This window comes from Aphidius gifuensis, linkage group LG3, assembly GCF_014905175.1.
Source record: "Aphidius gifuensis isolate YNYX2018 linkage group LG3, ASM1490517v1, whole genome shotgun sequence".
Taxonomy (NCBI): domain Eukaryota; kingdom Metazoa; phylum Arthropoda; class Insecta; order Hymenoptera; family Braconidae; genus Aphidius; species Aphidius gifuensis.
Genome location: NC_057790.1, coordinates 8,357,684 through 8,477,212, shown reverse-complemented (window position 1 = coordinate 8,477,212; position 119,529 = coordinate 8,357,684). Strand labels below are relative to the sequence as shown.

The window sequence follows — 119,529 nt, the reverse complement described above, 5'->3', positions numbered from 1 at the left end:
AAAAAAAAAGATGTTCACAGGACAAAGTTTAAACTATTTCAAGTATCAAAGATCAAAGTGAACATCTTCTTGAAAATTACCATATTCAAATTCAAGAAAATTTTTTTAAATTAAAAAAAAAAACAAAGAAAATTCATCTTTTCATATTTATAAATGTGCTTAGCAATTCTTTACTAAACTCTTTAAAGAAACACATATTTCATAAACAAAAATTAATGGGATAATTTCGTTTTATGAAATTATATTATAGAAAATATTTTATGTTGATGAAATAGAACATGAAACTTTTGTAATAAAAAATATGATTGATACATAAATATTTGTAACGATAATTGTTTTGTCGAAAATGAGCAGGAAAAAAAGTTAAAAAAAAAAAAATAATCTATGAAAAAAAAAAATAAATAAAAGGGAATGGATGAAAATTTTCTAGTGGTTTGCCGTTTTATTCTATCAAGCGTTTCATCGATATAATTTCATAAAGAGAATTTTATTACTTATCGTCGTGCATGCCTTAATTACATTTAAAACCCAGGAAACTAAATTGGGTATACATTATTTTACCCGGAAAAAAAACACAATAATTTCACTGAATCGTCATTGAAACGGGCGGTAATTTCAATGTTATATGTACCTAGAAAAAATAAAAATAATTTAACACATCGCCTGATAATAATTATTTTCTTTATCTGTTTTGTCTACTATGTTTTTTTTAGTTGTATCACTTTATAGTTATTACATTTTTTTACATGTAAAAAATAGACATTGTTGTCATAGTCACAGCAAGACCAATAAAAACTTGAACACAATTAATTTTTTGTGATAAATTTCCAGATGATTCTGACATTGATTTTGGTAACTCTTCATCAATTAATTCAGAGCTTTCGTTTTCAACTTGTTCAAACATAACATCTGGCTGAAAAACGAATTATTATTATTTATTTTTTTTTTAAATGAAAAATTAAATCAAACGTTTTAATATATTTTTTTATAAAAAGAAAAAAATTAATAAATTTACTGGGAAAGATGTAGCTAAATTTTCATCGTCGTTAAGAATTTTTTCCTCTTCGCTTTGATTTCTCTAAACAAAAAAAAACTTTAATAATTATAATATGTATATGATTAAAAAAAAAAAAAAGTTTAGGCTTATTATAAATAATTGAAAATAAAATAAAAATTACTTCTTCATCATCGTCAGATCTAGCAACACGTTTTTTTGGAATATCAAAATTTGAAAGTAATTTTGTATCATTTTTACAATGTTCAGAATATGTTTTTTCAAGGCTCAACTTAATGACTGATGAAAGTTCATCAATTATCTTTGTATCATTGAGTATTGAAGTAGATTCTGGACCTCTTAAAAATATTGGAATTGAATTTCCATGATGTGAACACATTCCCGATATCACAACAAGTGTTTCTCTCAGTGAAACCTATTTTTTTTTTTTAAATAAAAAATGAAATTTTAAAAGTTATATTATATATGAAAAATAAATAACTATATTTTAATTATAAAAACTAACATCTCGCTGAATAATTTCGGTGATATTAAATAATTCAGTGAATGGTAGAGCAGCAACGAGAATAAATCCATTTTCATTTGAAAATATTTGAAGATCTTTGAGTGTTTTTTCAAATAACTTAGAAGCACTTGGTGGATCATTCAAGATACTCCTCCGAGATCGGGATTTTTTTTTTGGAATCAAATCATTATTTAGAGAATCAAATAAATTTTTAAACCATGATGTTCTGATTCGCGAAAATATATTCATCATATCCCAAGCTTTGGTCGATTGAAAAGAAAAAAAAAAAAAAATACATAAGTAATTAATTATGAACGAGAAAAATTGTATTGTTTTTTTTTTTATTTTACTCACCTTCACGTCTTAATAATGCAGGGAAGGGTAAAATTAAGCCTGATTGATTATTAACATTTTTATAATGTGATAACTTTTTTTTTTCATCATTTACATTTTCACTGCCAATATCCAGTTTACCAAATGAATCAAAATTATCAAAAAAATCAATAATTTTAAAATTACCAGCAAATATTGTCGCTGAAAAATAAACAATAGGAAAAAAAATATTCCATAAAAATTTAGTTTTATTTACTTTTATCATACTTACCAGTATTCATTTTTTTTTCTGTTCGTGCCCAATTTAACAAGGCGCTTACATTTGATCTTATATTTTCTTCGCAATTACATTTTTTTACAGAATTATTCAGTCCTCCATGAATTCTACAACCCTAAAAATTACAAAACAAAAAACAAACATTAAAAGATTCTTAAAAAATATGTATTATGAATAGTAATGAAATTATAATAACCTGAACAGATCCGTGAATAAAAAATGGATATTTATCCTTGAAAATTTTCCAAAAATTTTCAGGCTCATCATCTTCAATCATCAAATGAATAACATTTTTCATTTTTCTTTCCAATTTTGTTATATTTTCTATTAACGAAACAACAACTGGTTCTTTAAATTCTACTGAAAAATTATTACCAATCAATTGTTTACTAATCAGTTTACTAGAAAATTTATCATCAGTTTTTTTCATGCTTTCATCAATTTTTGCCGTTGTATTGACATGTGGAATTTCTTTGAAATATATTTTATTTGTCTCATTTTTATCATAATAAATTCCATAACACGAAGAAATTACTTCAAGGACAATAAACAACCACCAGGTCTTCATTTTAATTGCTTCCTAAATAATATTGTAAAAATAAATTTATACATATATTTTTTTTTTTGTTTTGTTTTTTTTTTCCAAACATTAAAAAACACGTCATACACAAATTTACCCTGAAAATTTTTAATGTCCCAGACATATAATTGATGCTTAATAATTTAGAATAAGTAGACAGTTAAAAAGTCATTTTCATATATTACTATATATATATTTTTTTAAATCGATAATTTATAAGTTTGAAGTTGTACTAAAGTGTAATCATTAATTAAACAAGTTTGGCATTGAGCTACCCTTTTTTTTTTTAAATAAAAACACAATAATTAGAATTCAATCATGAAATTTGTATAAAAATTTAAAAAAAAAAAAAAAGAAACGTACGCTCAGAGGAAATGAAATATTATTTTAATAATTTTTTTTTCATTAACAAATAATAAAAAAAAAATAATTAATTTATTGATAAAAAGAAAATAAGTATATTGATTATGTTTTTAAACTAAAATAAATTTTTATTTTTTTTAATTAATGCAAATTCAAGGTAATGATAAAAAGCCACGCACAAGGTTTTACATTTATCATTTATATTAATGACATACGCTTAAATCAACAATAACCAAAAAAAAATAAAAAAAATAATTATAAAAATACCTTATTTCTTCCTTGATATAAATAAATAATACTTTCGTGTTTTAGAAGGCTGATTATTTTCAATATATAATTTAAATATATTTTTTTTTGTCTATTTGATATTAGTTTAAAATACTCAAACAAATTACGGCTATTTAATAATATAACTATCGTTTCTAGGACAACCAAACAAATGAATAAATTGAATTTTAAAAAAGAAAACAAAAATTTTATTTATCATTTTTATTTAGTGCAATAAAAAATTTCCGTCTAATGTAATTTCATGTTGATATACTTCATTTAATTGATAAAATATATTATATCGTTGGAGGACATGTGATTATTGAGTGACTTATAGTCGCATAATGTATTGTTGAGCTTTAAACAAATTTAATAATTAAAATACATTTCTAAATAACAAACTGACGTCAATATTTTGCAATTGACATATATATTTATGTGTTCATGAAATGTTCAAGTAATCTAGTCTATTTTTATATTCAAAATATAAAGTCAATAATTGTTTACTCAATTTAATGACTTTTCATGCTATAACAAAATAAAAATCTATTCAATGTTTACATTTTATTTAAATAATTAATCGTCAATAAATTACTACGTAATTGAATTAATTTTTTTTTTTTATACAACGGAAAATTGAGACAAAAAAAATTGCATTACAAAGGAAAGAAAAGAAAAAAAAACTTGACCATAACTTTTTTTAAAGTTGAAAAAAAATTGATGTAAATGAATTAATAATACAGTTATACCTTGAGTTTATACAAAATATTATAGATAAGAAAAAAAAAAAAACAACCAGGCTGATCCAGCTGAAAAACGTGTGGTCTTGGCATCAATACGACAAACAGCATTTCTTTTTATTAAATTTTTTTTTTTTTATAAATAATTAAACAAGATTATAGTCAGTAAAAAATAAACAAAAAGACATATAAGGCATACAGGAGGGTTTTGTACGCCCTCTTCAAGGCGCTACTACAAGAAAGTATTACGTCTGCGCGTATTTAAACAGTTTTATTCGTCCACGTTTGAATTCACCATGGTGAAGTTATAGAAGAGGGGAATTAAAATGGGGGATTATGATAGCACCTTGATAGCTCAGGTAAAAATATAGATGACAATTGAAAGAGGGGCTAGTCAGCAGATAGGCTGACTTAGCCGACAACAATAAAATATTGGAGTACAAGACTTCTGTTTGACTGATTTATCAAAGAAGCAGATGCCGAAAAAATCGCGCGGTGCGCGTGTTTACGTGCTTACATTATCAATAGTGATTAGTGATTTAAACCAGTGTTTTTTTAATTAAATAATATCTTTTATTTATATATTTATTGAAAATAAAAATCTTTGAAAATTCATTAAACAGATATACGCTGTTAAAATAAACATTTTTTTTTTTTTTTTTTTTTTTTTTGTGAACTTTTGTTGGATTAACAATAAGGCTTCAAGGTAAATTTTGGAAAAATTAAATATAACGATTTATTTTTTTTTTTTTTTTTTTGTAAAATTAACATTAAAAAAATTGGTGCTAATAATTTTTTTTTTCTTTCAATTTTCTTCAAACTAAAGATGATGAAAACAAAGAATCAAGGACTTGTGTCCGATCTTATGCCCAATATTCGGGTAATGCAAATGAGTGGACATTTCATGTTCAATTATTATAGTGAGGGAAAAAAATTTCTGCACAAAATTTGGTGTTGTGTAAGTAATGAAGAAAAGAATGTTTATTAATTTGATTTTTTTTTTTTTGTTTTTGAAAGGCAAAAAATATATTTGTAATTTTAAATTTTATGTCAAACAGATAAATTTATTTTTGGTCGTACTACAATTTGCCTTCTGTGGAATTAATTTGATAATGGAAAGTGATGATGTCGATGATTTGACTGCAAATACAATTACAATACTCTTTTTCCTTCATTCAATTGTTAAAATAATTTATTTTGCTGCACGAAGTAAATTATTTTATCGTACATTGGCTATATGGAATAATCCAAACAGTCATCCATTATTTGCTGAAAGTAATGCAAGATATCATTCAATTGCACTTACTAAAAATCGAAGATTATTATTTTTCATTGGTGCAGTAACTGTACTGTCAACACTTTGTTGGACTGGTATTACATTTGTTGGTGAATCAGTAAAAAGACGAATTGATCCAGATACAAATGAGACAATGATTATTCCGGTAATTTTTCATAAATCTATACATATAATATACTTTTCATTTCCAAATATTTACACTAAATAATAAATTTGAAATTTTAAATGAAATGTTTTTAAAATATTTTTTTTATTAATTTAACTATTCAATATTCATATATTTGTTTTTTATTCAACTATATTATCAAGATTCCAAGGCTGATGGTAAGATCATTTTATCCATTTGATGCAAGTCATGGTTTTCTTCATATTGCCATGCTTGCATTCCAATTTTACTGGCTCTTTATTTGCATGGTTGACGCAAATTCATTGGATGTATTGTTCTGTTCATGGCTATTATTTGCTTGTGAGCAACTTCAACATCTAAAAGCTATCATGAAACCACTCATGGAGCTCAGTGCAACACTTGACACAGTTGTACCAAATAGCAGTGAACTATTTAAAGTTAGTTGAATTTTATAAAAGAAAAAAAAAAAAAAAATAGTAAATGAATTCAAGGTCTTGTGAAGTTATTTAATATTTTTGAAATATTTTTACTAAGGCTGGAAGTGCTGATCATCTGCGAGATACAACTGGAACTGCTCCACCAGCAACACCAGCAAATGGTGATAATATGTTGGATTTAGATTTACGTGGTATTTACAGTAATCGTCAAGATTTCACAGCAACATTTCGACAAACAGCTGGAATGCAATATAATGGTGGTGTTGGTCCAAATGGTTTAACTAAAAAACAAGAAATGTTGGTCAGAAGTGCTATCAAATACTGGGTTGAACGTCACAAACACGTTGTCAGGTTAGTCATTATTAATTATATTTTCAATTAAAAAAATATATAATATTTTTCATGAATTACTTTTAACGTTTCAATATATCATGATTATTACCAGTCTATGTAATAAATTGGTTAAAAAAATTACCAAAAACTGGGTAGTGTACATAGAACAACCGGATTAGTGATTGATCGGATAAAAGTGGGCTAAATTAGAAACGATTAGAGAAAAAATTAAGTATATATGCAAAAAAAAGAAATGCGGAAAAAGTTAGAATAATATCGGAAATATCTCTTCTTCAATTTATTCCAACTTACTTTGCTTTACTCTTTTTTATTCTACTTTGTTTCGAATTTTCAGAATTCAAAAAAAAACTTGATAAGTTATAAAATACCAGAAAGATTATGTCCGTCTTATTGACGGTTTGAAAAAAGAAAAAAATAAACACAATAATATAATTTAAAAATAAATAATTCAAAAAACTCAAAAGATATCAATTGGAATTTTCATATAAAAATAAAATATTTGTGATCCTATACATGTATTTGAATGTATACATTTACAATAATAAAAATTTAAGATCTTATGACTTGTCAAGCAAAAAAAAAATAAAAAAATAAATATATTATAAAAAATAGTATACTATTAATTTAAATATACATAAAATATATATATAAACATTACTAAAATAATGCTAATGAACTTTTTTTTATTTTTTTAAATAAAACGAAAAACATTATCTTAAATCTACATTGTTATACTTGTCATCAAATTATCATGTTATATGGAAATGTATATACAATGAATAATTGATTAAGAGCGTTGAATGTTTTGACTTATTTATTTATCAAGGGCCAATCGAGTCGTCATGATAACACTATTAAAAACAAACTTTAGTCGTATGAAACCCATCAATTAGATCTATAAACGCAGGTCAATTTTTACAAACAATTTTATTTTTATCATTAACCAAAAAATACAAAAAAAAACATTTATTTTATTTTGTTTTTAGAATATTTTTATTTCTTGAGTAAGTTATTAACTTATTCCCCGAATTGCTTCATGCCTACATTAAATATAATAAGAAATTCATGAAACAGTTCAAATAAAATACAGTTAAAATTTTTTTTTTTAACTTTTTGTTCAACTGTACTATATACAATAATTGGTTCTCAAATTCGTAAAAAAATCCTGAAAAATGAAAAATATAATCAAAAATATCATAAAATACTAATAAATTATTGTTGGAAAAAAAAAATAAATATATATGCCAACTTTTTGGATTAAATATAATGTCTTGAAACATTATATTCAAGTTGAAAGACAATAACTAACGTTAGGTGGAAAAAGTATGAGCTATAACTCGTGTGTGCACTTTCTCACGGTATTGAAAAATTTATATCTTAAGAGTGCGATATTGACCGTTGCGAGGGACGTACCTTACGACCAGAGCAATCCACTAGGTTGTACATATATTATATTCAAACGTTTCGTATATTATATGACAGCATGTAAAGACACAAAAATAATAATAAAAAATAAAAAAATAACTCTTTTGGTACTTTTCTAGTATAATATATATTTTTCTTTGAGTTATGATGAGTTTTTTTTTATATTATTATTATTTTTGATCGATAAAAAAAAAGAAACTTTTTTAAATGAAATCAATGTATATATGAACATATGTTTTCTTGGCATAGCACAATACAATACTTTATGGAACTTTTAATATTTTTTCTATATTATATTCCGACAATGTGTATATAAAAAAAAAAAATAAAAGCAACGTGTTGTATCGATCTTTTTTTGCCAATTGCGCCGTACAATTTTTTTTCTTATACATATTTTTTTTTTTTCCTCGTTTCAATTTTTATATTGAAATATATAGAAAATTATTTTATCAATGATATGTAAATTTTTGTACGAATATCAAATGAAAAAATTGTACAACTTTTTCCTTAGTAGCCGCATGAAAAATATATAATTTAGATATGTGTAAAAAATTTATCAATGTTTAATGATTAACAAATTTGATTTAAAAAAATAAACAGGTTTAGCACTCAATACATTTTAAAAAAAGTTATCATAAATATTTAAATAAATGAATGAAAATTATAATGTTTAATGCCAGGCTAAATTTACTTATAACAAAATATAATTATTTTTATATTTTTACTTTTTTTTTTTAGACTTGTCACAGCAATTGGAGATGCTTATGGTGTTGCTCTTCTATTACACATGTTGGTAACAACAATTACACTAACTCTTCTCGCTTATCAAGCCACAAAGGTACAAAAAAAAAATAATAATTATCATTTTCAACCAGTTGAATAAAATAGAAATGAAGTGATTGAATTTATGTTTACTTAAATTTATAGGTAAACGGAATAAATGTTTATGCTGCAACGACAATTGGATATTTATTGTATGCATTAGGTCAAGTATTTTTATTCTGCATATTTGGAAACCGTCTTATTGAAGAAGTAAGCATTCATCAAAATGTCATTAAAAATCTGAAAAAATTGAAACAATAAAATAATTAAATTTGCAAGATATCATAAAAAAAATATTGAATCATGAAAATATTTTTCAAGTAAATATTTTACAAACTTGTAAATATTTATTTACAGAGTTCATCGGTTATGGAGGCAGCTTACTCGTGTCATTGGTATGATGGCTCAGAAGAAGCTAAAACATTCGTGCAAATTGTTTGTCAACAATGTCAAAAAGCAATGTCTATATCAGGAGCAAAGTTTTTTACAGTTTCTTTAGATCTGTTTGCATCGGTAAGTTAGAAAATTCAAATATATTTTCTTATATTTTCAATATGGTGAAAAGTTATTTAAAAAGTTAAATACATGCATGATTTAACATTATTTAAAAATTCAAATTAATACACAAAAAAGTATTAATTAATTTATAAAAAAATATTTTTTTTCTTAATTTTATAACTTGGTTTAATAATATCCATAATTTTTTTTTTTATAAAATTAACTAGGTACTTGGAGCTGTTGTAACTTATTTCATGGTGTTGGTACAACTTAAATAAATTGCTAAAAATAATTATAAAAAAAAATTTATTTTTATGAAAAAATATGGAAGTCAAGGAAACAACTGGAAAAGAAAAAAAAAAAAACAATATATCTATATTTTCTATATTTGACCCAACAACAACAACTCTTTTTATCTGTTATTAAAATTAAATTTCCCGAAAACTTGATTATATTTTATACATTAGACTGAAAGAGTATTAAATTATTGATTGGGGTGGAACAGGAGGGTCAAAATAGAAAAAAAAAAAAAATTAATCCTGTAAACACTCTATTTTCATTGTTTATTTATTTATTTATTTTAAATTATAATTTTCATTATTAGTTACAATTAATAACTTATTAATCATTTGTCATTATTATTTTTATATTCAAATATCAATTTTTTCTCCAATTTTATTATTTTATTTTTTCATTTATTATGTTGTGAAAAAGAAGAAAAAAAAAAAAAAGAAAAAAAAAATAATAATTAAAAATGAGTGAGTGTGTTTTTATTAAATTATTTAAACTTATGAATTTTTAAGTAACACTGAGTTTTTCCCGTAATATTGCACATAACGATTGAATGAAAAAATAAATAAATAAATAAATTTATGTATTGGGGAAAATAATACGCTAATGCTATATATATACTTTTATTGTAGCTTTAAGAAAAGGTTCATTGACAGAAAGCTGAAAAAATCATTGTTTGAGTGAAAAAATTGAAATATTCAAAATAATTTTTTTTTTTTTTTTCAATGTTAAATATAATAGCAATTTACAATTTTTAAATGCAATTTTCTGTTATAGATTATTTAAACTATAACTGTAAATATAAACATTAAATAAAATTAAAAAAAAGATAATAATTAAAAAAGAACAAGAATTAATAGTCCAGTAAATAGGTAAACCATAAAATAAACTTAAATAATAAATGGTAAAAGAGAAATGATGGAAACAAAAAACAGAAACTAGCAATTAAGAATTAACCTTTAATTAATTAAGTATTTTACTTTTATTTTTTGATTTCATCACACTGAGTATATTTATTAAAATGTATGTCTGTATATTTATTGCTGTAATACCAATATTCTTGTAAAAGAATTTTAAAAAAGGACAATTTTATAAGTAAATAAACAAAATATTTGTGGAAATATGTCAATTTTATTTTATGCATTTTATTTTTTTAACATTGTTTTTCCTTTTCCAAAAACATATCAAACCTTTTAAAAATATATATACATATATGTCCATAAATTTTAAAATAAAAAAATAATTATTTTTATTGTTAAAATTCATTGTTTATGCAACCTCTGAATATAGACAACTTAAATATTAGATACTTTATAAGGCATAAATTAATATATCGTTTTTTCAAATATAGAATTTCAACATATACACGCAATATAAATTGTGCCGATCGTTAAGAATGTTTATTAGAAATTATTAAAAACTTTGGAAACTTTTAATTATTTACCATTATAAGACATTATCACTCTATTAAACGCCCTACATTTTAAAACATCCCTATATCGATTTCAGACCATAAGAGCTTGCTTTATAGTTTTATCCTTATAAAAATTTCATAGTCATAGAAAAAAAAAAAAAATCTATTAATTAATTAACGATACAAAATAAGTCAAGCTAATAAAAAAGCAAAAAAAAAAACAAGTATACAACATTTAATGACAATTGTAGAGTTGAAAAAAATAAAGTTTAAAAAAGAAAAAAAGATAAAAAAATAATTTAACGATAAAAACCGCAAGTATTTTTTTTTATTAAATTGATGCAAATGAGTGCATACATGATCACATGTTTATTGAAAAATAATAATAAACAAGAAATAATAATGATAATAATAATAACACCGATAAAATATAGTGGAAAAAGAAGAGAAATTAAACGCAAGCGCAGAAGTGTTACACAACATCCAAGACTGGGTTGAGTTTCGATCGGCTCGGGTGGGACGCATACACCAGGCTATGACTATACCCCCAGAGAGCAAAAGGATAAAATATATATAAAAGATAACAAAAAAAATAATAAAAAAAAATATAAAATTTTTAACGAACAGAGTAAAACAGTACGCGAGGCCGTACTGGTCGCCCGCGTGTTTGGCGATGCGTTACACACTTGACATTAATATATTATTATTTATTATTTATATTGGTTTATCGTGACAAATAATTGACCACCAAAAACCATGGTGTGGTCACCCAGCGTAGACTGGATTTTTGAACTTTATACTGAGACAATCGTGAAGGAGTGAAAAAAAATAATAATTTAACAAAAATTGAAAAAAAAAAAAAATATGAAAGTTCATTTATAAAAGTAAAAATAAATTTGGATTAAAATAATAAAAATTTTTTTTTTTTTTTTTCAATAAATTATGAAATCATTTGATTTATTTAAGAATAATATTCTTGACAATACCTGAAGCAATATTTTGCGATTTAACAATCAAGAAGTTAATAATAATAATAGTAATAATAATAATGATAATAATAATTGTTAATGTTATGAACATATTTTTTAAATATATAAAATAATTAAAATTATAAAAATTGTGACAATTGAAGAATACAATAAGTGATTATTAATAAACTGTTGATCAATAAAAGTAAAAAAAAAAAAGTTGACTGTTAAATTGTTAATTATTGTTAAACATATACAACGAATAGAAAATATTAGAAAAATATTTAAAATATTTAAAAAAAAAAAAAAAGCAATTTAATTGTTTTGTCAATTATTTGGGATTAATAAAATCGACAAAATAGGTACAAAGGTTATAAGCGGCAGGAGGAGGCGAAGCCTCTTGCCGCACAGACAAGGACGTAAGTAAAATATTTATTAATAATTAATAATTATAAAAATGATTATTCGTATACAAATCGTTATTTTTTTACTCCAACAATTTTCTATTTTTAATATCAATTAAATTTTTCCTAACAAATTTGTAAATATATGAAAGAAAATTATTAACAATAAAAAAATGAATACATATATTAAAAGTCATTTTAAATGTTATTTATTTGTTTATGAATTTATTTATATTTTTATTTGATTATTTAATTAATTAAAATTTTTATTTATTTAAAATTATTCAAAATTTAGAATTAAAAAAAATATATATGCAGAAAATAAATGACAGCTAAAATGACACTAGAAACTTGATATGATACTCATGTTGATATAGTCATTGTTGTAACTACTACCAGATGGTTGTTGAATATCGAATTTCACTTATCAACAGTTTATAACTACATATAGAAAATTTATTAACACAAAAGCAATTATTGCATCGATATTTTAACTAATTGATCATTGACAGTAACTATTTAAACTTGAAAATGAAAAAAAAAAAAAAAACAAGTCAGCTATAATCCAAAAACGAACATGCAAATTTTCGAGCAAAATACGTCGATTCATATTTTTTCCTCAAGTATCCTTTTTGCCCCATTGGCCTTAAAAAAAAAAAAAAAAAACAACACACACACACACACACACACACACACACACACACACACACACACACACACACACACACACACACACAAATAAAATTTTAGATAAATAAAGAATAAATTAACCAAATAAAAATAGGAAAAATACATGCAAATTAATTAAATGATGAAAAAAAAATATTTTTCTAGGTGAAAAGTTCAACTGAATATTGAGTGATTTAAATTGAATGTGAAATTAGTTTTTAAGTAAACTAATAATTTTTTTTTCTATTTATTTATATACTTTGATGGTTTTTTTTTATATAGGAATACAAAAGAGATATCTTTAATTAACTAATTTAAAATAACAGTCAAGTCAAATATTGATTTTGTTTTTTTTTTTTTAATCGAGTCAAGTATTTGCGCAATAAAATAGAATAAACTATTCAACCTGCTTCTTATTTAAAATTTGAAAAATGTTTTCAACAAAAAATTTTAAATTTTCAAATAATACGTCTATTCTAAAGTAAAGTGGACAAATCTAGTGGTGGTTTGTTCGTATTAACTCAGTACTTTTGTGCTTTTATACACTCAAATAAAAGTGCCACTCAACTATAGTAGACATCAAAAGAAGAACCTTAACAAACGACTAAAAAATAAGCTTCTATTTTTAAATTAAAAATGAATTTTAAATATCAAATATCTGTCAAAATAATTAGTTTATTTTTTCATTTAAATTTTATGAAAATTAGTAATTTTTTTGTATGTATCGATTCATATTGAGAATACGTAACGAGACAACAAAAAACACAAGAAAATTATTATTATTTATCTGAAAATGTTGCTCTTATTGACGAGTAATTATAAAATTATCATTTTGTTTTTTATTACTTTCATCGTTTATAAGCGAATGAATATTTTTACTTTTTATTTAAATTATATTCTTCATTTTACATATAAAATTATGTAAATATGTAATAATATAAAAAAATCTATGTAAAATTATTTTTACATAAAAAATTTACCTCAGAAAAAAAAAAAAATGTTCAATGCTTGAAAAATTTTTCAATCATACTTGAAAAATATTGAGAAATAGAAAAAAAATGCAATATGCAATATGCCTATACATGGAAAATAGATATTTGAATGAAAATTTGAAGATAGGAAAAATACATCAGTTGAGGATTCTGAGAGAATCCTCGTCACGCAGGAACCAAGATGAATATATTATGGAGGGGATAAAAGTTGAAACGATATTTTATTGTGGTAAATCAGTCATTCCTCAAAACTAGCACGCACTCAAATAATGTTAACGTTATATTATAAAACACTTTTAATAATTATTAATTTATTTAAAAATCAAAATTATATAATCATAAAAATTAAAACTTTGTTATTAAATTTTGTCATAACTTTGTTAATTATATTAAATTATTATAAGATAGTCAGTTTTGATATTAAAAGTTTAATAAATTTTCCGCTTCACCACAAGTTTAACTCTGTTATATTATTATTAAATTAATTTTCATGGATACCAGTGAACGTCATAATTTATCTGAAATATCTTTGAAAAAAAAATTTTATTTAGGTAAAATTTTAGAAATAAAACCATACAATTTAATTTTTGTAATTTAATAATTCCATTTTTTTTTTCTACTTTTGTTGTTAAGTGATAAAATATTTAGTTTATCAGTTTTTATTACATCAATGTAATTTTATTTTTCGAAATTGATATAAAAAAAAACTTTTAATCTTTATCTTTTATTTTCAGATCTCGATTTAGATTATTTGGAGAGACGAGCAGGTGTTACGATAACCAATGACAATGGTGATAGTGGTACGAAAGAGGAAGAAAGTCCAGCAGATAGTCTTGATCGAGTAAAGGTTGTTTTTCTTGGTGCTCCGGCTGTTGGAAAGTCCAGTATTATCAGGGTGAGTCAATATTTATAATAAAAAAAAAAAATATACGATAAACAAATATTAAAAAATATTTTATTATTTTTATTCATGAAATAAATGAGCTTGATGAATATTTAATAATTTATTAAATATTCATCAAACTCACTTATCTATCGTTATGACGATAAAATTTTTTTCCAAATAATCATTATAAAACAATAGAAAAATTTTTTTGATTAAATAAAATAATGAATTATGAATGACATAAAACTATTGGTTATAAATAATAGACAGAAAATGATAAATTTTAAACTTTACATGGTATAATTCACATGATAGTTCTATATTATGAGTTTTTATATATTATAATTTTTTTTTTTTCCAACCGAAATACTCATTTCCGTAAAACGGGTTAACTTCCGTTTATTTCCGATATCGTTTCCGTTTATTGGAATTTCAGTTGAAAATTTTAATCGTTTTTCTTCTATTCAATCTAAGAACTATTTATCAAAACCAATAATTATTAAGTTTCAAATTTTTCCAAACAATAAAAATATCTTAAGCTTTAACATAATTTTACTCTATAATTTTATATATCCATTTATTTGTGCTTAATTTTAATTACCCATTAATAAACTGTGTATTTAATATTATTTATAAAAATTGTAATAATTATGATTATTTGTTTTTCTCCTTCATTCCAGCAATTTGTATGGAGTGAATTTTTTGATGAATATAAACCAACTGAAAGACGTGAAACATTTTATCCAAGTGTTGTACTTGCTGATCGTCTTTATGAATTAAAAATTACTGATTTACCAACAATCCCATATTTTCCAGTGAATACACATTTGGAATGGGCTGATTTTCGTTACTATGGTTTAAGAAGTGCGACAGCATATGTGCTAGTATTTGATCTCAGCAATCAAGACACATTTCAGGTAAATTATTTATTAATTATATAATAGTTGTTAAAAATATAAAAATTTCATATTATTTTTCCTATCAGAAGTTTATTTTACAATACCACTCAATTTATATAGTATCGATTAAAATTAAATAAAACGGAGAAAATTTTTCATGTTTTATCAGAAAAAAAATTATATTATTATTATCATTTTTATTACAATGTGATATTTAAACACAAAAAGTAAAAAAAAAAAAGTGACTAAATAAAACTTGAATAAAAAAAAATTGGTATAAATTCGATCAAAAATATATTCCACTTTTGTTGTCATGACATTGTATATTATTTAAAGTGAATTGAACAATGTATATTCGTTGAAATACTTTTTACTGGAAAATGACAAAAGGTTCACTCAAACCACTAGGAATAATGCCAACAATTAATTTATTTATGCATGAAAAAATTCTACAAAAAAATATAAAAATAAAAAAATACTTTTTAATATTCAATTCAATAACTTACATGATAATAATTATTTATGAATTTGAAACAACATATCAAAATTTTGTCAGAAGTATAAATTTATATATAAAAATGTAAATGATCTGAAACTACAAATATCCCCGTATAAACAAGTTTTGAAAAGAATAATCATGATAATAATAATATAAAAATTTAAATTTAGGACACAAAAATGGAAAAGTTTTGTTAAATAAAGTATTGTGCATGTATTTGTATTGCATATATGATTTTATAAAATCTGGTGTCATAGTATAAGCTTTCACGTTCATGTTAGACTTACCTTTAATCCAGGAAAAAAGTGGAAAAGTAGAAACTTTATACATGTATGAATGTGTATATATATTCATATATACATATAATTCACAATTTATTTTAATTTTAATTTTTCATCTATATAAAGCATAAAATTTTATTTTCTAAAATGTATATATATCATATTGTAGCATACTTTATATTTTGGATTTAAAGTATATGATTAAATATTTTACAAAAAAAAAAACATTGTTATATATGTATACAAGTGACAAAATATTACATTAATAAATCTATACGAAAGTTGTAAGAGTTGTCAATTGTCATCATGTCATTTCATTGACTGAACGGTTTTGTTTATTTTTTTCTCTTGATAACAAAGTTAGACCCAAATGTTTTTTTTATTCTATTTAACTCAGGAACAAAAATTATTAAATAACATGAACAATAAGCTTAATTTTTTGTTTATTCCTTGAGAAATAATACTCAATAATTTTACTTGACAAAAAATTTAAGAATTACTTGTTTCAGTAGTACAAGTCAAGCAGTGTCAGACTTAAATTGTATTTTTCAATTTTACGTTATGTCATTATTAATTTTCATTTAAATACCCTATATTTTTTCATTTGCAAACAACGTATAAATTGAATTATAAATTAATAATAATACTAATAATGAATTTTCATATTTGTTCAGTATATAAGGACACTGAGAGAACAAATATACGAGGCACGAGATATGCGAGGTGTTCCATTGTTGGTTGTTGGAAATAAACAGGATAAGCTTTCAACATTGGTTGCATCAAGTACAAGATATCGTGATATTGTTAATCTTGTGAGAAAACATTGGAGATGTGGATATGTTGAATGTAGTGCAAGATTCAATTGTCGTGTTGTACAGGTATATAAATTTTAAAGATATAAAATATTTTTAAAAAGTTTAAATTATTATATAAAAGTTTAAAAAAACTTTTTGACACACGGAGAGAAATCCGCAGCAAATATTACTGTAGTGGTATCGTAAAAATCATAGCTGACGTCATTAAAGCGACTAATTCCCACTTATTATAATGATTATTATTATATTTCATCTCAATTTTTTACTGTAGTCTACCGGAATTTTTGGAAGTCTCGAGTTAATGGTATACTTTATGCCAGAAATTACTGTAGTGTACAGCAGGTTTTCCCGCCAGATGACACGAATATTTATTGGAAATCAAGTGTGTTCCTAACCTCTTCTAAAAAAGTTTATTTTTTCACCGTATTTTTATTTAATTCATGAATTTAAATAAAAATACGGTGAAACACATGAAAATTATAAAATGGTTTATTTTTTTAAAATTAATAAACACGTTACATTTTTATTCTGATGTTTAAATATAATAAGGTTTTATTTAATTTTTTGTGACGTTTTTTTGTTTTGTTTTGATTAAAATTACTGTAGTGTAGTAGGAAATTCTAGTCGATCCTGGTGGCCTCCCCACGCAACTTCTCAATTTCCAGTAGACTACAGTAAAATTTGTTTGATACTCTACAGCATTAGGTGTGTTCGTTCACTATTCACACCGAGCGTATGCACGGAGCGTATGCAAGGAAGCGCTAGAGTTTTGCGGTCATTTGAAGAAACTTTAGTAACTAAAATTTACTAAAACATTCGTTATTTTCAGTCATTGTGTTTATTTAGTTAATTTAATAATTTTTTCTCAGACGCAAGAACAAATTACCAATTAATAATAATGAAAGAGAGCGAAAGAACTGGAAAAAACGAATAGCAATAAATAAATAGTAAATTTTAGTTACTACAGTTTCTTCAAATGACCGCAAAACGCTAGCGCTTCCTTGCATACGCTCCGTGCATACGCTCGGTGTGAAAAGTGAACGAACACACCTCTTATTTGCTGCGGATTTCTCTCCGTGCACTTAAGTACATAGAAAATATAAAGAAAAATACGCAAAAAATACAAGGTTATTTGCAGACAGTAATTCGAGTTTTTTTTTTTGGCAAAAATCAATTGTGGAGAAATATTTTTACTTTTACGATAAAATTTTCCGAGAATGACAGTGAATTTTCCCGGGATTATTCCGGGATTATGTATATGTATATATTATTTTCTAAACATGTGTTTACTCAGGAGCATGAAAAATTTGCAATATATACATTGTTTACATAGCTTTTCGAGAACCCACTGTACCGCATTTATACGCATGGTAAAGTTGCTCATTTTAACTTTAATTATCTCGTAAAATATATTAGTCAGATTATCTTCAAATTTTAACATTATATATAATTGTTAATAATTATTTTAAAAAGCTATGAAAAAGTTTGAAAGATTATTTTATCAAAACAAAGTTGCATTTTTTATGTTGATGTTGCTCGAATTCCTCGACATTCTAAAAATAATATATATTCTCTAAACACCCGAAATAAAATTTTCGAGATCCTGACAGGCTCTGGCAATGTCTGAACTGCTTCTATCAATCTCTGAGTTAATTTTGAGAGTTGAAACGTTTCTGAATGCGAGTCCAAGTTTTTATTCAAATAATGATCGTCTTTAATTGTCTTCAAAAAATGGTAAACACATAATATATTACACCTTGCTCTTCCAGAGATGGCAATCGCCTCTAAAACTCTGCTAGTCTGCTAACGAGTCATCTCAGAAAAAGTAGGGTCTCTGTTATAATCTTTGTTATCGGGTCATTTCAGATAGAATCACCGCTCTGCAGAGCGATCCCTTTCTTTTTTTTTCTTTTTGTTGTATTATAAACATAAATTTTTATATGAATACCGAGAATTCAAAAGAAATTCCTGACTCTCAAGAATATTACAAACTCGTTTTGAAAATTTTAAACTTTTAATTTAATTCAACTACAATAGCTTCGTAAACATAACAAAAGAGTTTCTTCGAATTGTATATTAATTATTAATAAATGCACCTTAAAAATATTTATTCATGAAAAAAATATTACAAGAAAAATAGTGATTTATTTTTCTAAAGATAAGCCTTACGGCTAAAATGCATTATCAGTATGAAAATAAATAACAATTATAAAATACGACTTGATACTTTTAATAAATAATTATATGAATTTTCAGGTATTTCGTGAATTAATGAAAAATATACAATCAGTAGAAGGAAGATCATTATCACCAACAGCTACACAATCACAACCACTTCGTTCTCATTCTCGTGATAACAACGATAAATGTGTACTTCTTTGACAACAAAAAACTCCATCAGAACCATCAAACTTATCAAGTCTCATTAAAATATTCAAAACGAAGGACGAAAAAACTCTTGATAATCTTCAATGCCAAAGCAATTCATAAATATTTTTTTTTATTTTACAATTTCATTTTTTAGTTTACTTGTTATTGATTTTTCTATATAAGTATATAGATGCCAATGGAATTTTACAGGCATATAAAAAAAATGTTAAAAAAAATATATAATTACAAGTTCAATTGTTGTATAAAATATTCAATTCGTAGAACGTACACGTGAAAATTGTTCAAAAATAATAATAATAACAATAGTTAAGTGAAACGATATTGAGCATAATTATTGAAAATAGAAAAAAGTTGTTAAAAAAAAAATTTAATCTGAAATTTTGGCTTGTATATTTGTCGCGATAAAAACTGCCTTTAAAAAATGAAAATTTTTTATATTTTATATTTGTTGCACTATTGAATAACTATTATTATTTATAAAAAAAAATAGGAATGTATACACTATTGTAAACAACTCCTAAAAATGACAAAAGTTTTTAATCATAACTGCTATATTATCCTGATGTTATAAAGTTGATTAATAAATTAATAAAAAAAATTAAAAACAAATAAACGCAAATAAAAGAATATCAATTGACGTAATAAAAAAACTCAATTTGGTATTTATTTTAAAGTTTTTTCAGCATTCCCAGTTAATTATATTTTCGCTAAAAACTTTTTAGATATAAGAAAAAATAAAATAAAATAAAATGTTTCAATATATAAAAACAAATTTTTTTAAAAGTTTCCAATACCACGAAAGTAATACAAAAGTGAGTTATAAAAATAATTATTTATATTTATTTTATTTTGAAAAATGAATAGAAAAAGTTGAGAAAAATTCAAGGAATACTAAGTAAAAGAATAAATTGAAATGAAGCACTCAAAGAAAAAATTCTATCATACTATATGATTGTGTTTGTAAAATTTGATCCCAATGTGGTACAACAATATCAAGAAAAATAAATGTCAACAAGATATATACAAAGATTTGTCAGGGCATAACTTGTGTATATATATATATTAATAAAGCACAAGAAAAAAATTCAAAAGATGGAATAATAATGTGTCGTGATGTAATTCCAAATTATCTATCAGCATAATCTGACATTTCTGCAGCTTCCCCAATTACATGCCCCATGGTATTTTAATATATCATATATACTTCTAATTTCATAACATTACGTTCTGCGCTAATATCTGTCATCAATGACTCATCATAAATACTATACATATGGCACTTTTGACAAAGGACGTATCTATCCAGCAAATAGCTTATACCAATAACTTTTTTTGTGATTATTTAAAAAGTACTTTTGTTCATTTTATAGCATTAAATTCGATTTTATCATCATCTACGTGTTGAGGCTTTTTTTTTCTACCTAGTTAATGATAATAATTTTTCTACTGGCTCTATATATCATTGCAGAATCCCGACGGACAGAATCAATCAACAGCAGAAAAAAAACCCTGGTGGAAATATTTCTTCACTCTTTCTCTCGAAAAAAAAGAGTGAAGAAATTCTTCGCACCTTCTCCGCTTCTATTTTCAACAAGATAAGCAAGAAGGCTAGAAATATTTCTAGTCTTCTTGAAGATAAGCGAGGGAAATGTCAATATTTTTTCTGCTATAAAAGAAGAAAAAAAGCTGCTGAGCTTCATGACAACTAAATAATACGATCTGAATTACATTATCTCAATTATATACATGTATGCAAAAAAAAATGTTTAATCACTTTTCCAGATTTCGGAAGTAAATAAGCCAATAAATGATTTGAATTTTCGCGGTAAAATGCTCCGCCATGACACACTGGAGAAAAAAAAATATACCTATAATTTTCTAAAATTAAATTAAATAATTTTGGATATGAAATAATATTTTTTATAATCATTATTATCGAAATAATCATATAAAAAAAAATGAAATCCAATGAAATCATTTTTACTTTTGTATATAATAATTAATAAGTGAATATAAATTTGATAAATTTTTTTTATAAACTTTAAAATCCCTAGGTTATAAAAAAACACTATGTAGACTGATTACGACAATCTGCCAAAGTGCCAACTACCACACATGACCGTCCACGACCACGATGTCACATCATCGTCATCATTACCATTGTCATTATCATTATAATCCTCGTGATACACCTCTACACCTGACGCCGGTGCGTGTCTAATCACTAAAAAACAATTAATGATTCATATTACAATAATTAACTTAAATGTAACTAAATATTGTGCGTGTGTATGTGTCTAAGGAGTAAGGACATAACCATTCAATTGAAATAATATTATGTTGGGTGTATTATCGAGTATTAAAACGAAAAAATGTCGACATTGTTGCGACCAGTTTTGTCAATAATACACATAATTTACACAATTTACATACTCATTAAAACACAATGGTTTTATTTAAATAATGAGATTATCAGATTAATAAATCCAAAAAGTTTAAAACTAAATGAATGCATATTAAATGAGTGTGATACAAGTGGACTTAAAAAATTACCAGGACATTTGATTGTTGTTATTGGAAGTGAGAATGTGTCATTTGTTGATATAATAAAAATTATTGGTTGGACTGTTGCACTTGGTATTCCCCACGTCAGTTTTTATGATCAAGATGGTAATTTAAATTTTAATCATTTTATTTCATTATAAACGTTTAATTATTCACAATTTATAATATTTTATTTTTATATCAGGTGTCATAAAAAAACAATCAAATGAATTTAAAAAAGAATATCAAAAATCAAAACCTGATTCATATCCTAAAATAACATGGGATTTTGATAAATTAAATAACAATAAAAATGAAACAAATAGTAAGTCAAAATTTTATATACAATTGATAATTAAATTTGATTTATTTAAATGAAATTATTTTAATTTTCAAGGTTATAAAAGCACAACAAAGATTCATTTTCTATGTTATAAAGATGGAAAAGGTAATATTGTTAATTTAACTAAAGATATTGCACAAGCAGTTACACTGGGTGTTTTAAAACATGAAGAAATTGATTCTAATTTAATTAATGAAAAATTAAGTTATAATTTTCCTGAACCCGATCTTGCAATTGTTTTTGGTAATACATTTTCAACATTTGGGCTTCTTCCTTGGCACATACGACTTACAGCATTTTTGTAAGTTATTATTAGATAAATAAATTTAAAGTTTAATTAATCATTATTTATTTTATTTTATTTCTTTTTTTTCAGTCATTTACCAACTCATCATAATATTCCACCAAAGTCATTTATAAATGTTTTGGCAAAATATGGTGGTTGTGAACAGAGATATGGAAAATAAACAAATTGCCTGTAATTATGCTCAAATTAATTCATAAATTAAAGACGAATAAAAGAAAAAAAAATAATTGATCGTCTTAATTATTATTGTAATGAAAGAAAAAAAATTGATACTGATCACTGGATTAGTTTTTATTATACAAAAAAAAAAAAAAAAGTTGGCTGAATTGAATATTAAATTTTTTTTAAAAATGTAAAATAACCATTAGTTAATTTAATTGAAAAATGGTATTAATTTATTAAGTAGCCAATGCACAGTTTATTTTTATTTCATTAAAAACGAAAGAGAAACTACTTAAAAAAAAAAAAATCTTCCAAGCCTATTTTTCACATTCCAAAAATGTAAAATTGGGAAATACTAATTATTTTGCAATATTAAATATATAACTATGTAAATTTGTATCTGAAATGAACTAGAATAATAAATAGAACAGGATTTCCTAGTCCCTATAAATATGTATTTTAAAAAAATAATAATTCGATTGTCGAAATAAAAAGAGATAAATAAAATTAAAAATCATTTTATTATTTAAGATCAAGATGAAGACTGAATATATTTCAAATAAGACTATATACATTTAATTATATTTACTTGTGAAATGTTTAAAAAATCATCATCCTTCAAATATCTCGTAACACATTCATTTAAAACTCTCGATGATATCATTTTTTCATCAAAACAAATAATAAAAAAAAAAAAAAAAAAAAACAATCATTCACACAGCTTTTTGTTAAATCTATATATTTTTTTTGTTTTGTTTCATTTTTACCTACGATAAGTTACTTATTTAATTTTTATTAATTTAGTATCAATACTAAAATTCTTTTATAAAGAACGTATATACCATAGAGTTGATTGTTCCACCTACGACTGGAATCCTGAAACAGAACAGTTCATTTCAAGATCCCCCAATGACAATATACAAAAAAAAATATGTACAAAAAAAAAAAAAAAAAAAAGTAGAAAATAAATTAAAAAGAACACATCTGATCCCATTGATTGTCAACATGCAGGAGTAAATTTCTATTACTCCCATCATTACAATTATAAATGTAATATAAAATTAAAAAAAATAATATCAAAACATAAAAATTCATACAACCTTTTGTCAAAAAGTCGAATCAATCCTTGTACCGACGCGACGACTTCTTACCATCACGATAGCCACGAGATCTAGATCTAGATCTTCTTCGTTCTCTTGATCTTGTTCTTGATCTTGAAGGACGTCTTTTTGAATAACCATAAGATCTTGAACGTCTACGTTCTCTATCTCTGCTGCGTGATCGAGAACGTTTACGTTCTCTACTTTGTCTTTTAGATCTTGATCGTGATCGTTTTCTTGATTTGGAACGAGAATTACTTTTTGATCTTGAGCGTCTTTTTTTTTCATTTATTAATTTTTTATTATTTTTTTTACTTGATGATCTTGAACGATAAACTTTATTTGATCTTTTATTTCTTGAACGACTTATTGATCTTTCTTTATTACGCTTACGATTTTTTTTATTACGATTATAACTTGAATCGGTATTATCACTTTCAGTTGATGATGTCGATGATGATGATGACGATGATGATGATGTTGATGATTGTGATGTTGTTGTTGTAGTTGTTGTAGTTGTTGTATCAATTGATCTTGATGGTGTATGAGTACGTATTAATTTATCACTATTCAATTGGCGACGTTGTGTTTGTACATCACTTGTCTCAGACGTATTTTCTCTTTCATTATTTATCGTATTTTCATCAACTACATTGAATATTTTAGGAGGGATTATATTATTGTTATCATTAAATTTATATTAATTTTCATGACGCATTACCTGATGATTTGATGATCGTATCATTACTTGTATGATTATCGTACTTGCTAGTTTGTTCTTCATTACCACGTAGTTCATTTTCTTCATCTTCAGCTAAACGGGCTTCAATTTCTTCCTCGGTTTTTTTAAAAGCTGCTTGACGTCTTCGCAATGTTTCCTGTTATAATAAATTTTATTTTTTAATTTTAATTAATGACATATTTGATATTTGCACATGATATCTTCATCCAACATGATACCCTAAACGTTTTACGCCTCTTAAGCTTTAATAGCTAATTAATAATAAAAAAAGATCCCAGTGCCCACAGAGTTGAAGCATCATAAAATTAAAGCTTTACAAAAATAATAAACACAAAATAACAAAGAATAAAGAAATTCATTTATAGTTTAAAATTATAAAAATAAAAGTATCAATTTAATTATCCAAAAAACTATTTATGATTAATTTTCAAAAATTATAAAATTCAATAAAACTCTTATCTTCTAGTTGAAAGAGTGTATTATTTTTTTAAACTTATAATAAAAAATTTGTAATGTTACAAGTAAAAATAATAGTCTTGTATTTTTTAGTTAACTTATGGGATAAGTTATGTTTAAAAAAGAAAAATTTAATTTTACCTTTAGCTCAAAATCACTATCATTATTATCAGTTGGTTGAATTTCCTGTTCCTCCTCTGAATCGCTGTTACTGTCACCATAAATTCCCAGACCTGCATATACAAAAAAAAAATCAAGTTAGTATTAAATTTAATATAAGTAATATTTTAAATATGAATTTTATAACTCGTCCTTTGAGTTATAAAACTATGCTGATTAATAAGCAAGGATAACGTATCATTTGTCCGGCTTTGCTTTCGTTCATTATCTACTTTCACTGCTGTGAAATTATATATTTTTCTTTTTTTTTGAAAAAAAAAATTACAGTTTTTTTTTCTTTTTTTTTTTTTAAATCTATATAATATAATAAATTAATAACTCACCGAGCTCCCGAGTGATCTGAGCAATAGGGGCCCTGTTGGTGAGAGATGCGACGGGGGTGTCTCCTGCAGGGGCTTTACAATAGACACGGTTTAGTGACGATTTTTGTTCAGTAACTCCCTTTGTTTTAACAATTTCTTTATTTATTAAATAAAATGTTTTTTCTTCATAATTTAAAATTCATCTTGAAAAATTTCATTCAAGTTTCTTCCTTTTTGTCAATTTTTTATCTTACAACAAATAACGTTTGAGAGCAATAATATTGTTCCATAAAAAAAATTAGAGCAATCATATGTACTCAAAATAAAAAATAAAGTTTTTAAAAAAAAAAAATAAAAAAAAAGATATTAATTTAAAATGAAAATTACATAATAAAGAGACTTGGAAAATTGCCACATTGTCGCCTGGTAATTTTTTTAATCTGAAAATGCCTTTGATGAAAGACAGCTTAAAAAAAAAATTAAAAAAATACAGTTTCTTTTAAGTATGCACATATGTTGTTGTCAAATATACAATGATGTCAGCACCACGTAGCAAGCTAGATTAAATAAATAATTAAATATTCAAAAACAAAAAAAAAAAAAAAAAAGAATCTATACAAGTTTTTTTTTTCTTTTTTTTAATATTATATCAATTCTTAAATATATATTTTTTTGGTCATTATCGAGGGTACCTTTGGTGCGTGCGCGGCTCCAGACTTCTCTGCATACATTTGATATTTCCTCATTAGTTACTTCCAATAATATTTCAGTCAATGAACGTCTTACTTTCAACATCTGTAATTTGCATTAAATAAAAAATTTAAATTACATCAAACAATTGAAATTATTTATCATAATTTATTTAAAAAAAAAAAAAATAACTGACCACATCCTGAAGTATTTCATCACGTGATCGTTTAACAGGACTATTAACAATTGGTTGTAAAAATGTTGGACTGTCATTATTAGTCAACCTAGATTCAGGTGATTCAGCATCTCTAAAACGTGATCTTCTTGGTCGAACAATAATTTCTGGACTAATACCAGTGTTATTTTTTTTATCATCGTTATCTCGATCATCTAAATCTTGTTCTAATTCTTTATCAGAATCAGAATCAAATTTACTTTTACTAGGGTTAAGTACAGCTCTTGCTTCTTCTTCAGCAATTTTTCTTGCTTCCAATTCTTGACTTCTCAATATTTCTTGTCTTTCTCTTTCAACAGCTTTGTGTTTTTGTCTTTCCATTTTTTCTAGACCCTCTCTAATCCAAGCTGGTAATTGTCTTCTTTTAGCAGCATCAATAACAACACTGCTATCAACATCTGGTGTTTTTTCTTTATCATCTCTTCTAATAATATCATTTCTCATATGTAATGGTCTATTATTATGTCTAATGCCTTTTAAAAATGGCGGTTGATGTCCAGATGTCATTTGATGTGATTGTTCACCACTCCAATAACCAGAATTAAAATCAACTTGTGTATTATAATTATATGGTATTGTTGTTGTTGTTGTTGTTGTTGTTGTTGTTGAACCAGGTGGTGGTATATTAAAACTAGAACGTCCAGATATATTTGGTGCTGGTGGTACGGTTGTTGACATTATTGATGGATTACCCATTGGTCTACCATCAGGACCAATTTGTACACCTGGTGGTGGTACACCACTCCATTCCCAACATGCGCCACCAGGTGCTGTTGAATTCCATTGGCCCCATTGACTCCATTGATTCCAATTATTTTCGTTGCCACTAATATTTGGTGCTGGTGGTGCTGGTGGTATATCATCATCTTTTGTATCCATATCCATTGGGGCTTCACCCCGTTCATCATTATCATAATTATTATTTGATGTATTATTTGATAAACATGGTGGTGGTGGTGCTGGTGGTACAACAACTTCTTTCATTTTTATCCATTGCTGTGCTAATGCTGCCCAATCAACTTATGATACAAAAATAAAATTAATTAATGAACATTGCAATCAAATATGTTTTTTTTTTTTATATTGTTAGTTTAGTTAGTTAGTTAGTTATTTATTATTATTATTTTTTTTTGACGTACCTTGATCATTACTCATGCCCTGATACGTTGATGGATTTAATGCCCACTGAGTTGGATACTCTTTATTGCCATCAAACATTTCTTTATTCATTTTCATTTGCTGGTGCAAATCTTCATGGAGATGTCTATCCATAATATTATTATTACAAACTTTTTTGTATTATAGAATATGCAAAATAATTATTTACCGGTTGATTGAAAAATGATATTGTGTAAATTGTCGGATTGAAAAGTTATGAAAACATTTTTTTTTTGTTACACTTGAAATTAATTATAACTAGTTTAATATCAAAATAAACTCATTATTACTAAATAAATAAATACTCATGATTGAAATAATGGCAAATTGGCAAATAATGGAGACGAATAAGGAGGATAGACTTTCATTTGGATAAAAAAAAAATGCACGACAAGTTGATCTATTAATATTTGCAAAAACATTGACCCTGGTCCCCGGGGCCCAAACGCTTCTTTGGGAAGTTTTTTTTTTTTCGTTAGGGTTTTCTCGTCCGCTACAGACTACAGAGTCTTCTTGAGTTCTTGCAAGTATGGAAATGTATAAAACTAAATGTATAAATGTCCCTGTTAGCAGGTAAACAAACGTAAATTAGCAAAACTTGGTAAAGTGTACTTGCAAGTTTTTCATATTTTATTACCAGAAAATTTCAGTTGTTTAAAATCTACTTGTTTTTGAATTTTGATAAATTAATGCAAATTAATGTATCCAATTCAATCCAATTGGCAATTGGTATCCAATGCACCCTATGTCCCATACTCCCATGTATGATTGGATTCACACGCATGCGCTGAATCACTGAATGATTGTGATTTGTGTGACTTGTTTTATACGTTTCTTACATGTATAATTGTAAAAATATAAAAACCAAAGTCACCATTTGGTCAGTTGACGTTTTAAACATAAACAAACATACGATAAAAACAGATAAAAAACATATTTTTAAAACTTATATTTGCTTGTTCGGCTTGTTCATATTTGTTATTGTTTATCATACAAGAAAAATTAATCTTTTTTTATCATTATGTTTAAATTTGGATTTTCTAATGAAGAAGGTAATTACTGTAACAACTTTTAGTCATGAAAATGAATGTTTTACATTAGCTTTTATTTCTCACAACAAGCTTTGAGGTTATATTTTTTATTTATAAATGTTTGTTTATCAATTTTTGAAATAATAGAAAATGGTAACAACTATGAGGAAAAAACTGAAAAACTAACTTGGTTTGCTGTGAGTGAAATTCCTGTTACGGAAAAAAATATTTCCAAAGAGTTTGATCCAGATGACAGCATCAACATCAACATATCTGATGTTAATTTAAGACTTTTAAATTTGGATAAAACTGTCTTGAAATTAGATAGTGATAAACATGATAATATTATTAAAGCTGAATCACAACATTCAGATTTAATTCCTGCAATTTATGAAGGTATTTTATCTATTTTTCAGCAATAATTATGAGTTGACTGATATTGAATTTATGTTAAATATTTCAGGTGGTTTAAAAATTTGGGAATGCAGCTATGATCTTGGTAAATATTTAATATCAAATAATATTGATTTTGAAAATAAAAAAGTACTTGACTTGGGTTGTGGAGCAGGAGTACTTGGAATTATTGCTTTATTAAAAGGAGCAATTGTTCATTTTCAAGATTACGTAATTTTTTTTTTTATTAAATAAATTTACCACTTAAATTTTTGTTTTTTCAACTCAAAAAATATCTATTTATATTTTTTTTAATTGTTAGAATACCGATGTCATTGAACTGATGACAATTCCAAACGTTCTTTTAAATCTCAATGATCGAAATTCAATAAACGATAGAACAAAATTTTATTCTGGTGATTGGGGAGAATTTACAAAATATTTCAACGACAAAAATAGTAATGAAAAATATGATATAATATTAACTAGTGAAACGATATATAATTCAGAAAACCATAAAAAATTATATCAAGTTTTTGAGAATCTTCTTAATGATGATGGTATCGTGTAAGTATTTTTAAAAATATTAATAATTCAACATTTTTACTTGTTGCTTTAATAAATTTTATTATTTAGATATCTTGCTGGTAAAACATTTTACTTTGGTGTTGGTGGAGGTATGCGACAATTTGAAAATATAATAAATGAAGAAAAAAAATTTGACATTAAAAATATTTGGAAAAGTCAAAATGGTGAGTGCTCATTTATAATAAATTTATTGAAAATAAAATTATAAAATTTTTGTTTTTTTAATTTCAGGTGTTCAACGTGAAATTATGAAACTAGTAAAACATCAATATTCTTAGTGAAAATAAATTTTTGATAATTACAAGGTTTTCAAGGTGACAATCTTTCAAAAACCCATCCATCATTTCCTTGATGCACCAAAATATTGTCAATTATTTCATCATCACATTGTTTTCTAAATCTTATTCTGTCGTGAAGGCGATCACTTTGACCTTGCCAAAATTCAATACTCTTTGGAATCACCAAAAAACCTCCCCTAAAATAGCAAAAAAAAAAAAAAAAAATCAATCAAAATTTAACTAGCAAACGGTTTGTTATTATTTTAAAATAATTTATCAACTCACCAACAAGCTGGTCGAGAAACTTTTCCATCAGAAAATACAGAAGTTAATTCTTGTTCTTTGACAATAAGACTATCACGACCAGGTATAACAGTACTTTGTTTACTAGCATGTGCTCCAATTTGACTTGCATAAGGTCTACTCTCAAAATAAATATCTGAATCTTCATCTGATGTTTTTTCTACTCTTCCCTCAATTCTTACCTATTTACAATAGTTACTCGATTAATTTTTAACATCACAAAAATTTTTGAAATTCATTATTTTACCGTTCTTCTTAGTGGTTCCCAATAAAATGTCAATGCTGCATTTGGATTTTCTGCCTGAAATTAATGATTTGTATTTTCCTTAAATCATACTTTTATTATTAGAGATTTATTTATTTTAAAATAACTTACCAATTCTTGTCCTTTACGACTATCATAATTTGTATAAAATTTAAAACCATCTGAACTAAATCCTTTTAAAAGAACCATTCTTGCAGATGGTAATCCATTTCTAAAAATATATAAAATTATTATTCAGTTGAAATAAAATGAAATATCAAATTTTTTGTATATGGAATTTACTTGGTAGCTGTTGCAAGACACATTGCATTTGGCTCTTGGATACCAGGTGTTTTACTAGCAATTTCAAACCATTCTTTGAATTGTCCATATGGCTCTTTGCTCACTAAATGATCCTCAATAAATGCCTCATTTTTATCTTTGTACTTTATCCTCATTGCTGTTATTTAAATTATTAATTACTTCATCGAGTGTCTATTGCAATTTAATTAAATATTAGAAATAATTATTTACCTCCTAAATCCATACTGCACTTGTTTGTTGTTGAATCTGACATTGTTTTTAATTGTTGATAAACATTAAATTTTATGAAAGTTGTTCTGAAAATCGATTGTAACATAAGTTTTGTCAAACTTGTGCATAACGTCATTGTCATCTGTTTTATCAGCTGACTTTATTTCACCAAATGTAGGGTCCCCAAGAAAATATATTAAGGCGATACGGTCATTGGATTTAAAAAAAGTAGATGTAGCAACATTCGACTGTTGTGTGCTGCTTAGTTTTTAATTAAAAAAGATTGTTTTAAAAAAAAAAATGTTTAAAAGAAAGAAAAAATCAACTGTATTTTTCAGAATTTCTAATTCAAGTTATTAAACACATTTTTTTTCCTTGTATAAAAACGAGAGCATACACCTTATAAACTAAACTTTTCCCATATTGCCAATATTGTAATAAAATATTGTCTGTTTTTCAGCCCAAAACAAGACGGAATATTGAATGCCATATACTTTTTTGGAGCTTTTGAATTATTGAGTATTAAAATAATTGCGGTTATTCTTTTTACAGCGATAATTAATGACGAGAGTAATAATATTTCTTTCGAAACTACTATCACTCGAAAATTCCTGATGACGGTATTGTGTAGTTTTTAATATAGGTGCATGCAGAATCCACGTTAAAAAATAATATCTCGTAAGCATATTAATTTCAACAGATATATGGAATAGGTATAGGATATATATAATATACATATATTATTCAGATATTTTTACCGAAAAAATAATAATAAACTTTCTTGAGTTTTTAATAAAAAATATATTTTTTTTTTTGAAAATTTATTTTTCGCGATTTCGAAAAATTAGAAAAGTAAATCAATGAAACTCTTAATTTTTTCTTACTTTGACATATATTTTTCAATTCTTTTCATAATCTATATAATTTTTTTCAATCTTTAACACTATAATATCTCCAACAAGACATAATTTTTCTACGTTGAAGTGCATCCTTGAACAAGCTGTAAAAATACAAAAATAAATAAAACATAAAACCCTTATTTACAATTCTTATGCTTACAGGTGACTACAATTATTATTTCGTATGAAGTATTATTGTTACAATTTCATATACTTATAGATAAATAAATTGAATTATTGATTTGATAAAAATGTTGCAATGTTTAAACTTGTATTGAATTTTTTTTGCGTGGTGTTTTGTGAAGTTCAAGGTAGTATATATTTATTTATTTGTTTATATATTTATTTATATTTTTTTTTTTTTTGATGCATATTACATGAGCCTATCGATGTACACCGGAATAAAACTACAGAAACATGGATTAACTTAATTTATACCTTTATAATTTATAAAAATTCCATGATATATATTCCATAAAGTTTTGGTAAACAAAATACCAAATCAAGATTTAATTTTTACACTCTCGTCTATGTTTTATTTTTTGTGTAGTGTTTTTATGTCAGTATAATTTCATGTTGTCAAAGCTTCTGGAAAAAAATGAATAAATCAAGTTCTTAATTTATTTGCATAATATAAATTTATTTATTGTTATAATCATTATCTGTATGATATATTTGAAACAATATTATCCCTACAACATTATATTGCATAAAAATATCTTGACTCACTCGTACAATAAAGCATGGTTTTTTTAATCATCATTTATCATCTATATCATAAACAAATTAAATCTGTTTCTTGTTTTCTTTACATGAAAATGACTTTAAATATATTTTTAATTAGGAAAGTGATTGGATATAAAAACTTAAATAATTTTGAATTATTATAATTAACAAAGAAAGTCACTAAAAATCAATTTTTAGCTAGGTGCTGTATTTTATTATACCTCATATGAAAATGATATTTTTTATGACTTAATGCCAGAAACTAATCCATATCTCAATCTAACAATAGTGTTAGACATGAAACAATTGTTGACAATTGCATAGACAATTTTCATTTCACAGAAAAAGGTATATATTGATCGTTTTTCCTGAGTTACCACTGTGACATTGAAACATTGTCAGTCAAGTGATGGCATTCAAGTAGACACTTGCTCACAGGAGTTAAATAACTTAAATAACAGGAGAAGACAAAATTTAGTTCCAAATTTTTCAAATATTTTTAATTTTTATAATTTTTTATTTTTAATTGTTTAAACAAGTAATTCGGTTAATAAAAATTTTTCTAAATTGATAAAAAAAAGACAATATAATTAGTATACAAAAAAGAAAACTAAATGATTAAGATGTCAAGTGAACCGTTTAAAATTGTAATCCATGGAACCGAGGTTGACAGAAATTCAAATACTTTGCATTTTCCAAAACGAAGTCGTCGAGTAGTAAATGACACTTCATGGGTTATTCAGCCAAGTGCATTGTTTGTTAATCAGACATCAACTAGAAATAGATTGCACAGAAACTATTCGGTTATTTTATTAAAAAAACTGACAATAATTATTAATTATCAAAATGTGATTTGAGTAATGAATAATTTTTTGTTCTTTTCATTTGGTTTTCACAGAACAATGCTCATAGTTTTCATTCAGCTATCGGACCTATTATTACAATTGGACAGTATTTTGGAATTTTTGCAATAGACGGTGTCAAGCATCCAATTCCAGAAATGATGACCTTCAAAATTAAATCGTTAAGGACAATTTATTCATGTGGAATTTCTTTGAATATTTTAATTTTACTATACTGCGTTGTGTTTCACATTATCAATCAAAAAAAAGGTAATCATCAACTAGTTGATATTGTGTGAATTTTTAATTTTTTTCCAAATAATTGCAGCAATATCATCATCATTAATTCCATTTGGTATTCATGTTGGATTTTCATTCTTGATACATGTTACGTTTATTCGCTCTTCACAAATGTGGATAGAACTTCAAAAAAAGTGGAAGAAAGTAGAAGAGACGCTGGACATGTTCGTAAAAAGTTAAAGAATTAAACTCTTGCTATGTTTAGCTTTTAAAAAAATCACTTGCAGGTTTTATCAACATTCTCAACAACTGCGTGTCAAATTCAAAATAATTTTTGTTGTCACTGGATGTTTTGAACTCGGAGATCATATCTTGGCTAGCACATTCAGAGCTATCGATTCAGATGGAACACTAATTGGTCTTTTCAAAATGAGAGGAAAACTTTTGATTGAAGCTTTTTTTGGAACACAAGTCATTTTGGCCGGTAAAAAAAAATTGAATCTAATAAATATAAAAAAGTATTTTATTTTATAGTAATTATTAAATACTTTTCTCATGAATTAATTAATTTTGTTTTTCTGTTAAGACAATTGGCTTAGCATCCTGGGAATTTATTCTTTTGGTTGTTTTTGCATTGTTTCTTTTATTAGAACGTTTACGAATATCTTCATAATTTTTGTATGTATTATATTGATGCAAATGATTCTTTTAACTTAACAATAAGGCAATTTCAATAAATATTAATGTAAATCTTATATTTGGTCTACCAAAAATAATAACAGGTGGCGATTGGACTTACTGAAAGATACCAAGCTGTGAATGAACATGTTTCTGAGTTGATTAAGTCAAATTGTCAACCAATCAATTGGTCTCGACTCAAAACACATTATGAAATGTTGAGTGATCTTGTCAGAGAAACAGATCGTGTTATTTCACCGCTCATTTTATTATGCATTAGTAGTAATATTTATTCCATCTGTATTTACCTTTTAGGTGGACTAGTGTAAGAATTTTATTATCTTATAAATTAAAACTTTTCACATTTTGACAATTAGAGTAAAATATTTTTTGTTTTTTAGTCCACAACATGATGGGATATTGAATGCAATATATTTTTTTGGAGCGTTTGGATTATTGGTTATTAAAACAATTGCAGTTATTCTATTTGCAGCCAGAATTAATGATGAGAGTGAAAAACCCATATTATTACTTTCAAAATGTTCAGTACAAGGTCCAACATTTGAAGTAAATTAATATTTTTAGCATTCATTATTTTTAAATTTTTTTAATATCACTTTATCCTCATATAATAATATATTTTTTTATTTTAAATTTTTAAAGGCTCAGTGGTTACAAGTACAATTATCGATTGACAAAGTTGCATTCACAGCAATGAATTTTTTTTCAATCACTCGAAAATTCCTGATAAAGGTATTGTGTAATTTCTACTAGACTCTTGCACAACCTATGTAGAATAATATTATCGAGTAGTATACATATTAATTTTAAGATATATGGAACAGGTATAGAATATATATAAAATACATGTTATTTATAAATGTTAACCCAGAAATCTTTTACAATTTTCTAAAATCCCAAAAATAGATTTTTAAAAAGAAAAAACAATATATTTTTTATCAAAAACTCAGAATGGTTTATTATAATTTTTTCATGTCAACATAAAATAATATATATATTTTACTTTTCCATATCTGTCGAAACTGATACATAAATAAGATATAATTTTTCTACGTAAAAGTGCATCCTTGAACAAGCTGTAAAAATACAAAAATAAATAAAACATAAAAGAATTGATATAATAATTCTTATGTTTACAGGTGACTACAACTATTATTTTATACGAAGTGTTATTGTTGCAGTTTAATAAATAAATAAATTAAATTATTGATTTGATAAAAATATTGCAATGTTTTAAACTTGTATTGAATTTTTTTTCGCGTGGTGTTTTATGAAGTTCATATAAGTGTATGTAAGTTTTGAGGAAATAAAAATGCCGAAATTAAGATTTAATTTCTACATGGAAACTTCCAACGATGTTTTACTTTTTATGTGTTGTATTTTATGTAAGTAATTTTTTAAGATTATGAAATAAAAAAAAAAAAAAATTAAATTTCCAATTTTATAGTTTATACAAATTTTGTATATAAATTTGTTCATTGTTATATGACATTGATATCTGTATAATATATATGTAACATTAATATTCCTACAATACATTGCATAAAAATATCTTGACTCTTGTACAAAAAAGCACATATGGTTTTTTTCATGATAATCTATACCGTCCATACATTATCATCTACCGAAAACAAATGAAATGTACTTTTTGCTTTTTTCAAAAAACAATAACTCATTAAGCTCAATCATCAAAACAGAATAATTAAAATTATACTTTGAATATAATTGTAATTAAAAAAGTAATTATACATGACAACTAAAATAGTTCTGAATTTCATTAAATTATTTAGATCAAGCATTATTATTTTATTTTATTTTCCAAGGAACAAAGCGAGTCACTGAAAATCAATTTTTCGCTAGGTCCTGTATTTCATCACTTTATATATGAAAATGATATGTTATTTATGACTTGAGGTCAAAACTCAACGCATATCTCAATCTAACAATAGTGTTAGACATGAAACCATTGTTGACAATTGTATCGACAATTTTCATTTCGCAGAAAAAGGTATATATTGATTTTTTTTTTTTTTTTGTCCTTAGTCACCACTGCGTTCAATCGACACATTGTCAGTCAAGTGATGGCATTCAAGTAGACACTTGCTCAGAGTAGATTCATTAAAAAGACAAAAATTAGTTTCGAAATTTTTAAATAATTTTTGATACTTATTATTGATTATTTAAACTGTTTGAACAAGTGTTATAGAAACTTAATCTGTTTGATAAACATTTCACTGAGTTAATTAAGAAAATAAAATATTGTATATATATACATTAAAGACAATTAAATGATTGAGATGTCAAGTGATCCGGTTGAAATTGTAATCCACGAAATTGAGAATGATGGAAATTCAAATACTTTGCATGTTCCACCACGAAGTCGTCGAGTAGTAGATGATACTTCATGGGTCATTCAGCCAAGTGCATTGTTTGTTAATCAGACATCAACCAGAAATAGATTGCACAGAAACTATTTGGTTCTTTTATTAAAATAACATAATAATTTAATTTGTGCAATGAATAATTTTTTGTTCTTTTCATTCGGTTTTCACAGAACAATGCTCATAGTTTTTATTCAGCTATCGGACCCATTATTACATTTGGACAGTATTTTGGAATTTTTCCAATAGACGGCGTCAAGAATCCAATTCCAGAAATGATGACCTTCAAAATGAAATCCTTGAGGACAATTTATTCATGTGGAATTTCTTTGAATATTTTGATTGTTTTATATTGCACTGTATTTCACATTATCAACCCAAATGGAGGTATACATCAATTAATTGATATTGGATTACTTTTTAATTTTTTTCTAAACTAATTGCAGGGATAAGGTTATCTATGTTACCATTCGGTATTTTTATTGGAACATCATTTTTGATAAATGTTGTATGTATCTGTCGTTCACAAATGTGGATTAATCTTCAGATAAAGTGGAAAAAAATGGAAAAGTCGTTAGACATGTTAGTACCTAAATCGGAATTAATAAATAATATTCTCATTTTATCTTAGCTCTGTTCACAATATTTAAAAAATCAACGCTTGCAGGTATTATTTACAATCGCCACAACTGCGCGTCAAATTCAAAATAATTTTCGGTGTCATTGAATTTTTTGATCTCGGAGAATATATCATGGCTGTCATATTCAGAGCTGACATTAGAAATGGAGTTATGGATTATTTCAAATTCAGAGGAAAACATTTAACTGAAGCATTTTTAGAGAGCAGTGATCTTTATTTCGGTAAAAAAAACTAAATCTAAGAAGTAAAACAACGTATATTTTATATGTTAAACATTGTTGTTAACTGTTATTTGTAACAATGAATTTTCTTTTTTTTTAAAGACAGTTATTGGCTTGGCATTTTGGGAATGTATGCCATGATCATTCCCATCATGGTTTCTTTCATTAAAAGCTTTACAAACGTTATTATTATTTGTGTAAGTAAATTTTAAACATAATTCAGATGTCTTACTTATCATGTAAAATATATATTTATAAATGTTACTATAATATAATGTCAGGTGGCAATTGGACTTACTGAAAGATACAAAGCTGTTAATGAACATGTTTCTGATTTGATTAACTCAAATTGTCAACCAATCAATTGGTCTCGACTCAAAATACATTATGAAATGTTGAGTGATCTTGTCAGAGAAACAGATCGTGTTATTTCACCGCTCATTTTATTATTCATCGGTAGTAATATTTATTTCATCTGTATTTTTCTTTTAGATGGACTAATGTGAGAATTTTATTATCTTATAAATTAAAACTTTTCACATACTGACAATTTTAATCGTATATTGGATATTTTTCAGCCCAATACAAGACGGAATATTTAATGCCATATACTTTTTTGGAGCGTTTGGATTATTGGTTATTAAAACAATTGCAGTTATTCTATTTGCAGCCAGAATTAATGACGAGAGTAAAAAACCAATATTATTACTTTCAAAATGTCCAGTACAAGGTCCAACATTTGAAGTAAATTAATATTTTCAACATTTATTATATTTATACATTTTTAATATTTCACTTGATCTTATAATAATCATATATTTTTCATTTTAAAGCCGCAGTGGTTACAAATCCAATTATCGGTTGACGACGTTGCACTTACAGCAATGAATTTTTTTCCAATCACTCGGAAATTTCTGATAACGGTATTGTATGATTTCTACTAGACTCACGCACAACCCACCTAAAATAATAATATCTAATTGTATACATATTAACAAATATATGGAATAGGTATATAGAATATATAAAATTCATGTTATTTATATATATGTTAACTCGGAAAATAATAATAATAATAATATATATATTCAAAAGGTTCTAAAAAGGTTAAAGGTTGGAAAAAATTATGTAAAAGTAAGGAAAGTTAAGAATTTCATTAATTATACTTCAACAATATTTTAGAATTCCAAAAAATGGATTTTTAAAAAGAAAAAAAATATATTTTTCATCGAAAACTTGAAATGGTTTACTATTATTTTTTGTGTCAACATAAAATCATATATATATATATTTTTTTTATTTTACTTTTTCCATATATAATATCTGTCAAAACTGATATACATCAACAAGATATAATTAATATTAATTAATATTAATTAATAACTGATATAATAAACAAGATATAACTGTATATAAACAAGATATAATTTTTCTACGTGGAAGTGCATCCTTGAACAAGCTGTAAAAATACAAAAATAAATAAAACATAAAAGAATCAAGTTAATAATTCTTATGTTCACAGGTGACTACAACTATTATTTCGTACGAGGTATTATTGTTCCAGTTTCATAAATAAATAAATTAAATTATTGATTTGATAAAAATGTTGCAACGTTTTAAACTTGTATTGAATTTTTTTTGCGTGTTGTTTTATGAAGTTCATATAAGTATATATAAGTATATGGAAGTTTTAAAATTGGGGAGAAAAAAAAATGCCGAATTGAGATTTAATTTCTACCTGAATGCTGAATGTTTTAAACTTCCATCGATGTTTTACTTTTTTGCTGTAATTTCAGAGTTTGTGAAATAAAAATAAAAAAATTAAATTTTCAATTTAATTGGATATAAATTTGTTTATTCTTTTAATCATTATGCGTGAGTAGTATACATGTATATATATATATATATTCGAAACAACGCAATATTCCTACAAAATTGGATCAAAATATCGCTCTTGTATACAAGAGAACATGTGTGGTTTTTATTATAAAAAATTTTATAATAATTTACTGTTCAAGCTAATTCTACTTTTTGTTTTCTTCAGTTTCACTCACAGCAATGAATTTTTTTATATTACTCGAAAGTTTCTGATAACAGTAAGATGTAATTTTAATGGCAGGCACATTAATACATGATTCTACGAGTAGTATAATAAATAAAAAATAAAATACTCATTAATAATTTTTATGTTCACAGGTCACTATACAAGTATTATTTCATACGAGATAATATTGTTGCAGTTTCATAAATAAATAAATTCAAAATTATTATTGACATGATAAAAATGTTGCAATATTTTAAATTTTTAAACTTGCTGTATTGAATTTATTTTTGCGTAGTATTATGTAAAGTTTATGTATAATAGTACATGGAAGTTTTAGAAAAAAAAATGCCGAATAACGAATTAAGATTAATGTTTTAAACTTCTGTCGATGTCTTACTTTTTGTGTGTTGTATTTCCTGTAAGTAATTTCAAGAATTTTATTGAAGCTCATCGAAGCTTCTGATATAAAAATAGAAAAATCAATTTTTCAATTTAATTTCATATGAATTATTTTATTGTTATAAATTATAATCATATTATATCTGTTATCATTATATGTATAATATATTTGAAATAATAATATTTTTATAACATTGTATAAAAATATCTTGTCTTTCGTACAATAAAGTATGGTTCTTTAAATAATAATTCACCATTTATATGAATTATCATACCATAAACAAATTGAACCTACGATACAAACATAGTAAAAATGACGATTTTATTTTTTATTTCCTCGTCTACTCTTATCGATAAAAAAAATTATATTGAATTTTCATATGATATTGGAGAAGTCATTTTGCCATAACGCATTTTTTTTTTTTTTGTTAGTTTGCATCACTGATCCGTGTTAATTTTCAATTTTTAAAAAAGAGAATGCCGTCGTTACTAAATTTTTTTTTTCATAACTTACGATACCAAAATGTGTTATTATTAATAACTTATTAATAAAAAAAATTTCAAAAAATATAATATTGTTATAGTATTCAATCAAATGATAGTCATTAATTATAACTGAAACTTTTGATTTATATATCTAATGATAAATATTTATCTTGCATAATTTTTAATAAATCTTCTAATAATTGAACAACATCAACAACTTTTATTGAATTATTTGAATAAATTCTGAGATTTTCTTCAATAATATCAATGATTTTTTTTATATCCGATGATAAATCTGTAAAATCATGAAATTTACGACCAAAATTTATGAGTTTATTTTCCCAAAAGATTTTTTTTATTTTTATATTTTCCATATCTATTGAGTTATTCAAATGACGAATACTATTTTCCCGTGGTATACACCAGTCATTTGTGCAAGCTTGACATTGACAATTAAATTGATACCATTTCATCAAGTATTTTTGTCTTTCAAATTTACATACTTTGTCGTACTGTACAGTGTATGTTTCAAATACTTGTTCATTTTTTTTAATAGGATAAAGCGCAGTCAAAGTCATCATATTACCAATAAATCTTCTGACAACCATACGAATACAGCTATGATTAAAAAATGTAAAAGTTGGTGCAATTGTCCATGTTTTTTCAATTTTTTCACTTGCATAAATTGAAAAACAATTTTGATCAGAAATTATTCTATTTATTTCAATCAAATTAATGAGAAAAATAAAATATTTATTTTCTTTAAAATTTGTGATTTCATTTTTGTTAAATTTTTTACCAAATATTTTCGTTTTCGTAGCTAGAAGATAAGCAACTATAATAGACCATGTTTTTGTTTCTAATTGTAAATTTTTATCAACTGTATTATGTGAGAGCCCGTATGCACTTCTATAACTTGTTGGATCAAGAATATTATTAGTAAAACCTTTTGTTTTGGAATCTATAAAAAAACCAAGAAAAGAAAAAAATTAAACATTGTCAACATATTATTTTTATTAAGTTTTTAAATAAAAAAAATTAATTTATATACCATTTGTTTGATCAATTTTTTTGAGATTGTTTTTCAAAATTTCAAGAGAATCAGAAGATTGTTTCAAAGCCATAATAGTAAGTCGTAAACTTAAAAACATTGACGTATCCATTTTTAAATGAAACATTTCTGAAAGTATATGACATTCAATGTCATGATGTTTTAAATTACCAGTATCTCGACAAATTGTTGAACAATAAATAACATCAACACAGTGGGTACATGGAATACTTGACCATGTTTGATTTTCACAGTTCCAACAAATTGTATATCGTATTTTCTCGATAACAGCCGATGCATAAGGTTTTTGAATTCCCAATATTTCTCCGGGTCTGATGTCTCTTGTTGCTATCATGTGTCTTCCAAATTTTTCATTATATTCCATTTTAAGTGCATCAGATAAACCAGGAATTATTGAATTTTCAGTATCTAATTTTGGCAAGAAACTATCAGAATTCCATTTTGTAAATATTGTTTTGTTAATTGAATCTGTCATTTCTAATTGTTCCTTCAACATTATTTCCATAAGTTTTTTATTTTCTTCACTCATTTCTATGGACCATTTTTTAGCCTCGGTAAAAGCCTCTTTGATTTCAGGATTGTCATTAGAATTTAACACCCGAAGACACATGGCCTTGCGATAATATAGTTTTGCTTTTAAAGAATCTGGATAATTATTTTCAAGTGCATGTTCAATGTCTAACAAACAATCTGATATTAACCTGGCTTTAAAAAATACAGCACTGCGATTTGCATATCCAATAGCAAGTTCTTCACTTGTTGATGGTGCGTGTGCAACACTTTTTGTGTATTCTTCAACTGCTTTGTCCAAATTTGATTCTTGCGTTGATGATGAAATAAAATAACTATTGCCTTTTAATCTAAATTTAATTGATTCTTTTGTCGATTTTTTAGTAATATTAAACGTGTCAAATCGGATAATTTTAAATTTTTCATGATTTGTTAAATTATTCAAAATAAATTTAATAGAATTTTCTTCATTGTAGTCTGATGACGATTGATATTCAACGACCGTTTTATATACAATATCATTAAATAATTCCGTCCAATTATCTAAAAATTAAAAAGTAAATGATTTTTTTTTGAGTTAATTATTTTTATAAAAAAATATCTTTACATTAATTTTAAGTTAATTTATAATATAACATACTTTCATTTTCACTATTCATATCTATATATGCGATTTAAACGGAATCAAATTAATATTTTTCTATTTAACACAATATAAATATGTATTAATAATTCGAAAAATTTATTTAATATTATATCTATTCAACGTTTTCATATTTTTATATTTGTATAATAAAAGTTATGAGTATATGTAAACAAAATTCACATCACAACTAAGTAATGAGAAAAAAAAATGATAACATTAAGTGAATGTGTCTTATCTTTTCGCGTAGGTGGGAGAGCTCAAGGTTTTAAAATACTTACATATACTTTAATTTTTTTTTTGTTTTTAATTACTATTGATTAATGTAATTATGAATTGAATAATGATTAATGAACATTGAAACATAAACATTGAATAATAAATACAATTTTTAGACTTTCTCACGATTTTCGTGGTCCTAAATAATTAATAAAATAATAATTAATAATTTTTAAATAAATAATTATAAATGCAAGTAGGCATTAAAAAAATTAATGACTTATTCATAAATATATCTTTTATAGTGAAAGTCGACATATATTTACAAATTCTCAACTAAGAATCCACTCAAGTCTCGTTACGACCGAGCTGATCAGTTGGAGAAGTCAGTCGTATCGGCATCATCATATCATGTGAATACCTGTCGTGAAATAAATGTTTATTTTGCCAAGGTGTCTATATTATTTATAGAATTTGACATTCCAAATAATGTGCCTTGACTCAGTGTTACTATAGTATAGACTGTCTTGCCTCAGTAGTTTTTATCACTCGATTTTATAATGTTCTTCCTTTTGTTCTTGCTTCACATATATCAGATTGACCACTCTGTTGAAATGAAACTGATTATTTTTTCCCTTTTTTTTACTTGATTTATTACTATATTTATCGGTCGATTTTTCCCATGTACAAAGTCTCATATATACGTTTGTCTGCTTGTCTGATTGATTCTCAACGTTATCTTTATTGTCATCTTCTGATGATGGCTTATATCTTGGATCGAATCATCTTTTAAGGGATTTCGTCGATTTTTTTTCAAGCGAAGAGTGAGACAACATTTTTCCTGTTTTTTGTCTTTTTCGCACTCATAGAAATATTGTGTTTCTCAAAGTCATCCGCAAGAGGTCTCTAGTGATTTTTCAATAATTCCTCATAAAAATTAATTTTTTCATACTTTAATTATTAATTGTAAAAAAACTAAGCTCCAAACCTCTTTTATTTTTTTTCCATACGTTTTGTTTTGTCTCATTTTATAACCCGATAGTTTTTTTTTCACGATGTCATATTGTCGATTAGAGATATTGGTATTTTAATGGACTTTTTTTTGACAAAAATCGCATTCTCCATAAGAGCCCATGTTAAAAGTTGTCAACTTTGAAAATTAATAAAAAAATAACGAGCTTCCAAACAATTACCAAAAAATTACATAAAATGTATTAGTATTTCAAGAATCTACTGTATAAATTTCAAAGCATTCTCATATTCGGAAAAAAATCGACGAAATCCCTTAAGCAACTATTTTTTAAGAGAAAAACTATTTCAATGTTCAAATAGAAATATTTCGAATAACATTTTTTAATTAAAGCCATATTTTTTCAGGAAAATCCATAAACAGAGAAAATCGGGCCGAAAAAAAAGTGATTTAATCGAAAAATTTTTCAAATAAAAAGTGTTAGTTTTGATCTAGAAAACGTTTTGGTGCAAAAAAAAAATGCAGTATCCATTTAAAAAAACTATGAACCGGAAACTTCGCCATTTTGGATTTTTCGAATTTTTTTTTTTTTTTTTTCTTCGTCCCCCTCCAAACCTTACAACTTTTACTTGAAACATTTTACAATTTAAGGAGGTTATGCACAAATTCATTGCGGGTGTTGCGGGGCGCTTCTGACGTCACAGACAAAACTGAAATCTGGCTACACTGTAAAAAAATAAAGTGAAAAGCGCCTGCGCCCCGTATACAGTATATGGGATTGCGGGTATGTGGGTGTGTTTGAACATGCCATACGTTGCCACATCTAATTTTTGTAAAGTTTATACTTAATTTCTCATTAATTGACCGATCGACATATGAAAATTTTTCGCGCAATTAATAGAACTTGGTTTCTAGTATATTGTTACGAATATGAAGTTAATCGCTCCCTCCTCCCTTATGATAGACAGAGACAGACAATAGAATTAGTTAAGAACAAATGACGACCTTAGTAACGGAAAAGAGATGAGAGAAAAGAGTTAAGTTGGCAGTTGCAATAGAATAGCAAATGAATAAAGACCTATTAATTTAAATAGAAAAGAGATATCTTTTATTTTAACCCTAAAACGTAACAATATATATGTGTGATTTTTTTCAAGACTTTTTCATCATTTTTTCTATCCGATAAAAATGGTTGAAATCTCCATAAGAGCCAATGTTAAATATTATTTTCAATAATTAATTACAAAAAATTTAACCGATCAACATAAGAAAATAATTATACCGTTGTATTCAGAATGAAAAGATCTACTTGTGTACAAAATTTCAGAACATTCTCATTATATTTAAAAAAAAAAGAATAATTTCTGCATAACCTCCTTAAGCTTTATTTTTCGAAAAAAATCAATTGATAAATTAAAATGGGACACTCTGTATATATTATTTATATGTATATTAGACCGTTTCAAAAAAAAAAAAAAAATTTTTTTTTCTCTCCCACCCCCTAAAATTTTAGTATTCAACAAGACAAACCATCTACTATTTTCAATTTTTTTTTTTTTTTTAATGTCGCTCATCGATTTGATTATTTTCCATTGAAAATACATGTAAGCAGAGTGTTCATTTTATACTTTTGTTCATAACTTTATCAATTTTCAAGCTAGAGACTTGGAAATACGGCCATTCGAAAGCTTAAAAAAAAAGCTTGAAAATACATATTCAAAAAAAAATTTCGATTAACTGTTTCTTGGCTAGAAAACTTTATAAACGTTTATTTTGAAAAAAATGATAATTTATTTATTCGAAGACCTCTGGCATTCATATAAAAATAAAAATTCGGCATGTAAGATATAGTGTCTAAAGCTTTTCAATGAAGCTTTCTAAATAATCATCAATTGAATTCGAATATATATATATATATATATATTGATTATTTTGAAAGTTATGATTTTTTGAAACACTAAAAAAAACAATGTTATTTGTGCAATTTTTTTATAAATAAAATAAATAAATAAATTTTGAATAGATCTAGTATACAATATATACCTAAAACTAAATTTCTATACCTAAAACAATTGTATTATTCCATTAGAATTGTTATTTGTTAACTAAGTCAAATTTTATAACGTCTAATAATGCTAAACTTTCAGTATATATATATAGAGGCTTTCTAGGAGTCCTCTTCATGGGTTCGCCTGATCTGGTCCTCATTGAAAGAAAGATGAAAGAAACAATAAGGTGAAAAAAAATTTTTTAAACATTTCGTTCGCCAACGACCATATCGGCCTGAATGCACCAGTTCTCGTCCAAATCTGTAAGTAGGTTTTTATAATCAACAATTTTCCTACACTTCATTCATAATTAATATAATAATATAACCGCAATCGAAGAATATTAAATAATATAATAAATGAAACCAAACATGTAAAAATCACAACATAAATTGATGCATAAGATGTATAATAACAGTAGATTTATACCTAACATGTAAGTTAAGTTGTCACTATACACAACATACAGATACATTGTTTTGTACTTTTATATATATAGTAATTAGATATGTAATAGTATTCATTTGTTAATTAAATAAAGATTTATTTAAAAAAAAAAAAAAGTTCTTGTCCGATCACTGAAGTTAAGCAGGGCTGAGCGTGGTTAGTACTTGGATGTACACCACGTGCCGTTGGCATTCTTTTTGTTTTTTTTTTTTATTTATTTGCTTTTGAACTAGTGTTTTTTGAAAATAAAGTTACACCATTTTTTTATAATTTTTAATGTAAATTTATTCCACAGTCTTATACGTTTAAATGAACTATACAATTAGCGCCAAATAAATAGACAACGATATCCATGAATATATAATAAAAATAATAAACATTCATTGTCTATTTGTCTAGTACCTTGTTTCGCTAAATGAATCTTGGATAACTATAATAGTTTTATTTCAGCATGGCTATAAATATGTATGGTTTGTTCTAAAAAAAAAATATTGGCTCATTCGTATTATCCACAAACTTACAATGACGTATTTAAAAATACAGCTCATATACTGCAATACCAGTTCTGTTATGGAATAAATAAGGACAATTGAGAAAATAAAAACAACACTATCATATATTATTTTAAGAACAAATCATTCTTTATTCATCCAATTAATATTTACGATGCAATTTAAATTTGATAGACGTATTGTGGTTCTTTAAAATGAAAATTCATATACATATGAAAAAAATCATTGCTTCTATTTTTCTTTATGAAAAAAATTAAATAAATAAATAAACAAGAGTACTAATATATCGACGGAAATTACATATTCAAAGTAGTCGCAGTTTATTTATTTTACCTTTAACAGTTCTGCTAAAGGTGCGATACTTCAATCCTTAAAAATAATTTCTTCATTTTTTTCATTTCATTTTTTAATAAAAATATAGGCATTTTATCTTGAATCAATAATATAAAAAAAAAAAGGATATGTCTATCAATTTGATAAACAAAGGAACAAAATAAGTATAAAAAAAAAAACAATTATAATTTTTTTTTGATGAAATAATATTATATATAGTAAATATTGATAATAAAGTACAGGCAAAATAATTCACGGCCTGTAAAATTAATACAATATCAATTTGTTTCTACCTAAAAATGCAAGCTTACATCATATATCAGAACATTTCGTTATTATATTTCGTGCAGGCATTTTTTTTTTTTTTCATAACTTACGATACCATATTGTGTTATTAATAAAAAAAAAAATTCAAGTACGTTGGCTCGTAAGTTACAAAATTACATGAATAAAATATAATAGCAGTCAAATATTTAAAGCATTAAATTAAATTTATTGAATTGTTTTTTTTTTTTCACGCACTTTTATAGTATATCCTCCGAATTTGGCAGAGAACAATTTCATAAACTTGACGAAGAAAACAAAAAATTTAAACATCAAAATATTGCAAAGCAACATTTTATTTATTATTATTATTTTTTTTTTTCTATATGACAATGAATTACGTAAATTTTTAAAAGTAGAAAAAGGTTTGTTTTTTCAAATAAGCTTTTGATGAAAATGAATGAATTTGAAAAAATAAAAAATAATAATAGTATTAATAATAATAGATCCATTGAGACGATTTAAAAATTTGAATTGAAAAAAAATCACAATGGAATTGGCATAAACACTTAATAGCTAAGCGTGCCCTCCGTTAAAAAATATTAAATAATTTTAATTCGTCGTTATTGGATCCTCTGCCAATCACCCAATTACAATCTCACCAACGAAAAACTTTATTTTTCTTTTCGTTTATTTTTTTTTTTCTTATAGTTTTTCGTTTTTTTCGGCGACTATAAATACACATAAGTCACAATATTATATCTAAAATTTTTTTAAACCTCACTGCATGTCAAATCGAAATCATTTTGTTATTATTTGAGAAAATATCATTAGATTCGTTGAAACATTTCAACTTTATTAATAAAAAACAAAAAAAAATTAAAATAATAAATGGTTTTTTGACGGCTGTATTTTGTGTGAATTATCAGTGAAAATATTTATCCATACATCTATTTTCTTGATTTTATTAACAATTAATATTTTAAATTAAAACCCCCCCATAAATTATACTTACAAGAAAAAAAAATAGTAATATCAGTGACAAGAATATGATTTTTTTTTTTTTTTTATTATTGTGTGAGTTTTAAATCTACATTATTTGATGAATCATGAGATTTAACGATATATTGAGACTTCAGAAATGATAATGGATCGACATTTGTTACAAATATAATGATTAAACAATATTTTTTTTTTTTTTTTTAAATTTCATCTTGAATCGAACAAGATTATTTTTATTTCACGCATTATTTTGCGTAATTTATTTCACTTTTTTAAATTGTTTGTGTTTTTTTTTTAAATTAAATAATTTATCAAAAAAAATCATCTATTTACAATCGATAAGACATGCAGTATTACACGATAACTTACTTATTATATATTTCGTAGCATTTATCATGCTTGACGTAACTTTTTTTTTTTTTTGTTGCTTTTGAAATTTTTTTTCTTTCTGTGTGTTCATTTTATTTTTAAATAATAAAAAAAAAAAAAAAAAAAAAACGGATGGTGCTCGTTGCAAAATACAATATACGTCTAGGACCCTTATTGTTTAATATTATATCGTTATTATTTATGTGTAAGAATTATAAATAAGATCCATTTCGGGTATCATTCTTTTCTCGTCAGCGAATGTACTCTTGCGTTCATTCTCTGTAAAAGTGAAGAATTTTTTTTTGTTTGTTTTGTTATTTATTGATTTATTTGTTTAATTGTGTCAGGTTACATTCACGATCGGGGTTGAGCCTCAACATCTAGTGAAAAACAAAAGAAAAATCAACAAAATGATAAGTAAATAAAATTTTATAAAGTAAGAAATTTAAATTAAAAAATAATATGAATTTTAATTGAAATAAAAAATATTTTAGACTAATTTCATGTTAATTTTGATGAAATTTATGTATATATTATTTTTATCTATTGAGAAAACAATGGGGAAATGTATTTTAAAGTGTTTTTTTTTTTTTTTTTTTTCTGTCCAGTATAAATTTTTGTTTCAACTGAAATATATAAATTAATTCTCACCTCTATTTCCAGTTCTGATTGCATTGACTCCACCAACATTATGTTGTCCAGCTCTAATTGGTTTTGCAATTTGTGCACTTGGACCACGTCTGCAATAAATAAATAAAATATAATTATGAAATTTAAAAAAAAAAACATGTTCTCGAACAGTAATAAGATAAAAATAAATATATTTATACCTGGCTAAATTTTTCATTCGTACAGCCTCTTTGATACGATCAACTTCATATTGATAACGTTTACGATCTCTCATTGCACCTTCTTTGGCATCACGAAGTGCAGTCTCAAGGGCTTTTACACGTTCCATTGTAGCTCTCAATCTCTTTTCCAATTTGGGTAATTCACATCTAAGATCAGCATTATCTCTAACCAATTGTTTATGTACCTAAACAATAAATGAAAAAAAAATTAATATTCATTATAAAAATGTCTTAAAAATTAAAAATCACAAAATAAAATACCTTGGTAAGCTGATCAAGATTATTTTCAAGGAATGAAATTTTTTGTTTTTGTGCCAATGAACCACCATCATCCTCATTGTCTTCAGCATTTGCTGATTTTTTAATTCTTACTTGTAAATCTTGTACAAATAATTTACGTAAATTATGCAATGTCTGAAGTTCTTTGGCTACAGTATCCTCAAGACCTTTAAGATCTTTTCTCGCTTGTTCACGACGTTCATTCATTTGTATAAGTTCTTGTAATTTAACTGATTTTTCAGCTTCTTCCTGCTTGAGTCTTTCATAATCAGCTTGCATTTGTTGATGGGCCAATGTGAATTTTTGATTAAGATCTTTAAGCTCACTGATTGTTTCTTGTTTTTCTGATATTTCATCTCTTAGTGTAGAAACTTGTCGATGATGAACATCACGAAGTTGATCCATTTGTTCTTCAAGTGCAACTCTCATTTTAGTTGCTGCTTCTTTTTCTTCAGCATTTTCTTTATCACTTACAGCTTGAACTTGTTCAGCAGCTTTTAACTTGGCACACTCTTCACGAAGTGAATCAACATCATCTTCAAGTGCTCTTTTTCTTGCCTCAGCTTCTTTCATTGATTCAGTAAGAGTTTGCATTCTTGCTTCATGTTGTGATATTAATAAACGACAATCAGCAAGTTCTTTTTCATTTTCAGATATTTTTTTGTGTGATTCATTTTGAAATGTTTCCATTCCTTGACAACGTTGAACAAGATTTTTAACTTCAGATTTCATTTTACTAATAAATAATCTTGCAACAGTAAATTCTTCTTCAAGTTTACCATTTGAATCAGTTGGTATTTGATTTTTTAATGTTTCATCACCACCAATTGCAAGGCCAATTTCAGCTAAATCTTTTAATAAATTACTCAACATTTCAGCAGTACGTTTACGTTGATGAGTTGACATATCTCTAAGTTGTTGAAGTTCAGATATTGTATTATTAAGTGATGTTTGTTTACTTAAAAGTTCTTCTGTAAGTGCTTCATGTTCTTTATTTTTTATTTCAACTTCTTGTGATTTTTGGTCATAATTAACAGCAAGTTCTTCAAGTGCTTGAAGTACTTCTTTAACTTCTTCTTTGGCACTTTCAGTTTCTTGATTAATTGTACTCATTTCTTGTTGTAAATGTTCATAATCTCTTCTAGCACTTGCAATAAGTTCTTCTTGTTCTTCAAGTTGTTCTTTTAATTTTTCAAGATACTGTGAATGTTGATTAATTTCTTCATCTTTTTCATCAAGTTGTTGATAAAGACGTTCTCTTTCTTCTTCTAATTTTTGTCTTTCTTCATTTGATAATGAACCAGCCATAAGACCACCACCAGGTATTGCTGGCATTGGACCATCAGTACCTTTAACCTCAACAGGTGCAACAACAGATACAACCATTTCTGGTCCTTCAACAAGATTAACTTGTTCATCTGGAGTAACAGTTTCACCTTGACGCCAACGTGATAATTCAGATTCTAATTTTTCAACTTTACCTTTTAATCTTGCTGCTTTTTCTTTTTCACGTTCATAACGACGTTTCCATTCTTCAGCTGTTAATTCTTCATTAACACAAACAACATTTTTAATTGTTTTAGCACGTTTACCAAAGTCAAGTGTTGATTTTGTTTCAGATTCATTAAAACTTGCTGGTGAACAACATATTATTATTGTTGTACGTGCATTACCACCTAATGATTCTTGTAATATTCTTGTTAATTTTGAATCACGATATGGTATATGTGTTTTATTACCATCAGCAAGAGCTGATATAACATTACCAAGTGCTGATAATGATTTATTAATATTTTTAGCTTCATCAAGTACAGTACCTTCAGCACCAGTTTTAGATACTTTTTCAGAACCAGCTAAATCAACAAGATAAAGTTTACCAGATAATTTTTTTTGATTTTCTAAATTTTCTTGTTTAACATTTATTAAAAAAACTGAATGTGAACGTGAACTATGCTCATTCATATTTGTAACAGCAATATGACGATTTGATTTTCCTTCTTCAATTGCATCAAATACTTCTTCTGGACTAGATACAAAACGTTCAGTTGCACCTTTTACAAATGGTACACGATTTTTATCTTCATGTACACTCAAATTTACTTTTGATACATCCAATAAATCACGTATTTTATCCATATAAATTTCAAAGTATGATACTTTTATATGAAATTCAAGATTTTCTTCCATTCCATAAATGTGATTAAATATATCCATGACAATACGAGGAATAATACCTTGTTTATTTGGATCACCAATAACACCTTCCATTGTATGAGTTTTACCTATTTAAAAAACAATATTAGTTTTATCATTATTATTCATTTAAATAATTTATAATATATTTATAGTAAATTTTAGTACCTGATGATGTTTGTCCATAGGCAAAAATTGTACCATTGTAACCAGCCAACACATCACTGACAATTGATTTTGCAGCTTCACTGTAAACCTTATCCTGAGTTGCATTTGGCTTAAATACTTTGTCAAACAAATATACTTTTCCCTGTAGTTAAAGAAAAAAATTTCATTTATAAAACAAAAATTTTCATTAACAAACTAACAATAATTTTAGGATATTATCAATCTGTTTAAACTAAACAAACATTTACTCATTTTTATCTATGATTATTTAATATTTTTATTTTTCTTTCTTTTCTCGTCATCTCAAAATACCAAATGACTCATTGCTGTACAGTCAGACTATTGTACAATTGCATCAAGAAATTTATCAACCGGAAAAATACTTTCAGCCTACGACTATTTAATAATTAAATTAAAAAAAAAGAAAAGAAAAACAACAACAACAACAACAATAACCAAACAAATGAGCTAAATAAAAATTACAATTAATTTATGATTACTTCCAAATGAAAAACTATAAATAATACATATATTTTCTTTTTTATTTCATCTAAATATTCTGGAGTAATATCAGCTGCGAGGATATACATGTATTTTATAACATAAAAAATAATAAATGCACTATGTGCGCCGTCGCGACAAAGTTACATTTTTTTTTTTTTTCATTCTTCCTTAATATATGTACACACACACACAAATATTTTAACCAAATTGTCAATACTCAAAAATATATTTATTACAATAATTGATTAAAAATTTATGTTAAAACTTACTCCAATTGATATGCAATTATCATCACCACCAGATGGAAATTTAACGACAAATTTTGATCCAGCTTTTTCCTCAGAATCATTTAGAGGTCTAAATCTACAAACAACTTTAATGCTGTCTTCAGCAGCAATTTCTCGCTCTCTTGGCGTATCCATTTTTTAAATATTAGTTTATTATTTATAATATTTAACTTTTTAAAAATAAAAAAAAATATAAAATAAATAAATTAACACTTTAACAATTAACCACTATTATCATTTATTTTTTTTTCACACTGTTATTATTATTAAAATTAACTTTATTATACCTATACTTTTTTTTTTTTTTACACACACACAATATATGAAAATAAATAAAGTTTTTTAATCGTTGAAACACAATGTAAGAATAATTTACTAATGAGGTGATGTGAACACAAAAAAAGAAGAAAAAAAAAAAAAAAAAAAACAATTATTTTATCCACGTGACTTGTATTTGTTAGCTATTAATTTAATAATGTTATCATTGATAACGATAATTGGTGGTTAACATTGACAATAATATCGACGACATGAAGTTTCTGATGATGGAATTTACACTCGGCTGTCAAGAGATATAACTAAAATTCTTGTGTAGGAGAGAGACAAGTTTTCAGACACGAAAACCACGACTTGTTCTTAACACCAAGATGGCCGACTGTCGATTCTTCCCACACGTATTTACACATGCACAATTGTTATATATATATTTGAATAATGTTTACATGTGTTTGTTGAATTAGTCAGTGGTGTGTGGTAGTGTGTGAATAGCGTGAATAGGGAGGATGTCGTGTGGGGGAAGTATGAGTTAGTAACTCCGCGGCACACTCCAGGAGCCAAAAAGGGGAAATAATACTTGCGCTTTGCGACAAATAAAAAATTATTTTTTTTTTGTTTTTTATTTTTTGTTGCCCTTAATTAAAAAAAATAAAAAATAAATTGAATCAATTTTTTTGAAATCAATAATTACTGTTTTTCAATCATTTTTAAATTTAAAACACAAATTATTTATTTAATTATTTTTGAAAATTCATTTTATTATATTTTTTGTTATTTTTGACATTACAGTTGATTTTTTATGATTTACCTATATTTTTAAATTTCAAATTTATTTTTTTTTTGGAATATGCAGCGAAGCGTGAAACAAATAAGGAAGAAAAAAAAAACACATAGAACGTTAAAATAAATATCATATAGAATATGATACAGGTATATATATGTTACAGTCCACCTGTTTCGTTGAACTATTATTATTTTTTTTTCGTCGATATTATCCTCCCTTTTTGTGTCTTACCCTGACCTTCACACTTTCTTTTAATTTCTAAATTTGAAGCGAATTTTTCATTTGATTTATAACTATTGTTTATATAAATTGAAAGAATTATTATGGAAATTAAAAACCCACTCATTACTTGTTAACATTGCGTGGGATATACTTTATATATTTTCATAAGATATTATTTGCCCAATTTATACTTTCTATTTATTTATTTTTTTTTTTTGTACTACTTTAATTATTATTGACATTTTTTAAATATTCAATTTAAATTTTTAGATGATTTTCAAACGTTTTTTTTTTTTTTTTTTTTGTACTTCATTCAAGAATTTCTATTATTTTTTCAGCAAAAACCAAGTTTCATTTTGAAAATAGAATTGAGTTTGCTAATTTTTTTTTTTTTATACGGGAGACAGTCATCATTGAGTAGGAAAAAATAAATATAGTTATGCAGTTGAAGGCTTTTTTTAATTTAGAATTTTATCATTTTATTTCAATTAAAAATTTAATATTTTTTTTTTCTAGTTATAATAACGAAAAAACTTTTTTCTATATAAAATTTACTTGAACATGCATATTAACAGGAATTATATTTTAATTACAATCAATAATTATTAATTAACTGGAATGACTAGTTTTCGGACTAAATTTTAAGTGAAAAAGCAATTGTTAAACTGAAAAATAATTTAATTGCACGCTAGACACAAAATTGTCTTTATATTGATTTAAATTTATAAATTATTTATAAATTAGTTATAAGTTATTTAAAAATTAGTTAGTGCGTATGTTAAATTGTTTAATTTTTTTTTATATTTAAAATTAAATTTGTGGCACATATTAAGTCTCAAACACCTCATGTAAAATCACTAATTGTGCTTCAAAAAGCTCTTTAAAAGAATAACAAACAAAAAAAAAATTGTTCGTTTTTCGTCTCACATTTTAAATTTTTATAAATAGCATTAAAGTGCTTAGCTATGTAAATACTTGTGTAAAAAAAAAAATTAAAACATTAAATGAAAAAAAAAAATCTAAAAAGCTTTTCAACACATCAATAATAATTATCATATTAAATGTGGCAGTATATATTAATCTAAACTTTTGTTTGTTTAAATATTTCCTACTTATTAGCTTTTTTTTTTAATCTATTTTTTTTATTCGTTGTTTATGTTTATTTAAAATTTTTTTTACTTGAATACAGCAAAGCGTAGTATTGTAATTTTTTTTTTTTATTTAAACAGTGGTCCAATAATTGGATGGAACACTTTGGAGTACCTCACAATTTGTTATTTTTAAAATTTAATATCTTTCTATTAATGTTATTTTATTCTGACAATTATTTTATTTTTAATTTAATTAAATTTCTATGACTTGGTTTTAATTGTTGTTATTATTATTATTATTACTATTATTATTATTATTGTATCAACATCGATGCACGTTGTGAGCAAATAATGAAGCTTTGCATAAGCAGCAACCCGTTTTTAATTTACCTAATTTGCTATTTATTTAATCAAAAATTAAATAGTATGCAAATTAGCAAAAAAAAGTAATATTATATAAAAGCTTGCAATTTGTTTTAAATTTATTATTATTTAATAAATTAAAATTATTTATCTAGTTAATCAAATTATGTTTAACGACTGAATTATTATTAAATATTAAATCAAATTAAATAAATATTTTTTTTTTTGATCTGTTTTTATATATATTTACATGTATTAAATACTAAAAAATGATTTATCAAATCCACCGATAAAATTCAATATCACCTATTTTTAAAAATAATTTCAAACCTTAATTTTTTTTTTTGTTCTACTCTATACCAAATGTGTTGGTTTCCTCGACAGCCAATAATAACTTCTCATATAAAATTTCAGGTGTTGGATACGGTGGTAGATCTAGTCTGTTAAAACACGTATGTGCTCTGAAATAAAAAAAATAAATAAGTAAATATGTAGTAGTATATTTAAAAATAAATAAAATTATTACCTTGGTAAACTGTTTGGTCTACCCCATTTTTCAATACAAAATTTACGTGGTCCAGTTGATCCTCGTAATGCTGAAAATCCCTCATAAGGAATACTCGATGTACCAGTTACAAATTGTAATAGTCTAAGTCTTTGTTCATTTGTAAATCGACTAATGCTACTCCAAAACCATTCAACAACAGGATGTCCATCATGATAACCACTTCTATATTCAGAATGTGCACGCCAATCATTTAAATCAATTTCAGCAGCACCAGCAATAACAAGCTCTAATTCTCTAGCATCAAATACAGAAACAAGTCTTGGATCAACAACCTCATAAAAACCTCTAACAAGTGATTCAGTTTGTTCTGATACACCACGTTCTAATCTCCATCTAACAACTCTTTCTAAATATTCTTTTTTATTTTTTTCTGTAACCATAATATTTCTACCACCTGGTTTTAATTCTCTTTCAGCAACACGACCAAGTAGTTCTTCAGTTACTGAAAATGTTAATTCAAGTGGTTCAATACTAATATCTCTTTCTTTAATCCACATTAAACTTTGATGAAATTCTTGATCTAAACTTTCTAAATCACTTAAACTTGCTGATAAACGTAATAATGCTTTATAAAATGGTCTTGTAAAAAATGCATCAAGTAAATATTGATGTACCAATGCAAGTCCTAAAACACGTCCTGAAAATCTAAACCAATCATGATAATTATCAACAAATGCTGACATTGGTGATACTTGTACAGTATATGTATCATTTGCTGAATATTCAAATAATCCATAATACGGATTAAATAATTCTCTTGATAAATGAAAAAAAAATTCTCTTGATGGACCACCATAATCAAGTCCTTCTTCATGATCAAATATAATAACAAGTTTACCTTTTTGTAAATCTTTTTTTGATGCAGCCATTATTCTCGTAAATGCATCTTCAAGTAAATTATCACGTCTAATATGAAGTTTTAATTTACCTGGTCCTTGACCAAATCCTTTACTCTCAAGTTTACGATAAAATGTACGTAATTTTGCTTCAAAATCACGACGATATGGTGCTGGTGTACGTGCTGATGCTCGTGTTAAACCTGGTGATGCATGTGGACTACCAATTGGTGAACGTCCAATATTACCTGGTACATATGACATTATTTCTTGTTCAAATAAACTAAGTAACAATGCCAATGGTACATCATGTCCTAATCTTTGTAATGCGACTGTTCCCTCAACTCTAATTGTATTAATTTTTTCACGTAATCCAATATTTTGTCCTAATGCTGAATGACGTTCTTTTAATATATCAATAATATTTGGTTGACGTAAAAATGCAACAACTTTGTCATTATATGCAACTGGTATATCTGGTGTTGTTGTAACACCAGATTGTTGAGCTCTTGGAGGTGGTATTGGTGCTTCATCAGTTAATGTTAAACCACAACGTGGATGTAATGCTTCTGTTGGTAATCTTGGATCAATAAATGATGTTGCTTTTCTTGCATGACTTATAAAAAATCTTTTACCAGTTCTATCAAGTTTTGATTCATAACCACGTGGTAATTCTTTTGTTGTATCTGAAAAATAATTTATTAATGCAACTAAATCACGATTATGCTCGTATCTTGGAAATATAACTGGATCTCTACGTATTCTACTAATCATGTGTTTTAAACTTGGATTTCTATTGTATAATTCAATTGCTTCACTATTTGTATGAAGTAATGTAAAAAAATCTGGTCGTAATAAAAATAATACTGGTGGTATTGTTGATATATCAAATTGTTCATTTTCATTATTTGTTAATCTTGTATTATTATTATCAGTTTGTTGTTGATTATTTGAATTTGATGTTGATGATGATGATGCAATTTCTCTATCAATATTATCAGGTCTTGATATTGTTCGCCGTACACTTTGATAACGTCTATCTAATTGTTGACGACGTATTTCACAGCCAGTATTTCTTGTTGTTTGCCCAGGTCTTTGCCATGTTGTTGTACGATTAACATGATCTATATAAAAAACTCTACCATGACTGTCAATTCTAGCTTCCCATGATGGTGGTAATGGTTCATCAGATGTTAATGATGATGAACCATTACCAGATGAACACATTGGTAATGGTCTCAATGGTTTTGGACGATGTGTTGGTGTTGGTGGACATTCACCTTGACTAATATCAATTCCAGTTGGTCGCATTAATGGACGATGTGGACGTGGTGAACTTAATAATGCAATACTTTTTGTAACAGCGGTACGTGCTTTTAAACCAGCAGCTTCATCAACATCAACAATTTCAAAACCAAAACAATCCTCTGGACGACATGGTGTTGTATTTTTATTTAAATGTTTACGTGGTAATTCTGGAAGTGCTGATGGTAGTGCATTACTACGATGAAGTGGTTTATGAATTGCTCTTGGTGGTAGTGGTGGTGGTGGTGGATTTGTATAGTGTGTATCATAAACTGAATCAGATGTTGATTGTCCACCTGTACTACGCCACAGCTGATAATATTCTGGACGATCTTGTGTTGTTAAGCCATTTGTATTTCTTAAACGTTTTTTAGTTGATAATTGACGATGTATATTTATCATACGTTGTGTATCATCTGAATTACTTTCATCACTACTACCATCATCAATACCATGATTATTTGCACTTAAAATATCTGATGACGTTGATGCTGTTGTATTTGCCTCAAGCTCAATTCTTTGTGCCTCAGCAGCTTCAAATAAATTAACTAAACTTGGAAGTTTAAATGGTTTATTTGGATCAATTGTTATTCTATCATCTTCATTGTTTGATGTTGATGCAATTGCCTCATCATCAGTCATACTTGTTGATTTTTGTTGTGAACTACATGCTTCATCATACTCACCACATGGTTCATCTATTGAACAATGAACATTACAATTATATTGAATTGATTTATTTATAGATGAATCAACACTGTTTAATGTTTTATTATTTTTAATAAATTCCTTTTTTCTAATCATATTTTTACGTGGTTCTTTAGCACATGAAAATGATTGTGAATAACTTGGTGATACTTCCAAATTATCTAGTGAATCTTGCATTATATTATTTTTTATATTTAAATTTTTTATTGAATCATTTTTATCAATATTATCAGTAGAGTTTAATAATTCTATTGATGAATTTTCAACAAGGCCATTTTGATTATTTTCTTGGCGAGATGATGATGACGATGACGATGATGATAATGGTAAATCTTTGTAATCACATTCACCATTTTCATGAATATTATTATTGGGATTTATTGAACAACTGTCAATTTCATCAGTTGACATTTGAGTTGATGATTCACTTTTTAATTCTGAATTATTTTCATTAGATTCAGTTAACTTGTTATTTGTTAGAAAGCTTGTTGATGCCTCTGTCAATGTTAACGTTTTAAAATTTAATAACTCATTTTCACTTGTATCGTTTGTATTATTAAGCACCATATTTGCTTCATTTTCTGATGTTCCTGTACCTTGATCACAATAATCCTCATTTGAGCTCATTTCCATTTCATGGAACGTTTTCTTTTTTTTTTTCTTTTACTTAATCTAACCGAGACTTGGCCCGGCTCCAATTTGGCGGAGATATTCCTGCAGGAAAAACAATAAAAAAATAAAATAATCAGATTGATATTTTACTTAAATACATCAACAAAAAACACTTAGGTATATATAATTGACTATCTATCGTGAAAAATTATTGGGTAAAATAAAAAAATACAATGTATAATTTGATGACTGATTGAACAATAATGTTGCGAGTGATTGTCATAATAACACAGCTAACAATGAGCTAAATGAACAAGGTCATTTCAAAATATTCAATGCAAAAGAATAGTCAATAATTAATGCTTCATCAAAATATAAACTACATAATTGTACTGTTAATTAAATCCATAAAAAAAAAAAATTAAATTTATACACATAAAAATGATTCAAGGATACCAAAAAATAATAATATCTCAATACCTTCATCACAATCATTGTACTTTTCTTGTTTTATCAATTATTTATATATTAATTTTATTTAACAATTTATATTATAGGTATATCCATAATAACCTTTGTCACTTGTCACAAATATACATTTCCTCGTCATATTTTTATCGATGACTCCTTATTAGGATGTGAATATATACCTATATATTTTTTTTTTTTTATTGATAGCGGATGTACACAAAAAACTGATCATAGACATTTGACAGAACTCAGAAGGATGTGTGAGAGACAAGTGCATGGAGGTGTATAAGGAGGGCATGGAGGTGTATAAAAAATCCATAGTGAATTTCGAATTATCCCTACAAAAATGCGGCAAAATTCAAAATTTGCAAGACAAAAAATTATAAATTCAATTAATTATTAAATATTCTATCAAATTTAATTATTAATCAGTTAATATATATTATATTGATAATTTAATTTTTTAATTATAATAATAATTAATGAAAACAAAAAAAAAAGTTAAGATATTGATTTTAAGGGAGGCTCAGGGAGGCTGTGATAAGGAATTTTTTTATTGCGAAAAAAGGAAAATTCCATACATAGCTTGGTGTAGGGGATAAAAAAAAGGGATATTAAAATTCGTCAATGCACCCCATTATCAGTTTATCACACATCTTGAAGCAAATTAAATGGCATGAAATAAAAAACTATTTGTTTGTGTTGTATCTTAGCGCATCTACTTGACATGCGCTAAGAAATTTTCAAGTACATTTTTTGCAATTTTTTGACAGCTGTCCAGTGGCCTATGCATACGTGCCTTTGATGACTATTTTTTTATTATTTTAATCAATTTTTCCGTTTTAATGTTTATCAGTGATACGTCATGAAAGTATTTAACCTGCAAGTATGTATATTTAATAAATGAGTAATAAATTAATTGATTAATCATCATATGTCGGAGTGTATATCTTAATTCATAATTATCTGGTAATTATTAACTTGTAATTATTATCTAAATAATTTGTTATTTTCTTTTATTTATTTATTTCTATATAAAAAAAAAGTATATATATGTATATCTAAAGTTGTCTGATGCTGCAATGACTAATACTGTCAACGTGTTAATGACGTTTACTACAATTACAAGAAAACAATTTGCAAGTATATGTTGAATCAGTATGTAGCCGTTTATCACGTGATTTTAATCTCGAAAAATTAGTTATACATTTAAATCGTCATTTTAACAATTAGTCAGTCGTAATTATCTTATTATTGGCATAATATCAAATAACAATCAACGATTAAATTTTTAATATCATCAATTAATATGTTATAAGTTCTATAGGTATAATGATTTTTTTTTTTCTAATATATTTCAATTATTATATTTTTATTAATTAAAATTCCAGATGATTTTCCTGACCTAAGTCAACTGTTACTCTGATAGTGATTCTGTACACACATAAAAAAAAAAAAAAAGAGTAAAAAAAATTTTCTTTTAAATTTATCATGGAGCTACTGACTACCTCAACAGAATCACCAACTGATAATTTGTATCTTGCATTGATACAATGTTTTGTCGTAATTTTATGTGGGTATGTATAAATTTAAAAATTTAATTGACAAGTGTAATATTTAATTAATTTAATATATTATTATTTTTTTATTTATCAAGATACATTGCAGGAAGATTAGAGATAATAACAAGATCTGAAGCTAATGGATTAAATACATTTGTTGGTACATTTGCTCTACCATCATTAATATTTTTATCACTAGCAAAACTTGATTTCTCACTGGTTAATTGGAAATTTCTTTTGTCAGTATTACTTGCAAAAGGTTGTGTATTTTTTGTTGTTATTATTTTGTCAATGTTAATAACAAGACCAACAAATGCTGGACGTGCAGCATTATTTGCAATATTTGCAACTCAAAGTAATGATTTTGCAATTGGTTATCCAATGATTGATGCTTTATATAGTTCAACACATCCAGAATATGCATCATATCTTTATTTAATGGCACCAATATCATTGGCAATATTAAATCCAATTGGTTTTGTTTTATTGGAAATTGGTAAACGTCGTATAGGTGAACCAAAATCAGGCTGGTCACTTGTTGCATCAGTTGTCAAAGGAATTGCCTCAAATCCAATTTTATTTATGACAGTTTTAGGAATAATTGGTAATATTATATTTAGTCATCATGTGCCAATTGTTTTATCAGAAATACTTGATGTATTTGGCAAGGCATTTTCTGGAAGTGCATTATTTCTTCTTGGTCTTATGATGGTTGGCAAAGTACATACATTAAAAGGTGCTGCACTTGTTACACCTGGTATATTGATACTTATTAAATTACTTGTATTACCATTGGTCATACGTGAGTCAGTTATTTTACTAGCACCTGGTGTTAATGAAACTGATACTAAAGATTTATCAACATATGGATTTCTCTATGGAACAATACCAACAGCACCAGCACTATTTATATTTACACTACGTTATAATTTGGAAATTGATTTAATTGCATCAGCAATGGTTGCATGTACATTTTTATCAGCACCATTGATGTTTGTATCAGCTAAATTAATTAATGCAATTAATGATGGTGCAAATTATTCAAAACAATTGAATTCATTTATAATGGATATAAGTATTGCATCATTAACAGCTTGTGTTTGGTTGATAATATGTTTTTTTATATCTGAAGAAAAAAAATGGAAACGTCCAACTCATCGTTGTACAGCTTGTATTATTATTGCACAATTTGCTGTATGTATTGGACTTATTATTTGGACACAACTTGATATAAATGATCATAGTTCAGCACTTTGGTACATTCAATTTATTTTAATAAGTACTGGTGTTTATGTTAGTCGTTTATTGACAGCTGTTATGGCATTAACAATATTATTTTTGAGCTCCAGATCATTATCATTTGTTAATACATTACAAAAGTCTATTCTTCCAGCTGCATTGGCTATTCCAATTGTTGTTGTTGGTCTTATGTGTTTAATGATTACACCATCATCAAATGGCAATGATGATGATAATTTGAGAAATCCAAATTTTCAACTTGGCAGAGTTCAAGCTGCCATGTCAATTTTTATTTTACTATTTTCATTTATTGGTAAATATCCTATATATATATATTTTATTTCATTATTTATTATTATTTTTGAAGACTTGATAATTTTTTTTTCCTTGTTTTAGTTACGTTGGGATGTCTTGTACTCCAACAAAGATATCAACGACGTCATCATGCTGATTCATATGCCAGTTTAATTGGTAATCAAGAAAATGCTGAATCAACTGTCGTTGAATCTAGAACTGTTGTTGATGTTGAAGATTTAGTTTTACCAAAGTGTGTACACTTAATTTTTTTAAAGTCAAAATAATTTTTAATATATTTATTTATTTATCTATTTTTTTAGTGGTAATTGTGGATTAGATGGTGGATGTGGTTTACAACGTAATTTATGTGCAGCTACATCGGGTGTTCTTGATGAATGTGAACCAGAATCCGAATATTTGAATGATAATTTAAGAAGAGATAATGATGATCCACAAATACTTCGACATCTTGTCCTTCTTATTATACTTTTGTGTTCCATGTTATTTGTAAGTTTATTTGTATTTTATACAATTTATTTTTAACATAAATATCGACGATATAAATTATTATTATTATCAAATTAATTAGGCTTTAGCTTTGTCATTTGGTACAATGATAATGGAAGAAATGATTGGTATATACGCTGAACTTGCATTCTTGGATGTTGCCTTTAATTTTGGACAGGCATTAATTGTTTTTGGTATATTTGGTCTGGATCCAAGTCTTGGAAAATTAGGACCATGGTTAATGAAAATTGCCCAAGATTGGCGAGCACGTGAGTAGACAAAAAAAAATATACATATATATTTTCTTTGAACATTAACATTTAAATTTTTTTACTTAAAATAATAAATATATAATATTATTAATTTTTGTTTATTTAGGACAAAAACTTCAGTTACCTGATGAAGAATCTTTGAGCCCAGAGGTAAAATCAATACGTGAACAATTTCGTCAGTGCCATTTGCGTGCATGTCGTGACAGAATTTCCATGTGTCGTCGACGTTTATTAAAAGTATACGAGGGTGCTTTTTCTGGTTGTGATTTAGTTGATTGGTTGTTGGAAGAGGGAATTGCACAAACTCGTGATGAAGCTGTTAGATATGGTCGTTGTCTTCTTGAAAGTCGGGTACTTCATCATGTTGATGATACCCACCATTTCCAAGATAAAAATATTCTATATACATTTCGAGGATAAATTTTATTTTTCTTAAATTTTATCCAACAAAAATTATAGTTTGTTTTTCCACCTTTTTTTTTCTTTTTTATAGCTTTCGTATAATTAATTAAATGAAGTTTTTAGCGACTGACATGAGAGTGAAAATAAGTATTTCCATCCAAAAGTAAATACTGAAATTTTAAATAATGTTTTTTTAGTATATTTTTATTTTTTATTGATTTTTTGAATTCATTAGAGAAAAAATTAGAATCCGCAGGACGGAATATAGTCTATTTAAAATGAAAACTAAACAAACTGAACAAAAAACTTTGAAAATTATAATATTAATCATTTTATAATTTTCATTGTTACAAAGGCTGTGTTCAAGTAATTTGCTACAGATTAACAAGTAAATGATATGTCGCTCGGAATCTATATATCAATCTTAGCTTTATTTTTTTTTTTTTGTTTTAAATAATTTATTTTGAACTAAACTTCATTTTTTCTCAATCTCGATTAATGTATTTTTCTATCCTCACTTCATCAGACTAACACCTTCATTATATTTTTTTACAATAAAGAGAAGATAATCATTGTGATAGATAAAAATGTTGTAATAATATGTAATAAAGTACCAGTTTTTTTTTTTTTTTTATTTAAATTTAATTTACATAGCTAAACGAACATTTACAATTACCAAAGAAAAATTATTTTTGAATTTGTTTTATATTTTATTGAATCGTATCCAATATGATGGCATGTGATAGACAAAGGTTGCAACGAACTTTCTATGAATATGAAACTGTTCAATTATCATAGAAAAAATATTTAAGATATTAATGATTAAGACATTGTTAATATTGTAATGAGCTAATTGATTTTAAAATATGAACAAATATATACTTATATTATATTGCTAAATGTATAAATGTATACTTGCCAAACAATGTTAATAAATACACGACAGAATATTTAAAAAAAACGAAGAAAATTCCAACTGCAATAATTTATTTATCTCTAAATGGAAAAAAAAAACAAAAAACTTGTGTTGAAACTTCTTTCTAAATTTGGTTCTGACAATAAGAATTTTTTTTTTTCAAGTAACTATTGTTTTTATTACATTATAATTTTATTTTAATTGGTAGAGATTATTTGTTTGTGAGATATGGAGTAATTAATAACAATCGTTTTCGGGTGAATTTTGTCAAGGAATCGTATTAAAAAAATCTCATCTATTATGGTCTTTTGTGGAATTTTTGTATCATTATTCATTGATAAATTAAGTTTGTCTATGAAAAATTGTTTTTCTAGTTCTCAATTATTTGACGCAAAGTTCAACTCCAAATCATCAGCCATGTGGTACGGTGTCTTCAGTCTTGTACTCTTGTGCAGTCTTGTGTCTGGTGTCAGTGTGTTGGTAATGTGTCTATTTACATTTTACATTGAACTTCAAATGACACGTGATTTTGTTGACACACAATATTTCATCAATCAATTATTATAATTTTTAAAAAACAAAATTAATTGTGATTTTCACTGGTTGTTGTACAATTAAACACTACAATGTCAAAAATAAAGACACTACCATTAATTCAAGATGCAAAGTTCATTGTCATTGACGAAGGTAACCTCCAATTTTTTTATTATTATTTACAAATAAGCAAAAAAATAAATATAGATTATAAATGACTAAAATTAATATTCAAAACAGGTACAAATGCAATGCATGGTAATAATATTGTATCAGGATGGATGCATATGTGGAAAAACTCTGGCTCACCACGTCAAGTTGACTATCTTCTATTCTCAGATCCTAAATTTAGATATGATTATCTTGTTGATTTATTTGGTAATGACTATCTTAAAATTCATGATTATTATACTCAGGATATAAATAATATTTTTGATGATAAAAATATTGATTTAGAATTAATTATGAAAAAATTAACATCATCATCAGATACAATTGTCGTTGTAAATTGTTTAAATTCATTAATATTGACTGTTGGTCTCAGTAAAGCAGTTAGATTTGTTGAAAAATTAAGTTCACATGTATCACAATTAATTTGTATTTATCAAAGTAATTTTGGTACAAACAAAGTTCCAAATATTGAAACAATGGGTACTACATATTTAAAATTAAATAAAACAAATTATTCAACAGTTGATAATGATATTTGTTATGATGTATCAATGATACATCGTAAACACAGTGGTGGTATTATTAAAAATCATGTTAGAATAACACAAGATATATCAACATATGAAATCAAATCAGAAAAAGAACCAGTTGTAACACAAAATAATACATCATCAAATACAACAATTATTGAAAATACAGTAAAACCAGAAACATCATTTAGAACTGATCTGAGTGTAGGTGAAATTGAGCAAAGAAATCAAACACCATTACCTTATATTAAAAATAATATATCCAATGAATCAAAAATTTTTTATGTACCTGATTGTATTGATGATCTTGATGAAGAAGATCCTGATGATGATTTGCCTTTTTAAATAAAATATCATGTATATTATATTTATTAAAAAACTAATTGACTTAAAAATTCAAATTGTTTTTTATTTGATATCATACAATTCAAGTAAATCATCATTATTATAATTCATTTTTTTTTTTCTCAGTTTAACATTATTTTTTTATTTTTATCATAATATGTTTAGAAAAAAAAAGATCTTTATAAATTGATTATTATTACTATTCAATATTTTGATAATGATATTTAACATTTCAATGATTATTTTCACTTTTTTTTCGACCAATATAATTAATATTTTTTTATAATATTATTAATCCAGACATCATATAACCGAAGTCGAGTAAAAATTAGAATACGACCGGAACCATCACCAGAATAAACAGAAACAACACCAACCAATAGAATTTCATTATAATTTTTTTTAGCAACGATTGGATTACCGCCATCACCCTAATAATATGAAAAATATAATTAGTATCGTTATAAAAAAAAAAAAATTGAAAAATTACCAGAGTGATAGCTGAGTGATAGTGCAAAATCTCAGCACACATTTGATTCAAGCTGAGTACGCCCCCAATTAACCGTTCACATGTTGTTTGCTTTTCAATATTTAATTGAATACTTTGTAAGAATCTCGATGTTTCAGTGCCTTCGTTATTGTAAGAATCACCCCAACCGGTACAACTTAATATTATGTTTAAAGGGATTTGTCTTATCCAGAATTTAATTTTCAAAGAATATCGAGTTTCAACAATTGGTGATTCTAACTATTGGATTGAAGATAAATGACAATTAGATTACTGTGACAATAATTAATAATGATTTAATATAATTTATTTATTACTCTTAATATTGCTAAGTCATTTTTCCATTGTTGATGAGGATTATATTCTTCATGATAAATAACATACTTTACATATTTTACTTGTCCCAAAAGTAACATGTTCCACTTATCATTTGTGCCAGCAATAATTTTAAGGTTTGATGCAATATGACCCAGCTCAAATAAAATACAGCTTGCGGCACTTAAAATGTGATTTTGTGATATTATACTTCCACTACATAAAAAATGATCTATCCAATGTATCGACACTTGATGTGGATGCTTTTCAATTTTAGATGCTGTTCCACCAACAATAGTTTTTGGTTTTTTAGCATAACATACTGGAATATATAAAACATTTCTTGTATAAACAAATACATTTTTTTCTTTAAATGATAGGTAAGTAAGTTTTAAATGATTAAAAATTAAAATCAAAAAATTAATTACTTGTTATGTTGATGATTGTTAAATATAATAACGGTTTAATAATTCCAACCATTTTATTTTAAAAATTTCACACGACTAAACATATTATCACTAGCACTAAATCGTCATAGTAAAAAAATGTTATCGTTGAATAAATATCTTTTTATCTTTAGGGAAGCAAACCATTTGTCAAGATTTAATTCTGATTTATTCATTTTTTGTTTCAATTCGAATTTTCAATGTGAATATTAGATTAAAGTACGCATAAAAAACATTGAATTTACACTAATAAAGAATAGAGTTCACAAAAATATGTTTTTCTCAATTTAACATGTTTTCATGTTTTAAATTTCAATAAATAAGCTGAATGTTGTATCAATTTTTCAAAAATGTGTACGCCTATTTTGACATTCGAAAAATAGGTTTTCAAACTCAATATTTATTTTATACTTTCGATATAATAAAAACTTTTTGATTCTTCTTTATAATTATTATTTGTACTTCAAATCCTCGAACTAAATTTTATTTATAAAATAACCATGGAAATATACTACGAATAAAAATAATTAAAAATAATTTTATCTCCTATTAGCTATTTGTATGGTTTTTTATTCCAAGTCCGTAGATACACGTTATTCAGTATGAGGGCATCTCTCTCCCACGGTCTATACTGATAGCGCAAATATTTACGACAATTTACCATCATATAAAAACATATAATTATTTGTGAGTTTTATGTCCCACTTGTACATTTTTTTTTTTTTAGTTATTATGCTTATGTTCACGGAAAAAAATTTATAGTTTTTATTACTATACTTATAGTAAATTCGGACAGCGACAAAAGTATGGTTGAATTTACTATACCGTATAGTAATAAAAACTATAAATACAATTTTGGTTACTATACCAGTATAGTAAGTATTACTATACTGGTATAGTATATACATGAAAAAATGTTAAAAAGTACAGTTTTTATTACTATACTGTATCGTAAATATTACCATACTGTATGGTAAATATTATTGTACTGTATTGTAATCATTATTATACTGGTACAGTTCTTTATTTATATGAATAAATTTATTCAATAAAAAAGAAAATTTTTACCAAATAAATCATTTGAATAAGTTGCTTAAAGAAAACAAAAAATAAATTTAAGGCAAGACATTCAAAAATATTTAATAAAATTTAAATTTATTTATAATAAAAAATAAAAAAAAACTATAACGAATAATTACTCGAATTTGTAGTTTTTTTTTTTTTTTTCTTCAATTTTCTTAGTTTTATTTATAGGTAATTTAGCTCAATTTATTATTTGATTACGTAAAAAATTAGAAGTGAATTTAGAATTCCGTGTCTCAAAAATTCAACAATATTATTTCATATAAAAACACATTGTAAATAGGAGAAATTGTTCAAGTGGGCTGAATTAAATTGCAATAAAATATATTGGTCACATCGTAGTTTTGAAAGACATCGACTGAGTGATCATGACACTGATCAACATATTGAAAATATAAATAGCCATATATAAAATCTGTTTCAATAAAAAATTCATCAATATAGATACTGATAAATTAGAAGAGGATAGCTCTGATGAAAGATGTGCTGAATCATTAAAAAAATTTCTATTTAGATTTAGATAAACAAGCAACCTTATTCGTTTCTAAATTATATAATCTTTATGAATTACCACGAGTCAAAATTACTGAAATTATTATTGAAGTGAAAAAATTATTAAAACTGGAAGCTACTAATATTTGAAATCAGTTAACTAATGAAATGATTCTCTATGGAAAAAAAAATTTAAAATTTATATATTTTTTGACGTATATCTGAATTACTCAATTACAAAAAAATAAAATAAATCATTTCCGTGCTGGAGGCAATAACTTCTGAATTTATTAACAATATTTAATTTAATTCATGACAATTGGTTTACTCACCACTGGACAAATTTGAAACTGAACAACGTGCTTTTGAATTTCGTAAACAAAATAATATATAAGTATTTTCCTCGTAAGGATTTCGTTTAAATTATTCCATCAGAAAAAGGACCATGTTTTTATTTGGTATACATTGTATATCATATTAAAAATTGAAAATAAAATTTGTATTGTAGTAAAAAAAATCAATTGATATTGAATGAGATGAAATTAAATGAGATTTTGTCAGGTAATGCAGTTATTACGTATACGTAATAACCTTAAACAATCAGAAAAATTTTATACCTATAAGCTGTAGTTATACTTGTATAAAATGTATAGTTTTTTAATGAATATTTTTTATTTTAAAAAGTAAATAAAAAATATATATTTTTTAGATTTGATTTAAAAATTTATCAAATCCCATATATTATTAACATTGTTTTTTCTGAATATTAATATTTATTGAATTTTATCTTCATTATTATTTAACTAATAATATTGAATATAAATTTTTTTTTTTCAATATAAACTATAATGTTTTACTTTGTTAAAATATTTTTTTATTTTTTAATTAATTTTTTTTTAAAAAAAGCATAAATTTACTATACTGTATGGTAAAAGATACTATAAGTACAGTTAAATTTACTATACCAGTATAGTAAATCTGTATAAAATTTTCTTTTTGTTTTACTATACCGGTATAGTTTTAATTACCATACCAGTATAGTAACCTTAACTATACTTTCTAGTAAATCTAATTATACTTTTGCCATTGTCCAACTTTACTATAAGTATAGTAAATTTAATCATAAAACATAGTAATAAAAACTATAAATTTTTTTCCGTGTTGCTGCTGTTAATGTGTTGATTTTTTTCGAAGATAAAACAAAATTGAGATAAACATTAATTTAATAAAAATGTCCGAGGAAAAGCAGTAGTTGAGGAAAAGATGTAGCTAAGGAATTAAGGTTGCCAAAGAATTATATTTTAAGCAACATTATTTCCTTGAAACATAATTCTTTGGCAACCTTAATTCCTTAGCTACATCTTTTCCTTAGCTACTGCTTTTTCTTGGTATTTTATTTATTTGTTTAACAATTAAAATTAATAATTATAAACAAAGAAAATTATAAACAAAGAAAAGAAGAAACTCGAAAACTAAAAAAAAAAACCTTCTACGTGGTTATCCCGTGAAATTAAATCATGAAAATAAAAAAAATAAACAAAAAAGGGGGAACTCGAAAACTACGTGGTTATCCCGTGAAAATAAATCAAAACATTTTTGTTTTGTAATTTGATTTATTTTCACGTGGTTAACCCGTCATGTTTGTCCTGAGACATTTAAATTTATTTGAAAAAATTGCATTATAGTCCGTAAGACAGAGGCAAAAACAGGATGTGACACTGAATTGAACGAAATATCTTTTAAATGGTAGTATTTAGGACCCAGAACACGTTGCACCTATTTCCAATCATTTTTATTGTCTGCCGTCCACAGGTAAGCCAGGTAAAAAATCGATAATTTATATGACTCTGAATTGATTGGAATTTGATTATTACTTTTAATTTTATTATATTAAGTTAATTTTAAAATTCCAATCAAATAAGTTATCATCCGGCCGAGATATTAATTTTTGAAAATTGAAAAAAACATGAATTATAGCGTAAGTCTAAACTGATTGGCGAGCTAGGTTAATTTTCTTTAATGTATTTTAAATATAAAAAAAAAAATTCCAATCAAAAAAAAAATCATTAAAAGGGTTAAAAAAATTATTAAAAATTAAATTGAATTGTAGAGTAATGCGGGGGCTGAGCGGTATGGGGAATACAGAGGGGCGTGAAAATAATAGAGTGATGGGAGTTTTTTATCTTTTTTTTCTCTATAGTTTTCCTCTTCTAATATGAACTCCAAGCTGACTGCCAAACTCCCCACCACTCTATTATTTTCACGCTCAGCCCCCGCATTACTCTACAATTCAATTTAATTTTTAATAATTTTTTTAACCCTTTTAATGATTTTTTTTTTGATTGGAATTTTTTTTTTTATATTTAAAATACATTAAAGAAAATTAACCTAGCTCGCCAATCAGTTTAGACTTACGCTATAATTCATGTTTTTTTCAATTTTCAAAAATTAATATCTCGGCCGGATGATAACTTATTTGATTGGAATTTTAAAATTAACTTAATATAATAAAATTAAAAGTAATAATCAAATTCCAATCAATTCAGAGTCATATAAATTATCGATTTTTTACCTGGCTTACCTGTGGACGGCAGACAATAAAAATGATTGGAAATAGGTGCAACGTGTTCTGGGTCCTAAATACTACCATTTAAAAGATATTTCGTTCAATTCAGTGTCACATCCTGTTTTTGCCTCTGTCTTACGGACTATTATTCTTTTTTATTTTCACGTGATCTTCACGTGAAAAATAATCTGTCATGTATATAAAAATTCTATGTGTTCTATCGTGGAATTAAATCAATCCCACAAATTCCACGTGCATCCGTGAATATTACTGTGTATTACTCATTTTTTCACGGGTTACAACGTGAATATACCGTTGTCTACCGGAATAATTTACGAAAATTCTATTGATATATACGGTAAACACCGTATCTGGCAAGACCCTGGAATATTCACGGGGTTGTTCTGTAAAGTCCACTCAAAATCACGTATAACTTACATTAAAAATACTGAATAATCACGGGATCGACCTTAGAGCGTCTTTTTTTGGTATTACCCCGTGAAAGTCACGTTTTAATTCTCTCAGTATACTGGTGATTACATAAAATTTTTAAAGATCATTGATGATTCTAAAAGATTACAAGAGTACTTTAGATTATATCGATTACACGATTTTTCCGTAATCATTTCTGTAAGATTACAAGAGATTATTGAAGATTCTTCTCCCGATGTACACCAGATTACACAAGTGACTTCCCCCTCGGCCCTCGCATTACGCTAACTTTAGTTTCACGCTTGACTCTTTTTAGCACCATAAAAAATCACCAAATACATATATACAAATTATATGCTCACAAGCCGTTTTCAAAGCGTTGTAAATTGAAACAAATATATTTAAAATAAAAAAAAAACCCTTTATTGATTATTTTAAAGCAACATAAAACTAATTATCAGTTAAAATTAAATTTGTTTTTCGAATAATCAATGAAACTCAATTAAGGAGGTTATGCACAAATTACTCTTTTTTTAAAAAATATAATGAGAATGTTCTGAAATTTTGTACACAAGTAGATCTTTTCATTCTGAATACAACGGTATAATTATTTTCTTATGTTGATCGGTTAAATTTTTTGTAATTAATTATTGAAAATAATATTTAACATTGGCTCTTATGGAGATTTCAACGATTTTTTTCGGATAGAAAAAATGATGAAAAAGTCTTGAAAAAAATCACACATATACTAGAAACCGAGTTTTATTAATTGCGCGAAAAATTTTCATATGTTGATCGGTCAATTAATGAGTAATTAATTATAAACTTTACAAAAATTAGATGTGGCAACGTATGGCATGTTCAAACACACACACATACCCGCAATCCCATATATTGTATATATGGGGCGCAGGCGCTTTTCACTTTATTTTTTTACAGTGTAGTCGGATTTCAGTTTTGTCTGTGACGTCAGAAGCGCCCCGCAACACCCGCAATGAATTTGTGCATAACCTCCTTAATATTATAATTGAATTTATTTAAAATACTATTGTGCACTAATTTGACTTAAACTACACTCAGAGAAGGATATGTTAACAGTTAACATAACAATATGTTTACATTAAACATACAAAAGTTTAATGTTAAGATATATATATTAACAATAAACATAGATATCTTAACTGTTAACATACGTATGTTTATAGTTAATATACGTATCTTTACGCGGCCAAATATTTTGATGCGCTAGTCTACTTCTTGTAATCTTTTTTTTTTGACATTATATTGTGATACTATTCTAATAAATTGTAATATAATATGTACTCGTGTTGTCATAAATTTATTTAAATTTAGTTTTTTTGTAAATTCATTCTTAATTTTACATTAAATTTTCATATTTACATACGTAAATGTCTTCAACTATCAACCTGACCTTCAAATTGTGTCAATTACAGATATCTTAATAGTTAACATACGCATATTAATTATTAAGTTACGTATGTTTAATGTTAATATATATATCTTTGATGTAAACTTATCAGCCACCACCCATTTTAACATGGCATATGTTAACATTAAACAGGATATGTTAACTGTTAACATATCCATCTCTGTATGTATCAATAACAGTGGCTTATAAACTAGATATAAACTACTAAACAATTTATTATTAAAAGATTTCATTAATGGTGAGCTTTTTTAATATTATACACATTTGTAATAGTATATTTCGTTACAAGTGCCCACTCAGAGAGTGTGCTCTCAACGAATTTGGAGGGGCAAGCACGAGCCTTGGCGAGTGTTTCCCCTCCAAATGAGTTGTGAGCGGGCTCTCTGATTGGGCACATGTAACGAACCATATTTTATGTTACTAGGGACAGTGGTAATAATGTGTGAATTTCTAAAAAGCGCACTACCCCTCTTACGCTTTGGAAATTCACACATTATTCCCACTGCCCTTGTAACATAAAATAAATTTACATAAAGATGAATTTACAGTGTGTTAAAAATTTATATTAAATGCTTTTTTTAATTTTAAGTGTGAAGTGTTGACTTTATACAATTAAACTGAGCTGCGCCATCTATCGGTTTCATGATATTTTCATATGGGCCATAGCAAAATATCGTGTGGGCGTGGCTATTTTTTTTTTTGTGTACCATAGTAATTTTTGTTATGGTCAAACGCAAAATTTATTCCATTTATTGAAAATATTATAAAAATTTTTTTTTATATTGTCAATATCTATAATTTATTTATTTGTTTTTTTTTTTATTTCTTTTTATTTTATTTTATTTTTTTAATTTATTAACCTAAACCAGGATTTGAACCCCAAACCTTCCGAACAGAATTCCTACGCGTTATCCGCTGCGCCACAATAACATTTACAAAAGCTAACATTTGTTTGTTTTTCATTATAACAACTTAAACATAAGCAAAGACACGCCAGCGCAGTCGGTGGTTGACATTTCTGAGTCTGTCATTGCTTTTGCTATGGCCCATTGTAATTTTAACTTATAAATTTGGCCTCGGTAAAAATTTCTTAATGCGTTGTAATTTTTTTTCTGAACATAGCAAAAAAAAAAACATTATATAAATTGCTATGGTACATTTCAATTTTTCAAAGCAAAAATTGTTTTCTTTTGTTAACATGATAGTAAATATTTTAATAGTCAGAAGATAGACCCTCAATGATATGGCGCCATAGCAAAATTTGCTGAAAATTTTTCTCCGTGTTCAATTGTGCTTAAATTCGTTCTGGTTATTTTAAATATTTGAAGATTTGGCAAACAAATTAATGATTTGTTTTTCAATGTAAAAATTGAACCACCACACTGTAAAAATTTTTAGTTGAAATTAAGACAAAAATTTCTGCAGAATAGAAATTTTTGTCTAGGAAAAAAAAACGTTTGAAAGAAACAAAAAGCGGTTTGATTGAAGAAAAAAATATGTTTTCTTGAAAACGAAACAAATCCTCGACTTTATATTTTTTAGGTTCAATTCGAGTATTAGAAACATCAAATACAGTAAAAATAAATTTATTTCAAACGACTACCCAGGTAGGATCCCACAAAGGTGAACGGCCGTGCCAGGCTTGTTACAAGCTTGTGTTTCCTAGCCTTGGTGGACTAGAATGTGCCTAGCTTGGCACAGAGAATTTTTCCAGTCATTGCACAAGACTTGTTGATCTAGGCTTGTACCAAGCCTGTGACAATCGTTAATTCCAAGCCTTACACAAGGTTAAAAATTCCAAGCTCGTGTCAAGCTTGTATTTACAGTCATTGCACAAGACTTGTTATTCCAGGCTTGTACCAAGCCTGTGACAATCGTTAATTCCAAGCCTCACACAAGGTTAAAAATTCCAAGCTCGTGTCAAGCTTGTATTTACAGTCATTTCACAAGACTTGTTATTCCCGGCTTGTACCAAGCCTGTGACAATCGTTAATTCCAAGCCTTACAGAAGGTTAAAAATTCCAAGCTCGTATCAAGCCTGTATTTACTGTCATTGCACAAGACTTGCTAGTACAGGCTTGTACCAAGCCTGTGTCAATCGGTAATTCCAAGCTTTAAACAAGGTTGAAATTTCCAAGATTGTGTCGAGCCTGTATTTACAGTTATTGCACAAGACTTGTTAGTCCAGGCTCGTAACAAGAATGTGTCAATCGTTAATTCCAAGCCTCACACATAGTTAAAAATTCCAAGCTCGTGTCAAGCCTGTATTTACAGTCATTGCACAAAACTTGTTAGTCCAGGCTTGTACCAAACCTGTGTTAATCTTTTCAGTCATTAGACGAGCCTTGTTAATCCAGGCTCGACACAAGACTGTCCCCTTGATTTTTCCCGCCCTCACACGAGCCTCGTAATACAGCCTTGTTTCAAGCTGGTGCTCATTGTTTCACCAAGCCCGACACGAGGCTTGACTTATGCATATATTTAACTCAAAAAAAAAAAATTATAGTAATTAGATATATAAATTTAATATAAATTTCAAATAAAAATTATCAGGCTTTGACTATTGTGTGAGGCATTCGCGAGGACTGTGTTTAGTCTCAATAGAATTTATTTATATAAAAAATTTTGACAACCACTTTTATCAATACCCCGATGGTCGACATGATAGTGCATTGGACTTCCACGTGAGAGGCCCCGGATCGATCCCCCGTCGCGTCCCTAGTTTTTCGTTTAATTATTATCGTTTAATAGAATTGTTTGAATTAAAAAATAACAATGTCGGAATTATTAAATTAACAATAATAATAGATTAATCATAATAATTTATTTATATTTTTTTTAAAATTATTTTTGGAAGCTTGAGTCAAGCCCGAGGCACAAGCCTTGGCACAATGCTGGAATACGAGTCTTGACACGAGGCTGGGACACGAGCCTTGGCACAAGGCTTGTCATCAAGCTTGTAACATAGGCACATTTCCAATCACTTAACAACCTTGGCACAAGCTTGTAGCACAAGCTAGACACAAGCATGTGAGCCTTGTGCACAAGCTTGTGCCAGGCCTGGCACAATCGTTTACTCCTACCTGGGTAATATCCTTCATTTGAAATAATTGCAGGAATTGAATTAATTTTTTTTTTTCTTATTTAATAAATATGTTTGTCTTGAAAAGAAACAAAAGTGTCTAAATTTTAGACAATGTCGTCTTGCTTTATAACAGATTTGGTTTGTAGTAAAACAAAATTGTCTAAATTTTAGACAATATTACGTCTTGCCTTATAACAGATTTTGTTTCCCTGAAAACCAAATTGTCTAAATTTTAGACAATATTACGTCTTGCTTTATAACAAATTTGATTTTTATTAAAACGAAATTGTCTAATATTTAGACACTATTGCGTCTTGCTTTGTAACATGTTTGGTTTCATTGTCAACAAAATTGTCTAAATTTTAGACAATGTCGTCTTGCTCCATAAATGATTTGGTTCTATTCAAATAAAAAAGAACTATTCATTTATGATCAATTATAAATATTTAGACATGGGTAATTCTTTATAATGAAACAAATTTGACATTAAAAAATAATTTTACTCAACAATGGTAAATAATTTATGGTTAAATTTTAAATAATAAAAAAAATTTAGTCTGGAAATAATATTTGATTAAACGAATTTATAAATTTAAATTGAGACACCTAACAATTTGTTCCTTTAAGAATTTAAAATTTGTTCAATAAAATATAATTAAATATTTTTTTTATTACGAGACTTTGCAAATTTATTCTATGTTAGCCAACGTGTACTTTAAGTTTACAAAAATCACATTGAAATTATAATCTTGCGATGGCCGCGCGGGCTAAGATATGCGTTTAGAAATTAGAAGATAGTAGGTTCGGTTCCCGGTTAAGACAAAAAAAATAGGTTTAGGTTTTTCATGATAGGTAGGCATATAAATAGACATCAATATAATAAAGACTAATTAACAATACAAAATATAATTTTTTTTTTTTTTTCATTATAAAACTTTTAAAATATCTTTTTACGTCTTAAGTTATTCTATTATTGCTTTTAATTTAGAAAATGAAGTCTTGAAAAAAAAAAATTAAGTATTGATTCGAGGCAATATGTGTCCATAAAAAAGAATGTTATTATTTTTATTCAAAGAATATTATTGCATGTAAGAAGACAAATTGTATATAAAATTGAGGGACTTTATTCATAAATCAAGGCGTACAAGTATTTACATCAAGACAAAAAGTGTCTAAAATTTACACAATTTTGTTTTGAATTAAACCAAATCATTTATGAAGCAAGACGACATTGTCGTTAATTATTAAAATATTTAATTGATTTTATATTTTATAAAAAAAACAATTTTTAATTTGATTTTATTATTTCGTTTAATTTGATTTATTAAAATTTATTTGATTTAATTTATGATTTGAATAGAACGAAAGTTGTCGCAAGAGTGAAGCTTGTTAAATTATAAAAATAAAATTTCCCATAAAAAGTAATAAAATAGAGAAGGGATGATTAAAAGTGGGAACATCTTGACCAATTATATTTTACCTGTCCCACGATAGTCAGCGTTTAATATTTTACTTAGAGAATTATTTGTAACGTCGCAACGGATGTAAAATATCGAGTAACTAAGGTTTGCAAAAATAATTAAAAATAAAAAATATAATATTGTGAGAAAAAAGGTAAAATGTTGATTTTGCTAAAATATTATAAAAATAATTTAAAAAATAAAAAGGAAAAAATTTAATTGCTTACTCGGTATTTTATATGCCCTTGAATTCACTAAATATTTAATTTATTTATTATTTATTAATAATATTGATACCAAGACGTAACAGTACATATTAAAAAAACTCAAAAATCGTCAGCTTATAACTAGTCGAATTTTATTAACCAAAGGTTTAATTTCACAACTGAAGGATACTTTGGAAAGTTTGACATTATCAGTATATGAATTGAATATCAATCTTTGTGAAGTATTAATAATATTAAAAAAATTAAAATTCTTGATAATTGAAAATCACTATGCTTTTTATTTTCATCGCTGTGGTGTTTACAATAATAATCATTATATCACTCTGAGAAGTCTCAGATATAATGGTGGTTCATTCAAAATTCTTTCATCAAAATCATTTGAAAGTTTAAAAATGATGGAACATCTAGATATATATAAAAATATATATAAAATATAAATGTGATTTTAAATTAGAAAAGATCATATTTTTTGATCACATTATGTGATTTATTTATTGATCACATTGATAGAATAATCACATAATGTGATCAAAGAAATATAAAAGTATTTTAAATTAAAATGTGATCAAAAAATAAATCACATAATGTTTTTATTATTATTGTTATTTTGTCATAATTAGTGTGAGTGCTGTATGTGTGAGTATGCAGCTGTGCATTCATCTAGCGAATTTATGATATAGCTCTATCTGGCGTTCGAATTTTGAATTAATTAAAAAAACAAAAACATTTTAATCCATGGCGCGTAAACACACACGTGGGTTCAGACGCCATAATGATGATAATTGTCGACGCTCGATTCTCATTGGTCAACTTAAAAAGTTAATAACTCGGGCACAAAGCGTCGTAGACCCAAAATTTAAAAACACGTACGATTTAAAATTTCACGTTCAATCTCGTGGTATACCTGGCATGCGCGACATACAAGACATCCTGTATATTTAATAATAATAAAATAATATATAAGGAGGATATACGGCATTGAAATTTTTTCAGTTGTTGTTTTTTACCGGTAGAGTCCATGTGTTTTATATAGGAAAAAATTTCAATAATAATAATAGTATTTTTTTTGTATATATAAAAGCATACAGACTTTAACGGTAAAACAGAACTGGTGTTTCACCTTAATACTTTTAAAAATTATTATAAATGTTTATTGTTGTTATAAACTAAATAATGAAATAGAAAATGTAATTTGTTATTAGAAAATTATGACGTTTATTATATTAATTTGTTTTGGTGTTTTTTTTTTTTTTTTTTTAAATAAGTTGATCATATTCTTCCAGATTATATCTGTAAAATATTTGTCAAATGAATATTTAATTTTTACGACAATTGTATAATAAAAAAAGATAAAAAAAAAAAAAAAAACAAAAAATAAAATAAATTTTTTGAATAATTTTTTTTACTGAATTAAAATTGATTTTTGGCTTGAATATTTTTATTAATTTAAAGAGATATTTTGTTTATCGAAACAATAATATAAAATGTTGATGAAAAAATTCATTATATTTTTTATTATTAAATTTTGAATTTAGTTTTTAAAGCAAAAAAAAATTAAATATATTCTTGTATTGATGAATGAATTTTTTATTATTGTAGAAAAATATTTTTTCTATTCTAAAGAATTTGGCAAACAACAAGATAACAAGTAGTTAATATTTTATATAGTTAAACAGGAAGCTAAAATGAAATTATCATGATTGTAGATATTCTAAACTCGTAAAACATTGACAAAGTATGATTTCAAGAAAAAAATTGAAATGAAAAATGTAATTTTAGATTAAAATTTATTGTCATGTTGCTTTGTTAAAGTTTATCGGTATAAATTGCAAAAAATATATTTCCCAGTATGCATTAAAAATGATTTCAATGTTGGAAATTTGTTCAAGGTTTGTCGTGAGTTGAAAATAATAAAAGAAACGATCGAAAAATATTTTAGATATGAACCACAAAATAATAAATGTTTATTTCGAATTCTTACATACAAAAAATTTTTTGTACAATTAAATATAATCAAATAACAAATTCAAGGATATTAGTATGCGTACGTAAATTTACCATGACAATTTCTCTCGCCCAATTAATCCAGGTCACATGATGACTATGGATCCTCGGCTTTTGTAGCATGACCTTGAAAACCGATATGACCATTAATATTCCATTTTTTAATATCAGCAAGACCAAGTATATTTATCTCATGAGATAAAATTTTATTTCCACTCAAATCAAGGTAGTCACATTTCATTCCTTTGAATGTTCCTGCTTTGATATTAACCAATTGATTATTGCTTACATTCACAAATTTCATAGCGTGGTTCAATACCAATGCCCCCATTTCAATTGTCTTAATAGAATTATGATGAAGTGTCAGTTTATTCAATTTATTAAGTTTATTAAAAACATTGTTGGGAATATGTGTGAGATTGTTGTGTGACAAATTGATTGTCAATAAATTATCAAGTCCAAAAAATGCATCTTCTTCGAGTGTGGCTAAATTTGTTGCTGTTATTTTAAATATTGAAAGTTTTGGCAAACAAATTAATGATTCACTGTGTAATATAATAATTGAACCACCAGTATATAAAAGTTTATTCAGTGGTGGAAGCATATGAGTGTATGAATTATTGCAAATACTAACAGAATTATTTTTGAAAATTTCCAAACCTCTTAAATTAACCAATTTTACAAATGATCTACTCAGGCATGTTTTTTTTTCATCAACTTGAATTGCTAAGGATCTTAACAATTCAAGGTTTTTAAAGTGATTGGACTTTAGTGTAATTGGTCCAATATTTAATTCTAAACTTTGTAATTTTTTCAACGGCTCTAATGAACGTTCTTCAAACGTGAATTTATTTTCATTATCTTTAAAAATAATCAACGTTTTTATATAATATTGCTTGTTCATAAAGACCCATGCATTTTTATCAATTGATGATATATTATTAACTTGTATTTCAATTGGTATATCAATTGAGCTTTTACGTAAATCAGACAATTCTATATCAGGGTCAAGTAAATTTTGATTGAGACTTACAAATGTCATGACATTGTCTTCAACACAAATTATCAATAATCCTTGCATGTGACATGATGATTGAATTTTAGTTACTTTGCTATCATCTTTATAAATTATTTTATCATTATTAAATATATAAAGTGTTCCAACTTTCATATATTGTTCGTCATAATGTATTATTCGATTATCCGAAAGATCTAATTGTCCAATAAGAACTCCTTCAAAAGTTTTTTGTGTGATTGATTGTATTTTATTGCTACTAAGGTCTAACAAAGATATTGTTTTATTTAAATCCATAAATACTTCATCCTCAATAAGTGATATTGAATTGCGTTTCAATATAAGTATATCCAAGTTTTTCAATCCACTGAGTACACCTTTCTTGATGACAGTTAAATTTCGATTGAACTGTATGATAAGAATTCTAAGATTTTGAAGACCATTGAATGCTTCAGCTTCAATTTCTTGAAGACTACTTTGATAAATAGCTAGATGTTCCAATGTTTTTAACAATTCAAATGATTTTGATGGAAGAATTTCGAATGATCCACCATTATATCTGAGACTTCTCAGTGTGATATAATAATCATTATTAAAAACACCACACTGATGAAATTGAAAAGCATAGTGATTTTGAATTATCAAGAATTTTAATTTTTTTAACATTATTATTACTTTACAAAGATAAACATATAATTCATCTACTGACAATGTCAAATTTTCCAAGGTATCCTTTATTGGTAAAATTGAACCTTCATTTAGAATAATTCGACTTGTAATAAGTTGAAGATTTTTGAGTTTCTTCATGTTCATAAATGAGTTTTCTCGTACATGAAACGCATCGGCAGATGATTCTATTATCAATGTTTCAATGCTCAAATCAACAAAGGCATCGGAATTAATTCCATATGCTCCATTGTCATAAATTGCAAGTGTCGTTGGCAAAAGTCTATAAGGCAACACTTTCTGTGATACCGATGATATATATTTTAGTTTTTTGCAAATAACATAAATATCCTGATCACTCTCATAACAATGGGTGTAGTTTTTATCTGTGTTAGTCACAGTTTCGTAATAATTGTACTTAAAATATACTGTGGTAGAATTTTGGAGACCCCAACGTCTTTTGTTATCGAATTTATTAATAATATTGTCATCCAAAAACAATCTAATAATTATTGAATTTTTAAATTCATTACTTCCAATATACTGAATGTTATTTCCACCAAGATCAACTGTTTCGCATTCAAAATTTTTGAAACATCCATATTCCAAAAATTCCAAAAAATTGTAACTTAGATTAAGTATTTGACAATTGTTATTTATTGGAGCAAATGCATCACTGTCAATTCTCAATATTGAATTGTTAGCTAAATTCAGGATTTTCAGATTTGTCAATTCATGCAAAAAATTTCTTGGGATAGAAGTTATTCCCCAGTTGGATGTTAATTCTAGTCTTTCTAGGTTTTTTAAATTTTCAAAAGCACCAAATACTATCACGGACACGTTTGTTCTCGTTATTATTAAACTCTTAAGATTTGGCAAACATCTGAATGACCCTGATGATAGTTTATTAATAATACTTGCTGTATAATTTAAACTTGATATGTTGAGATGAGTGTTCCATGGATCACAAATACTTTCAAATTCATATTCAATCAATTCTAAACTTTCTAAATTCGGAAAATTTGGCAATACTTGATAAAAACTTACATCTGTTTCATTAACTTTCAATTTAAGAGACTTTAAATGATTTAATCTCTGAAAAGTTTTTGGTTCCAACATAACTGAGCCTGGAGTTATTTCTAGATGCTCAAGTTTCGATAAATGAAATGTTAATGGGCTTATTATTAAAATTCCATTTGATAAACGCAATTTTAAACTTTTCGTTTTACGATAGGAAGGTGAATCATAGAATACAAAATCGTGAATAATATTTATTGAATTATCTTTATATTCAACTGATTCTTCTGGATTATTTTTTGAATTTATGTATTCTGGTTTATATGGTATCAATTTACCTTCATCTGTTTTACAAACTCGATCAATCGTTTTTAATTTCATGCAGATCATACTCGATGAAATGTGTTGAAGTCGAATGATAATTATAGATGTTATCCATATCCATAAACTTATAGATTCCTTCATCTTTTCTTTATCGGTTGACAATACTTGGATAGTTTTCTAACTACTCCCACTGTTTGCGATTTGAAACAACACTGACAACTCAATAATATATTTCCACGTATACTCCTGACTATTTTGGAAAAAACGTTAGTATAAATTCAATGCCACTGTAATATACTAAACGTTTAATATAATATCAAATTGTTTATATACAATATACATATATGTATATATTTTTTTATACATTTTAAAATGTTTCACAAGCCGCAATAAAATGAAAAATTTAGCTTCAATAACAATGCGTCAACATTATTTTATTGGTCAATAAATTATTTAAAAAGATAACGACAAAAAGTAATGTTGTTGCAAAAGACACATATAGTGCAGTAAATTATCTAATGTTTTTAAATCGTAAAAAGTAATTGCAAACACGTGTAAATATGGCAGTAAATATATCATAACTATTTGTTGCTTTATGTAGTTTCAGTTTCGAAATTTATCGCTTGGTTATTTTGATGAAATTTACATGTATAAATTGCAAAAAATATATTCTTCAGTATGTATTGAAAAAATTTTAATATTTGTTATTTGTTGCATTTTTTTTATTTAGTCAAAGTCCGAGATTTTTCGTATATCAATAAAATAAAATAAAATCAACAATCGAGGAAATATTTTAGATGTGTGATTTATTTTCAACTCTTACATTTAAACAAATTCTTGTGCAATTAAATATAACATAATTATAAATAACAAATTTAAATCATTTTACAGATTTTTCAAAAATTTTTTAATAGTATTTTATCGCTTAATTTAAAACAATTTAATGAAGTAATTATTATTGAAAAAATCAAACAAACATTGTAACAAACCAAGGACAATTATATTTTTCTGCTTAATTATTTTCAAAAAAATCAAAAATAAATGAAAAATAAAATATGAAATCATGTGGAAACACCTCGGTTGCCCGACAAAGGTTTGAGTCGATATTGATGTACTATACTTGCTTATTTGTTTAGACCCTCCAACTTTAAATACCACTACTGGACATGTTCTTCTACCATATTTGTATCCATACGTTAATTTACCATCACAACCTAAACCCCAACTAGTCCAGCTGACATGATAATCATTTATTGGTGGATCCTCAGATTTTGATGCATGACCTCTAGTACTAACATGTCCATTGATATTTGACTTTTTTATTTCCGTAAGAGCAAGTATATTTCTCTCATGAGATAAAATTATATTTCCACTCAAATCTAGATAATCGCATATCATTCCTTTGAATGTTCCTGCGGTGATTCGTTCCAATTGATTATTGCTTATATTCACAAATTTCATAGCGTGGTTCAATACCAATGCCCCCATTTCAATTGTCTTAATAGAATTATGATGAAGTGTCAGTTCATTCAATTTATTAAGTTTATTAAAAACATTGTTGGGAATATGTGTGAGATTGTTGTGTGACAAATTGATTGTCAATAAATTATCAAGTCCAAAAAATGCATCTTCTTCGAGTGTGGCTAAATTTGTTGCTGTTATTTTAAATATTGAAAGTTTTGGCAAACAAATTAATGATTCACTGTGTAATATAATAATTGAACCACCAGTATATAAAAGTTTATTTAGTGGTGGAAGCATATGAGTGTATGAATTATTGCAACTTTTTTATTATAATCAACAAAGTAGACGTTCGTTGTCAATTTTTTATTCATCTATATCACTATCTATATGTATAGATCATCATCATCATCAATAATAATATTTTCATTATTATCATCATCATTATTATTATTATTATCTTCTTCCTCATCATTTTCCAATATGATGATATTATTATCATTTCCATCATTATTATCATCATTATCATCATCACTGTGGTTTTCTTCATCATCAATGCCATCACCTTCCATTCGATTCATGATCTCTTCATATTCGTCAAATTTTTCCCGTGATTTCTGTTGCTCATCTAAATATTTCAGGAACTCTATAACAAATAAAATGAATAAAAAATTAGAGAATGTTAACAATATAAAAAAAAAAAAACAAATTTAAATCAATTAATTATTTGATAAAAATCTTACCTTTGCGAATGTTGCTTGTCCTTATTGATGACTTAGACAGCACACTTAATTTTCTTCCGCATAGTCGTATCTGAAACAAAAAATAAAATGTCTTTTGTTTTTTTTTATTTCAACGATACTAGATACGTTAGTCCTGTGGAAGCGTGTGATAGAATTTACGGAAGACCTCTGCAAACGAGTCATTCAATTACACGTTTGCCAGTCCATTTACCTAATCAACAGTTAGTTACGATAAGTGACGAAGCAAGTAAAGAATCGATACGGGCTTCAATGGATAAAAAAACAGTGTTGATGGATTACTTTTCAGCTTGAAACTTTACATATGCAGAAATTCCTACTTATTATGTATTCAAAAAAAGAACAGGGGCTACGTCGTTATCATGGGAAATTCGTAAACAACAATTCAATGTGATTGGACCAATGTATTATGACGAATGATAAGCCCAAGTCAAATAAAATTTTTTCATCTTCGATTGTTGCTGAACACGGTAAAAGGAGCTACAAGTTTTGAAAGTATAAGAACAGTTGACAGTATAATTTATGATAGTTTTCATGGAGCATGCTTGGCACTAGGCTTAATCGAAAATGATGCTGAATGGGATCGTGCAATGACAAAGAAAGGTATAGATGATGCCCAGACAGTTCCGAAATTTATTTGTACGCATTTTAATATATTGTCATCCAAGAGAATTGTGGGAAAAGTTTAAAGACTCTATGTCTCAAGATTTTCAACGAAATAATACTTTAGCTCAATCTCTCGCCAAAGCATATAACGAAATTAATATATTTTATTATGTCGTGAAAAATCAGATTTGAATAACTTTCCAACAATGCCACTTCTTAATGAATTTGAAGATATTATTGGTAATCAACATTACGTTCATTAGGATCCTGAACAAATAGGTCGACCTTAATATAACAAGTTAAATAAAAAACAGAGAATTATTGAGGATAAAATTCTTCATATTCTGTTGGGAAATAAGGAAAAAAAATTAAATAATTATTTTTATATTGATGGGCTAGGTGGTTCTGGAAAAACGTTTGTGTATACCACCTTATATCATTTATTACGTATACGTAAATAATGAAAATGGACAGCCAATCGATAAACGAAATAAAAAAAAACAATATGAAAGAATTGAAAAAAATAATATCGAAAATGAAGAACCAGTGTCATCCGAAATAGATTATACTGATGATAAACAATCTGATATAGAAGAAATCGAAGAACCTATACCTCAAAGAAAAAAGAAAACAGATAATTTTGAAGAAAAAATTAACCAACCAGAGACAATTAATAGAAGACTCATACTGGGATTGAATCGCGAAATTATAAATATTAAAAATCGACCAATATATTACAACCACTGCGAAATAATATTCCAGTACATTCAGTGCTAAGAGATTTTACAAATCATCAAGAATCAAATTATACAAGAGTCATGCCTCACGATGAAGTACGTGTTGATATTCATTTGAAATTACATATATATATATATATATATTAGGGTGGTCCTTAAAAAAGCTATGGTGGAATTTGATCACTCTCACCCCCTCATTTGGTTAGAAATATATAAAAAAAAATTCTCTCAAATTTTCAGAATTTTTACTCAACATTAACCCGTGCCGCAAAAGCTGTTTCTATTTTCGATTTCGGGATTTTTAGCAAGATTACGATATTCATAGAGACAAGATTTTATGAGTAATATTAGAACGTCATTGCAAGCAAAAAATATTGGTCGCAACAGAACTTCGATATCTCGAATACTTTTCGAGGTATCGAAGAAACATGATATTGAATACCAGGGCTAGTATATCCAATTTTTGTAATCCATCGAGTACACCTTTTTTAATGACAGTTAAATTTTGATTAAACTGTATATTGAGAATTCTTAGATTTTCAAGACCACTAAATGCTCCAGCATGAATTTCTTGAAGACTGCTTTTATGTATAGCTAGATTATCCAACATTTTTAAACATTCCAGTGATTTAGATGAAATCTTTTCAAATGAACCACCATCATATCTGAGACTTTCCAACGTTATATAATTACTATTATCATCAACGACACATTGGTGAAAATTGAAAGCATCGTGGTTTTCAATTGTTAACGTTTTTAAATTTTCCATTCTTAACAATATTTCATAGAGAAAAACACTAGATTCATATAACGATAAAGTTAAACTTTCCAAAGTATCTTTTATTGGTAAAATTGAATCTTCAAGTAATACAATTCGACTGGTAATAAGTTGAAGATTTTTAAGATTTTTCATTTTACGGAGGCGAAGCCTTACGTATTGAAATCACTGGCAAAAAATAAATAATGTTCATATCTTCTAAACTATTTAAGATAGAGAGTTTGAAATAGGCTTAAATTAAAGGTTTTGAAAAGATCTACAGCCAAAGATATGAAAGAAAAATTTTGGATTATTAGTTAATTAATTGTTGATAAAAATAGATAATGCAAAAATTTTAAACTCGATATATTAAGAAAACTAAGAACAAATCATGGATGCAATTTTTTGCCAGGATGGTTTTTTTTAAAAACTCTACAAAATTACGATTTTTTTTTTTTTTTATTGTTGCTAGAAATTTGTTAATTAACAGAATATCAGAATTTGTGTTTTTTTAGACACTTCATAACTTTTTTAAAAATTATCTCACAGAGTCATATTTGGTCTTAAAATTTTCCTCATCAAAATCTCTACAGCCAAGGCTATATTTAGAAATGTCAAAACCACCCATTTTCAGTTGTAAGACGATTGTTTATAATAATAGGTGTCATCGCGAACTTTGTAATGAATAAAGGACCTTTAAAAAGTTGTACTTGGAAGTTCTATCATATCCTTGGCTGTGGCAATTTTTATAAAGAATTTTTTGAATGCAACATAATTTTTTTGCGTTTATTTATTCAAAAGTTATCGGTTGTCCAAACAATTACCAATTTATTATTTACAACAATTTCTTCTAAATAAAAAGTTTGTACGCATGCGCCAATCAAAAAATATATTTCGATCGGTAAGTCGGTATTTCTTTTCATCGATCTTTCCTTTAAATAGTAAGAATAAAATTTAAAAAAATAAAAATAGTAAAAGTTTTTGATCTAAGTAGAAAAATAAGATAACTGTTAACTTTTTTAAATTTTTTAAAAAATTAAATTACAACTAGAAAAGAAACATCAAATATATATATGTATACACTGAGAGAAATTTTAACTAAAAATTAAAACCCATGTTGAATAGAAATTACTATACTGCTTTGTAATTTTTGTTTTATTTCTGGGATTGGCCGCGAGAGATGATATTCTACAATAAAATTATGTAAAATGTCACACAATGTCAAAAAATTGTTATGTTACTTCAAGTCTCTGTACATCGTTATCTATTGCAGATAGACATGGGGTTGAGTGGAGTTAATTATTGAGAATTCAATTCTAAACAATTTATAAAGAATTACTTTTTTTGATTAATCTCTTAGATAATGAGTTATGAGTTAATTAAAATAAAGCACATACATGTTTTGTGGAAACGATAAAAAATATTATAAGTTCAAATAAAAAATACTGAACAATTTAATAAATATTCTAATACATATAATAAAATTTATCATATACACATATAAAAGTTAGCATAGACTTAAATATTTTTTACTATATCGCTTTGTAAAAATTCTGGTTGTGGGGCGAAATAATACAAAGATGGCCGACTGATTGAACAAATGATTGAATTGTCATGTATTTTCAAGCATTTCTACAGCCTTATCTGTTGAAGCTAGGTATGGGGTTAAGCGAGGTTTATTGTTGGTAATTTATTTCTAAACAATTTATCAAGAATGAATTTTTTCTATTTATCAATTAGTTTTCGAGTTTTGAGCGTGTAAACAGAAAAGAAAAAAATGTTGCCGGGAATTGATTGCCGTTCTCCGTGAATCTAGCACAAACTGCCGAACTTAGCACCAAAAAATGTCCAACTTTTAAATAAAATTTATAATAAAATATAGTAAATTCTAAAACCGGTAGTGCGTAAATTCTCAGTCTGCTAGAATTTACTTGTGAGTATCGTGAATTTAGTCATTTTTTTTAAAGAGAAATTACAATAAAATTATGTAATTTTTATGGCTTAGTGTTGTATATAGTCAATGGCCAAATTTTTTACATAACTTTATTGTAAAAATTATTTATCAATATACGAATAATTCTTACAAATAATCGGAGGAACGCAGTTTTTACTATTCGCTTTGTAATTTTTTCTTATACGTTTGTAATTTTTAGTTAAAATTTCTCTCAGTGTATAGTTAAAAATATATACATGTTATATTGAGGTTAGGTTCAAATGTTATCATTGTTATTATTGTGTACAATATTTATATTCAAATAAATATTTTTAAAAAAAATATATTATGTATAATAATAATAATGATAAATATGGTTCCGTAATTAAAAAACCCGTATTCGCCGGAGTTTTGAAAATTTTCAATTTTCAACGGGAAACGATTTCGTTAACAACATTTTTTAGAAATGCGTTTTGTCGTACACCAAAGTGGTCTGCAGATGATTCTATTATCAATGTTTCAATGCTCAAATCAACAAATGCATTTGGATCAATCCCAAATCTTTCGTTGTCATAAATTGCAAGTGACGTTGGCAAAAGTCGATAAGGCAACACTCGCTGTTTTACTGATACAATATATTTGACTTTTTTGCAAATAACATAAATAGCCTGATCACTCTCATAACAATGGCTGTAGGTCTTATCTGTGTTAGCTGCAGTTTCATCATGATCAAACTTAAAATATACTACGGTAGAATTTTTAAGACTCCAACGTCTTTTGTTATTAAATTTATCAATAATATTATCATCCAAAAACATTCTAAGAATTATTGAATTTTCAAATTCATTACTTCCAATATAGTGAATATTATTTCCACCAAGATCAATTGTTTCACATTCTAAATTTTTGAAACATTCAAATTCAAGATATCCCAATAAATTGTAACTTAAATTTAGCATTTTGCAATTTTTATTTATTGAATCAAATGCATCGCGATCTATTTTTAATATTGAATTGTTAGCCAAATCTATAACTTCTAATATTTTAGATTCATTAAAAAAATAGCTAGAAATATTTGTTAGCTGCCAATTAGACGTTAATCTCAGTGTTTCCAATTTTTTTAAATTTTCAAATGCACCAACTTCTATCAGTGACAAGTTTGTTTCTGTTATTACTAAACTCTTGAGATTTGGCAAACATTTAAATGACCCTGATGATAGGCTATTGATATGACTTGCTGTATAATTTAGACTTGATATGTTAAGTGCATTGCCTGATGGATCGCAAATACTTTCAATGTCATTTTCTATCAATTCTAAACTTTCTAACTTTTGAAAATTCGGCAATATTTCATGGAGTTCTATAGATGTTTCATTAATCTTCAATTTAAGAGACTTTAAATTATCCAAGTCTTCAAAAATGTTCAGTTCCAATTGAACTGAACCTGGAGTTATCTCTAAATGCTCGAGATTTGATAAATGAAAAGCATTCGGGCTTATGAATAAAGTTTCATTTGACAAGCGCAATTTTAAAGACTTTGTATTTTGATAGAAGGGTGGATCGTTAAATACATAATCGTTAATAGTGTCGATTGAATTATCTACATACTCAACTATTCCTTCAGAGGTATCTCTCGAATCCAAGTATTCGGCTTTGAAAGGTATCAATTCACCTTGATCTGTTCTACAAACTGTATTCACCGTTTCCAATATAGTGCAGACTATACTCGATGATATGACTTGCAGATTAACAATAATCATCAGTGATATCAGTATCGACAGCTTCATGAATCTCTTCATTTTTTTTTTTTTTTTTGGATTATCAATTATCACACCAGAAATAAAGTACACGATAAGCCGTTTAACTACTTCGACCGTTTGAAAACTCAAACACAACTGACAACTCAATACTTTAAGACTGAAGTATCATCAATAAATTTGCACCAATTTTGTTATAAATGTTTATGAAATATAGCATAAAATATTTTTTCCATTTATTTTTATATTTTTTTATTTGCGGAAATACCTAAACTTCGAATGATCATATAAATTCAATGTTAGTGGTGACGTTAATGCTGATAAATGAATATGATCGTAAACTATGGATATTTTATTTATTTTTTAAAAATTATTTTCATAAAGAAATATATTTTTAAATGTTCAACAAGTATAGAAGTGTCTGTAATAAACATAAATATAACATAAAAAATTAAATTTTATTATTACTGTCAAGGTTGTTCTGTTGATAAATAAATAACTGAAAAATATAAAAATTGAAAGAAAAATGTTTTCATATTATAAACGAAGAATAGAATATATTTTAAAAAATTATTCTTTTAAATTAATAATTATTTCGAGCTGTAAAATATTTCTTTATATTATCTTTATCAATTGCATTGGATAATTTATTTATAGAAAACTTATCAATAAAATTAAGTTTTAATAAAAAAAATGTAAAATAAAAAAAACCATATTCACTTGTATTAATTATTAATTTTTCAATATTTTATATAAAAACTTTTTTTAACCTGAAGAATTTCAAGGCTAAAAAGATAACAAGTAGTTCATATTTTTATGGCCAAACACGAGTTTGAAATAAAATTTATATTATTATTTTTCGAATATATATTAAAAATTTTACACTCGTAAAACATTAGCAATATATTTTTCAATGATAATAAAAAAATTTGTTATTTTGAAACGTTTAGTTTTATCAGCAAAATGCAAGCGATATAAACTCGAAGGTGAGACGAAAATTCTTCAGTTTTATATAAAACCTGAAGCATTTAAAGTCGTTTATTATATATTTATTGTGTATCAATTTTTTCGAGCTGACTATTAAATATTCACGCGAAAAGAAATAAATATGAAGAAATTATCAATTTCATGGATAATAATTCCAACAATAATTATTCATCTAAACATTGTGTCATCTGAAGCTCCAGTGTGTTACGAGATGAATCATCTCAACAGATTTTGCAAAACAAACAATCATGAATTGATCGAATTCAAATCAGAATATCTTTTCCCCCGAGATGATATCAACACACTCAATTTTTTTGATAAAACTGTCAAAATAATTCGCAACGATGTCTTCAATAATAAGAATAACACCGTCAAAACAAAAACTTTGATACTCGAATTATCAAATGAAAATGTGATAATTGAACCATTTGCTTTTGCAAATTTAGAAAAACTTGAAAATCTGGAAATAACTTCAGGACCAGTAGAACTAGATTTGTTTACTTTTCAAAAATTAAATTATTTATTATATTTGAAATTGAAAGTCAATGAAGAATTTACAAGAATTCATGAAATCCTTCCAAATTTTCCAAAATTAAAAAAATTAGAATTATTGGATAATGATATCATTGGTATTTGTGATGAGTTAAATGGCTTCCTGAACATCACAGAACTTCAGTATACAGGTGGGAATATTTTTAGAATATCAAAAAGTCAATTGGCATGTTTGAAAAACATTAAAAAGTTGATAGTTACTGAAACACGTTTGTCAGTTTTAGAACCATATGCTTTTGAGTATTTAGAAAAATTAGAAGTACTTTCATTAACTCATAATTATTTATTACAAATTATTCCTCCGTATGCTTTCAAAGGACTTGAAAGTATAAAAATATTGGATTTAAGTAACAATTCAATAAAAAGTATTGATAATTTATCCTTTGATTTGATTGATAATGAACAATGTTTTTTGATAAATTTGAGCAACAATTTTATAGACGAACTGAGCAATCAGTCTTTGTCATTTATTGAATGCAAAATAGTTGATGTTTCTTCGAATAATATACTTCTTATTGTCCATGGTGAATTTAAAGAATCAAAAATAAATACAATTTATATGATGAATAACCCAATTAGTGAGTTTGATGATAATCAACGATGGGGTATTGATGCTGGAACCAAGGTATATTTTAATCAACTGAGTTATGAATTTGCAGAAAATAAAAATCAATTATTTCGTGATTCAAATTGTTATTTTAGTGATAATTATTTATTTAAAATTTGTACAAATGGAACATCACTTGTATCAGTCACCCAACAACTTGTTCTCAATGTGTTAAATTCACTTTTAATTTTAGACAATTTTATATCAGTGATTGAAAATCAATCTTTTTTAAATATTCATATTGAAACTTTAATAATAATGTCTACTGCAAATACATTTGAAATTCTAAAAAAATCATTTGTTGGATTATCGAATCTAAAAAGTCTTACACTTATGACTGCACCAATAAAGCTGATAAAAGACCCATTTATACCTTTGAAAAATTTAGAATATCTTTCAATAAAACCAGATGGAAATGAGGATATTCAGTGTGATTTTATATTTGAACTAGAGAACACAAAATTTTTTCATTTTGTCAATCATACGAGGTGTAATATCAAGTGCAAATACCAAAGTATTTCTAAAACTTTTTATAATTTTAAATTTGTATCGATTCATTATCAAGGTGGTTCATTCAATTCGATATCATCAAAAGCATTTTCCGATTTAACAAGAATCAATAATATTAAAATTACCAATAGTGATCTTGCAACAATAGAACATGAAGCATTTATTAATCTCGGTAATCTCGAGACTCTCACGATAATCTATAATTATAATTTAACTCGAATTAATAAAAATGTATTTATGAATTTGAATAATTTGAATGAAATTATATTGAGTTACAATTCAATATCTATCATTGAAGATGAAGCATTTAAAACATTAAAAAAAAACATTACATTTACAGATGAATGTATGAATTTTGATGTTTTGACTATTAAAGATACACCATGTGATGACGTGATTGTATCATTGGTAGATTTGAGGAATAATAAATTAGAATATCTCAGACAAAAAATGTTTAGAGGTATATTAATTAAACGTTTGAATATTGACAACAATCCAATAACGAATATAGACGGTATACTAGATAATGTTAGAACAATAATTTGTGTGAATGATTCAATGTCAGGTTTCAGTAATTTTATGGCAGAAAAAATTGAATCGTGTGATACTCAGGGTATGTTCAAAATTTGTACAAAAAAAAGTGATCTATCACATGTATTTACTGATGATAGAGGAATTGAAATTGCATCAAGTATACCTGACTATATGACTAATATTTTACGTGATTTGAAGCTTGACCTATTATTAGATGAAAAGATGTTACGAATTCAAAAAAAAGCATTTGAACATATAACGGATAAATATCCAATCAAAACATTGACAATAAAATCTTCAATTGAATCAACTGATAGCTATTTTGTACGTGATACATTTTTTGGATTATCAAAGTTGGAAAATATTTATTTTGATGTTGGACCAATTGAACTAACAGATCATATGTTTCAAAATTTGATGAATCTCAAATCTATGAAAATTGAAATAAATGAAATTCATTGCCATTTGAATGAAGTGTTGATTGATTTAAAATATTTAGAAAATTTGGAAGTTGTTAAAACTCATTCAGTGAATATTTGTGATAATCGAAAAACTCAGGAATTTCAATCAATCACAACGCTCACGTACACAGGTGGTACAATTGATGTGTTACGTAGGAAATCATTGATGTGTTTACCACATCTTGTTAATTTTAAAATAACACAAACAAATCTTAAAAATATTGAACCTCAAGCATTTTTTGATCTTAATCATTTGAAGACAATTAATTTGGCGTGCAACCAAATCAAGCATATTGGATATGTTTTTAATGATAAACTTGAAAAGCTGGAAACAATTGAATTGAATAATAATGAAATTTCTTATTTTGATCCACAAGTATTTACAACAGCGCTGAATATACATCTTCCATATCGTACACTTAAATTGGTGAACATAAGTTATAATCGATTGTCTGACCTGGGGGAAAGAACATTTCATGGAATTATCTGTAAAGTATTTGATATGACTGGAAATGGATACGAGGAAAATGCTTATTTTTTATTTGGCGATTCTTGCATTGAAACCTTGATAATATCAGAAGAGTTGGAAGTCATGAAAAACTGTCCATCAATGCCTTCAACTTTTAATTAATATTTTTTTATTGTTATTATGAATTTTTTTTTTTTTTTTTTTTTTAATTTAAAATTTACTTTATTTTTATTTTATGATAGTTGTATGCGAATAATCCAATATTAATTTTGACCATTCAAAAAAAATATAATTATATTTGAAAATTATTTATAGAAAAAATGAATTGTATTTTTAAAATGTTTGAATTTTTTTTCCGATTTTAAAATAAAAGTTATTAGCTTGTAATTGTTTATAAAAATATTTCAATATGTATTTTTGAGCGTTTTTTTTTTTTTTTAAATTATTATTTGGAAAAAAATCTTGTACAGTCAGTTTAAAAATGTAATGATATTATGAAATTAATCAGTTTTGTTTTCAAAAAGACATTACGGAAATGATAAGGTTTGCATTTGTCGATATTTTATAAAATTTCATGATAAATAATTGTTCATTTTGAAAAAACATAATTTTTATAATAATATTATTATGAATATCAAATGGAAAATTCATTAAACTGGAACATTTGAAGGTTAAGCCAGTCAGCTTTTTATTGTTGACACGAGTTTCAAATAAATTTTTATAATTTTATAAGGATGGAAAATTTTTAAGTCCAAACAATTCGAAGACTAAGCTGATAGCAAGTAGTTATAAAATTTAATTATTTTCAAATCTTTATTGTCATTGACTGTTATGTTTTTCTTTTTTGTTGGAAAATTTTTCTTTAAATTTAACGTTTATTTTATTCTTACAATAATGTTTTGTTTTTCTTGAATTTAAAAGAAAAAAAAAATTATAAAATTGCTTTTGTTTAGAAAAATATTTTAACATGTATTTTTAATTATTTAATTAGATGTAAGATTTTATTTGAAAATTATAAATTACACTTTATTTTACCATCTGAATTTTTTTACTTAGCTAGATTTCTTTTGTCTAAATTTTTTATTTATTTTTTTTTTTTGTCGAGTTTGTTTTGGAAAATTTACTTTGTCGTGGAATCAAAATTTGAATTTATTGATATTCTTGAAAATTGATCAAATAAAAATAATCTGACATTTCAGGTTTGTTTTTTTCATTTATTTTTATGTTCTTCTTTTATTATTTTATGTAAAATAATTTGTAAAAATTTATTGCAGACACGTGTAAGAATGCTGTGCAGTAAAAAAATCATAAAATTAATATTAAATCAATTTAATTGAAAAATTAATTGATTTTTAAATATAAATTTAATAAATTTATCAATTAAATTAAATTGTTTAATTCATTTTAAAATGGTTTATGTATAGGTAAATAATAATTATTTGTTTTTTTTCTCATTTTATAATTTATTTTATATAAACATTTGATACATTTTTTTTTTCTTTAAATTCTTATTAATTATGTATTTTTAAAATTAATAATATGAGTTTTATTGATTGAATTTCTAAAGATTTAATTATCAGGAGACCCGGTAGGGTCTCGCCTCAATTTTAGAAAGAAAAAAATATATAGAACGAACGCGAACTCTCTTACCGGGTATAAGTATTTTAAGTTTGCGCTCTGTGACGTCATAATTTCTAATTTATCAGTTTTTAGGCTAACTATTGGCCGAAAAAAAAAAATAAAAATTGTTTTACTATATATATCGATAGCCCTCGTTCTAATAAGCCTACTTTCGATTTTTTCCAATAACTAATAAAAAAGATATCAACATCAGTAAATAGCCAAGAACAAAATCTTATTAAAAAATAAATTTCTCAGCTAAATGTCCTCCTTATCCCCTCTTTCGAGACGTTTCATGTCGTACATACGGAGATATGCATATGTATGCATGGTTATCGATTATTTTCTTGTGGGTGTGTGTGCCGTACAATGTTATTCTTTTTTTTTTAATTCTTCCTTAGCTACATATAAGTATGTATATATATATATATATACATGTTTTTATTTTCGATTTATTTATATGCAAGAAGATTTGTTATTTCTTATAAATAATTAATATCGATATTATTTCATCATTCACGGTTAAATTAAAATATGTAGAAGAATTGTACAGATGCGTGAACCTGGCCTGCATAAGTCCTAAAAAAATTATCTAGAATACTCATTAGAAGCGTCTTAATTTGTACTTTTTTTTACCGCAATTGTTTCCATTTGTACCTCAAAATTAAAGGGCGGAGAAAGGGTTAAAACCGATTTTTTTTCTAGATGACTCAGGGGGAAAAAAAATGCTACAGACGCAGAATAATTTGAGGGTCCGGATGCAATAACCGGCCGCACGCTCGAAGCCCAAGAAAACACGACGTTGCTCTGGGTGAAAAATCACCCAGGTAGGAGTTCTCGGGCTTGAACAACTGTGCCAGGCTTGTGCGAGGGTCGTGTATCGAGCCTGGGGAGCACAGGCTTGACACAAGCTTGTGCCCATTGTTTTCTCCGGCCTTACACGAGCCTCGTTAACACAGGCTTGACACAAGACTGTCCCCGTTGTCTTTAACCGGCCTCACACAGGCCTCAATAATTCAAGCCGGTGTCAAGCCTGTGTTTTTTGTTTTCCCCGGCCTCACACGAGCCTCGTTAACACAGGCTTGACACAAGACTGTTCCCGTTGTCTTTAACCGGCCTCACACAGGCCTCAATAATTCAAGCCGGTGTCAAGCCTGTGTTTTTTGTTTTCCCCGGCCTCACACGAGCCTTGTTAACACAGGCTTGACACAAGACTGACCCCGTTGTTTTCAACCGGCCTCACACAAGCCTCAATGATCCAAGCCTGTGTCAAGCCTGTGTTTTTTGTTTTCCCCGGCCTCACACGAGCCTTGTTAACACAGGCTTGACACAAGACTGACCCCGTTGTTTTCAACCGGCCTCACACAGGCCTCAATAATCCAAGCCTGTGTCAAGCCTGTGTTTTTTGTTTTCCCCGGCCTCACACGAGCCTTGTGTCAAGCCCGTTTTACCAAGCCTCACACGGGACTTGACTTGTGCATATATTCAATTAAAAAAAAAAAAATTAATTAATTAGATCTATAAATTGTAAATAGACATTTTAAATAAAAATTATTAGGTTTTGACTACCGTACCAGGCTTTTACAAGGACTGTGTATTGACTCTCGAATAAATTCATTCATATAAAAAATTTTGACTGACTCTTTCATGAATCCCCCGTGGTCGACTTGATAGAGCATTGGAGTTCCACTTGAGAGACCTAGGATCAATCCCCCGTTACGCCGTTTATTTTCGTTCATATATTTATCGTTAATTCAAATTGTATCGCGCAAAAAATAATAATGTCAACTTAATAAATTAATAATAATCAAAGCTTATTATGTTTATTTTTATTTTTTTATAATTTTTTTTGCAAGCCGGTGTCAAGCCTGGGAACACAAGACTGTGTCAAGCCTGGGAACACAAGACTGTGTCGAGCCTGGGAACACAAGCCTGTGTCAAGCCCGATACACTAGTCCGACACCAGCAAATACATCGTGAACATTCCAGACTTGACCCAGGCTTGTGTCTCAGGCCCGACACAGGCCCGAGAGCCGGATAATCAGGCTTGTCCCAGGCTTGTGCCCGTCGTCACTTCCTACCTGGGGTGCCTCTAAAATTCAATATTTTAAAATAATTTATTTTTTATTTTAAAGAGCAGAACGTGAGCTAACTTGTACCGTCAAGCCCTGATAGAAATATTTCTCCGCCATTACTCCATTTTTGACCCATTTCCGGAGAAATTACTCCGGCATGAGATTAATGTCGGAAAAATTAATCTGCCACGACTTTTTTGCCGGAATAATTTCTCCGCCATCAACCTCATGCCGGAGTAATTTCTCCGGAAATAGGCCAAAAACGGAGAAATGCCGGAGTAATGCCGGAGTAATATTTCCACCAGGGAGAGCAGAATTTGTACCTCAATAATAAAAGCAGATATTCAATTGTTAATTAACATTTTTAAATAAGTAAATAATTTTTTTTTGTTATTTTTGAGATACTAATTCCTTGCTTACCCTAGCGAAAATGGCGACACCGATCCGACACCAGTCCGACAGTCGGTTTGTGCACTGATCTCATACAAAAACGACACAAAACCGACACACGACTATAAGAATTTCTAAGTCACAAAAATAAATAGTAAGAAGCATTTAAAAAATAAAATATTATGTCTAAAAATTTCTAAATAATATTTTTATAATTTAAGACACATTAGAATTTTTTTTAAATAATTTTTTTATTGAAAAAACTCAATTCTGTTTATGTATTAAAAGTGAGGTTAGCTGTCAGAATCATCTGTACACGACTGTGAGATTTTACAATTCTCACACAATTCCGACACAATTCCAACACACGACTGTGAGAATTGTAAATCCGACACAATTCCGACACAAATCCGACAGACGTACGACAGTATATTTTTATTTTGTATTTAATATAAAAAAAGAGCATTTTATTAATAAAAATTTTTGTTCAATATTAAAGTTATAATATTTTAATAATTTTAGGCATATTAGATTTTTTTATTCTGAATAAATTTTGATAAAAAAAATAATTGGAATCGTCTGTGAGAATTTGCGATTTGCAAAAATTTTTGTTTAATAATAAAATTATAATCTTTTAATAATTATAGGCATATTAGATTTTTTAATTAGAAAATGATCATTTTTTGGTTTTTTTTTCAAAACTAATACATTTAATCAGTTTCCCACGTATTTGGTATTTTTGTAACTCGAATTCTCACAGACGATTCCAATTATTTTTTTTATCAAAATTTATTCAGAATAAAAAAATCTAATATGCCTAAAATTATTAAAATATTATAACTTTAATATTGAACAAAAATTTTTATTAATAAAATGCTCTTTTTTTATATTAAATACAAAATAAAAATATACTGTCGTACGTCTGTCGGATTTGTGTCGGAATTGTGTCGGATTTACAATTCTCACAGTCGTGTCGGAATTGTGTGAGAATTGTAAAATTTCGTATTTTACGCTAACCTCGCTTATAATACATAAACAGAATTAAGTTTTTTCAATAAAAAAATTATTTAAAAAAAATTCTAATGTGTCTTAAATTATAAAAATATTATTTAGAAATTTTTAGACATAATATTTTATTTTTTAAATGCTTCTTACTATTTATTTTTGTGACTTAGAAATTCTTATAGTCGTGTGTCGGTTTTGTGTCGTTTTTGTATGAGATCAGTGCACAATCCGACTATCGGCATTTTCGCTAGGGTAATGGTACAAATTACACGGAGAAAAAAAAACGACAAATATTGTTGCGAAAACAGGACAAAAATTGTCGTGCCGCACAACAAAGTAGAGGCGAAGTTGAAACTCTATAATATTTGTTCTGCCGGTAGTACAGTTTTTGTTCATCTGGCAGAGTAATAATTACCGTGCTGTTTAACAAAATTTGTCATGCTCCAAACAAAAATTAATAGACATACAACAAAATTTGTTATGCTCCAAACGAAAACTGGTGAACATACAACAATTTTTGTATTTAGTTTAATAATTTTTATTATTCCACATAACAAAAAATCTAAAACCATATTAAATTTTTTTTTTTTTCAAAATTACGAAATAAATTTTCATTATGATAATTAAAAAGAAGAAGGAAAACAATTAAGGAAGGATTTTTTTTTCATATTTATAATTATTAAAAATTAAAATAAAAAATCTCTGCATTAAAATGACAGATGCAGGTTATGTTTGTCATTTTCATATAATTTCATACTTTATTGTTGATGTGATTTGTTAAATATCAAGTTTGGTTATTTATCTAGTTGCTCACAAATATTTTAGTTTATAATTCAATGATTAAAATGTTATTAAAACTTGACATCTTGGGATTAATTAATTTATTTTTAAAACGTCAGTCACACCAAAGCTGATCTCAACTTAGACTGACTTAGAAAATTCCACACAATGTCATGTAGATATACCGAGGCACACGAACAAGACCGAGTCTTACCGATAACACCCGAAAATCAAATTGTTGTGCAGCACGGTAATATTTGCCTTGAAACTGGACAATATTTATTGAGCAGCCGAACAAATATTATTAAGCAACACAACAAATATTATTGGATGGTAAAAATTGTTGTGCAGCTAAATAAAATTTGTTCAACGATACAATAAAATTCGTTGTAGCACAACAAATTTTGTTTAACAATAGAACAATTTTTGTTGCAGCACAACAAAAAGCGACAGGATAGGATTTCGCCTCTAGTTTGTTGTGCTCTCACAACAATTTTTGTGGTTTTTTTTTCTCAGTGTGTGTTATCGAGTTCAGGATTCAATTGATCAGGTGAAAATTAAATTCAACAAGTACAATGTTTTAAAAATTTTCATTCGAATATAATCAATACGATATTAAAAACTCTAATTATGATATTTTATATAATAATTATTTCCATTGAATTGCAAACTATTAAAAATGGTTTGTACACGCATTTATATATAGTGATGCAGTTGGGACGGTATGACCCTAGATTTTTAACATCTGTTAAAAAAGGAATGCGTCGGGATACTCAATCAACAGAATTAGAGAATGCTTTTGGTATGTAATATAGATATAAATTTCAATTTTTATTGTAAATAATAATCATCATATTATTAATTCGGTTTTGGTGTACTTGCTAAAAAAGCGTCTAAAGTTAAAACAATAAATCGTCTTGAACCATATCCTTGCCTATCCTTGAACCATGGCAAGTGTTAGACATTTTATCAAAACATAAAGTAATCAATTGAATAAAGAAACACGATATACTTTACTTCAGCCACGTTTTGAAATTAATCCAAATCATCCAATTATGAAAAAATTTAATGTTAAAAAACCAAAATTAGCTGAACTTTTAACACAACAGGTATTTTGAATTTTATTCTTGTAATTTAATCGATATAATTTATTATTTTTAGATTTCAATCAATGAAAACAATGAATTATAAGTTATAGATTTAACCCCGGTACAAATCACGGGATAGCTTATAAAGTTATCACAATAACTCGTATCAGAACTTGACTTTACCGAGGCATGAAAATATTGTATTTGTGAACTTGTGTCGATGTCTATTTTTTTTTTTTTGCCAGGTATTTTAAATTTATTAGTTCATAAATTAAAAATAATAAAATATTTTTTCATTCAATTGTATATAAATTTGAGTGAATTATGTTTCGAGATAAAAAAAATAACTCATGATAAACTCGGCAAAACAAAATGACAATTACTTAAAATATAGTTTATAATATAAAAAAAAAAACGAAATTTAAATTAGAAAATAATTAGATATTAAAACTGAATTAATTTGGAATCTCTATATTATTATAATTAACATATTGCAATTGTATTTTATTTTCTCGAAAACAAAAGAAATTTGTTCGATTTTCTACTAGGTGCTGTATATATATCATTAGCTCTATAAAAATGATTGTTTTTATGACTTGAGGTCAGAACTCAACGCATATCTCATAGATGCATAAAAGTTCTTTAATGGCATCAAATTTTCATTAACGCGTGTCAGATTTATCGAAGTTGTCTGACTTATACAACGGTTACGAAAGTCAAAGTATTGACATCCAAGTGAACGTTTGCTCAGCAAAACGACCAATAATCTGTAAAGAAATTTTTTTTTGAATTTTTCAACAATTTTATTACTTGTTATTAATTTTTTAAATTGTTTGAACAAATGTTATATAAACTTATTTTTGTATGTTGATAAAAATTTTATTGAATTAACTATAAGAAAAAAAATTTTGAGTATATACTAAAAAATTAAATGATCAAAATGTCAAGTGAACCGTTTGAAATTGTAATCCACGATATTGACAATGAAGGAAATTCAAATACTTTTCATTTTCCACCACGAAGTTGTAGAGTAGTAGATGATACATCTTGGGTCGTTCAGCAAAGTCCAGTGTTTGTTAATCAGACATCAACCAAAAAAAAAATTACACAAAAACTATTTGGTTATTTTATTAAAATAATTGATAATAATTTAATTTGAGTAATGAATAATTTTTTGTTTTTTTTTTCATTTGATTTTTACAGAACAATGCTTATAGTTTCCATTCAGCTATCGGACCCATCATTACAATTGGGCAATATTTTGGAATTTTTGCGATAGAAGGTGTCAAGAATCCAACTTCAGAAATGATGACCTTCAAAATGAAATCGTTAAGGACAATTTATTCATGTGCAGTTTCTTTGAATATTTTAATTGTATTATATTGCACTGTATTTCACATTATCAACCCAAATGGAGGTATACATTAATTAATTGATATTGGATTAGTTTTTAATTTTTTTTTCAAATAATTGAAAAGATGAGGTTACCTATCATACCATTCGGTATTTTTATGGGATTAACATTTTTGATAAATGTTGTATGTATCTATCGTTCACAAATGTGGATAGACCTGCAGATAAAGTGGAAAAAAGTAGAAGAGACTCTAGACATGTTCGTAAATAATTAAAAAATAAATAAGTAAATTTTTTAGTTATGTTTAGCTTTTAAAAAAATCACTTGCAGGTTTTATCAACATTCTCCACAACTGCGTGTTAAATTCAAAATAATTTTTGTTGTCACTGGATGTTTTGAACTCGGAGATCATATCCTGGCTTCCACATTCAGAGCTATCAATACAGATGGACAACTGATTGGTCTTTTCAAACAAAGAAGAATCTTTATGGTTGAGGCTCTTTTTGGAACAAATGTCATTTTTTCCGGTACAAAAAATTGAATCTGATAAATTGAAAAAAGTATTTCATAATTGAGTAATTGGTATTATAATTAATAGATTTTGTTTTTCTAATAAGACAATTGGCTTGGCATCCTAGGAGTTTATTTCTTAATTATTTTCATCATTGCTTCCTTCATTCGAAGCTTTACAAACGTTTTTATTATTTTTGTATAAGTAAATTTTGTACATAATTCAGATGTCTTACTTATCATGTAAAATATATATTTATGTTACTATAATATAATGTCAGGTGGCAATTGGACTTACTGAAAGATACAAAGCTATGAATGATCATGTTTCTGATTTGATTAAATCAAATTGCCAACCAATTAATTGGTCTCGACTCAAATTATATTATGAAATGTTGAGTGATCTTGTCAGAGAAACAGATCGTGTTATTTCACCGCTCATTTTATTATCCATCGGTAGTAATATTTATTTCATCTGTATTTTTTTTTTAGATGGACTAATGTGAGAATTTATTAATCTCAAATTCAAAACTTCTCACATGTTGACAATTATAATAAAATATTTTTTGTTTTTCAGTCCAAAACATGATGGGATATTGAATTCCATATACTTTTTTGGAGCATTTGGATTATTGGTTATTAAAACGATTGCAGTTATTCTATTTGCAGCCAGAATTAATGACGAGAGTAAAAAACCAATATTATTACTTTCAAAATGTCCAGTACAAGGTCCAACATTTGAAGTAAATTAATATTTTGAACGTTTATTATTTATCAATTTTTTAAATTCCACTCTACATAACACTACTCTAAATAACAATATATTATTTATTTTGAAGCCTCAGTGGTTACAAGTACAATTATCGATTGATGAAGTTGCACTCACAGCAATGAATTTTTTTTATATCACTCAAACATTCCTGATAACGGTATTGTATAATTTTTACTAGACAATTCATGTTTGCTTGTGTTAGGTGTAATAAAAATTGAATAAATAAAAAATGAAACACTTATTAATAATTATTCTCATGTTCACAGGTGACTACAACTATTATTTCCTACGTGATAGTATTGTTGTAGTTTCATGAATGAATAAATTGAAATATTGATTGGACAAAAAATTGAAATATTTGAAACTGGTAACATGACAAAATAAATGTAAAGAAAATAAATCACGACTAAATAAATAAAAAAAAAATAAATTTCGATAAAATAAATTATAAAAATTATTAATTAAGTTTACTCATGTTTCTGTAGCCTTATTCCGGTGGACACGAATAGGCTTATGTAATGTGCATCATCTCGTACAATGAAGCATGATTTTTTTTTGAATAATAATTAATCATTTATCATAAACAAATTGAATCTGTTTCTTGTTTTCTTTACATGAAAATAACTACAAATATATTCTTAATTAGGAAAGTAATTGTATATAGAAACTCAAAAAATAAGAAATATTATAATCAACCATTGTTATTTCTACTTTTCCGTCGTAACGAAGAAATCAATTTTTCGCTAGGTGCTGTATTTCATTACTTTATATATGAAAATGATACCTTATTTATGACTTGAAATCAAAACTCAACGCATATCTCAATCTAACAATAGTGCTATCGGACCCATTATTACAATTGGACAGTATTTTGGAATTTTTGCAATAGACGGCGTCAAGAATCCAACTTCAGAAATGATGACCTTTAAAGTGAAATCGTTGAGGACAATTTATTCATGTGCAGTTTCTTTGAATATTTTAATTTTATTATATTGCATTGTATTTCACATTATCAACCCAAATGGAGGTATACATTAATTAATTGATATTGGATTACTTTTTAATTTTTCTCTAAACTCATTGCAGAGAGAAGGTTATTTATGTTACCATTCGGTATTTTTATTGGATTATCATTTTTGATGAATGTTGTATGTATCTGTCGTTCACAAATGTGGATTAATCTTCAGATAAAGTGGAAAAATTTGGAAGAGTCGCTGGACATGTTAATACCTATTCGGAAATAATAAATAATTTTCTCATTTTATCTTAATTTTGTTTACAAAATTAAAAAAATAAACACTTGCAGGTTTTATTTACAATCATCACAACTGCGCGTCAAATTTAAACTCATTTTCGGTGTCATTGAATTTTTTGAACTTGTAGAACGTATTATGACTCTTATATTCAGAGCTAGCAATGCAAACGGATGGAATAATTACTTGAGTTACATGGGAAAACTTCTAACTGAACCATTTTTAGGGAGCACCGCCGATTTTTTCGGTAAAAAAAATTAAATCTAAAATGTAAAACAATACGTATATTTTATACGTTAATAAATTATTCTTATCAACTATTATTTGTAATAATATAAGTTTTCTTTTTTTTAAAAAAGACATTCATTGGCATTGCATTCTGGGAATTTATTTCCTAATTATGTTCATCATTGTTTCTTTCATTAGAAGCTTCACAGATGTTATTATTATTTTCGTAAGTGAATTTTGTACATAATTCGGTCGACTTGTTCATCATATAAAAATATATATTTATGTTACTATAATATAATGACAGTTGGCGATTGGACTCACTGAAAGATACAAAGCTATGAATGAACATGTTTCTGATTTGATTAAATCAAATTGTCAACCAATTAATTGGTCTCGACTCAAAATACATTATGAAATGTTGAGTGATCTTGTCAGAGAAACAGATCGTGTTATTTCACCGCTCATTTTATTATCCATTGGTAGTAAAATTTATTTCATCTGTATACGATGCCATGTGATACCACAGGTGGGACAGTAAGCATACCTGTGCCCATGTGTACCGACAATTAATTGACTGTGGCATTTACTGCAATTTTGTGTTGTCTTATACTCATCCACTCTAACGAGAATTTCAAATTTAAATTTAAGCATATTTTTTTCTAATTTACACACACACAGAGAAGGATATGTTAACAGTTAACATATCCTGTTTAATGTTAACATATGCCATGTTAAAATGGGTGGTGGCTGATAAGTTTACATCAAAGATATATATATTAACATTAAACATACGTATCTTAATAGTTAATATGCGTATGTTAACTATTAAGATATCTGTAATTGTCTGTAATTGACACAATTTGAAGGTTAGGCTGATAGTTGAAGACATTTACGTATGTAAATATGAAAATTGAATGTAAAATTAAGAATGAATTTACAAAAAAACTAAATTTAAATAAATTTATGACAACACGAGTACATATTATATTATATTACAATTAGAATAGTATCACAATATAATGTCAAAAAAAAAAGATGACAAGAAGTAGACTGGCGCATCAAAATATTTGGCCGCGTAAAGATACGTATGTTAACTATAAACATGCGTATGTTAACAGTTAAGATATCTATGTTTATTGTTAATATATATATCTTAACATTAAACTTTTGTATGTTTAATGTAAACATATTGGTATGTTAACTGTTAACTTATCCTTCTCTGAGTGCAAGGGGGTCTTTTATATCCTTTTGGTCTTAAGGAATATCCAGTACAAATCAAAAATACGGATAGAGCCTTGTAATTTTTTAAGTAGCTTATTATTATTATTATTATTATTATTATTATTATTATTATTATTATTATTATTATTATTATTATTATTATTATTATTATTATTATTATTATTATTATTATTATTATTATTATTATTATTATTATTATTATTATTATTATTATTATTATTATTATTATTATTATTATTATTATTATTATTATTATTATTATTATTATTATTATTATTATTATTATTATTATTATTATTATTATTATTATTATTATTATTATTATTATTATTATTATTATTATTATTATTATTATTATTATTATTATATATATTATTATTATTATTATTATTATTATTATTATTATTATTATACATATTATTATTATTATATATTATTATTATTATTATTATTATTATTATTATTATTATTATTATTATTATTATTATTATTATTATTATTATTATTATTATTATTATTATTATTATTATTATTATTATTATTATTATTATTATTATTATTATTATTATTATTATTATTATTATTATTATTATTATTATTATTATTATTATTATTATTATTATTATTATTATTATTATTATTATTATTATTATTATTATTATTATTATTCAAAGTGTATCCCTGATACAACACAATTGGGCAATTGATGAATAATGTGTTATATTGAAATTTTTTAAATCATCAATCGAATGTTGACTTAAAATTGTAATTTTTGGTACATCCTTTCGAATATTATTATTATCAGGATTATTTTTATTCACTACATCTTTTCGGCATTGAATTGATACTGAAGCTCCATCAGTAGTTAATGACAGATTAAATCTTGTGCCTAATGAAGCTTTAGGATCAATGTTAAAAATTTTATGCCATATACCTGCATCATCCAAAGTTTTAGTTTCTATTACTAATTCTTGATCAGATAATTGTGTTACAAAATGCAGATGTACTATATCTAATATGATGCCAACCAAAATGATTAATTGGTACCACAATGAAATTAGTTGTCAATTTTTGTAGCTCAATGAAAAATGGTAAAAATTTATACCAGTTACTATTATTATTAAATAATTTAAAGTTTAAATCTTGAAATTGATTAAATAATTTACTTTTTTCTGGTCTTATATTGTGCTCAATCAAATCCGATAAAATATTGTAGGCTTCTTGACCAGATATATTACGTTCATTTTTAATAAATTTGAATAATCTTTTATATTTATGTGTGTTGATATTTGTTTCAAAACATGTTAAATATGTTTCAATTTGATCGTCACATAATTTTGCTAAACCATGTACATCAAATCTTAATGGGATATTTAAATTATCAGTTTCATTGAGCCTAGTTATTATGCTACAATTTTCATTATATAATTCAATCAAATTCACGTCATATACAGGTTGTTTCCCTTGTGATATGGGTATTTTTAAAATATTAAATATTTGTGGAATAATTTTTTTGCCCCCATTTGAAAAAATATGATTTACTCGCCAGCCTCTATGCTGATTAATACAAAATTCTAAAAAATATGATCCACCAATTTTCCATTTAGATACTCTCTCAACGTCACTTTGAATTTTACTATAAATTTTATAATTCTGATCAGTTGATTTTGTATCTTTCGTGATTTTTAATAGTGTACGTAGACCCATCTGTATTGTATACATTTTTTTATCTGGTTCATTGGCAAATTTTTTATCACCAGCTGATCTTTGACGTTTTTTTGTTGATGTTGATGTTTTACCAGAATTAATTGAACTTGTAGATCTTGATGTTGATGTTTATGTTGATGAAGGTGAAGGTGAAGTGAAGGTGTACGTGATGGTAGAGATGATAATGATGGTGATGGTAATGTTGATGATGGTGGTGGTGGTGATGATGGTGCCATTTTTTGAATTTTTTTATAAATTAATTTTGGTATAGGTAATATATTCAACTTCTTTTTATCATTATTCTCTGATGTTGATGGTTGAGAAAAACTTTTAACGACCCATTCTTGTGATTTGATTAATTGTTTGTCTTGCATGGATTTTTGACTACCAAATATTTGTGTCATTTCACGACGTTGACGTTCAACAATTAAATCATCATCAATATCCATATTCATATTATTATTATCAAGTACTGCTGTACGTGCAAGTTCTTGTGATAGTCGTTGAATAATACTACTACTACCATCATTATTTTTTAATTGTTGCTTATTATTGTTTATAGACGTAGATGTTGATGGTGTAGGTGTTACCACCATGTTGACGTCATCATCATCATCATCAGTATCAGGATCAATGATTGATGATATTGATGGTCGTCGTCGTGGTGGTGGTTGTGGTTGGATTGGTCGTTCATTTTGTTTTGATAACCGCGTTGAACGTCTTGTTTTTTGTAATGATGATGATGATCTAAAAATTTTTAATTAAAAATATCATCAATACATCATTGTTATTATATTATATATATAAATTAATTATGAGGAGCCATTTCCAAAATAATGTTTCGCTTAAGATCTAAACTAGTACTAATCAAACAGAAGGTTTGAAAAATACAAAGTAAGAAAATTAGTTTTGAGAAAAACTGATGAGACAATAGAACCGCTTGATATTACTTTCTGAATCATATGAAAAAAGATCTGCAACAAATAAAAAGAAAAAAACGTTATAGAACACGATTATATCCAAAGTAGGATCTCAGCACTACGCGTGTAAATTTTCTGATTATATACCAGTTATATTTTTAAGAATACTAATGAAAATTTACACATAGTGCTAAGGTCCTAAAATTTATAATTATGAATGGATTAGACGAGGCAAGACAATGTTTTTTTTTTTTTTTTTTTTTCCAAAGTAAAGATGTGACGACATGAGCAGCAATATATATTTTTTTTTTTTTTTTGGTAAATCAAGACGAGACAAGACAATGTTTTTTTTTCAAATTAAAGATGAGAAGACACAAGCAGCAATATATTTTTTTTTTTTTTTTTTGGTAAATCGAGACAAGACGAAAGACGAGGGAAGACAGAAGCAGCCATATTTGATGAAATTTGTAAGAACCGTTTTTTTTTTAAACTAATTATTGCGAAAACTAATTAAGTATGTATATATATATTATATATATACACATATATATGTACGGTTACTCGTGTATTTTTAAAAACTTATTAATTTTTGTTGAAAACCCCTTTTGTAAGTTCTTAAGGAACCCCCCCCCCCTCCCTTTTAATTTAATATTTTATATCTAAATAATTAAATAGATTGGAGATGGTGACCTGATCAATTATCAATAACAACACAATTAGAAGAAAAAGTATCACTTGGTGCATCAACTGGTAAATGAGCTGGTGATTGGTATGGACCAGCATCAGTTGCTCATCTTTTAAGAAAAAAAAATGAGCAACATTAATGTATAATGAATTTAATAATTTGCAAAAAATGAGCATCATTAATGTATAATGAATTTAATAATTTTGCTGTTTATGTTGCTCAAGATTGTGCATTTTGCTTAGATGATGTTAAAAAATTATGTCAACTTCCTGATGGTAGCTGAAGATCACTTGTACTTTTAGTACCACTTAGATTAGGTGCTGATAAATTAAATTCACGATATGGACCATGTTTAACAGTATTACTTAGTTTAGATGTTTGTATTGGTGTTATTGGTGGTAGACATTTTGTTGGCTATCAAGAGGATAAATTAATTCATCTTGATTCACATTATTGTCAAGAAGCTGTTGATGTATGGAAACCAAATTTTTCACAGTGGTAAAAAAATATTTAATAATTTTGTTAAAATTGTTGAACCAGTAAGTTTAAATTTTTTATGATTTTTAATATATTTAATTCAATAGTAAAAAGAATATTATTTTTTATTTTACAGTTTTTAGTACCACCAAATCAAAAAGTTGACTATCCAATCTTTCTTTTTTGTGAAGGTAGTGGTGATGATTTACGACGTGTTTATGAAGCTAAACCATTATCAGTACCAGATGTACTATTTAATTAATTTTAATTAATTATTTGAGGTAGAAAAATTGCTATTGATTCTTCTATGTGTCTTTATCAATTTTTAATTGCTGTCAGATAAGAAGGAGCTCAATTGACATCTACTGATGGTGAAACAACCAGGTTAATAATTACCAATATATTATTTGTAATGTATTTTATTATAATTTGATTTCATTTTTACAGTCATTGTATGGGAACTTTCTACAGAACAATACGTCTTGTTGATAATGATGTAAAACCAGTATATGTTTTTAATGGTAAACCTCTAAATTTAAAAGTTGGTGAATTAGCTAAACGTGCTGCTGCTGCTGAAGAAGCTGGTAAATTAATTATACATTTATAAAAAGATAATAATTATATTATTTTGTTAAATATATTAATTAATATTTTTTTTTTTTAACTAGGAAATGCTGAAGATATTGATAAATTTAACAGACAACTTGTCAAAGTAACACCAGAACATGTTAGTGAAGCTAAGCAGCTTTTAAAATAAATGGGAATTCCTTACGTTGAGGTGTGTAACAAGTCAATAATTAAATTGATAAATATTGATGTAGTATTTGTATTTGTTGAATTGCACTCAATGTGCAGCTCTTGTTAAAGGTGGTAAAGTTTATGCAGCTGCGACTGAGGATATGGATGCATTGACATTTGGCAGTACTGTTCTTCTTCGTCGTTTAACAATGAGTGAAGCAAGAAAATTACCAGTTTAAGAATTTCATCTTGATAAAGTTTTAGCAGATATGGAACTCACTAAAGAAGAAGTAATTAATACAAAGAATAATTATTATTTATTATTGATAAATATATTTTAATTATATTTTTAATTTTAGTTTATCGATTTTTGTATACTACTTGGTTGTGATTATACTGGATCAATCAAAGGGATTGGACCAAAACGAGCAATTGAACTTATTAAAACTCATAAATCATTGAAGAAAATTCTTGAAAATATTAATCAAAAAAAATATTCAGCACCAGAAGATTGGAATTACAAAGAAGCTAGAGCTATAATAATTCCTACATGGAATTAAAATTCTTGAATGGCTTAAACCCTCTGTCGATGTTTTATTTTTGTGTGTTGTTTTTTGTGTCAGTAATTAAAAGTTTGTGAAATAAAAATAAAAATAATTGAATTAATATAAATATAAATTTGTTTATTGTTTTAATCATTATCTGTATAAGATATTTGAAACAATAATATTCCTACAACATTGCATAAAAATATCTTGACTCTCATACATGTGTAGGTAAGCATGTGTGGTTCATTTTATAATAATTCAACATTCATACATTATCGTCTACCAAAAACAATGACTCATCGAACTCGATCATCAAAGCAGAATAAAAATTACTTAAAATATAATTTTATTAAAAGAGTAAATATATTCGACAACTAAAATAGTCCTGCATCGAAACTGTATACATTTTTTAGCCATTACAAATAGCTAGTCACGAGATTCAATCTAGCTAAAATGGACAAATTTCTACCAGGGAAGTATACTGAGAAAATTTTTGGTTAAAAATGAGAAAAAGTATTTTTGTAGTTAGAAAAAAACTTCTTGGCAATAAATTGTTTGGAAAAAAAAGAAAACAGTTTATTATAAACAATAATTGGTTTGTAATAAGAAAAAGAAAAGTCTTGATATAAACAATATTCTGTTTGTTTCATGAAGATGTCTCGTTTTAAACCATAAATGGTTTGCTTAAAGAAGAATACTCCTAAACGTAAACCACATTTCTTCTTGACACAAACGAAATTCTGTTTTTTTTATGCAGATGGCGTCTTGTTTGTTAACAAGATAATCAACTACTTTTTTTAAACTTATTTGTTAATATCATATATTTTTTTTTTTCATTCGGGAAAGCATATAAGACAAAAAGTTAGTACCAAGAATCGAATGCCTCAATGGCCAAGACTGACATGAATTTCTACTCGGGATATTGAATGTGTGAACTTGTGTCGATGCCTTTTTTTTTTTTTTGTTAGGCATTATATATTTATTAGTTTATAAATTAAATGAAAAAAAATTTTTTTTGATCAATTGTATATGAAATTAAGTGGATTATGTTTCGAGATAAGAAACAATAACTATCATGATGAACTCGGCAAATCAAAATGACAATCACTTGAAGTATAGTTTATAATATAAAAAAAAAAACGAAATTTCAATTAGAAAATAATTATATATTAAAACTGAATTAAAGCTAAATTTAATCATATAATGCATATTGCTATTCAAATATTATGTTCCGAGTACCGGGTAAGAGTAAGAAAGTGACTGAGAATCGATTTTCTGCTAGGTGCTATATTTATATATATATATATCATGAGTTCTATAAAAATGATTGTTTTTATGACTTGAGGTCAGAACTCAACGCATATCTCATCGTGTTTGACATAAAAAAAATTCTTGACAAATGCATCAACAATTTTCATTTAATTTGCAGAATATCGATCAGTTGTCCTGACTAACTACTGTTAACAGTGTCAGTCGAGTGATGACAATCAAGTGGACGCAATAGAATTTGTTAAGACAAACTGTAGTTTTGAATTAATTTTTTAATTTCATTCCTTGGTATTAATTTTATTAAATTGATTTAACAGAGTGTTATAAAAATATATTTTGTACTTTGATGAAAATTTTACTGAATTAGCTAGAAAAAAAAAATTTGAAGTGTACATTAAAAAATTAAATGACCAAGATGTCAAGTGAACCGTTTGAAATTGGAATCCACGAAATTGAAAATGATGGAAATTCAAATACTTTGCATTTTTCAACACGAAGTCATTCAGTAGTATATGGTACTTCATGGGTCATTCAGCCAAGTGCATTGTTTGTTAATCAGACATCGACTAGAAAAAAATCACACAAAAACTATTTGGTTATTTTATTAAAATATTTTAACTGATAATAATTATTAAAAATTGATTTGAGCAATGAATAACTTTTTGTTTTTTTTTTTCGATTTTTACAGAACAATGCTCATAGTTTCCATTCAGCAATCGGACCCATTATTACAATTGGACAGTATTTTGGAATTTTTTCAATGGATGGTGTCAAGAATTTAATTCCAGAAATGATGACCTTCAAAATGAAATCGTTACGGACAATTTATTCATGTGCAGTTTCTTTGAATATTTTAATTTTATTATATTGCACTGTATTTCACATTATTAACCCAAGTGGAGGTATACATCACTTAATTGATATTGGATTACTTTTTAGTTTTTTTTTAATAATTGCAGAGATGAGGTTACCTATTATACCATTCGGTATTTTTATGGCATCAACATTTTTGATAAATGTTGTATGTATCTGTCATTCACAAAGGTGGATAGACCTTCAGAAAAAGTGGAAAAAAGTAGAAGAGACGATGGACATGTCCGTATAAATCGTAAATTAAATAATTCAAAAATAGAAATTCTTGTTTTGTTTATTAATAAGCTTCTAAGAAAATTATTTGAAGGTTTTATCAACAATCTCCACAACTGCGTGTCAAATTCAAAATAATTTTTGCTGTCACTGGATTTTTTGAACTTGGAGATCATATTGCGGCTGTCACATTTAGAGATGAAAACGCAGATGGGTTGATTAAATCCAGAGGAAAATTCCTAGCTGAAGCATTTTTAGGAAGGAAAGACCTGTATATCGGTAAAAAAAATTAAATCAAAGAAGTAAAACAACGTTTTTCACATGTTTATCATTATTATCACCTATGTTATTTGTAATTTTGTATTATTTGAGTTTTTTTTTTTTTTCAAAGACAGTTATTGGCTTGGCATCCTGGGAATTTATGTATTAATTATTGCCATCATTGCTTCCTTCATTAAAAGCTTTACAAACGTTATTATTATTTTTGTAAGTAAATCTTCTACATAATTCAGTTGACTATGCTTTGTCTTGTACAATTTATATTTATGTTTCTACAATATAACAGTTAGCGATTGGACTTACCGAAAGATACAAAGCTATGAATGAACATGTTTCTGATTTGATTAAGTCAAATTGTCAGCTAATTAATTGGTCCCAACTCAAAATACATTATGAAATGTTGAGTGATCTTGTCAGAGAAACAGATCGTGTTATTTCACCGCTCATTTTATTATCCATCGGTAGTAATATTTATTTCATCTGTATTTTTCTTTTGGACGGACTAATGTAAGAATTTTTATTATCTTTTAAACTAAACTTTTCACATATTTAAAACTGTCATAAAACATTGTCTGCTTTCAGCCCAAAACAAGACGGAATATTGAATGCCATATACTTTTTTGAAGCGTTTGGATTATTGCTTATTAAAACAATTGCAGTTATTCTGTTAGCAGCCAGAATTAATGACGAGAGTAAAAACCCAATATTATTACTTTCAAAATGTTCAGTACAAGGTCCAACATTTGAGGTAAATTAATATTTTCAACATTCATCATTTTTACATTTTTAATATTTTACCTTAGCCTAATGATAAAACATTTTTTATTTTGAAGCCCCAGTGGTTACAAGTCCAATTATCGATTGACGAAGTTGCACTCACAGCAATGAATTTTTTTTCAATTACTCGAAAATTCCTCATAACGGTAAGAGGTTATTTTCAATGACAAACAAATTATTGCATGCTTTTACGAGCAGTAAAAAAAAAATACAGTATAATAAATAAAAAATAAAACACTCGTCTATAATTTTCATGTTCACAGGTCACTACAAGTATTATTTCGTACGAGATAATATTGTTGCAGTTTCATAAATAAAAAATTAAATGTTGCAATGTTTTGTTGTAAACCTTACAGACGTTAACATTTATCCCTTTCTCCCAAAGTAATATTCACGAGTCGTATCATGTAGGTATGTAATTTGTAGTAAACTTGTATGTAATAATAATACCATCAAACTCTGAGTCTGATCGGTTAAATTAGTAAAACTTTACGGTCTGCACCAATGAAAAAAATGTTGCCTTAGTAATTGACGAATCGATATTTCTATTGCTTTGTAGTTAAGCCTCGAGTTGCCTCGAGTTTTTTTTACAAACGAAATCATAGTTACCGAGAAAATCAATATTCATTCAATTAATAATCTTTGAAATCTATTATTGAAATTAGTATAATAATTTTTATTCTATTAAATTATGCATATTTTTGTTGGTAACAGAGATAAATCAATTTCAATTTTAATTATAGTGGGTTGGAATACATTTTGGAATGACATTTTTTAATAGTAAAATAGTAATATTTAATACAATGAAAATAACTTTATTATTATTATCAATGTTATACACTTAATATTATTGCAACGATTATAGTTGTAAGAATTCATGTTATTATTTATAAAAGCTTGTATCATTATTTATTTTGTAGCGAGATAGAAATATTTGATGTCTCCCACCACACTGACATGTCATGTGACGTAGTCAGTGAGGTGTTTTAGCCGTATATATATGTGTGGGTATGAGAGAACCCGCCCTTCTTGTTGCTTGAGACTCCCCTCTCTTCGCTTCTAATCCGGCCACCAAGCCAAACGGTGCGTCCGAACTATACTTGTAAAATTGTATTGGTGATGTGGCTATGCCACCTCACACCCAGTAATATATATATATTGTGTCTTGTTAAATTATTATATCAAATAGTCTAATTGTTAAATAAATTGTCTTATTATTTTTAATATCAAATATAAATTTCGTGTCTTTGTTTAAAATTATTATTTTGAAATTAAATTAAATGTAAAATAGTAAAGTGAGGAAAACAACACTTCACAATTTATTGAAGCAGGTGAAAGAATGATGTAAATCTAACCGCAAAAAAATAAAAAATAATGACAGAATACTGCGGAAAAAGTTCAATAATTAATCATTTATTAAATAATTATTAAATAATACATTCAATTTTATTTTAATAATAATAATGATGATAATATATCAAAATATTTATTAATAATTTGTTTATATTTAATTGTTTATGGATACTTAGGTAAAACTAGTAATGTCGTAAAAAATACAATCAATCCCTGGTGGAAACTTTTGTCCACCTTTTTCCGAAAATGACCCACGGTTGGAGAAATGGCGGACAAGTTTCTCCAACCTTTCTCCGCCTAAAATTTATTCCGACTTTTCTCCATCCTTTCTCCACAATTTCTCGACCTAAAATTTATTCCGACTTTTCTCCCCCCTCTCTCCATTTTCTCTCCACCATTTGTCCGACTTTTTTTCAATTTCTTCATTTTTAATTTTTCCAAAAAAAAAAAAAAAATGACTAATTATTAATTGTTACATAACGCAAAGCATGACGTGACAAATTTATTTTATTTTTTTCAAAATAATTTAGTTGAACTTAAAAGAAAATAAATATTAAATTATATTTAAGATCGGAGAAAATTTTAGGTGGAGAAAAGTTGGAAAAAGGTTCGAGAAATGGCGAAGAAATAGCGGACAAACGGCGGAGAAATATTTCCACCAGGGATGATTTCATTATTTATTAATGTTATCAAACTCTTGTGAGAATATAAAGTGAATTATTATTAACGGATAATTCTTTTTTACTCCAT

The 119,529-nt window shown here is 26.2% G+C and overlaps 15 protein-coding genes and 1 pseudogene across 22 annotated transcripts; 7 read left to right on the top strand and 9 right to left on the bottom strand.

Moving 5' to 3' along the window:
- Positions 1 to 667: 667 nt before the first annotated feature.
- On the bottom strand, positions 668 to 3,491 carry LOC122851870. Of its 2 annotated transcripts, XM_044151360.1 has the most exons (8): positions 3,341 to 3,491; positions 2,327 to 2,710; positions 2,125 to 2,245; positions 1,875 to 2,054; positions 1,521 to 1,780; positions 1,179 to 1,430; positions 1,016 to 1,078; positions 668 to 913 (listed from the first exon to the last, which is right to left on the bottom strand). In XM_044151360.1, exons 2-8 carry the CDS (start codon positions 2,696 to 2,698, stop codon positions 743 to 745), a joined length of 1,419 nt encoding a protein of 472 aa, XP_044007295.1. In that variant the 5' UTR covers positions 2,699 to 2,710; positions 3,341 to 3,491; the 3' UTR covers positions 668 to 742. The 2 variants fall into 2 exon arrangements, with proteins under 2 accessions (XP_044007295.1, XP_044007296.1); XM_044151361.1 differs by lacking the exon at positions 668 to 913 and having other exon boundaries at positions 1,016 to 1,093.
- An 805-nt stretch (positions 3,492 to 4,296) lies between these two features.
- Positions 4,297 to 10,460, top strand: LOC122851869 (odorant receptor coreceptor). Its single transcript, XM_044151359.1, has 9 exons — positions 4,297 to 4,786; positions 4,907 to 5,038; positions 5,139 to 5,522; positions 5,687 to 5,941; positions 6,039 to 6,292; positions 8,459 to 8,558; positions 8,648 to 8,752; positions 8,900 to 9,055; positions 9,268 to 10,460. The coding sequence occupies exons 2-9, from the start codon at positions 4,907 to 4,909 to the stop codon at positions 9,316 to 9,318; spliced, it is 1,437 nt and encodes a 478-aa protein (XP_044007294.1). The 5' UTR covers positions 4,297 to 4,786; the 3' UTR covers positions 9,319 to 10,460.
- A 687-nt stretch (positions 10,461 to 11,147) lies between these two features.
- On the top strand, positions 11,148 to 20,091 carry LOC122850843 (ras-like protein family member 10B). Its single transcript, XM_044149904.1, has 5 exons — positions 11,148 to 11,238; positions 14,513 to 14,673; positions 15,345 to 15,581; positions 17,018 to 17,221; positions 19,415 to 20,091. The coding sequence occupies exons 1-5, from the start codon at positions 11,148 to 11,150 to the stop codon at positions 19,538 to 19,540; spliced, it is 819 nt and encodes a 272-aa protein (XP_044005839.1). The 3' UTR covers positions 19,541 to 20,091.
- Positions 20,092 to 21,677: 1,586 nt separating this feature from the next.
- Positions 21,678 to 23,441, top strand: LOC122851889 (dehydrodolichyl diphosphate synthase complex subunit Nus1). Its single transcript, XM_044151389.1, has 4 exons — positions 21,678 to 22,219; positions 22,299 to 22,418; positions 22,491 to 22,737; positions 22,813 to 23,441. The coding sequence occupies exons 1-4, from the start codon at positions 21,922 to 21,924 to the stop codon at positions 22,901 to 22,903; spliced, it is 756 nt and encodes a 251-aa protein (XP_044007324.1). The 5' UTR covers positions 21,678 to 21,921; the 3' UTR covers positions 22,904 to 23,441.
- A 245-nt stretch (positions 23,442 to 23,686) lies between these two features.
- LOC122851858 (arginine/serine-rich protein PNISR-like) lies at positions 23,687 to 28,226 on the bottom strand. Of its 3 annotated transcripts, none has more exons than XM_044151344.1 (8): positions 27,938 to 28,226; positions 27,750 to 27,874; positions 26,572 to 27,629; positions 26,378 to 26,480; positions 25,707 to 25,778; positions 25,345 to 25,436; positions 24,727 to 24,883; positions 23,687 to 24,653 (listed from the first exon to the last, which is right to left on the bottom strand). In XM_044151344.1, exons 2-8 carry the CDS (start codon positions 27,844 to 27,846, stop codon positions 24,025 to 24,027), a joined length of 2,208 nt encoding a protein of 735 aa, XP_044007279.1. In that variant the 5' UTR covers positions 27,847 to 27,874; positions 27,938 to 28,226; the 3' UTR covers positions 23,687 to 24,024. The 3 variants fall into 3 exon arrangements, with proteins under 3 accessions (XP_044007279.1, XP_044007278.1, XP_044007277.1); XM_044151343.1 differs by having other exon boundaries at positions 23,687 to 23,781; positions 24,006 to 24,653; positions 27,750 to 28,217; XM_044151342.1 differs by having other exon boundaries at positions 27,750 to 28,218.
- A 419-nt stretch (positions 28,227 to 28,645) lies between these two features.
- Positions 28,646 to 30,306, top strand: LOC122851887 (histidine protein methyltransferase 1 homolog). The gene is made up of 6 exons (XM_044151387.1): positions 28,646 to 28,820; positions 28,947 to 29,195; positions 29,263 to 29,423; positions 29,515 to 29,759; positions 29,829 to 29,944; positions 30,012 to 30,306. Exons 1-6 carry the CDS (start codon positions 28,790 to 28,792, stop codon positions 30,056 to 30,058), a joined length of 849 nt encoding a protein of 282 aa, XP_044007322.1. The 5' UTR covers positions 28,646 to 28,789; the 3' UTR covers positions 30,059 to 30,306.
- LOC122851888 (pyridoxine/pyridoxamine 5'-phosphate oxidase) lies at positions 29,953 to 31,303 on the bottom strand. The gene is made up of 6 exons (XM_044151388.1): positions 31,140 to 31,303; positions 30,909 to 31,065; positions 30,738 to 30,837; positions 30,609 to 30,662; positions 30,344 to 30,543; positions 29,953 to 30,255 (listed from the first exon to the last, which is right to left on the bottom strand). The coding sequence occupies exons 1-6, from the start codon at positions 31,279 to 31,281 to the stop codon at positions 30,090 to 30,092; spliced, it is 819 nt and encodes a 272-aa protein (XP_044007323.1). The 5' UTR covers positions 31,282 to 31,303; the 3' UTR covers positions 29,953 to 30,089.
- A 9,154-nt stretch (positions 31,304 to 40,457) lies between these two features.
- On the bottom strand, positions 40,458 to 43,131 carry LOC122851859 (SET and MYND domain-containing protein 4-like). Its single transcript, XM_044151346.1, has 3 exons — positions 42,939 to 43,131; positions 41,768 to 42,841; positions 40,458 to 41,677 (listed from the first exon to the last, which is right to left on the bottom strand). The coding sequence occupies exons 1-3, from the start codon at positions 42,955 to 42,957 to the stop codon at positions 40,860 to 40,862; spliced, it is 1,911 nt and encodes a 636-aa protein (XP_044007281.1). The 5' UTR covers positions 42,958 to 43,131; the 3' UTR covers positions 40,458 to 40,859.
- Positions 43,132 to 47,810: 4,679 nt separating this feature from the next.
- On the bottom strand, positions 47,811 to 54,195 carry LOC122851851 (kinesin heavy chain). 2 transcript variants are annotated; one of them, XM_044151331.1, is made up of 6 exons: positions 53,370 to 54,195; positions 52,597 to 52,738; positions 50,218 to 52,517; positions 49,936 to 50,141; positions 49,757 to 49,845; positions 47,811 to 49,384 (listed from the first exon to the last, which is right to left on the bottom strand). In XM_044151331.1, exons 1-6 carry the CDS (start codon positions 53,520 to 53,522, stop codon positions 49,305 to 49,307), a joined length of 2,970 nt encoding a protein of 989 aa, XP_044007266.1. In that variant the 5' UTR covers positions 53,523 to 54,195; the 3' UTR covers positions 47,811 to 49,304. The 2 variants fall into 2 exon arrangements, with proteins under 2 accessions (XP_044007266.1, XP_044007267.1); XM_044151332.1 differs by having other exon boundaries at positions 47,811 to 49,485; positions 53,370 to 54,192.
- Positions 54,196 to 55,490: 1,295 nt separating this feature from the next.
- On the bottom strand, positions 55,491 to 60,882 carry LOC122851850 (E3 ubiquitin-protein ligase HECW2). 2 transcript variants are annotated; one of them, XM_044151329.1, is made up of 3 exons: positions 60,633 to 60,882; positions 56,650 to 60,254; positions 55,491 to 56,584 (listed from the first exon to the last, which is right to left on the bottom strand). In XM_044151329.1, exons 2-3 carry the CDS (start codon positions 60,171 to 60,173, stop codon positions 56,473 to 56,475), a joined length of 3,636 nt encoding a protein of 1,211 aa, XP_044007264.1. In that variant the 5' UTR covers positions 60,174 to 60,254; positions 60,633 to 60,882; the 3' UTR covers positions 55,491 to 56,472. The 2 variants fall into 2 exon arrangements, with proteins under 2 accessions (XP_044007264.1, XP_044007265.1); XM_044151330.1 differs by having other exon boundaries at positions 60,726 to 60,882.
- A 495-nt stretch (positions 60,883 to 61,377) lies between these two features.
- LOC122851857 (integral membrane protein GPR155) lies at positions 61,378 to 65,820 on the top strand. 3 transcript variants are annotated; one of them, XM_044151338.1, is made up of 7 exons: positions 61,378 to 61,592; positions 62,015 to 62,200; positions 62,281 to 63,737; positions 63,821 to 63,971; positions 64,042 to 64,228; positions 64,311 to 64,497; positions 64,607 to 65,820. In XM_044151338.1, exons 2-7 carry the CDS (start codon positions 62,115 to 62,117, stop codon positions 64,918 to 64,920), a joined length of 2,382 nt encoding a protein of 793 aa, XP_044007273.1. In that variant the 5' UTR covers positions 61,378 to 61,592; positions 62,015 to 62,114; the 3' UTR covers positions 64,921 to 65,820. The 3 variants fall into 3 exon arrangements, with proteins under 3 accessions (XP_044007273.1, XP_044007274.1, XP_044007276.1); XM_044151339.1 differs by having other exon boundaries at positions 61,384 to 61,509; XM_044151341.1 differs by lacking the exon at positions 61,378 to 61,592 and having other exon boundaries at positions 62,105 to 62,200; positions 62,292 to 63,737.
- Positions 65,821 to 66,268: 448 nt separating this feature from the next.
- LOC122851886 lies at positions 66,269 to 67,398 on the top strand. Its single transcript, XM_044151385.1, has 2 exons — positions 66,269 to 66,505; positions 66,593 to 67,398. Exons 1-2 carry the CDS (start codon positions 66,445 to 66,447, stop codon positions 67,396 to 67,398), a joined length of 867 nt encoding a protein of 288 aa, XP_044007320.1. The 5' UTR covers positions 66,269 to 66,444.
- A 14,165-nt stretch (positions 67,399 to 81,563) lies between these two features.
- LOC122850842 (toll-like receptor 4) lies at positions 81,564 to 84,629 on the bottom strand. The gene is made up of 2 exons (XM_044149903.1): positions 82,377 to 84,629; positions 81,564 to 81,806 (listed from the first exon to the last, which is right to left on the bottom strand). Exons 1-2 carry the CDS (start codon positions 84,627 to 84,629, stop codon positions 81,564 to 81,566), a joined length of 2,496 nt encoding a protein of 831 aa, XP_044005838.1.
- Positions 84,630 to 85,455: 826 nt separating this feature from the next.
- On the bottom strand, positions 85,456 to 88,966 carry LOC122850841 (leucine-rich repeat-containing protein 15-like). Its single transcript, XM_044149902.1, has 5 exons — positions 88,496 to 88,966; positions 86,693 to 86,762; positions 86,485 to 86,595; positions 85,694 to 86,143; positions 85,456 to 85,496 (listed from the first exon to the last, which is right to left on the bottom strand). Exons 1-5 carry the CDS (start codon positions 88,964 to 88,966, stop codon positions 85,456 to 85,458), a joined length of 1,143 nt encoding a protein of 380 aa, XP_044005837.1.
- Positions 88,967 to 91,171: 2,205 nt separating this feature from the next.
- Positions 91,172 to 92,503, bottom strand: LOC122850840 (leucine-rich repeat-containing protein 15-like). The gene has a single exon (XM_044149901.1). The coding sequence runs from the start codon at positions 92,501 to 92,503 to the stop codon at positions 91,172 to 91,174; it is 1,332 nt and encodes a 443-aa protein (XP_044005836.1).
- An 18,738-nt stretch (positions 92,504 to 111,241) lies between these two features.
- On the top strand, positions 111,242 to 114,027 carry LOC122850839 (annotated as a pseudogene).
- The last annotated feature ends 5,502 nt before the right edge of the window (positions 114,028 to 119,529 follow it).

Excerpts from the sequence above, each read along its gene's own strand:
- LOC122850841 (XM_044149902.1), bottom strand. The coding sequence starts at position 88,966 with ATGAAAAATCTTAAAAATCTTCAACTTATTACCAGTCGAATTGTATTA. Across the intron at positions 86,596-86,692 it reads GACAAGCAACATTCGCAAAG|AGTTCCTGAAATATTTAGAT; the intron begins GTAAGATTTTTA and ends TATTTGTTATAG. Across the intron at positions 85,497-85,693 it reads TTGGGGTTTAGGTTGTGATG|AAAAATATAATTGTCCTTGG; the intron begins GTAAATTAACGT and ends ATAATTAAGCAG.
- LOC122851869 (XM_044151359.1), top strand. The coding sequence starts at position 4,907 with ATGATGAAAACAAAGAATCAAGGACTTGTGTCCGATCTTATGCCCAAT. Across the intron at positions 5,942-6,038 it reads ATAGCAGTGAACTATTTAAA|GCTGGAAGTGCTGATCATCT; the intron begins GTTAGTTGAATT and ends ATTTTTACTAAG. Across the intron at positions 9,056-9,267 it reads CTTTAGATCTGTTTGCATCG|GTACTTGGAGCTGTTGTAAC; the intron begins GTAAGTTAGAAA and ends AAAATTAACTAG.
- LOC122851859 (XM_044151346.1), bottom strand. Across the intron at positions 41,678-41,767 it reads AAAAATTGATCAAACAAATG|ATTCCAAAACAAAAGGTTTT; the intron begins GTATATAAATTA and ends GTTTTTTTATAG.
- LOC122851886 (XM_044151385.1), top strand. The coding sequence starts at position 66,445 with ATGTCAAAAATAAAGACACTACCATTAATTCAAGATGCAAAGTTCATT. Across the intron at positions 66,506-66,592 it reads GTTCATTGTCATTGACGAAG|GTACAAATGCAATGCATGGT; the intron begins GTAACCTCCAAT and ends TATTCAAAACAG.
- LOC122850840 (XM_044149901.1), bottom strand. The coding sequence starts at position 92,503 with ATGATTATTGTTAATCTGCAAGTCATATCATCGAGTATAGTCTGCACT.
- LOC122850842 (XM_044149903.1), bottom strand. The coding sequence starts at position 84,629 with ATGAAGGAATCTATAAGTTTATGGATATGGATAACATCTATAATTATC. Across the intron at positions 81,807-82,376 it reads CAATTGATAAAAATGCATGG|ACAATTGAAATGGGGGCATT; the intron begins GTCTTTATGAAC and ends AATTCTATTAAG.
- LOC122851888 (XM_044151388.1), bottom strand. The coding sequence starts at position 31,281 with ATGACAATGACGTTATGCACAAGTTTGACAAAACTTATGTTACAATCG. Across the intron at positions 30,838-30,908 it reads TGTCTTGCAACAGCTACCAA|AAATGGATTACCATCTGCAA; the intron begins GTAAATTCCATA and ends ATATATTTTTAG. Across the intron at positions 30,256-30,343 it reads GTTTCTCGACCAGCTTGTTG|GGGAGGTTTTTTGGTGATTC; the intron begins GTGAGTTGATAA and ends TTGCTATTTTAG.
- LOC122851858 (XM_044151342.1), bottom strand. The coding sequence starts at position 27,882 with ATGGATAGACATCTCCATGAAGATTTGCACCAGCAAATGAAAATGAAT. Across the intron at positions 26,481-26,571 it reads ATGAAATACTTCAGGATGTG|ATGTTGAAAGTAAGACGTTC; the intron begins GTCAGTTATTTT and ends TGCAAATTACAG. Across the intron at positions 25,437-25,706 it reads TCAGATCACTCGGGAGCTCG|GTCTGGGAATTTATGGTGAC; the intron begins GTGAGTTATTAA and ends TTGTATATGCAG.
- LOC122850843 (XM_044149904.1), top strand. The coding sequence starts at position 11,148 with ATGATAATAATAATAACACCGATAAAATATAGTGGAAAAAGAAGAGAA. Across the intron at positions 14,674-15,344 it reads GAAAGTCCAGTATTATCAGG|CAATTTGTATGGAGTGAATT; the intron begins GTGAGTCAATAT and ends CCTTCATTCCAG. Across the intron at positions 15,582-17,017 it reads GCAATCAAGACACATTTCAG|TATATAAGGACACTGAGAGA; the intron begins GTAAATTATTTA and ends ATATTTGTTCAG.
- LOC122851850 (XM_044151329.1), bottom strand. The coding sequence starts at position 60,173 with ATGGAAATGAGCTCAAATGAGGATTATTGTGATCAAGGTACAGGAACA. Across the intron at positions 56,585-56,649 it reads AGACCAAACAGTTTACCAAG|AGCACATACGTGTTTTAACA; the intron begins GTAATAATTTTA and ends TTTTTATTTCAG.
- LOC122851889 (XM_044151389.1), top strand. The coding sequence starts at position 21,922 with ATGTCGACATTGTTGCGACCAGTTTTGTCAATAATACACATAATTTAC. Across the intron at positions 22,419-22,490 it reads CAATAAAAATGAAACAAATA|GTTATAAAAGCACAACAAAG; the intron begins GTAAGTCAAAAT and ends TTAATTTTCAAG. Across the intron at positions 22,738-22,812 it reads ATACGACTTACAGCATTTTT|TCATTTACCAACTCATCATA; the intron begins GTAAGTTATTAT and ends CTTTTTTTTCAG.
- LOC122851887 (XM_044151387.1), top strand. The coding sequence starts at position 28,790 with ATGTTTAAATTTGGATTTTCTAATGAAGAAG. Across the intron at positions 29,424-29,514 it reads TTGTTCATTTTCAAGATTAC|AATACCGATGTCATTGAACT; the intron begins GTAATTTTTTTT and ends TTTAATTGTTAG. Across the intron at positions 29,760-29,828 it reads CTTAATGATGATGGTATCGT|ATATCTTGCTGGTAAAACAT; the intron begins GTAAGTATTTTT and ends TTTATTATTTAG.
- LOC122851857 (XM_044151338.1), top strand. The coding sequence starts at position 62,115 with ATGGAGCTACTGACTACCTCAACAGAATCACCAACTGATAATTTGTAT. Across the intron at positions 62,201-62,280 it reads TTTGTCGTAATTTTATGTGG|ATACATTGCAGGAAGATTAG; the intron begins GTATGTATAAAT and ends TTATTTATCAAG. Across the intron at positions 64,498-64,606 it reads TGCCCAAGATTGGCGAGCAC|GACAAAAACTTCAGTTACCT; the intron begins GTGAGTAGACAA and ends TTGTTTATTTAG.
- LOC122851870 (XM_044151360.1), bottom strand. The coding sequence starts at position 2,698 with ATGAAGACCTGGTGGTTGTTTATTGTCCTTGAAGTAATTTCTTCGTGT. Across the intron at positions 1,781-1,874 it reads TGCATTATTAAGACGTGAAG|CTTGGGATATGATGAATATA; the intron begins GTGAGTAAAATA and ends AATCGACCAAAG. Across the intron at positions 914-1,015 it reads ATTTAGCTACATCTTTCCCA|CCAGATGTTATGTTTGAACA; the intron begins GTAAATTTATTA and ends TTCGTTTTTCAG.
- LOC122851851 (XM_044151331.1), bottom strand. The coding sequence starts at position 53,522 with ATGGATACGCCAAGAGAGCGAGAAATTGCTGCTGAAGACAGCATTAAA. Across the intron at positions 52,739-53,369 it reads ATAATTGCATATCAATTGGA|GGAAAAGTATATTTGTTTGA; the intron begins GTAAGTTTTAAC and ends CTTTAACTACAG. Across the intron at positions 49,385-49,756 it reads AATCAGAACTGGAAATAGAG|AGAATGAACGCAAGAGTACA; the intron begins GTGAGAATTAAT and ends TCACTTTTACAG.